Genomic DNA, 117,563 nt, shown 5'->3' with positions numbered 1-117,563 from the left:
TGAGGAAGCGAGAGGGAGTCACAAAGGAGAAATAGCGAGTGAGAGAGAGAGAGAGGGGGGGGTGGGAGAGGGGGGCAGGCGATGAGACGAAGGGGCCCTGGCAGAAGGAAGTGGAAGTGGGAACTGGATTGAGCCAGACCTCCATGAAAACACTCCTATCAACCCGTACATGCGGAGGAGGGAGAGGAGAGGTTCGGCGGGGGCATCTGGGGTGAATATGAGACACAGACACACACAGCAACACACACACACACACATACATACTCAGCCTGGTACTGTATAAGGTACATTATACCTGTCAATAGGTGAATAGAGAAACAAGTGGCTTTAGGTTAATCAGCTATAGCTAGTTGCTTGACAAAAAGCCTCAGACCTACACGGCCTTTTGTCATATACTCAGAGTTCAGCTGGCTCAGTTGGGTTGGAGGCATGGTGCTCGCAACAAAACAGTTTTTGGTTGGATACCATGTACTGTACAGGTGTAGGATCTTAATTTGACCAGTATGAAATGCAGATTCAACGTTTCTTGATCAGTGTTATGGCTTTAATCTGGCCAAAATGAAGCTAGATGAAAAGTGAAATACTATTAATATAACCCTGTGTCAAGATATAGACATGTGCAAACACTGCCAATAGTAGCACCCCCTAACCAGAAATACACACACACACACACACACACACACACACACACAAATAACAGGTGCTAATGGTGCCTGACATACAAACAAACAAAAGCATTGGCAGACAAACACAGACAAACACATTTTCACTTCGTGCAGAGGCACAATACTAACTATACACACACACACACGCACACACCTCACCACTCACTCACTTAATCACCCTCTCACCAAAACAAACTGAGATGCAGTACACTCTTAGCACTTTCTTTCTAAGCGTGTACTGCATCTCAGTTTGTTTTGGTGAGATGGTGATTAAGTGAGTGAGGGGTGAGGTGTGTGCGTGTGTGCCGTGTGCGTGTGTGTATAGTTAGTATTGTGCCTCTGCACGATGTGAAAATGTGTTTGTCTAGAACCTAAAAGGGTACTTCGGATATCCCCAAGGGAAGAGGAACCCTTTTTTGGTTCCAGGTAAAATCCTTTTGAGTTCCATGTAGAACCCTCCACAGAAGGTTCTACATGGAACCAAAAAGGGTTCTCCTATTGGGACAGCCGAAGAACCCTTTTGGAACCTTTTTTTCAACGAGTGTTGGAAAACAGAGCAGACAAACAGATAGTGGAAGATGACGATGTGATCCATACATTTGCTTGAGGAAGGATTTGAACATATTGTTCTTGGACCTTGGCCTTGCTCAGTAGCACGGTAAACACATGGCTCGAATTACGCTCCTCCACTCCTCCACTACACGCCTCTTACACTCCCTCTCCCCTTCATGGAGGAAGGAGAGAGAGAGAGTGTAAGAGGCCTGTAAAGGAGAGAAGGAGTGTAAGAGGTGTGGAGTGTAGGAGCGTAATTCGAGCCATGTGTTTACCAAGTCGCTGAGGAACACATGGTCCAGGAACAACCCTTCTCTCTCTCTCTCTCTCTCTCTCTCTCTGTCTCTCTGACGACACAACAGTGGTAATCCTGATCACCGACAACGATGAAACAGCCTATAGGGAGGAGGTCAGAGAACTGGCAGTGTGGTGCCAGGACAACAACCTCTCCCTCAATGTGAAGAACACAAAGGAGCTGATCGTGGAGAGTTTCAAGTCGGGTCGAGAGTTTCAAGTTCCTTGGTGTCCACATCACCAACAATCTATCATGGTACAAACACACCAAGAGAGTGGTGAAGAGGGCAGGAGACTGAAAAGATTTGGCATGGGTCCCCAAATCCTCAAGAAGTTCTGCAGCTGCACCATCGAGAGCATCCTGACCGGTTGCATCACCGCCTGGTATGGCAACTGCTCGGCATCTGGCGCTACAGAGAGTAGTGCGTACGGCCCAGTACTTCAAGGGGGCCAAGCATCCTGCAATCTACGACCTCTATAATAGGCGGTTTCAGAGAAAATCCCATAAAATTGTCAGAGACTCCAGTCACCCAAGTCATAGGCTGTTCTCTCTGCTACCGCACGGCAAGCGGTACCGGAGGGCCAAGTCTAGGACCAAAAGGCTCCTTAACAGCGTCTACCCCCAAGCCATAAGACTTCTGAATAATTAATAAAATGGCCACTGGACTATTTCATATTTACATTGACCCCTCCCCCCATTTGTTTTGTACACTGCTGCTACTCGCTGTTTATTATCTATGCATAGTCACTTCACCCCTACCTACATGTACAAATTACCTCCAACCTGTACCCCCCACACTGACTTGGTACCGGTGCCCCATGTATATAGCCTCGGTATTGTTATGTTATTGTGTTACTTTTTATAATTTTTTACTTTAGTTTATTTGGTCAATATTTTCTTAACTCTTCTTGAACAGCACTGTTGGTTAAGGGCTTGAGAGTGAGCATTTCACGGTAGGGTCTACACTTGTATTCGGCGCATGTGACAAATAAGGTTTGATTTGATTTGATTGGAACTCCGTGTGGCCGTGGCAGATCCCTCTTGTGTTTCGGCAATTAAAATATTTATACCACCAGGGGATGAATCATTATTTGTCACTAGTCATACTGTGGATAGCCCACGTGCTGTAACACCTCCCCCATGTCTAAATAGGTAGACAGGGTTCTGAGAACACATCCGCCCTTCCATGGAAGCAGCTGTATTTTATTTATACTGAGTCATCGCTTGACTTCTTCAGCGCCCATGTTCATACAGAGTCTCAAATGAGTGCTGAGTGTGAGTGCTGTTCCAGACACAGTGTTGCCTTCAGATCATAAAGAACAACATATCATGGGCAGAAAAGGACCTGATCTAAGATCAGCACCATTACTCTGAGACACTTTATGGACACGGGCCCTGATGATTTGATTTTCATTCAAATCACAGAAAATGCTGAGAACATACACTACATGACCAAAAGTATGTGGACACCGGCTCGACGAACATGTCTTTCCAGAATCATGGGCATTAATATGGAGTTGGTCCGCCCTTTGCTGCTATAACAGCCTCCACTCTTCTGGGAAGGCTTTCCACTAGATGTTGGAACATTACTGCGGGGACTTGCTTCCATTCAGCCACAAGAGCATTAGTGAGGTTGGGCACTGATGTTGGGCGATTAGGCCTGGCTCGCAGTTGGCGTTCTAATTCATCCCAAAGGTGTTCGATGGGGTTCAGGTCAGGGCTCTGTGCAGTCCAGTCAAGTTCTTCCACACCGATCTCGATAAAACATTTCTGTATGGCCCTCACTTTGTGCACGAGGGCGTTGTCATGCTGAAACAGGAAAGGGCCTTCCCCAAACTGTTGCCACAAAGTTGGAAGCACAGAATCATCTAGAATTTCATTGTATGCTGTAGTGTTAAGAGTTCCCTTCACTGGAACTAAGGTGCCTGAACCATGAAAAACAGCCCCAGACCATTATTCCTCCACCAAACTTTACAGTTTGCACTATGCATTGGGGCAGGTAGGATTCTCCTGGCATCCACCAAACCCAGATTCGTCCGTCGGACTGCCAGATGTTAAAGCGTGATTTATCACTCCAGAGAACGATTTTCCACTGCCCCAGAGTCCAATGCTCTGGGGCTTTACACCACTAGAGCCGACACTTGGCATTGTGCGTGGTGATCTTAGGCTTGTGTGGAGCTGCTCAGCAATGGAAACCCATTTCATGAAGCTCCAGACAACAGTTATTGTGCTGACTTTGCTTCCAGGGGCAGTTTGGAACTTGGTAGGGAGTGTTGCAACCAAGGACAGATCATTTTTGGACTCTGCGGTCCCATTCTGTGAGCTTGCATGGCCTACCACTTCGCGTCTGAGCTGTTGCTGGTCCTAAACGTTTCCACTTCACAATAACAGCACGTACAGTTGACTGTGACAGAAATTTGATAAACTGACTTGTTTAAAAGGTGGCATCCTATAACGGTGCAACATTCTACTGCCAATGTTTGTCTATGGAGATTGCATGGATGTGTGCTTGAATGTATACACCTGTCAGCAACAATTGTGGCTGAAATAGCCGAATCCACTCATTTGAAGGGGTATCCACATACTTTTGTATATATAGTGTAACTGCGTGAGATAACAAGGGCCAGGAGATTTTCCCTGCTAGGTCACATGAAGAGGAAACACTCCTGGCCCATGTGATGATTACTTCCACAGCCCTACTTATGCTATACACAGTGAGTGTGACTCTCCCACCCACCCATTCCTCCTCCTCACCCCAGCCCCAGCACTCTGCCTATTGCATCATAGCAGTTCCAGGTGGAAACCACAGTGGAACAACTATCATTCACTTTTACAATGGGCCCATCCATTTTATCACCTCAATCAGCCCACAGATTGACCAGATGATGCACATTCCAGTCATAATGGATGGTGGATGTTACTGCAAGTAGTAAAACACACTTGTCTTAACAATAAACAGGTTTCTTTTCTTCTTTCCTTGTTATTGTAGGTAGGAACAGGGAATGGCTTCAAATGCGATAAGATGATATGAACAAAATCGTCTTGCTCTTTTTCCACAAATATTACCCTGATATACAGCCATTGGAGCTTTACGGCTGGGTCTGGTAGGGACAGTTGTGATTGTTGTAGAACTAACTAATCTAATGGCTTGTTAGGTGAGGTTCGGTTGACTACTTGGCATTCTCTCGGGTCTCAGTGGCACCACAGCCATTACCTTTGTGTTTGCATGTTATTGTTCCAATTTTCCAGCCACTGAGCAGCAAACGAACTGAAAGGCCACGGTTACACATTAACCCTCCATATCTGGAGAATATCCCCGCCTTTCACCTGGTGTTTCATCACCCATAGGGGCGTGTGTGTGTGTGTGTGTGTGTGTGTGTGTGTGTGTGTGTGTGTGTGTGTGTGTGTGTGTGTGTGTGTGTGTGTGTGTGTGTGTGTGTGTGTGTGTGTGTGCGTGCGTGCGTGCGTGCGTGCGTGCGTGCGTGCGTGCGTGCGTGCGTGCGTGCGTGCGTGCGTGCGTGCGTGCGTGCGTGCACATTGTTATATGTTATCACTGTGATAAAAGCAGAGGAACCGCTGAGTCAGGACAGGCCGTTGGAGTTGACACTCAGGACAGAGCACAGCACTGCCACTCACAGTAAAAAGAGAAGCACAGCCACATAAATGTAGATGTTTCAACTAATTATTAAGTGGGTCCACAGCCTTATTTTTATTCAACTTTTCAGTCCAAGTGTTAACTGAACAACAACAAAATGTGGCCCCAAACATAGCTCCAACTTGAGAAGCATTTGGCAAAAATGCAGTCAGTTTAAAATGATGTGTTTTCTCAACTTGTTTCATATGTTCATTCAACTCTCAATTATTATTTGGGCATCTTAACTAAAGATGGCTGTGTAACTGGTTACACACACACAGTGCTTTTATCTTACATATTTGACACACATGCTTACTTTGTGCATGTTCATTTAGACTGTCATTATTACCCAAACATGTCCTCACCTGGGATTTGAACTCACAACCACTTGATTCACAGAATTCCAATCTTCCTGCTAAGCCACTATGTCTGTGTCAATTTATAAGTTAATTTGACTATTCTTTCATCATTTATTTGATTGACTTATTTAGCCAATTTTAGTTTTTTCTGTATCGTTGTCTAATGTTGGTGGGGCATATTTCTCTGTTTTAATGTTACTCCTTAATCACTATGATCAATTCAATCGTTTTTCTTGAGTGTACTTTTAACAGAGCTGAGATTTACTTTGAATTGCGAAGTGTAGCAAAACAGGTGAAATCAGTTATTGGTGGCAAAGCAGAAGGATTGGCATGCTGTGAACCAAGAGGAGTTCAAATCCCAGGTGAGGACATGTTGAATAAAAATTACTGTACACTCTTAGAAAAAAGGGTTCTGAGGCTGTCCCCATAGGAGAACCATTTTTGGTTTCAGGTAGAACCCTTTTGGTTCCAGGTAGAAGGGTTCTACCTGGAACCAAAAGGGATTTGTCAAATGGTTATTCTATGGGGTCGGCCTAAGAATCCGTTTTGGTTCTAGATAGCTCTTTTTTTTCTAAGAGTGTATAAATGAAAATGCACAATGTAACGTGTATGTCAAAGTTTGTCAAATATGTAAGTCGGGGAAAAAATATGTTAGAGCTGTCACGGCCGTCGTTGAAGGAAGTGGATCAAGGTGCAGCGTGGTAGGCGTACATATTCCTTTTTGTTTGAATGAGACGGACTTAAACAATAAACAATACAAAAAACGACCGTGAAGCTAAAGGGCTATAGTGCCACAAACAAAGAGAACTTCCCACAACGAAAGGAGGGAAAAAGGGCTACCTAAGTATGGTTCCCAATCAGAGACAACGATAGACAGCTGTCCCTGATTGAGAACCATACCCGGCCAAAACATAGAAACACAAAATCATAGAAAACAAAACATAGAATTCCCACCCCAAATCACACCCTGACCAAACCAAATAGAGATATGAAAAGGCTCTCTAAGGTCAGGGCGTGACAGTACCCCCCCAAAAGGTGCGGACTCCGGCCGCAAAACCTGAACCTATAGAGGAGGGTCTGGGTGGGCATCTATCCGCGGTGGCGGCTCAGGTGCGGGACGCAGACCCCGCTCCACCACTGGCTCACCCCACTTTGGTGGCACCTCTGGTGTGGGGACCCTCGCTGCGGGCCACGGACTGGGCAACCTCGCTGCGGGCCACGGACTGGGCACCCTCGCTGCGGGCCACGGACTGGGCAACCTCGCTGCGGGCCCCGGACTGGGCACCCTCGCTGCGGGCCACGGACTGGGCAACCTCGCTGCGGGCCCCGGACTGGGCACCCTCGCTGCGGGCCCCGGACTGGGCAACCTCGCTGCGGGCCCCAGACTGGGCAACCTCGCTATGGGCCCCAGACTGGGCACCCTCGCTGCGGGCCCCGGACTGGGCAACCTCGCTGCGGGCCCCAGACTGGGCACCCTCGCTGCGGGCCCCGGACTGGGGACCGTCGCTGGAGGGTCCGGACTGGGCACCCTCGCTGCGGGCCCCGGACTGGGCACCCTCGCTGCGGGTCCCGGACTGGGCACCCTCGCTGCGGGCCCCGGACTGGGGACCGTCGCTGGAGGGTCCGGACTGGGCACCCTCGCTGCGGGCCCCGGACTGGGCACCCTCGCTGCGGGTCCCGGACTGGGCACCCTCGCTGCGGGCCCCGGACTGGGGACCCTCGCTGCGGGCCCCGGACTGGGCAACCTCGCTGCGGGCCCCAGACTGGGCACCCTCGCTGCGGGCCCCAGACTGGGCACCCTCGCTGCGGGCCCCGGACTGGGCACCCTCGCTGCGGGCCCCGGACTGGGCAACCTCGCTGCGGGCCCCGGACTGGGTACACTCGCTGCGGGTCCCGGACTGGGCACCCTCGCTGCGGGCCCCGGACTGGGCACACTCGCTGCGGGCCCCGGACTGGGCACCCTCGCTGCGGGCCCCGGACTGGGCACACTCGCTGCGGGTCCCGGACTGGGCACCCTCGCTGCGGGCCCCGGACTGGGGACCGTCGCTGGAGGGTCCGGACTGGGGACCGTCGCTGGAGGCTCCGGACTGGAGGCCGTCATGGGAGGCTTCATGCCATGACTCCTCACTGGAGGCTTCGTGCCATGGATCATCACTGGAGGCTTCTGGCCATGGATCATCACTGGAGGCTTTGTGCCATGGATCATGACTGGAGGCTTCTTGCCATGGATCATCACTGGAAGCTTCGTGCCATGGATCATCACTGGAGGCTTCTTGCCATGGATCATCACTGGAGGCTTCGTGCCATGGATCATCACTGGAAGCTTCTTGCCATGGATCATCACTGGAGGCTTCGTGCCATGGATCATCCCTGGAGGCTTCTTGCCATGGATCATCACTGGAGGCTTCATGCCATGGATCATCACTGGAGGCTTCGTGCCATGGATCATCACTGGAGGCTTCTTGCCATGGATCATCACTGGAGGCTTTGTGCCATGGATCATCACTGGAGGCTTCATGCCATGGATTATCACTGGAGGCTTCTTGCCATGGATCATCACTGGAGGCTTCTTGCCATGGATCATCACTGGAGGCTTCGTTGTTGGCGGAGGCACAGGATACACTGGGCAGTGGAGGCGCACTGGAGGTCTCGAGCGTAGCGCCTTCACAACCCGTCCTGGCTGGATGGTTATCTTCACCCTGCACATGCGGGGCGCTGGCACAGGACGCACTGGGCTGTGCAGACGCACCGGAGACACTGTGCGTAGAGCCGGCGCAGGATATACTGGGCCGAGGAGGCGCACTGGAGGTCTGGAGAGCAGGGCTGGCACAACCCGTCCTGGCTGGATGCTCACCCTAGCCCGGCAACTGCGGGGTGCTAGCACAGGACGTACTGGGCTGTGGACGCGCACTGGAGACACCGTGCGCTTCACCGCATAACACGGTGCCTGAACAGTACCACGCTCCTCAAAGCGACTATCTTGCTCCAGACTCCAACCTCTCCAAACTCTTTCGTCCCTCTCCACTGCCAACCACTCCTCGCTCAAACAGTCCAAGAATTCCTCCTCGGTCTCGGACTCACCCCTCAGCACTGACGCCCATGTCATATGCCCCCCCCCCCAAGAACATTGGGGGCTGCCTCTCGGGGTTCCGTCCTGTCCTCTCCTGCTGACCACGCTGCTTGGTCCGTTTGTGGTGGGTAGTTCTGTCACGGCCGTCGTTGAAGGAAGTGGACCAAGGTGCAGCGTAGTAAGCGTACATATTCCTTTTTGTTTGAATGACACCGACAAAAACAATAAACAATACAAAAAACAACCGTGAAGCTAAAGGGCTATAGTGCCACAAACAAAGACAACTACCCACAACGAAAGGAGGGAAAAAGGGCTACCTAAGTATGGTTCCCAATCAGAGACAACGATAGACAGCTGTCCCTGATTGAGAAACATACCCGGCCAAAACATAGAAACACAAAATCATAGAAAACAAAACATAGAATGCCCACCCCAAATCACACCCTGACCAAACCAAATAGAGACATAAAAAGGCTCTATAAGGTCAGGGCGTGACAAAAGCAGTGTGTGTAACTAGTTCCACTGCCTTCTTTTTTTTTAGATAAGATGCCCAAATAATAATTTCTAGTTGAATTAACATATGACACAATTTGAGCTAACACATCATTTTAGGCTGACAGAATTCATATGTTTTCTCATGTTAGAGCTAAGTTTGGGACAACTAAAAACATTAAGTTCAGGTAACACTTTGACATAAAAGTTGAGTATTAAAAGCCCGTGGAGCCAGTTACTCAATAATATTTATATAATATTTAGATTTGTTTTACAGTGCTCCTTTATCCTTACTCTACACTCCTTTCTCCTTCTTCTTCTTCTGCCTTTTCTTCTTCTTCTACACTCCTTTTTGCTTCTAGCCTCATTTCTTCCCCTCTACACTTCTTTATGGTTCTCCTTCTACACTCTTTCTTCCCCTCTAGCTCCCTCCCTGTAATCTTTTTGTCTTAGATATTTTGTGGTTTTCATTTCTCATTTTTGCACGGATCCCCCTTCCCGCCTATCATTCTTCTCTCTATTCATTTCTCATCTGCCAATTATTTCTACCCTCTGTCTCTCCCTCTCTCTCTCACCTCCATCTCCTGTGTGTTAGCAGGCATTGTCTTTCCTTATCTCATTGCCCTAATGGTCCAGTGGAAAGATCATCAAGCCATAAACACACACACGTGCGCACACACTCACGCACAACACACACAAACACACACACACACATGTGCGCGCACACTCACACACAACACACACACACACACACACATATATACACACACACTGTAGGAGCCTGTCTCTACCTCAGGTCTGTTATGTGAGCCAACAAGCCACTGTGCAAACAGAAAGATCCTTCTTAACCTATTCACTGCTCTGATGCTATTATTCAAAAGAGAAACATTGTACAATGTTATCATTGGCAGACACTCTCATCCAGAGCCCGTTACTGTAAGTGCGATAAAATAAGGAAATATACTGTGTTGATCAATTACGGACTATCGTAACTGATTTCGGAGCAACAAAAATAGATTCTCATCATTTCTGATGAACGTTGAAAATTCTTGAAGAAAGACGATCTTAAGCGCTCCAGGGTGTAACCGGGTAGCATGTTAATATGTTGCATGTTTACTTTCTATGAATCTACATGAGCATATTATCATTATGAGTTCCGTCTTATATAAGCTACCCAGGAAAGGGTTGAAGTTAGCATAAATATATGTAGCCTCAAAAACAAAGTTCATGAGATGAGTAATTTTCTAATCTTAGAAAATATGAATATATTAGCCATTTCTGAGACTAACTTAGATAGCACCTTTGATGATACAGCAGTAAGAATACAAAGATATAACATCTATAGAAAAGACAGGAATGTCTACATGGGAACTGTTGCTGTATATATTCAGAGCCATATTCCCGTAAAGCTCAGAGAGGATCTTGTGACAAATGAAGTAGAAGTGCTGTGTTCACCTGCCTTATCTGATGCCATAGGCCACCAAGTGCAAACGGTCAGTATCTGGAGAATATGTGTGTGATGTTAGATAAGATCTCTGATGCTAACAGAGAAATATATTTTCTTGGTGACCTGAACATTAACTGGTTATCATCAGGTTGCCCTCTCAAGAAGAAGCTTCTTACTGTGACTAATGCCTGTAACATGACTAAGGTTATCACTCAACCAACTGGAGTGTATATGTAATGGAGACGCTGGGGGTCAAGAAGGAGATGCTGGGGGTCAAGAAGGAGACGCTGGGGGTCAAGAAGGAGACGCTGGGAGTCAAGAAGGAGACGCTGGGAGTCAAGAAGGAGACGCTGGGGGTCAAGAAGGAGACGCTGGGGGTCAAGAAGGAGACGCTGGGGGTCAAGAAGGAGACGCTGGGGGTCAAGAAGCAGGTGCAGGGGGTCAAGAAGGAGACGCTGGGGGTCAAGAAGGAGACTCTGGGAGTCAAGAAGGAGATGCTGGGAGTCAAGAAGGAGACGCTGGGAGTCAAGAAGGAGACGCTGGGGGTGAGTTTTAATATAAGAAACGTGGAACAATACAAAACAAGAGTAGTGTCTAGAAATGAAACATCGCTCCACACTTCTCATCCCCTGCAGGTGCTTCGGTCTGGCCCGGGCTCCACGTAGCTAGGGCCGGCTGATAACCCAGAACACACTGGAAGGTAGTCAGCTCAGTGGAGGAGTGACGTAGTGAATTCTTGCCAGAAAGTGAATTTGGGTGCCGCGGTTGGAGACGATGTTCTCTGGAAGGCCATAATGACGGAAGACCTACTGGAACAGTGCCTTGGAGTCCTGGAGAACGGTAGGGAGACTAGAGAGAGGGATAGAACAGGATTTGGAGAATCTATCCACAACCACCAAAATGGTGGTGAAACCAGGAGATCAGTGACAAAATCAATGGATAGATGAGACCAGGGACACTGAGGCACGGGAAGGGGAAGGATTTCCCCTGTTGGAGCGTGCCGTGTTGGGTTTAGTTTGGGTGCACACAGAACAGTAATTGCGAATAACATCCTGCGCCAAGGCGGGCCACAACTTTTCGGAGAGAGATTGAATAGTACGGGTGATCCCTGGATGTCCAGCGGCGACAGCTGTGTGCACCCAAGTGCCATGGGAACGTAGATGCGCTTAGAAGGAAAGGTAGTGGGTGCGGGTTCCCTCTCCAGAGCCTGGCGAATGTCCACATCTACGTCCCAGACCACAAGGGCTACGACTCGAGAGGGGACGGGAAATCAGGTCGTCCGGCATTCGGTTGACCAGTCCGTGATTCTCATCCTCGACCATAAGATGGTCGGGTTATGGCGTTGGAGCCATAGGAGGCCGAGGATGATCTTGTTAGCTGGTGCACTAATGATGAAGAATGGAATGTTTTCCTTATGAATGGACTCCACGGTGAGGGTGAGTGGTGTGGTGATGTGTGATGGTTCCGGATCCTAGTGGCCGATTACCAAGGGCTTGAACCGGAAACGGAGAGGAGAACGGTTATGAGGTGATGTTCAGAGAGGAGGCAAGGGTCTGGTCAATAAAGTTCCCCATGGCACCGGATTCCACTAGCGCTGTAGAAACAGTACATAAGGGACAGCCGGCTAGTGTGATCGACACTGAAATGGGTTTGGCAGAAAATGATGAAGATGGGATATTCACATCTGCACCAGGAGGTGGAACATAACGTGACTGTCCCTCTGCTCTCGTGGATCCCAAGTTGGGACGTACCAGACACTGCTGAAGATAGTACTCCCCTTGACCACAATAGGGACAGAGTCCCAGCAGCGGGGGTCGTTTGACCCTTAACTCCATGGGTTCAGGCTCTGAGCAGTCACTGAGGGAGGCAGAGAAGCGATGAGGGTACCGACGCTCCCGAAGTAGGTCATCCAGACAGATGGCCATCGTGATGAGTGTGTCCAAGGAGAGGTTATCGTCTCGACATGGCAGTTCTGTCTGGACCTCCTCGCGCAGTCCTCATCTGAATAGCGTACGGAGCGCCGGCTCATTCCATCTCCTGGATGCTGCTCCTGTCTGTAAGGTGAGCGCCTACTCGGCAGCGGTCTGGTCATCCTGCCGTAGTTGGAATAGGCACTCACCGCCCTCTCTGCCCTCCAGTGGATGATCGAAGATACCTCTGAGCCAACAGAGCCATGAACCCCTCATACGAACCCGGCTCCTCCTCTCCTCTCTCCCAGACAGCCGTAGCCCACTCCAATGCCCGCCCAGTCAGCAGAGAAATAATCATGGCAACCTTGGACCTCTCGGTGGTGGGAGCTCCCATCTCGTGTACAAAATAGATGGAGCACTGGAGTAGGAAGCCACGGCCTTTAGATGGAGTTCCATCATATTTGTCCGGGAGGGACAAACAGACATCACTAACATGGGTGGACTGCTGAATGGACTGGTGTGCTGGCTCGCTGGGTTGAATGGTGGTAGAGTATCCTCCACTAGTTGAAGGCAACGCCAAGTTTAATAATACAAGAAACATGGAACGATAAAAATCAAGAGTAGTGCGCGTAATGATGGTGCTAGGTGTGCGTAATGATGGTCGACGTTGAGCGCCGGAGAGGGGAGTAGACGTGACAGTATATCAGGACTCTTTTGTTGAAGATGTAAAAAATGTATGTTGTTCTGATTTGTATTAATTGAGAAATGTGACTAAACTGAAATTATATGACCAAAACAAGATAAATGACATACAAAAAAAAACTTCGGAGCACCTTAAATTATATAATGGAATGAAACCCCAATTCATCTCCATCGTTTAATGAAGTTGATGAGTCATTTATAACTAAACTTTTTGATATAGACAATAATTTCGTATGACTATTTCACCGGTAAAGTGGGCAAACTGAGAAGTGAAATGACATCGTATGTGTGTAATGAAGATCTAATAATGAAAGAGAAGGAATTATGTTTTTGAATTTGGTCAAGTTTGTGTGGAAGAGGTGGGAAAACAGTTCTTATCCATCAATAGTGGTAAGCCACCAGGCATGGACAACCTAGATGGGAAACGGTATTGCCACCGGTATTTGCCATTTCTTTAACCAAAGCCTAAAGCAGTGTGTGTCCACAGGCGTGGAAGGAAGCTGAAGTAATTCCACAGCCTAAAAATAGTAAAGCACCCTTTGCTGGCTCTAACAGCCAATTGCTTCTTAGTAAATTGATGGAGAGAATTATGTTTAACTTTGAACAAATACAATTATATTTTTTAAAGAACAAGTTAACTACTGACCTTCAGCATTCATATACAGAAGGGGACTTCAACTGCACTAACTCAGATGACTGATGATTGGCTAAAAGAAATGGATAATAAGATTATAATTGGAGCTGTATTGTTCGATTTCAGTGCAGCCTATGATGTTATTGATCATAATTTGTTATTGACAAAACAAGTTGAAGAAACTGAGGTCCTAGGAGTAACATTGGATGGTCAGTTATCATGGTCCAGTCATACTGACAAAGTTGTTGTGAAGATGGGGAGAGGTATGTCTGTTATAAAAAAATATATGTTCTTTGTTTTTGACACAAAGATCATCTGTACTATTTGTTCAGGCTCTGATCTTGTCCCGTCTTGATACCTGTCCGGTAATGTGTTCAGGTGCAGAAAAGACAGACCTGGCTAAGCTGCAGCTGGCTCAAAACAAAGCAGCACGCCTTGCCCTTAACTGCCCACAAAGAACTGACATCAACAACATGCATCATAGTCTTTCATGGTAGAGGAGAAATGGACTACTTCTCTTCTAGTCTTTTTAAGAAACATTTGTCTGTTGAAAATGCCTAACCCCTTGTCTAATCTATTTGCATACACTTCAAACAGACATACATACCCCACCAGCCATACCACTATGTGTTTCTTCACGGTAACCAATTTAAAAAAACAGATTTAATATGCCGCTCAGTAATGTGTAGAACCATGACATCATGGAATGCTCTGCCACCAGAGGTTACTCGGGCAACAAAAAAAAAGCTTTAAAAAACAGATTAAAAAACAATTGTATCCCCAATGCCTCTCCTCTTTCTAAAGATCTACTTTAACTGTACTGTACATAAGAATATGAAGATGTATACGAATCGTGCGTAAATAGTATTTTTGATGTCTCTTGGTGTCTTTCCTACATATCTCTTATTAACATTTTTATTTTGAATTGAATGTAATATCTTATGTAGTTTTTGTCTATTACTGTTCTGTACTTTGTCATGTATTTGTACATGTTATGTGGACCCCAGGAAGTGTATCTGCTGCATGTGCGGTAGCTAATGGGGATCCTAATAAACTAGACATGTCATACTAATTTAAACAAGCCAAGCAGGTTTAGCACCTCACCTTCTCATACATTGTTGGAACAAACTGAAACATCAGAATCACATTTAATCCTTTCATCACAAGAGCTCTAAGCACTCAGAACAAAGAACAAGTTGCATAACCTGGACTAATGATTTCTTACAATAGCCTTCAGCGAGGTTCTGTCCCAAATGGCAGCCTATTCCTTATGGGCCCTGGTTAAAAGTAGTGCACTATATAGGGAATAGGGTGCCATTCGGCATGCCTGCTCTCTATTGAGTGGAACAGAACAGAAGTATCACCTACGCTTAAAAAAAATGCTCAGTTAAAAACAATGTGGGTTATTTGTTAACCCAGCGCTGGGTAAATATTGTACAGATCACACGCTGGGTTATTTTGACCCAGCCAGTTGGGTTGTTTGGATTAACCAAACATAGGTTAATTTAACCATCAGTTGGGCCTTTATTCACTTTCATACTGGGTTGATCCAGCAGCTGGGTATTTTTAAATATAATCCACAGGTTATTTTCAAGATGCTTGGCTTATTAGGACTGTGGCTTTCAGATAGTTATTTTTGGCCACTCGTGAGAGTTAATGTCATTGCTGCTCATGTTAAGATTGTACATTGTAATGTTCTATTTTCCATGAATATTTTTGCACGTTACATGTTTTAATATACAGTTCATAACATTATTATTTACATATTGTAACAAAGTGGTAACTTTCCCTACATTTGGGATATGCATAGGCTCTTGAGGAATCCATACACTTGTGTACGCCTCATTAAAGCCTCATTCAACCTTAACATGTGATGACAATACAACAGAACAGATGAACCGGAATGACATTTACTCATCAATGACCCAGGATGAACAACTCAACCTTGCTATATTTTAAGAAAACAACCCAACTAAGGGACCCAATGTCTGCAACTCCGCAGTTGGGTCTTCCAAACAACCCAGCATGTTTTAGAGTGTAGTAGGTCTTATTTAAAGTGACCGCACACTGACACACACACACACTGACTCACTCACACACACATAAACACACACACACATACGCACCCCTTGACTTATTCCACATTTTGTTGTGTTCCAGCCTGAATTCAAAATGGATTAAATAGATATTTATTTCCTCACCCATCTACACACAATATCCCATAATGAAAAAGTGAAGACATGTTTTAAAAAAACATTTATTGAAAATTAAAAACAGAAATATCTTATTTACATAATTATTCACACCTCTGAGTCAATACTTGGTAGCAGCACCTTTAACAGCGATTACAGCAGTGAATCTGTCTGGGTATATCTCTACGAGCTTTCCACACCTGGATTGTGCCACATTTGCCCATTATTATTTTGTAAATTCTTCGAGCTCTATCAAATTGGTTGTTGAATATTGCTAGACAACCTCTGACATATATTTTGAAGCAGATGTAAGTCACAACTGTAACTCGGCCACTCAGGAACATTCACTGTCTTCTGGGTAAGCATCTTCAGTGGCCGTGCTTTTTTAGGTTATTGTCCTGCTGGAAGGTGAATTAATCTCCCAGTGTCTGGTGGAAAGCAGACTGAACCAGGTTTTCCTCTAGGATTCTGCCTGTGCTTAGCTTCATTCAGTTTCTTTTTGATCCTGTAAAACTCCCAAGTCCTTAACAATTACAAGCATATCCATAACATGATGCTTAAAAATATGGAGAGTGGTACTCAGTAATGTGTTGTATTGGATTTGCCCCAAACATAACATTTGTATTTGTAACAGTATAACTTTAGTACGTCCCCTCGCCCCGACCTCGGGCGCGAACCAGGGACCCACTGCACACATCAACAACTGACACCCACGAAGCGTCGTTACCCATCGCTCCACAAAAGCCACGGCCCTTGCAGAGCAAGGTGCAACCCTACTTCTAGGTTTCAGAGCAAGTGACGTAACTGATTGAAACGCTACTAGCGCGTACCCGCTAACTAGCTAGCCATTTCACATCCGTTACACTCACCCCCCTTTCAACCTCCTCCTTTTCCGCAGCAACCAGTGATCCGGGTCAACAGCATCAATGTAACAGTATAACTTTAAACCGTCCCCTCGCCCCGACACGGGCGCGAACCAGGGACCTTCTGCACACATCAACAACAGTCACCCACGAAGCGTCGTTACCCATCGCTCCACAAAAGCCGTGGCCCTTACAGAGCAAGGGGCAACACTACTTCTAGGTTTCAGAGCAAGTGACGTAACTGATTGAAACGCTATTAGCGCGTACCCGCTAACTAGCTAGCCATTTCATATCCGTTACACTCACTCCCCTTTCAACCTCCTCCTTTTCTGCAGCAACCAGTGATCCGGGTCAACAGCATCAATGTAACAGTATAACTTTAAACCGTCCCCTCGCCCCGACACGGGCGCGAACCAGGGACCCTCTGCACACATCGACAACAGTCACCCACGAAGCGTCGTTACCCATCGCTCCACAAAAGCCGCGGGCCTTGCAGAGCAAGGGGCAACACTACATCTAGGTTTCAGAGCAAGTGACGTAACTGATTGAAACGCTACTAGCGCGTACCCGCTAACTAGCTAGCCATTTCACACCCGTTACATATTCAGGACAAAAAGTGAATTGCTTTGACACATTTTTTTGCAGAGCTTCTTTAGTGCCTTGTTGCAAACAGGATGCATGTTTTTAAATAGTTGTATTCTGTACAGGCTTCCTTCTTTTCACTCTGTCAGTTAGGTTAGTATTGTGGAGTAACTACAATGTTGCTGATCTATCCTCAGTTTTCTCCTATTACAGCCATTTAACTCTGCAACTGTTTTAAAGACACCATTGGCCTCATGGTGAAATGCCTGAGCGGTTTCCTTCCTCTCCGGCAACTGAGTAAGAAAGGACGCTTTAATCGTTGTAGTGACTGGGTGTATTGATACACCATCCAAAGTGTAATTCATAACTTCACCGGGCTTAAAGGGATATTCAATGTCTGCTTTTTTTTACCCAACTACCAATAGGTGGCCTTCTTTGCGAGGCATTGGAAAACCTCCCTGGTCTTTATGATTGAATCTGTGTTTGAAATTCACTGCTCGTCTGAGGGATCTTACAGATAATTGTATGTGTGGGGTACAGAGATGAGGTAGCATTCAAAAATAATGTTAAACACTATTTTTGCACACAGAGTGAGTCCATGCAACTTATTATGTGACTTGGTAGCCCTTTCCTGCAGTCAATGATCAAAAGCGTCCTCTTTGGCCTCATGGGTGGAATGTCATTCATAAAAACTTGATGAAAATGTGGTGTTTCTATGTCGAACAGTTTTGTTATATTTCAGTCTTCTGTGATGTATATAAAGTGTAATATTGGGATGCAAACTCAAAATGGAATAAATGGCAACTCTATATCTGACATGGTACCGGTGTCTTTTTTAAAGCCCATAACCATGTATATACTTTTGTTTCAAAATAGATTTGCTTAAGACTACCAATAATCACTCTGTGTGACCCTGATTTAGCCCACTGAAGTAAAAAGTCAAGCAACTGTTTACTACTGAACTTATTTAGGCTTGCCATAACAAAGGGGTGGAATACCTATTGACTCTCAAGACATTTCAGCTTTTCATTTTTAATAAATTTGTAAACATTTCGAAGAACATAATTCCACTTTGGCATTATGGGTTATTGTGTGTCGGCCAGTGGCAAAAATCTCAATGTAATCAATTTTAAATTCAGGCTGTAATACAACAAAATGTAGAAAAAGTCAAGGGGTGTGAATACTTTCTGAAGGCACTGTACACACTGACAGGCACGTGTATGCACACACACACAGACACACACACACACACACACACAGACACACTGACACACACACAGACCTAAACACACTAACTGGCACACACACACGCACACACGCAAACACGCAGTGACACAAGCACGGACACACTGTCACGTTCCTGACCTATTTCTGTTAGTTTGTTATATGTGTTAGTTGGTCAGAACGTGAGTTTGGGTGGGCATTCTATGTTTTCTGTTTCTATGTTGGTTTTTGGGTTGCCTGGTATGGCTCTTAATTAGAGGCAGGTGTTTGGCGTTCCTCTAATTAAGAGTCATATTTAGGTAGGCGTTGTCACAGTGTTCCTTGTGGGTGATTGTCTTCCGTGAGGGACTGTTTACGGTTTGTTCGGTTTGTGTAGTCTATGTTTCCTATTCGTGCGTTCTTCTTGTTTTATGTAAGTTCGTTCGTCTAGGTCTGTCTACACCGTTTGTTGTTTTTGTTAGTTTAGTCAAGTTCGTGTTTTCGTTAATAAAATTATGTCATTTCACTACGCTGCGCCTTGGTTCCCTCAATACTCCTCCTTTTCAGATGAAGAGGAGGAGGACTGCCATTACAGAATCACCCACCAATCCAGAACCAAGCAGCGGAATTTCGAGCAACGGGAGAGTATACAGCACTTGTGGAGTTGGGAGCAAGTATTTAACGGAGAAGAAGGACCATGGGCTAAAGTGAATCACCGTCCATGGGAACAGCTGAAGGCAGTTCGGAGAGCGGAGGAAAAGAGAGAAAGGAACCGGAGCTGGTATGAGGGAACACGTCTTGCACGGAAGCCCAAAAAGCCTGTGAGTAACACCCAAAAATTTCTTGGGGGGGGGGGGGGGGGCTAAGAGGTAGTGGGCCAAGGGCAGGTAGGAGACCTGCGCCCACTTCCCAGGCTTACCGTGGAGAGCGGGAGTACGGGCAGGCGCCATGTTATGCAGTAGAGCGCACGGTGTCTCCTGTATGAGTGCATAGCCCAGTGCGGGTTATTCCACCTCCCCGCACTGGTAGGGCTAGATTGGGCATTGAGCCAGGTGTCATGAGGTCGGCTCAACGTGTCTGGTCTCCAGTGCGTCTCCTCGGGCGGCATACATGGCACCTGCCTTACGCATGGTTTCCCCGGTTCGCCTACATAGCCCGGTGCGGGTTATTCCACCTCCCCACTGGTCGGGCGACCGGGAGCATTCAACCAGGTAAGGTTGGGCAGGCTCAATGCTCAAGAGAGCCAGTAGGCCTGCACGGTCCGGTATTTCCGGCGCCACCTCCCCGCCCCAGCCTAGTACCTACAGTGCCTACACTACGCACTAGGCTACCAGTGCGTTTCCAGAGCCCTGTTCCTCCTCCACGCACTCTCCCTGTAGTGCGTGTATCCAGTTCGGTGCCTCCAGTTCCGGCACCACGCACTAAGCCACCTGTGCGTCTCCAGAGCCCTGTACACACTGTTTCTTCTCCTCCTACTAATCCTGATGTGCTTGCCCTCAGCCCGGTGCCACCAGTGCCGGTACCACGCACCAGGTATAGAGTGGGCTTTGAGAGTCCAGTGTGCCCTGTCCCTGCTCCCCGCACTAGTATGAAGGTGCGTGTCCTTAGCCCGGTGCCTCCAGTTCCGGCACCACGCACCAAGTCTACAGTGCGCCTTATCCGGCCAGAGCCATCCGTCTCCCCAGCGCCATCTGAGCCATCCGTCTCCCCAGCGCCATCTGAGCCATCCGTCTCCCCAGCGCCATCTGAGCCATCCGTCTCCCCAGCGCCATCTGAGCCATCCGTCTTCCCAGCGCCGTCTGAGCCATCCGTCTGCCATGAGCCTGCAAAGCCGCCCGTCTGCCATGAGCCTGCAAAGCCGCCCGTCTGCCATGAGCCTACAGAGCCGTCCGCCAGACAGGAGCCGCTAGAGCCGCCCGCCAGACAGGAGCCGCTAGAGCCGTCCGTCAGACAGGATCTGCCAGAGCCGCCAACCAGACAGGATCTGCCAGAGCCGCCAACCAGACAGGATCTGCCAGAGCCGCCAACCAGACAGGATCTGCCAGAGCCGCCAGCCAGACAGGATCTGCCAGAGCCGCCAGCCAGACAGGATCTGCCAGAGCCGCCAGCCAGACATGAGCGTCCAGAGCCGTCAGAGAGCCATGAGCGTCCAGAGCCGTCAGAGAGCCATGAGCGTCCAGAGCCGTCAGCCTGCCATGAGCGTCGAGAGCCGTCAGCCTGCCATGAGCGTCGAGAGCCGTCAGCCTGCCATGAGCGTCGAGAGCCGTCAGCCTGCCATGAGCGTCGAGAGCCGTCAGCCAGCCATGAGCGTCGAGAGCCGTCAGCCAGCCATGAGCGTCGAGAGCCGTCAGCCAGCCATGAGCGTCGAGAGCCGTCAGCCAGCCATGAGCGTCGAGAGCCGTCAGCCAGCCATGAGCGTCGAGAGCCGTCAGCCAGCCATGAGCGTCGAGAGCCGTCAGCCAGCCATGAGCGTCGAGAGCCGTCAGCCAGCCATGAGCGTCGAGAGCCGTCAGCCAGCCATGAGCGTCGAGAGCCGTCAGCCAGCCATGAGCGTCGAGAGCCGTCAGCCAGCCATGAGCGTCGAGAGCCGTCAGCCTGCCATGAGCTGCCCTTCAGCCAGAAACGGCTATATACCCAGAACTGCCCCTCAGTCCAGAGCTGTCTCTCTGTCCGGAGCTGCCCTTCAGTCCGGAGTTGCCCCTCTATCCTGATCTCCCTCTCTATCCTGAGCTACCTCTATATTCTGATCTATCCCTCTGTCTTGTGCTATCCTTCTGTCTTGATCTATCTCTCTGTCCCGGTGTTGTCCCTGTCAGTGATGTTACCAAGAGGATTTTGTGGGGGTAGAATGAGGGTGGACATTTTTAGGGGGAGATGGAGGCTAGGATTGATTATGGTGGGGTGGGGACCTCGCCCGGAGCCTGAGCCACCACCGTGGTCAGATGCCCACCCAGACCCTCCCCTAGACTTTGTGCTGGTGCGCCCGGAGTTCGCACCTTATGGGGGGGGGTTATGTCACGTTCCTGACCTATTTCTGTTAGTTTGTTATATGTGTTAGTTGGTCAGGACGTGAGTTTGGGTGGGCATTCTATGTTTTCTGTTTCTATGTTGGTTTTTGGGTTGCCTGGTATGGCTCTTAATTAGAGGCAGGTGTTTGGCGTTCCTCTAATTAAGAGTCATATTTAGGTAGGCGTTGTCACAGTGTTCGTTGTGGGTGATTGTCTTCCGTGTCTGTGTCTGTTCACCACGCGGGACTGTTTACGGTTTGTGTAGTCTATGTTTCCTATTCGTGCGTTCTTCTTGTTTTATGTAAGTTCGTTCGTCTAGGTCTGTCTACACCGTTTGTTGTTTTTGTTAGTTTAGTCAAGTTCGTGTTTTCGTTAATAAAATTATGTCATTTCACTACGCTGCGCCTTGGTTCCCTCAATACTCCTCCTCTTCAGATGAAGAGGAGGAGGACTGCCGTTACACACACATAGACATACACACATGGGTGGATTGGCCAATGGCAGATGTCAATCTTTTTGTTGGGTGGGACAGTCGAAATGGACAAATAAAAATTACAAACATTTACCAAAAAAATAAGGGACAAGATTATTTCTCTGTTGTCGTTATTTGAGCATTTGCCTGATCAGTGGGAAACTGCTTGCCCTGTTTGCATCCTTTTTGCAACAAGTCACTAATGTATACTGCAAAAAAAATTGTCAAAGCAATAAACTTTTTGTCCTGAATACAAAGTGTTATGTTTGGGGCAAATCCAATACAACACATTACTGAGTACCACTCTCCATATTTTCAAGCATAGTGATGGCTGCATCATGCTATGGGTATGCTTGTAATCGTTAAGAACTGTTTTTCAGGATAAAAAAGAAACTGAATGGAGCTAAGCACAGCAAAATCCTAGAGGAAAACCTGGTTCAGTTTTCTTTCCAACAGACTCTGGGAGATTAATTGACCTTTCAACAGGACAATAACCTAAAACACAAGGCCAAATCTACATTGGAGTTGTTTACCAAGAAGTGACTGTTCCTGAGTGACAGTTTTGACTTAAATCCGCTTGAAAATGTATGGCAAGAACTGAAAATGGTTGTCTAATAATGATCAACAACCAATTTGACAGTACTTGAATAATTTGTATTAAATAATAATGGGCAGTATGTTGCACAATTCAGGTGTGGAAAGCTCTTACACGGAACCCAAACCGGCTGCACGCGTGTGCCATCGTGCGCCATCGTGCATACATTTATTTTGTCCCCCCACATCTAACGCGATCACGACACGCAGGTTAAAATATCAAAACAAACTCTGAACCAATTATATTAATTTGGGAACAGGTCGAAAAGCATTAAACATTTATGGCAATTTAGCTAGTTAGCTTGCACTTGATAGCTAATTTGTCCTATTTAGCTAGCTAATTTGTCCTGGGATATAAACATTGAGTTGTTATTTTACCTGAAACGCACAAGGCCCTCTACTACGCCAATTAATCCACACATAAAACGGTCAACCGAATCGTTTCTAGTCATCTCTCCTCCTTCTAGTCTTTTTCTTCTCTTGACTTTATATTGCGATTGGCAATTTTCATAAATTAGGTGCATTACTGCCACTGACCTCGTTCGTCTTTCAGTCACCCACGTGGGTATAACCAATGAGGAGATGGCACGTGGGTACCTGCTTCTATAAACCAATGAGGAGATGGGAGAGGCAGGACTTGCAGCACGATCAGCGTCAGAAATAGAACTGATTTCTATTTTAGCCCTTGGCAACGCAGACGCTCGTTGGCGCGCGGGAGAAGTGTGGGTGCAATAATTGAATAACATAGATTTCAAAATGTATTTTGCAACACTCGTGCACGAGACATGAGCGGTGTGGTCAGCCTGTTAGAGACTTACAGTACCCGGAAAGACTCACAGCTGTAATCACTGCCAAAGGTCCTTCTACAAAGTATTGACTCAGGGGTGTGAGTACTTATGTAAATGTGATATTTCTGTATTTCATTTTCCAAACATTTGCAAAAAAAATCTAAAAACATGTTTTCAATTTGTCATTATGTGGTATTGTGTGGAGATGGGTGAGAGAAAAAATATAACACAATGTGGAATCGTTTAAAAAAAAATTAAATCAGAATCTCTCACTATCTCTTTGTCACGCCCTGGCCATAGAAAGGTTTTTATTTTCTATTTTGGTTAGGCCAGGGTGTGACTAGGGTGGGCATTCTAGTTTCTTTATTTCTTTGTTTTCTATTTCTTTGTTTTTGGCCGAGTGTGGTTCCGAATCAGAGGCTGCTGTCTATCGTTGTCTCTGATTGGGAATCATACTTAGGCAGTCCTTTTTCCCTCCTTCATTTGTGGGTTCTTATTTTTGCATTGATTGTTATTTTGCTCTGCAGAACGTCACGTTTGTATTTTGTTTTGTTGTTTGTCGGTGTTCATTAATTAAATAAATAGAATGAACACGTACCACGCTGCGCTTTGGTCCACTTCTTCCCATGACGTGTCACGTTCCTGACCTGTTTTCTGATAGTTTTTGTATGTGTTAGTTGGTCAGGACTGAGTTTGGGTGGGCAGTCTATGTTTTCTGTTTCTATGTTGGTTTAAAGGGTGACCTGATATGGCTCTCAATTAGAGGCAGGTGGTTTTCATTTCCTCTGATTGAGAGTCATATTAAGGTAAGTGTTTTCACACTGTTTGTTGTGGGTGGTTGTCTCCTGTGTCTGTGTCTGTGTACTTTGCGCCACACGGGACTGTTTTCGGTTTGTTTGTTTTTTTCGGTTTATGTAGTCTGTTCCTGTTTCATGCATTCTTCTTTATATGTAAGTTATTATGTTCAGGTGCGTCTACGTCGTTTGTTGTTTTGTAGTTTGTTAAAGTGTTTTCGTGTTTTTTCATCTTTACTTTAATAAACCATGTCTTATCAAGAAGCTGCATTTTGGTCGAATCACTAGGAGGAGGAACGCCGTTACAGAACCACCCACCAATATACGACCAAGCAGCTTGGGGGAGCGCAACAAAGTAACCAGGACTCGTGGACATGGGAGGAAATATTGGACGGAAAGGGACCCTGGGCTCAACCAGTAGAATATCGCCGCCCCAAAGCTGAGCTGGAGGCAGCGAAAGCAGAGATGAGGTGCTAGCTCGGAAGCAGGAAAAGGATCTGGGCTACACTACGTGGGAGGAGATCAACAGGTGGGCGATCAACCCAGGGCGAGTGCAGGAGCCCGCCTGGGATTCTCTGGCGCAGTGCGAGGAGGGATACCGGCGTATGGAGGCAGCACGACGACGCGGTAGGAAGCCTGTGAGAACCTCAAAAATCTATGGGGGGGGGGGGGGGCTAAGAGGTAGCGGGCCAAGGGCAGGTAGGAGACCTGCGCCCACTTCCCAGGCTAACCGTGGAGAGCGGGAGTAAGGGCAGACACCGTGTTACGCAGTAGAGCGCACGGTGTCTCCTGTACGTGTGCATAGCCCGGTGCGGGTTATTCCACCTCCCCGCACTGGTAGGGCTAGATTGAGCATTGAGCCGGATGTCATGAAGCCGGCCCTACATATCTGGCCACCAGTACGTCTCCTCGGGCCGGCATACATGGCACCAGCCTTACGCATGGTGTCCCCGGTTCGCCTACATAGCCCGGTGCGGGTTATTCCACCTCCCCGCACTGGTCGGGCGACGGGGAGCATTCAGCCAGGTAAGGTTGGGCAGGCTCAGTGCTCAAGAGGGCCAATACGCCTGCACGGTCCGGTATTTCCGGCGCCACCTCCCCGCCCCAGCCCAGTACCACCAGTGCCTACACCACGCACCAGGCTTCCAGTGTGTTTCCAGAGCCCTGTTCCTCCTCCACATACTCTCCCTATGGTGCGTGTCTCCAGCCCAGTGCCTCCAGTTCCGGCACCACGCACTAAGCCACCTGTGCGTCTCCAGAGCCCTGTACGCACTGTTCCTTCTCCCCGCACTCACCCTGATGTGCGTGCCCTCAACCCGGTACCTCCAGTTCCGGTACCACGCACCAGGCCTATAGTGCGCATTGAGAGTCCAGTGTGCCCTGTTGTTGTTCCCCGCACTAGCCTGAAGGTGTGTGTCCTTAGCCCGGTACCTCCAGTTCCGGTACCACGCACCAGGCCTACAGTGCGTCTCATCCGGCCAGAGCCATCCATCTCACCAGCGCCATCTGAGCCATCCGTCTCCCCAGTGCCGTCTGAGCCATCCGTCTCCCCAGTGCCGTCTGAGCCATCCGTCTGCCCAGTGCCGTCTGAGCCATCCGTCTGCCCAGTGCCGTCTGAGCCATCCGTCTGCCCAGTGCCGTCTGAGCCATCCGTCTGCCCAGTGCCGTCTGAGCCATCCGTCTGCCCAGTGCCGTCTGAGCCATCCGTCTGCCCAGTGCCGTCTGAGCCATCCGTCTGCCCAGTGCCGTCTGAGCCATCCGTCTGCCCAGTGCCGTCTGAGCCATCCGTCTGCCCAGTGCCGTCTGAGCCATCCGTCTGCCCAGTGCCGTCTGAGCCATCCGTCTGCCCAGTGCCGTCAGAGCCGCCTGTCTGTCCCGAGCCGTCAGAGCCATTAGTCAGTCAGGATCTGCCAGAGCCGCCAACCAGACAGGATCTGCCAGAGCCGCCAACCAGACAGGATCTGCCAGAGCCGCCAACCAGACAGGATCTGCCAGAGCCGCCAACCAGACAGGATCTGCCAATGGCGCCAGCCAGCCATGAGCGTCCAGAGCCGTCAGCCAGCCATGAGCGTCCAGAGCCGTCAGCCAGCCATGAGCGTCCAGAGCCGTCAGCCAGCCATGAGCGTCCAGAGCCGTCAGCCAGCCATGAGCGTCCAGAGCCGTCAGCCAGCCATGAGCGTCCAGAGCCGTCAGCCAGTCATGAGCTGTCCCTCAGCCCAGAGCGGCTATTTATCCAGAACTGCCCCTCAGTCCAGAGCTGTCTCTCTGTCCGGAGCTGCCCTTCAGTCCGGAGTTGCCCCTCTATCCTGACCTACCTCTTTGTTTCGAGCTACCTCTCTATCCCGGTGCTGTCCCTTGTCCCGGTGCTGCCCCTTGTCTCGATGTTACCCAAAAAATTAAGTGGGTGGAGTAGGAGGGTGGTCAGTCGTAGGGGGAAACGTAAGCTGGGATTGACTATAGTGGGTTGGGGACCTCGCCCAGAGCCTGAGCCACCACCGTGGTCAGATGCCCACCCAGACCCTCCCCTAAATTTTGTGCTGGTGCGCCCGGAGTTCGCACCTTAAGGGGGGGGTTATGTCACGTTCCTGACCTGTTTTCTGGTAGTTTTTGTATGTGTTAGTTGGTCAGGACGTGAGTTTGGGTGGGCAGTCTATGTTTTCTGTTTCTATGTTGGTTTAAATGGTGACCTGATATGGCTCTCAATTAGAGGCAGGTGGTTTTCATTTCCTCTAATTGAGAGTCATATTAAGGTAGGTGTTTTCACACTGTTTGTTGTGGGTGGTTGTTGTTACGGAGTCTAGTTGATAGGTAATCGACTAGTTGGACTGTTCCCCAGACTCCAGGCGTAGGGATTTGTACAATGCTTAACAAGGCTATTGAACTTAACATTGGTGTCTGTCTTTATTCCTTAATCCAATTATTGTAACAGTCCTGACCTATTTATGTTAGTTTTTATGTGTTTTTGGTCAGGGCATGTGTTTTGGGTGGGCAGTCTATGTTATCTGTTTCTATGTTGGTTTCGGTTTGCCTGGTATGGCTCTTGATTAGAGGCAGGTGGTTTGCATTTTCCTCTAATCAAGAGTCATATTTAGGTAGGGCATTTCTCACTGTTTGTTTGTGGGTGATTGTCTCCTGTGATGTCTTCGTGTCGTTATCGATGTTATTCACTTTCGGAGCTGTTTGGCTGTTCGTTATGTTTCGATGTCCGTTCCTGTTCGTGAGTTTACGTTTGTCTATGTAAGTTTATGTTCAGGTTGCGTCAACATCGTTTTGTTATTTTGTAAGTTTTGAAAGTGTTTTGTTTTGTTTAGTCTACGTCGTATTTGTAATAAAAATGGCTTATTTCCCTGACTCCGCATTTTGGTCCGAAGATCCTTCTCTCCTCACCTCATCTGAGGATGAGGAGAGCGACAGCTATAACAGAATCACCCACCAAAATACAGAGACCAAGCGGTATGGGAAAAATCGACGGAGCAACAAGGACTTTTGGACTTGGGAGGAGATTTTGGACGGTAGAGGACCTTGGGCTCAACCAGGGGAATATCGCCGTCCAAAGGAGGAATTGGAAGCAGCGAAGGCGGAGCGGCGCTGGTATGAGGAGGCAGCTAGGAGACGTGGATGGAAGCCGGAGATTCAAGCTCGTAACCGGAATTATGAGGGGACACGTCTTGCACGGAAGCCCGAAAAGCCCGTGAGTAACTCCCAAAAAGTTCTTGGGGGGGGGCTAAAGGGTAGTGGGCCAAGGGCAGGTAGGAGACCTGCGCCCACTTCCCAGGCTAACCGTGGAGAGCGGGAGTACGGGCAGACACCGTGTTACGCAGTAGAGCGCACGGTGTCTCCTGTACGTGTGCATAGCCCAGTGCGGGTTATTCCACCTCCCCGCACTGGTAGGGCTAGATTGGGCATTGAGCCAGGTGTCATGAGGCCGGCTCAACGCGTTTGGTCTCCAGTGCGTCTCCTCGGGCCGGCATACATGGCACCTGCCTTACGCAGGGTTTCCCCGGTTCGCCTACATAGCCCGGTGCGGGTTATTCCACCTCCCCGTACTGGGCGGGCGACCGGGAGCATTCAACCAGGTAAGGTTGGGCAGGCTCAATGCTCAAGAGAGCCAGTACGCCTGCACGGTCCGGTATTTCCGGCGCCACCTCCCCGCCCCAGCCTAGTACCTACAGTGCCTATATTACGCACTAGGCTACCAGTGCATTTCCAGAGCCCTGTTCCTCCTCCACGCACTCTCCCTATAGTGCGTGTATCCAGTTCGGTGCCTCCAGTTCCGGCCCCACGCACTAAGCCACCTGTGCGTCTCCCAAGTCCTGTACACACTGTCACTTCTCCCTGTACTAGTCCTGAGGTGCGTGCCCTCAGCCAGGTGCCACCAGTGCCGGTACCACGCACCAGGTATAGAGTACGCTTTGAGAGTTCAGTGTGCCCTGTCTCTGCTCCACGCACTAGTAGGAAGGTGCTTATCATTAGCACGGTGCCTCCAGTTCCGGCACCACGCACCAGGTCTACAGTGCGCCGTATCCGGCCAGAGCCATCCGTCTCCCCAGCGCCATCTGAGCCATCCGTCTCCCCAGCGCCATCTGAGCCATCCGTCTCCCCAGCGCCATCTGAGCCATCCGTCTCCCCAGCGCCATCTGAGCCATCCGTCTCCCCAGCGCCATCTGAGTCATCCGTCTGCCAGGAGCCTGCAAAGCCGCCCGTCTGCCATGAGCCTGCAAAGCCGCCCGTCTGCCATGAGCCTACAGAGCCATCCGCCAGACAGGAGCCGCTAGAGCCGTCAGCCAGACAGGAGCCGCTAGAGCCGCCCGCCAGACAGGATCTGCCAGAGCCGCCAACCAGACAGGATCTGCCAGAGCCGCCAACCAGACAGGATCTGCCAGAGCCGCTAACCAGACAGGATCTGCCAGAGCCGCCAACCAGACAGGATCTGCCAGAGCCGCCAATCAGACAGGATCTGCCAGAGCCGCCAGCGAGCCATGAGCAGCCAGAGCCGTCAGTGAGCCATGAGCAGCCAGAGCCGTCAGTGAGCCATGAGCAGCCAGAGCCGTCAGAGAGCCATGAGCAGCCAGAGCCGTCAGAGCGCCATGAGCGTCGAGAGCCGTCAGCCTGCCATGAGCGTCGAGAGCCGTCAGCCTGCCATGAGCGTCGAGAGCCGTCAGCCTGCCATGAGCGTAGAGAGCCGTCAGTCTGCCATGAGCGTCGAGAGCCGTCAGCCTGCCATGAGCGTAGAGAGCCGTCAGTCTGCCATGAGCGTCGAGAGCCGTCAGCCTGCCATGAGCGTCGAGAGCCGTCAGCCTGCCATGAGCGTCGAGAGCCGTCAGCCTGCCATGAGCGTAGAGAGCCGTCAGTCTGCCATGAGCGTCGAGAGCCGTCAGCCAGCATGGACCTGCCAGAGCCGTCCAAACAGGACCTGCCAGAGTCCTTCAGCCGGGATCTGCCCCTTGTCCCGGTGTTGCCCCTTGTCCCGGTGCTGCCCCTTGTCCCGGTGCTGCCCCTTGTCCCGGTGCTGCCCCTTGTCCCGGTGTTGCCCCTTGTCCCGGTGCTGCCCCTTGTCCCGGTGCTGCCCTTTGTCCCGGTGCTGCCCTTTGTCCCGGTGCTGCCCCTTGTCCCGGTGCTGCCCCTTATTCCAGTGATGGTCCTTATCCTGGTGCTGCCCCTTGTTCTGGTGCTGCCCCTTGTCCCGGTGCTACCCCTTGTCCCGGTGCTGCCCCTTGTCCTGGTGCTAGCTGTTTATTTAGGGGAAGGTAGTGTTAGGGTGGGCATTAGAAGGGGTAGAAAGAAGAGGGGAGTGACTATGGTGGTGCGGGGACAGCGTCCTGAACCGGAACCACCACCGTGGTCAACTGCCCACCCGGACCCTCCCCTGGACTTTGTGCTGGTGCGCCCGGCGTTCGCACCTTGGGGGGGGGGGTACTGTAACAGTCCTGACCTATTTATGTTAGTTTTTATGTGTTTTTGGTCAGGGCATGTGTTTTGGGTGGGCAGTCTATGTTATCTGTTTCTATGTTGGTTTCGGTTTGCCTGGTATGGCTCTTGATTAGAGGCAGGTGGTTTGCATTTTCCTCTAATCAAGAGTCATATTTAGGTAGGGCATTTCTCACTGTTTGTTTGTGGGTGATTGTCTCCTGTGATGTCTTCGTGTCGTTATCGATGTTATTCACTTTCGGAGCTGTTTGGCTGTTCGTTATGTTTCGATGTCCGTTCCTGTTCGTGAGTTTACGTTTGTCTATGTAAGTTTATGTTCAGGTTGCGTCAACATCGTTTTGTTATTTTGTAAGTTTTGAAAGTGTTTTGTTTTGTTTAGTCTACGTCGTATTTGTAATAAAAATGGCTTATTTCCCTGACTCCGCATTTTGGTCCGAAGATCCTTCTCTCCTCACCTCATCTGAGGATGAGGAGAGCGACAGCTATAACAATTATCATACAGAAACATGGTATCAGAAGTGGCTCAGAAAACACACGTGTGTTATTTTTGTAGCTAAGTACAGTATAGGCGCAGTTACGTTCCATATGCGAACACAAGCCGTTTCCTACTCACAACACTGATCAACTCGTTGTTAGCTGGCTAGCTAGCATCACTACCTACCTCCATGACTGAAGGCAAAGAAATCTCCTATTCCATTGCTATGGCAGCGAACATTCCGCCACCAAATCACATGGTTCTCACAGGGGTCTGGAATACTAATTGGGACAACTTCAGGGATGAATTCGAGGACTATGCGCTGGCGACCGGTCTACATGAGAAACCCAACGAGGTACAAGCGGCAACTCTGAGGAGTTTAATGGGCAGCGAATGCAGGCATATCTACCGGCACAATCTCACTCTCACGGCACGACAACAGTGTGATGCAAAGGCTATATTGGATGCATTGGAGAATTACTTCAAACCAGCCAGAAACGTAATTTACGAGCGGTTCGTTTTCGGAAGCTGCAAACAGGAAGAGGGTGAGTCAGTACACAACTTTGTAACCCGTTTGAGAGAGAAATCCGCCACTTGTGAATACTGGGGATTGAAAGATGAACTGATTTGTGACAAAATAGTACTGGGAATTGCAAATGAGAATACGCGCCGGCGTCTACTGAGAGAGAGAGAGACTTAACATTAGTAACTGCCATCGAAATGTGCCGCACTGCTGAAGTCACTGACATGAGAATGAGAGCAATGGAAACGGAAACCCCACGCTCCGACTTTGATACTGTTCACGCTGTTGCTAGGCAGACATTCAGACAAAACCAATCGAGGCAGAGTAATTCACCACGAACGGTGAACACAGAGAGCCCCGTAGCATGTAAATACTGTGGGAATACACACACACGTGGCAAAGAGCACTGCCCGGCCTATGGAAAACCATGCAGAGCATGTGGAACTAATAATCACTTTGCAAAAGTGTGTCTCAAAAGCAAAAGAAGGGTGAGTGTGGGCAAGATTCACTGTGTTGATGATGTTACTCAATGTTCAGAGCTGAACAGTGAAAGTGACATTTACATGCATGAATCCATTGGGGCTGTACACTCAAGAGGGAAGAAATGGTTTGTGACACTACGATTACACAACAAGCAACAACAATGTCAACTGGATTCGGGTGCTACATGCAATGTAATGAGCTACAAAGACAAAATCAATCTGGCACCTGACACACATCTATTTCCCAGCGATACTAGACTAAAGCTGTACTCAGGAGAACTAATGAGCTCTATGGGCACCTTTGAGACCGAATGTGTTATTCGGGGACGCAAACACAAGCTGGAGTTCGAGATTGTGAAAACCAGTCAAAATCCTCTCCTCTCAGGCTCTACATGCGAACGCCTGGGACTGATGCAGTTCACTGTACCAAATGACCTGCACATTGAGGATCATGTCCAGCATGGACCCCTGTCCAAAGAACAACTACTCAGCAGATATGACGATGTATTCAACATGCCCGTTGAATCAGTGCCTGGGGAGGTACACTTTGAAGTGGATGAGAGCATTACTCCAGTCCAGTGTGCTCCTCGCAATGTGCCCATTGCAATGAAAGTGGCTGTGAAGGCCCAGCTGGACAAGTATGAGGCCGATGGCCACATGACATCTGTGACTGAACCAACTGACTGGATCAGCAATATGGTCATAGTGAAAAAAACAGAGAAGCTGAGGGTCTGCATCGACCCAAAGCATCTGAACCAAGCACTGAAACGATCCCACTACATCATGCCGACACTAGAGGACGTCCTCTATAAGCTTCCCAAGGCCAGGATTTTCACCTTGGTGGATGCCCGAGATGCATTCCTTCAATGCAAACTGGACGAAGAAAGCAGATTCATGACTACCTTCTGGACCCCCTGGGGTCGGAAACGCTGGCTCAAGCTCCCGTTTGGTGTCTCAGTGGCGCCTGAGGTATACCAACGCAAGCAGCACGAGTTACTGGCTGGGCTCAAGGGCATTGAACCCATCGCCGATGATATCCTAATCGTAGGCTGTGGTGAAACAGACGAAGAAGCAGAACGCGACCACGATGTGAAGCTCCTGGCACTGATGGAGTGCTGCCGATCAGTTAAGCTTCGTCTTGGCTTGAAGAAGCTGCAGTTCAAGGTGAAAGACGTCCACTTCCATGGCCACATTCTCTCGGCAAAAGGCCTGAAGCCGGACCCAGACAAGGTCCAAGCGATCCTCGACATGCCAAACCCGTCTGATGCAAAAGGAGTACAGCGTCTCATCGGCTTTGCAAACTATCTTGCAAAGTTCATGCCACACCTATCAGCAGTCTGTGAGCCTCTGCGCCGGTTGCTGGACAAAGACACACCATGGCACTGGCTACCCAAGCACGAGGCCGCAGTGCAGGAGATGAAATCTCTGGCTTCATCCATGCCAGTGTTGCGCTACTACGACGTCACGAAGCCTGTCACAATCCAGAGCGACTCTAGCCAAAGGGGACTTGGATGCTGCCTTATGCAGGAAGGCCAGCCCGTTGCGTTTGCCTCGAGAGCGCTCACCCCCACCGAACAAAACTATGCACAAATTGAGAAAGAGTGCCTCAGCATCGTCTTCTCCTGCCAGCGATTCCATCACTACTTATATGGTCGAGAGCTGGTCACCGCTGAAACTGACCATAAACCACTCATTGCCATATTCAGTAAACCTCTCCTCAACGCGCCCAAGAGGCTTCAAAGTATGCTCCTGACTCTGCAAAACTACAGCCTGAAGGTCATTTACAAGCCAGGACCTGAGATGTACATCAGCGACACACTGAGCAGGGCAACAGCACAATGTACAGGTAGAGGCACTGCCTATCAGCGGCAGGCCATCTGTTCGCTACAACAGGAACAACAAGATGTTCAACAGATCAATCAGGCAGACTACTTAAACGTGACAGATCACCGCCTAGCCCAGATCAGGCAACATACTGACAAGGACGAACACCTACAGTCACTGAAGTCCATGGCTCTCGCAGGTTGGCCATATCTGAAAGAGGAGACACCTTTCACAGTGAGAGAATACTGGACCTTTCGAGATGAGATCAGTGTGCAAAATGGCGTCTTGTTCAGAGGTCAGAAGGTCATTATTCCCAAATCACTACGTCCAGAGATGCTTACCCGCATACACTCCAGTCACGTTGGAGGTGACGCATGCTACCGTCAGGCTCGTGAAACATTATACTGGCCAAACATGCAAGCAGAAATTAAAGACTTTGTCAGCAACTGTACCACATGCAACGAGTACGCTCATGAACAGCAAAAGGAAACCATGATGTCACACGAACTGCCCACAAGGGCCTGGCAAATCATCAGCATGGACTTATTCAGCCACAGACAAAAGGACTATCTTCTCCTCGTTGATCATTACTCTGACTTTTGGGAAATTGAACTGCTCCCTGACTTGTCTGCAGAGACGGTCATAAAGCGCTGCAAGGCGCAGTTTGCAAGGCAAGGTCAGCCTGACAAGGTAATCACGGACAATGGCCCACAATTCACTGCACAGTTCAAGCGTTTCGCCTCAGAATGGGAGTTTGACCACGTGACCTCCTCGCCAAGACACCCAAAAGCAAATGGCAAGGCAGAATCAGCTGTCAAGATTGCAAAAAACCTGTTAAGCAGGGCCTTGCGCGACAGCAACGACCCATGGAAAACGATCTTACAGTGGAGGAACACACCCACCGAAAACATGGACAGCAGCCCAGCACAACGCCTTCTGTCCAGACGTCTGAAGACTACTATCCCCGTAGCTAACAAGCTACTTGAGCCCTGCGTCATGGTTGGCGTCACGGACAAACTGCGTCACAGAAAGCAGCTCGCTAAGTGCTTCTACGACCGGACTGCTCGAGACCTACCAAAGCTGGAGGTGGGTGAAACTATAAGGATGAAACCGCTGCCGGGAGACCACACAGGACTTTGGAGGCTGGGCACATGCCTACAGAGAGTTGCACCACGTTCTTACCTGGTGGATGTTGGTGGCTCCCTCTATCGTCGCAATCGGGTGGATCTGCGCGTAGCAGAGCAGACAAACCAGAACATGCCATACACTCACCTAGATGAGCTGGATCACAGTCCAGGCCTAAGGGTAAGGGGTGCAGAATTGAGACATGAGCCAACTGAAGGTGAAGCTTCTACCCCACCAAACTCTCCAGCTCGTGGCCCTCATCCTACCCCTGTCAGAGCCAATACTTACTCACGGGTGGGTCGGCTGTGCAAGCCACCGGACAGGCTTACTCTGTAAGCAAGAGACTTAACTTGTTGTCTGTTAATAAAAATAAAAAAATAATAAAAATAATTTAAAAAAGGAAGATGACAGCTGAAGGAAAAAGAAAATGTCATGCTTTTCAATTGTTATGACTTGACTGTTAAGAACTCAATGTTATGCCGTTATGTTTGCACTTTCTATTGAAAAGGATGATGTTACGGAGTCTAGTTGATAGGTAATCGACTAGTTGGACTGTTCCCCAGACTCCAGGCGTAGGGATTTGTACAATGCTTAACAAGGCTATTGAACTTAACATTGGTGTCTGTCTTTATTCCTTAATCCAATTATCATACAGAAACAGTTGTCTCCTGTGTCTGTGTCTATGTACGTTGCGCCACACGGGACTGTTTTCGGTTTGTTTGTTTTTTTCGGTTTATGTAGTCTGTTCCTGTTTCATGCGTTCTTCGTTATATGTAAGTTCTTATGTTCAGGTGCGTCTACGTCGTTTGTTGCTTTGTAGTTTGTTAAAGTGTTTTCGTGTTTTTTCGTCTTTACTTTAATAAACCATGTCTTATCAAGAAGCTGCATTTTGGTCGAATCACTACTCCTCCTCTTCGTATGAAGAGGAGGAGGAACGCCGTTACATGACGATCGTGACACTCTTACTCAATTTTAGACATACAGTACACACATCAGACCTGGGTTAACTATAGGTTTAACTATGCTTTGTGGAAAAGTAACTATTTTACCCACGGAACAAATAGTTCGTTTGGAGGTGACTACAACTATACAGATGCCCAAGAATGATTACTTTTTGAAACTATTTGAATACAGATCTCAGAAAGTGACTACTTTCCAAAACGCTTTTAATTTCCAAAAATTAATAACCCAAAAATTATGACTTTTTAAAAACAATTTCAATACAGATCTCAGAAAGTAACTACTTTTCAAAACTATTTTAATACAGATCTCAGAAAGTAACTACTTTTCAAAAAAATGTAAATACAGATCTCAGAAAGTAACTACTTTTCAAAACTATTTTAATACAGATCTCAGAAGTAACTACTTTTCAAAACTATTTCAATACAGATCTCAGAAAGTAACTACTTTTCAAAACGATTTCAATGCAGAACTCAGAAAGTAACTACTTTTCAAAACTATTTTAATACAGATCTCAGAAAGTAACTACTTTTCAAAACTATTTCAATACAGATCTCAGAAAGTAACTACTTTTCAAAACGATTTCAATACAGATCTCAGAAAGTAACTACTTTTCAAAACTATTTTAATACAGATCTCAGAAAGTAACTAGATCTTCCTGGGGACATGCAAACTAACATCCTTTTTCACATTGGCTGTAGTTGATTCAAGAAGGCCGTTTTGGAATATTTAGTATCTATTTGACACTTAATAGCCATATTTTGGTACTGTTTGCATTCTCAGTGACAATAAAGATTATTATTTTTATCCCAGGCCCCCGTTCTTATCCCAGGAGGCCTTTTGCCTTTTGGTAGGCCCTCGTAGTTAAATAAAGGTTAAATAAAAAAATGATAAATAAAAAACATTAAACTGTTATTGTGCCTGTAATAAAACTGTAATTACATTTGGACCAATGTTTTATTAGCATGTTGTTACATGATACTTTGGAAATTGCATTTTAATTGCATAACAATGAGCGGAGCATTTTTGTAACTACTGTACACAATAGGAATAGTGACTGTTCCTTAATCCACTTATGTAATAACTCCATTATTATGCAATTTTAAAGTCCTCTATAACTACAATGTTGCTATTGTAATAATCGCAAAGTTACTACACATGTACAGTATAAGAACTTTATGTCAAGTGTTACCGTACTAGCTTATGTCGCACTCATTATGAAAATATATTTGTTAGTCGTTTTGAAGCTGCATAAGAGGTGATTCCATGTCCCTCGTGTATTTCATTCTAGGCTATAGGCTATATTAAGATTCACATCTTAAAGCCCTCAAAACCATGTGCTTATGCTCGTATATTTAGACTAATTCAACTAACTGTTGTAGTTTTTGGTTCTTCATCAAATATTTGGCAGCCATCAAATAAATATAAATATATTTTTTACTTCTTATACTTGTTCCTGTCATCAGCCGTAGCTGATGGTAGTCCTGTGTATAAACTATATTCGACTACCTGGAGAATTTGAAAAGTTGGTCTTTTCAAATAAACTGAAAAAGACAACTATTTTCTGCCCAGGTCTGACACACAAACACACACACACACACAGCATATAATCAAGGATACAACGAGCAGCACATCAGCCACACCCAAGAGACACATTAAATGCATTCATAGTGTGCACGGTGTGTTGGGTGTCTGCGTGTGCATGGTGTGTGTAGTCTGTGTGTGCAATGACAACAAGGTCATAGTGGAATTTCATCACCCTGAAGTCAGAAAAAGTCACTCTCCACAAGAGGTGCAAGTGAACATGCTACACTCTGGTTGCACCTTGAAGAATACGTATGAATGAGAGGGAGAGAAAGGTGGAGGGAGAGACAGTGTAGTACTACGTTTGCTGTGTGTTTTGGGGGGGGGGATATGGTAGTGTACTGTGTGGAGCAGAGGTGGGTGAAGGAACAGCTGAATGCTTGAATATGGGGGAGAAGGGTTTGGGTATATGGAACAGGCTGAACTGAAGGAAGAAAACAAGCTCAGGAAATAGTGGTGGAGAGAAGAGGAGCGGGCTAGAAGCGGTAAAGGGGCGGTCCTACTGTACTCATATGAAGGGATATGTATATTTACCCAATATCTTGCTCACTGCTGAGTCAAACCAAAGCGGCAAGGATACAGCTCGTGTCTGAAGACCAGAAAGGAAATTTTTATTGAGGGTCGATTTTGGGTTGGGAAGACACAGCCGTGTGTTTTTCAACAAGTTTTGTTTGTGAGTAAAAAAAAAAAAAAGGGGATGCTTTAGTCGGGTCTCTCGAGCTCTTGCCTGGAAACAAGGAAGCAGTGAAAGCTATTGTTTTGTGACAGGAGGTTTCTTTCGCAGTATGTCACTGGAATACGCAATTCTTGTTCACTAAATGTACTATTGAATACGTGTTGCTTGTTTGCTTAGCCATTTTCAATAAGACGTCAAAGAGTGAAAATATATTATATCACAATGAAATCACAAATGTGCTAGTCGCATTACTGGTCAAACGAGATAGGAAGCTATCTCATCTAATGTTTTGTTGTGGTTGCCCGTAGCGCAAACTAGGCATTTGTTTTTTTATTTGACAAAATTCCTTAGTGCGCAAGCAGCGCACGAGTGCAACATTATAACAACAAATACATTAGCATTCTGGACAACAGAAACATGACGATGATAAAGAGCTAAAAACAAAGTTTACATAAAGTGTAAGTGCACTGACTTTATGTATATATAAATTACCCATTTGTGTAGTGCGGTGCCCATAATATCTGAAATCTCCATTCGATTTGTTAAGGGTTGAATAGCTATACCAGCATACAGCAACAAGTCCAAATAACTTGTATCTGATCATCTTCGACAACTTTGGGTGAAGTGTCTTGTGCTGTCTTACCAAAGCGCAAATTGAGCCCGTGCGTCCAAGCGCTCTTTAGCTGTCAACTGAGAGCGACCACAGGCACAGCTGCAGCAGCAAGTGTCAACGAGGACTGAACAACTCTTATCAGAAAAATGACGGACGGACCAAGGCAACGAGGATGTTCATCGGCGTCTGGCGGGGATGCTGTCCCCGAGTCCGGGAAAGAGTCAGGAGAAGGAGGGGTGGCTCTGAAGAAAGAGATCGGTCTTGTGAGCGCTTGCGGAATTATTGTTGGTAAGTAAAAAATAAAATAAAATGGGTATATATTATGTCCTAATTTTGATGTATATTTGCAAAGGTTTGATTGTGTGTGAATTATGAATAGGCCTAGTAGAAAATATAACTGACCACTGCTGCTCAGGTTTGCTGAGAGTTGGTTTGCAGTCAGGTTTATATAGTGAGTTCACACAGACTAGAACAAGGTTTGGGTTTAGTAGTTAGGTCACCTACTCTATTACTTGTTATTGATCACTTTCAACTTATAATGTAGGTTTTTAAGCTTCTAATGAAGGCTAATTATCATTGATGCCTATTGCATCACTTCAACAGTTAACAGTCATTCTTTATCTCTCTGTGAGGTGGTTTGATAATCTCTTTGATCTTCAGCGCAAACCGAAGCTGTCATGACATTATCCCCATCATTACTGTAAATTAAGATGACTGAACTGACCATTTTTTGTAAATACAAGTTATTTACACCCACGTTACCAGTAGAAATGGAAACCCGATGTAACCAGCAAACTACGCTACGCATGATTTCTAAATCTGATCACTAAATCTGATCACCAGAGCTACTGTGCCTTCGGAAAGTATTCAGACCCCTTGACTTTTTCCACATTTTGTTAGGTTACAGCCTTATTCTAAAATGTATTTAACATATTTTCCTCATCAATCTACACACAATACCACATAATGACAACGTTTTTTTAGAAATGTTTGCTAATTTATTTTTAAAAACAAAAAAACAGAAATATTACATTTACATACAGTACAGTCAACAGTTTGGACACACCTACTCATTCAAGGGTTTTTCTTTATTTTTACTATTTACTACATTGTAGAATACTAGTGAAGACATCAACACTATGAAATAACACATGAAATCATTTAGTAACCAAAAAAGTGTTAAACAAATCAAAATGATTCTTCAAAGTAGCTACCCTTTCTCCTTGATGACAGCTTTGCACACTCTTGGCATTCTCTCAACCAGCTTCACCTGGAATGCTTTTCCAAAAGTCTTGAAGAAGTTCCCACATATGCGGAGCACTTGTTGGCTGCATTTCCTTCACTCTGGGGTCCAACTCATCCGAAACCATCTCAATTTGTTTGAGGTCAGGTGATTGTGGAGGCCAGGTCATCTGATGCAGCACTCCATCACTCTCCTTCTTGGTCAAATAGCCCTTACACAGCCAGGTGTTGGTTCATTGTCCTGTTGTTGTCCTGTTGTTGTCATTGTCCTGTTGAAAAACAAATGATAGTCCCACTAAGTGCAAACCAGATGGAATTGCGTATCGCTGCAGAATGCTGTGGTAGCCATGTTGGTTAAGTGTGCCTTGAATTCGAAATAAATCACAGACAGTGTCACCAGCAAAGCACCGCTACACCATCACACCTCCTCCTCCATGCTTCACCGTGGGAACTACACATGCCGAGATCATCCATTCACCTACTCTGCATCTCACAAAGACACGCCGGTTGGAACCAAAAATCTGAAACTTGGACTGATCAGACCAAAGGACAGATTTCCACCTGTCTAATGTTCATTGCTCGTGTTTCTTAGCCCAAGCAAGTCTCTTCTTATTATTGGTGTCCTTTAGTAGTGGTTTCTTTGAAGCAATTTGACCATGAAGGCCTGTTTCATGCAGTCTCCTCTAAACAGTTGATGTTGAGATGTGTCTGTTACTTGAACTCTGTGAAGTATTTACTTAAGCTGCAATTTCTGAGGCTGGTAACTCTAATGAATTTATCCTCTGCAGCAGAGGTAACTCTGGGTCTTCCTTTCCTGTGGCTGTCCTCAGGAAAGACCGTTTCATCATAGAGCATGATGGTTTTTGCGACTGCACTTGAAGAAACTTTCAAAGTTCTTGACATTTTGACTGACCTTCACATCTTAAAGTAATGATGGACTGTCATTTATCTTTGCTTAGTTGAGCTCTTCTTGCCATAATATGGACTTGGTCTTTTACCAAATAGGGCTATCTTCTGTATACCACCCCTACCTTGTCACAACACAACTGATTGGCTCAAACGCATTAAGAAGGAAAGAAATTCCACAAATTAACTTATAACAAGGCACACCTGTTAATTGAAATGCATTCCAGGTGACTACCTCATGAAGCTGGTTGAGAGAATGCCAAGAGTGTGCAAAGCTGTCATCAAGGAGAAAGGGTGGCTACTATGAAAAATCTAAAATATAAAAATACAATTTGATTTGTTTAACACTTTTTTGGTTGCTACATTATTCAATATGTGTAATTTCATAGTTTTGATGTCTTCACTATTATTCTGCAATGTAGAAAATAGTAAAAATAAAGAAAAACCCTTGAATGAGTAGGTGGGTTCAAACTTTTGACTGGTACTGTAAGCATTCAGAACCTTTACTCAGTACTTTGTTGAAGCACCTTTGGCAGCAATTACAGCCTCGAGTCTTTTTGGGTATAATGCTACAAGCTTAGCACACCTGTATTTGGGGAGTTTCTCCCATTCTTCTCTGCAAATAATCTCAAGCTCTGTCAGGTTGGATGGGGAGCATTGCTGCACAGCTATTTTCAGGTCTCTCCAGAAATGTTCGATCGGGTTCAAGTCCGGGCTCTGGCTGGACCACTCAAGGACATCCAGAGACTTGTCCCGAAGCCACTCCTGCGTTGTCTTGGCTGTATGCTATGGGTCGTTGTCCTGTTGGTAGGTGAACCTTCATCCCAGTCTGAGGTCCTGAGCGCTCTGAAGCAGGTTTTCATCAAGGATTTTGCTGTACTTTGCTCCGTTCATCTTTGCATCGATCCTGACTAGTCTCCCAGTGCATGCCGCTGAATAACACCCCCACTGCATGATGCTGCCACCACCATGCTTCACCGTAGGGATGGTGCCAGGTTTCCTCCAGACGTGACACTTGACATTCAGGCCAAAGAGTTCAATCTTGGTTTAGTTCAATCTTGGTTTCATCAGACCAGACCATCTTGTTTCTCATGGTCTGAAACTCTTTAGGTGCCATTTGGCAAACTCCAAGCTGGCTGTCATGTGCCTTTTACTGAGGAGTGGCTTCCGTCTGGCCACTCTACCATAAAGGCCTGATTGGTGGTGCTGCAGAGATGGTTGTCCTTCTGCAAGGTTCTCCCATCTCCACAGAGGAACTCTAGAGCTCTGTCAGTGTGACCATAAGGTTCTTGGTCACCTCCCTGACCAAGGCCCTTCTCCCCTATTTTCTCAGTTTGGCCTGGTAGTCAGCTCCAGGAAGAGTCTTTGTGGTTCCGATCTTCTTCCATTTAAGAATGATGGAGGCTTCTGTGTTCTTAGGGACCTTCAATGCTGCAGAAGTGTTTTCATACCCTTCCCCAGATCTGTATCTCGCCACAATCCTGTCTCGGACCTCTAAGGACAATTCCTTCGACCTCATGGCTTGGTTTTTGCACTGTCAATTGTGGGTCCTTACAGACAGGTGTGTGCCTTTCCAAATCATGTCCAATCAATTGAATTTACCACAGGTGGACTCCAATCAAGTTGTAGAAACATCTCAAGGATGATCAATGGAAACAGGATGCACCTGAGCTCAACTTCGAGTCTCATAGCAAAGGGGCTGAATACTTATGTAAATAAGGTATTTCAGTTTTTTTTAAATTATAAATTGGCAAAAATTTCTAACAACTTGTTTTTGCTTTGTCATCATGGGGTATTGTGTTTATGCTGAGGATTTTCTTTTTTTTAATCCATTTTAGAATAAGGCTGTAATGTAACAAAATGTGGAAAAAGGTCAAGTGGTCTGAATAATTTCCGAAGGCCTTGTAAGTAGTAGACTCTCCATCATTGGAACAGAAGCATTCAAAAACCCATATGGCACCCTATCCCTTCATAGTGCACTACTTTTGACCAGAACCCTTTGGGGCCTGGTCAAAAGTAGTGAACTGTATAGAGAATAGGGTAACTTGGGACACAGCCTTTGTTGTTTATATTCCAGAAGAGATGAAGAGACAAGAGTAGTTAATTGCTCCCTCTCGGTCTATAGATTCTTCATCATTTAAATATAATTATTTGTTAAATCCACATAGTTTAACCCCCAATCATTAATGTTTTAAAGGATAATGTTTATGACCATCCATATACATTCAGCCATAGTGGCGGTTGATCACCAGAACCAACCTTGCCCAAACTAGTGTCCTTGATACGGTCACTCATTTACAAACACATCTGGGCCGTATTCTTTCATTTCCAAATCATGAGCAAACAACTGTTATAGACCTATATACATCCTGCCCTGCCGTTCTACAATTTCTACAAACTGTGCAGCCGTCTTCATCGACCTGGCCAAGGCTTTCGACTCTGTCAATCACCACATTCTTATCGGCAGACTCAATAGCCTTGGCTTCTCAAATGATTACTGCCTCGCCTGGTTCACCAACTACTCAGATAGAGTTCAGTGTGTCAAATCGGAGGGCCCGTTGTCCGGACCTCTGGCAGTCTCTATGGGGGAGCCGCAGGGTTCAATTCTCGGGCCGACTCTTTTCTCTGTATATATCAATGATATAACAACAACCACCCAAGCCACTACCTGTTCACCCCGCTATCATCCAGAAGGCGAGGTCAGTACAGGTGCATCAAAGCAGGGACCAAGAGACTGAAAAACAGCTTCTATCTCAAGGCCATCAGACTGTTAAACAGCCACCACTAACATTGAGTGGCTGCTGCCAACATACTGACTCAACTCCAGCCACTTTAATAATGGGAATTGATGGAAATATATGTAAAAATGTATCACTAGCCACTTTAAACAATGCCACTTAATATAATGTTTACATACCCTACATTACTCATCTCATATTTATATGTATATACCATACTCTATATCATCTACTGCATCTTGCCATCTTTATGTAATACATGTATCACTAGCCACTTTAAACTATGCCACTTTATGTTTATATACCCTACATTACTCATCTCATATGTATATACTGTACTCTATACCATCTACTGCATCTTGCCTATGCCGTTCTGTACCATCACTCATTCATATATCTTTATGTACATATTCTTTATCCCTTTACACTTGTGTGTGTATAAGGTAGTAGTTGTGGAATTGTTAGGTTAGATTACTCGTTGGTTATTACTGCATTGTCGGAACTAGAAGCACAAGCATTTCGCTACACTCACATTAACATCTGCTAACCATGTGTATGTGACAAATAAAACGTAATTTGATTTGATTTGATGTCGCTCTTGCTGCTGGCGATTCTCTGATCCACCTCAACGCAGACGACATCATTCTGTATACATCTGGCCCTTCTTTGGACATTGTGCTAACAAACCTCCAAACGAGCTTCAACGCCATACAACACTCCTTCCATGGCCTGCAACTGCTTTTAAATGCAAGTAAAACTAAGTGCATGCTCTTCAACCGATTGCTGCCCGCACCCTCCCGCCCAACTAGCATCACTACTTTACGCTATTGCTACTCTCTGTTCATCATATATACATAGTCACTTTAACCATATCTACATGTACATACTACCTCAATCAGCCCGACTAACCGGTGTCTGTATGTAGCCTCGCTACTTTTATAGCCTCGCTACTGTACATAGCCTCGCTACTGTTATTTTTCACTGTCTTTTTACTGTTGTTTTTATTTCTTTACTTACCTTTTGTTCACCTAATACCTTTTTTGCACTATTGGTTAGAGCCTGTAAGTAAGCATTTCACTGTAAGGTCTACACCTGTTGTATTCAGCGCAAGTGACAAATAAACTTTGATTTGATTTGACTACCCTGGACAGCTCTGACCTAGAATATGTGGACAACTACAAATATCTAGGTGTCTGGTTAGACTGTAAACTCTCCTTCCAGACTCACGTTAAGCATCTCCAATCCAAAATTGAATCTAGAATCGGCTTCCTATTTCGCAACAAAGTCTCCTTCACTCATGCCGCCAAACATACCCTTGTAAAACTGACTATCCTACCGATCCTTGACTTCGGCAAAGTCATTTACAAAATAGCCCCCAACACTCTACTCAGCAAACTGGATGTAGTCTATCACAGTGCCATCCGTTTTATCACCAAGCCCCATATACTATCCAACACTGCGACCTGTCTGCTCTCGTTGGCTGGCCCTCACTACATATCCGTCGCCAAACCCACTGGCTCCAGGTCATCTATAAGTCTTTGCTAGGTAAAGCCCCGCCTTATCTCAGCTCACTGGTCACCATAGCAACACCCACCTGTAGCAGGCGCTCCAGCAGGTACAGTGGGGCAAAAAAGTATTTAGTCAGCCACCAATTGTGCAAGTTCTCCCACTTAAAAAGATGAGAGAGGCCTGTAATTTTCATCATAGGTACACTTCAACTATGGCAGACAAAATAAATAAAAAAAATCCAGAAAATCACATTGTAGGGTTTTTAATGAATTTATTTGCAGAATATGGTGGAAAATAATAAATAAACACTTCCTTTGGCCCCCTCTCCTTCCAGTTCTCCGCTGCCAATGACTGGAACGAATTGCAAAAATCACTGAAGCTGGAGTCTTATATCTCCCTCTCTAACTTTAAGCATCAGCTGTCAGAACGTCTTACCGATCACTGTACCTGTACACAGCCAATCTGTAAATAGCACACCCAACTACCTCATCCCCATATTATTACTTACCCTCTTGCTCTTTTGCACCCCAGTATCTCTACTTGCACATCATTATCTGCACATATATCACTCCAGTATTAATGCTAAATTGTAATTATTTTTGCCTCTAGGACCTATTTATTGCCTACCTCCTTACTCTTCTACATTTGCACACACTGCACATAGATCTTTCTTTTTTTCTTTTATTTTGTGTCATTGACTGTACGTTTGTTGATGTGTAACTCTGTGTTGTTGTTTTTGTTGCACTGCTTTGCTTTATCTTGGGCAGGTTGCAGTTGTAAATGAGAACTTGTTCTCAACTGGCCTACCTGGTTAAAAAAAGGTGAAAGAATTTTTTAATTTTTTATTTGTTTACACCATAGCACAAGGTTTTGCAACATAATACAAAAAGGGCCGTTTCTTATTGGATAAGTTCAGACAGTGCCCCTCCCTGTTTTCTTCTTTTCGTTTGGTGCCAAATGAAAATGACCCTGATCTCTCCTCCTATCTCACGTGAGAGGCCTTATCGTCAGATCACTGAACTCAAACTGCCATGTTCAAACTCTTCCCTTTGTTCTCTGTCTGCTTCGCTGAGTTTCCTCAAAGTGGGCTGAGGGAGTTCTTTATGAGCTTACGGTACACCTATTTTCCTTCAAGTCCCACCCCCTTCTTCAGCCCCCCCCCCCCTCTCCCCTCCTCCACGCAAAGCTGGGATCAGAAGTGAACTTTTGCAGATTTGGAGGATCTAAGATTCCTGAGGTGATACTGCTGTTTTATTAGCTGAGCTGGCTTAGCTTATGTAGCCTGTGAGGCCTCTATGGCTTCTATTCATAGCGTTTATGGTAGTGCACTATATGGTTATAAGTAGTGCACTAAATCAGTATAAGTAGTGCACTATATCAGTATAAGTAGTGCAGTATATCAGTATAGGTAGTGCATTATATCGGGTATAAGTAGTGCACTATGGGTGTCATTTCAGACATAGTTAGGGTGACAGTAGGGGACATCATCATCATCTCTATGGTGAGGTTGGTGTGTTTTGGACTGGGATGAAAGGGAAAGGAAACGGGCAGGTGGGTGAGGACTGAGAGCGGTGAGGAGGGTGAGGTGGGCGAAGAGGGTGGACACTGAGAAGGGTGAGGTGTTTTGGACTGGGATGAAATGGGAAGGAAACGGGCAGGTGGGTGAGGACTGAGGGGTGAGGAGGGTGAGGTGGGCGAGGAGGGCGAGGAGGGTGAGGTGGGCGAGGAGGCCTAATCAAAGCAATGCAATCAGGAGAGCTCAGAGTCAGGTGGCAGGAGTCACAGTCAGGCGGATGGATGATGGGGATTGCAGTAGCTCACTGCATTCTTCACTTACTCCTCCTCCTCCTCCTAATTTTTCACCTCCTTATTCCATTAAACTCAAAGCTGGACCCTGCTGTAATGAGAAGTGCTGATGGCAGCGCCCTCTGAGGTGTGTGTGTTTTTGTGTGTGTGTGTGTGTGTGTGTGTGTGTGTGTGTGTGTGTGTGTGTGTGTGTGTGTGTGTGTGTGTGTGTGTGTGTGTGTGTGTGTGTGTGTGTGTGTGTGTGTGTGTGTGTGTGTGTGTGTGTGTGTGTGTGTGTGTGTGTGTGCGTGCGTGCGTGCGTGTGTGTGTGTGTGTGTCCTCAGAGAGGTTGGACAATGTCCAAGCAGTAGTTGGCCCCAATCCTAAACTCAACCATTAATGGGGAAAATGCAAAACTACCAACAAGCTCTCACTACAGAAATAGACGTTCATCCACGTTCTCCAAACTTCAAATTTGAAAGCGTTTTTGTTGTTCCTGCTGCTCTGTATTGTTCTATTTCTCCGAACATCAAATGTAGAAGTTAAGGGTAAAGTTAAGGCAGTCATTCTGAATGTTTAAAGCAAGGGTTAAGGTTTTGGATAGGGTAAAAAAAAAATAGAAAACCGTGTCCACGGGATGACGCGACGCCCGTCCACAACACCCAAGCAAAACCCAAGCCCACTTGATGGTGATAGTGCTCACTGTTGCCCCTAGTGGCCGATTTCGAAGGCATTTCCTGAAGTCCTCAGGACATGGATAGAAGTCCAACCTTGACACCAATCATTAGCGATCCCCCCTAAACTACACCGTAGTACTACACTGCTGCTGACACTATATGTATCATTACATTTCATGTGCAAAAGCCTGAGTAGGCACACGGTTGGACCGAGTCTAAGTCGGAGGGCTGGATAGTCTTGTACACATTACAGCTGTGCTCAGTCTTTGTTTTTCTGGGCTGTTTGTTTGTTCCTCATAGCTTGGTGCTTGGAAGCTGTGGTTAGGACTCTGCTTCTGCTAAAGGAGTAGTAGACTAGTGCACACAACACAGCACATTGTTCATGAAAAGGGGATCAGAAAGCTGAAGTAAACAATGTGTGCTTCCCAAATGGGACCCTATTCCAAAGTGGGCAATTGCACACTCCCGTGATGGATTTAAAAGTGTAGGATTGGTGTAGACGTTGGCTGGAGGTAGTTGGCTGGAGGTAGTTTTTTTTTTTTTTTTTTAGTTCACACAAAGGGCGCCAGGGGGAAAGTGAGAACAGGAAGCAGGAAGTGGAAGCAGGTAGACAGAGAGAACAAGAAACGTGTGTGTGTGCGTATGTGTGTGAGTGAGTGTGCGTGTGTGTGTGTGTGTGCATGGTTGTGTGTGCATCAGGGGTGTTCCTATCCGGTACAATTCACACAAAGGGGAAGCAGGGCGAAAGTGAGTGTGCGTGCGTGTGTGTGAATCGGTGTGTGTATGCGTGCATGCGTGTGTATGCATGTGTGTTCCACTTCAGTCAGCACTCTGCACCCTTCACACACAGACACACACACATTCCGAATAAGGAAACTAGAAGCTCATCCCACAGATAAGGTGTCCCGTAGTTTAACCAGTCTAAACCAGTCTCTTTTACACTGCTCTCACCAGCTCACCAGTGACACTATAACCTAACCCAGTCTCCTCATTGTCTTATCATCAGTGTCACACACAAAGTTGCTGAACTGATGCATTATAAAGCCGACACAGTCACTGCTCATACAGCAGAGTACCAAAGACCACTGGAGTCAACTATCTTGGAGCAGTCACTTGCTTTTGTCAAGGTTGAGATTTATCATGCTTTTACCTTTCGCCCACTAAGTTAACCTTGCTAAGGAATAATACAGGAGAGGTGTTTGGGCTAGACACTGCACATGTGATATGTACATACAGTACCAGTCAAAAGTTTGGACACACCTACTCATTCAAGAGTTTTTCTTCATTTTTACTATTTTCTACATTGTCTGTATGAAATAACACATACGGAATCATCTAGTAACCAAAGAAGTGTTAAACATATCAAAATATATTTTACATTTGTGATTCTTCAAAGCAGCCACCATTTGCCTTGATGAAAGCTTTGATGAAAGCTTTGGCATTCTCTCAACCAGCTTCACCTGGAATGCTTTTCCAACAGTCTTGAATGAGTTCCCACATATGCTGAGCAATTTTTGGCTACTTTTCTGTCACTGCTGTCTAACTCATCCCAAACCTTCTCAGTTGGGTTGCGGTTGGGTGATTGTGGAGGCCAGATCATCTGATGCAGCACTCCAACACTCTCCTTCTTGGTCAAATAGCCCTTACACAACCTGGAGGTGTGTTGGGTCATTGTGCGCTGTTGAAAAATAAATGATTGTCCCACTAACACGCTAAACAGATGGGATGGCGTAGTGCTGCAGAATGCTGTGGTAGCCATGCTGGTTAAGTGTGCCTTGAATTCTAAATAAATCACAGACAGTGTCACCAGCAAAGCACCGCTACACCATCACACCTCCGCCTCCATGCTTCACGGTGGGAACCACAAATACAGAGATCATCCGTTCACCTGCTCTGCGTCTCACAAAGACACGGCGGTTGGAATCAAAAATATCACATTTGGACTGATCAGACCCAAGGACAGGTTTACAACGATCTAATGTCCATTGCTCGTGTTTCTTGGCCCAAGCAAGTCTCTTCTTCTTATTGGTGTCATGAAGACCTGATTCACGCTGTCTCCTCTGAACAGTTGATGTTGAGATGTGTCTGTTACTGGAACTCTGTTACTGTTACTGTCTGTTACTGTGAAGCATTTATTTGGGTTGCAATTTTTGAGGCTGGTAACTCTAATGAACTTGTACTCTGCAGCAGAGGTAACTCTGGGTCTTCCTTTCCTGTGGTAGTCCTCATGAGAGACAGTTTCCTCACAGCGCTTGATGGTTTTTGTGACTGCAATTTAACCTTTATTTTAATTTAACCTTTATTTAACTAGGCAAATCAGTTAAGAAGAAATTCTTATTTACAATGACGGGTTTCCCCGCCAAACCCTAACGCTGTTGGGAAAATTGTGCACCACCCTATGGAACTCCCAATCACGGCCAATTGTGATACAGCCTGGAATCAAACCAGGGTCTGTAGTGATGCCTCTAGCACTGAAATGCAGTGCCTTAGACCGCTGCAACAACATTTTTCATTTTCCGGATTGACTGAATTTCATGTCATAAACTGTTGTTTCTCTTTGCTTATTTGAGCTGTTCTTGCCAAAATATGGACTTGGTCTTTTACCAAATAGGGCTATCTTCTGTATACCACCCCTAACTTGTCACAACACAACTGATTGGCTCAAACGCTTTAAGAAGGTAAGAAATTCCACAAATTAACTTTTAACAAGGCACACCTATTAATTGAAATGCATTCCAGGTGACTACCTCATTAATCTGATTGAGAGAATGCCAAAAGTTTGCAAAGCTTTCATCAAGGCAAAGGGTGGCTACTTTGAAGAATCTAAAATCTAAAATACATTTTGATTTGTTTAACACTTTTCTGGTTACTACATGATTCCATATGTGTTATTTCAAAGTTTTGATTCATTCACTATTATTCTACAGTATAGAAAATAGTAAAAATAAATAAAAACCCTTGAATGAGTAGGTGTGTCCAAACTTCTGACTGGTACTGCACGTGTAGAGAAATGTTGAAGTGAAAGAGAACATATGACACACACACACACACACACACAGACACACGCAAGCCCTCATCAAACTACACCACTAGCACATTCAAATCTCAAACAGTATCAATATCTTTGACTTTGAACTTTAAATTCTCCACACTCAGCTCCGACTGCAAGCTCTAACATATAACCTTTGGCCCTGAAGCCCTATTGGCTGTCATTGTTTATGAGCCAATCAGTCAGCTTTCTGATTCTCAATCCCTGACCTCTGATCCCTACTGCTTTGTCAGATCTCTGATGGAGCGCGAGTAGTGAACCTGTCTGAACCAGAAACACACACACACACACGCATACAGGCACACACACACAGTCTCTTTCATGTTTCCTTGCTCTATAAACTGACTGACAGTCTGATGCGTATAGAGGCTGTCAGTGCATTGTTCTGATGTTCAGATGTAGTGGTGGCTCCTCCCTAGTACACACTCATACACACGGGCCTCTCGTTCCTCATTGTACTCTGTAACCCCTCTCTCCCTCAGTCTCTCTCTCCATGACTCCTCATCCTCATTGCGTTCCCACTCTGTCTGCTGGCGGGCTGCTCATTGCTTTTGAAACAACATTTTCTCTCTATCTCTCTGTCTCTCTCTTTATCTCTCTCTGTCTCGCTGTCTCTCTCGCTCTCTGTCTGTCTCTCTCTCTCTCTGTCTCCTTTGTCCAATTTTCTCTCTGCCACCATTCTTTTTCCCTCATCCATTTTGCACTACACCAATGTTAATCTCCCATTGTTCTGTTTTTCTCTCCTCCTCTTTCCACACACTCTCATTAGAACTGAGAGGCGGAGCAATGAGGGGCCTTAACGGCCTCTGGTGCAAAGCTTACTCTTCCCCATGGGCATGGTAACAGAGTACTCCCACTGGGCACAGATGTCAATTCAATGTCTATTCCACATTGGTTTAACGTCATTTTATTGAAATGACGTGTAAACAATGTTGATTCAACCAGTGTGTGCCCAGTGGGTGGTCTCTCAGTGATATACACTGAGTGTGGAAAACATTAGGAATACCTTCCTAATATTTAGTTGCATCCCCCATTGCACTTCCAGAGTTCTTGGCACAAACCAGTGCGCCTGACACCTACTACCACACCCCATTCAAAGGCACTTAAATCTTTTGTCTTGCCCATTCACCCTCTGAATGGCACACCTACATAATCCATTTCTCAACTGTCTCAAGGCTTAAAAATCCTTCTTTAACCGGTCTCCTCCCCTTCATCTACACTGATTGAAGTGGATTTATCAAATCAAATCAAATTTTATTTGTCACATGCGCCGAATAGTGTAGACCTTACCGTGAAATGCTTACTTACAAGCCCTAAACCAACAGTGCAGTTCAAGAAGAGTGAAGAAAATATTTACCAAATAAACTAAAGTAAAAAATTATAAAAAGTAACACAATAACATAACAATAACGAGGCTATATACAGGGGGTACTGGTACCGAGTCAGTGTGGGGGGTACAGGTTAGAGGTAATTTGTACATATAGGTAGGGGTGAAGTGACTATGCATAGATAATAAACAGGGAGTCGCAGCAGTGTACAAAACATGGGGGGGGGGGGGGGGGGGAATAGTCCGGTGGCCATTTGATTAATTGTTCAGCAGTCTTATGGTTTGGGGGTAGAAGCTGTTCAGAAGCCTCTTGGACCTAGACTTGGCGCTCTGGTACCGGTTACCGTGCGGTAGCAGAGAGAACAGTCTATGACTTGGGTGACTGGAGTCTCTGACAATTTTATGGGCTTTCCTTTGACACCGCCTATTATATAGGTCCTGGATGGCAGGAAGCTTGGCCCCAGTGATGTACTAGGCTGTACCTCTGTAGCGTCTTACGGTCAGATGCCAAGCAGTTGCCATACTAGGCGGTGATCTGACCGGTCAGGATGCTCTCGATGGTGCAGCTGTAGAACTTTTTGAGGATCTGGGTACCATTGCCAAATCTTTTCAGGAGAGGACTAAGTACACACCCCTGAGGGGCCCCAGTGTTGAGGTTCCGAGTGGCAGATGTGTTGTTGCCTACCCTTACCACCTGGGGGCGACCAGCCAGGAAGTCCAGGATCCAGTTGCAGAGGGAGGTGTTTAGTCCCAGGGTCCTTAGCTTAGTGATGAGCTTCATGGGCACTATGGTGTTGAACGCTGAGCTGTAGTCAATGATCAGCATTCTCACATAGGTGTTCCTTTTGTCCAGTTGGGAATGGGATGTGTGGAGTACGATTGAGATTGCGTCATCTGTGGATCTGTTGGGGCAGTAAGCGAACGGCAGTGGTACTAGGGTATCCGGGAGGATTCTGTTGATGTGAGCCATGACCAGCCTTTCAAAGCACTTCATGGCTACCGATGTGAGTGCTATGGGGTGGTAATAATTTAGGCAGGTTACCTTCGTGGTCTGCTTGAAACATGTAGGTATTACAGACTCGGTCAGGGAGAGGTTGAAAATGTCAGTGAAGACACTTGCCAGTTGGTCCGTGCATGCTTTGAGGACATGTCCTGGTAATCTGTCTGGCCCCGCGGCTTTGTGAATGTTGACCTGTTTAAAGGTCTTGCTCACATCAGCTACCGAAAGCGTTATCACACCGTTATCCAGAACAGCTGGTGCTCTCGTGCACGCTTCAGTGTTGCTTGCCTCGAAGCGAGCATAAAAGGCATTTATCTCGTCTGGTAGGCTCACGTCACTGGGCAGCTCGCGTGTGGGTTTCCCTTTGTAGTCCGTAATAGTTTTCAAGCTCTGCCACATCCGACGATTGTCAGAGCCGGTGTAGTAGGATTCAATCTTAATCATGTATTGACGCTTGTCTTGTTAGATTGTTCGTCTGAGGGTATAGCAGGATTTCTTATATATGTCCGGATTAGTGTCCCGCTCCTTGAAAGCGGCAGCTCAAGCCTTTAGCTGGATGTGGATGTTGCCTGTAATCCATGGCTTCTGGTTGTGTTATGTACGTACGGTCACTGTGGGGACGACGTCGTTGGTGAACTTATTGATGAAGCCGATGACTGAGGTGGTATACTCCTCAATGCAATTGGTCTGTGCTAGCAAAACAGTCCTGTAGAGAAACATCCTCGTCGTCTGACCACTTCCACTTTGAGCGAGTCACAGGTATTTCCTGCTTTAGTTTTTGTTTGTAAACAAGAATCAGGAGGATATTTGCCAAATGGAGGGCGGGGGAGAACTTTGTATGCGTCTCTGTGTGTGGAGTAAAGGTGGTATAGAGTTTTTCCCCTCTGGTTGCACATGTGACATGCAGGTAAAAATTTGGTAAAACTGATTTAAGTTTGCCTGCATTGAAGTCCACGGCCACTAGGTGCGCCGCTTCTGGATGAGCATTTTCTTGTTTGCTTATGGCCTTATAGAGTTGGTTGAGTGCGTTCTTAGTGCCAGCATCGGTGTATGGTGGCAAATAGACAGCTACGAATAATATAGATGAGAACTCTCTTGGTAGATATTGTGGTCTACAGCTTATCATAAGGTACTCTACCTCAAGCATACCTCGAGACTTCTTTAATATTAGACATCGCGCAACAGCTGTTATTGACAAAAAGACACACACCCCCACCCCTCGTCCTACCACACGCCCCCTTTTCCTTCGTCTTTTCTTCACGCAAATAACAGGGATTTGGGCCTGGTCCCGGGAGAGCAGTATATCCTTCTCATCGGACTGGTTAAAGGAAAAAGCTTCTTCCAGTTTGTGGTGAGTAATCGCTGTTCTGATGTCCAGAAGTTATTTTCGGTCATAAGAGACGGTGGCAACAACATTATGTACAAAATAAGTTAAAAAATAAGTTACAAACAACGCAAAAAAATATAACAAAATAGCACAGTTGATTAGGAGCATGTAAAACGTCAGCCATCAAGTGACATCTTTAAGGGATAATAGCTTTCACCTGGATTCCCCTGGTCAGTCTATGTCATGGAAGGAGCAGGTGTACCAAATGTTGTGTATACTCAGTGTAGATTACACTCACGGTTGGAATCGGGATTCTGTAGGAGGTGGAACTGTGCTTTTGTTACACATGTTGATTAGAATCCCTCTCATTGTTTTCAGTCTGTTCCACTCCCCCAAATTGAGCTCCTGATTGCACCCTGTGACAGATGCTGGTGTCCGATCGATAACAGTCCCCTCTCCCCTCATCATTAGGTGGTGGAACAGATGTTTTTTTCATTTTATTCATTTAACACTTATTTCGCTAGGCAAGTCAGATGTTCTCTCACTTAAAATGTTCCAACCCCCCTTCAGCTCTTCCAGCTTATGAATGACACTGGTGTCACACTAATAATCGTTCCCCTTTCTCCTCAGTGTCTCAAATAACTGTTTGTGTCACATGAATAACCCTCCCCCTCTTCTTCTCTCTATCCCAGGTAATATCATCGGCTCTGGGATCTTTGTCAGCCCTAAGGGCGTGATGGAGAATGCTAGCTCAGTGGGTCTGGCGCTGATCGTGTGGATTGTCACCGGCATCATCACGGCCATCGGAGCGCTGTGCTACGCCGAGCTGGGTGTCACCATCCCCAAGTCAGGGGGAGACTATTCATACGTCAAGGACATCTTCGGAGGACTGGCAGGGTGAGTGACTAGAGCTGTGGTGTTTGGTGACCTTTGACCCACAGCATACAGTACCAGTCAAAAGTTTGGACACACCTACTCATTCCAGGGTTTTTATTTATTTTTTACTATTTTCTACATTGTAGAATAATAGTGAAGACATCAAAAATATATTTTAGATACTTCAAAGTAGCCACTCTTTGCCTTGATGACAGCTTTGCACACTCTTGGCATTTTCTCAACCAGCTACATGAGGTAGTCACCTGGAAAGCATTTCAATTAACAGTGGTGCCTTGTTAAAAGTTAATTTGTGGAATTTCTTTCCTTCTTAATGTGTTTGAGCCAATCAGTTGTTTTGTGACAAGTTAGTGGTGGTTTACAGAAGGTAGCCCTATTTGGTAAAAGACCAAGTCCATATTATGGCAAGAACAGCTCAAATAAGCAAAGAGAAACGACAGTGCATCATTACTTTAAGACATGAAGGTCAGTCAATCCGGAAAATGTCAAGAACTTTTAAAGTTTCTTCAAGTGCAGTCGCAAAAACCATCAAGCGCTATGATGAAACTGGCTTTCATGAGGACCACCACAGGAAAGGAAGACCCAGAGTTACCTCTGCTGCAGAGGACAAGTTTATTAGAGTTACCAGCCTCAGAAATTGCAGCCCAAATAAATGCTTCACAGAGTTCAAGTAACAGACACATCTCAACATCAACTGTTCAAAGGAGACTGCGTGAATCAGACCTTCATGGCCGAATTGCTGCAAAGAAACCACTTACTAAAGGACACCAATAAGAAGAAGAGACTTGCTTGGGCCAAGAAACACGAACAATGGACATTAGACCAGTGGAAAAATGTCCTTTGGTCTGATGAGTCCAAATTTTAGATTTTTGGGTTCCAACCGCCGTGTCTTTGTGAGACGCAGAGTAGGTGAATGGATGATCTCTGCATGTGTGGTTCCTACCGTGAAGCATGGAGGAGGAGGTCTCTCTCTCTCTCTCTCTCTCTCTCTCTCTCTCGCTCTCTCGCTCTCTCGCTCTCTCTCTGTGTCACTCACTCGCTCACCCTCTTATCTTCTCTGACAACTTCTACCCAGAACATATCATCAAACCTTTGTCCACATTGATTGAAGACTGTCTGTGTGTACATAGTGTTCTCCCAGACGGTAAACACACTCAGATTGAGTTTTGACCTTGTCTTGTAACAGTCTCATGGATACATGGGTATTTTTAGATAGGAATCCACCCAGACAAAACAGCACCTCAGACTATTGTTAGTGTCCCATTATAGACATCAATACATCAATAAGAAATGTACAATGAAACATGAACTTCTACCCAGAACCAACTGATATTCTCTGTTTGAAGGCTTTGTTTGGTATGTTAGAAATGGTCTTGAACTGTTTCCTCCAGGTGCCTCAGATGTTTTGGTTTGAAGTTTTTCGGGTCGCATACTGTTCCCCTGTTTCCTTCTCTCTGTGATACCAAGCGACAATCAACGAGTGTTAGTTTGGATGGTGTACTGTATAGGAGTAGGAGGAGGGTGTCGATAAGGACACCCCTGTGTTCCCGGGGGGAGTGGACTCTTCCACGGAGACTCTCCACAGGTCTCCATAGGGTTTTGTGGAAGTGCCCACTCATCCCAGTGGTGCAGGGCCAAGCATTCCAGGGGCCAGACTTGGTGGTGGTGGTGACATACAGTCGTGATGACACGCTATCCGCAGTGTTAGCAAATAAAGTCCTTAACTGATGGCTCAGCTTTGGGGCTTTAGTTTAATCTTACAGACTTACTGCTTTGTGAACATTTGTTAACACACACACACACACACACACACACACACACACACACACACACACACACACACACACACACACACACACACACACACACACACACACACACACACACACACACACACACACACACACACACACACATATATAGAAACACTTAAACATACATTGGCTCAACACTCGCTCACACACACGCATAAACACACACACATGCTTTGTGAGGGACGACCAGGCTAACAAGGTGGACGCAGCGAAGCGTAATGCTCGCTCCATAAGCTTGTGGAGAATTTGTGGAAAAACCATGTCCTAATGTGGCCTCCTCTCTAGTCAGCTAAATCTCAACTCCCCATTCCCCCCCCCCCCCTAACACACACACACGCACGCACACACGCACGCACGCACACACACACACACACACACACACACACACGCACGCACGCACGCACGCACGCACGCACGCACGCACACATTCTAAGTGAATAACCTGTATTCTTCTAAGTGTAGACTCTGCCCCCTTAATTTCATATTTGATACAATGTTATCCAGTCGACCTACTGTATGTGTTACCACACTCTGACCGGAAGCTAGTGTGTGTGTGTGTGTGTGTGTGTGTGTGTGTGTGTGTGTGTGTGTGTGTGTGTGTGTGTGTGTGTGTGTGTGTGTGTGTGTGTGTGTGTGTGTGTGTGTGTGTGTACATCAGTGTCTAAATGCCGTTCATAACCCTAATTAACCCCTCTGCCTCCATCTCTCCCTCCCTCCTCCTCTAGGTTCCTGCGTCTGTGGATCGCAGTGCTGGTGATCTACCCCACCAACCAGGCGGTGATCGCCCTCACCTTCTCCAACTACGTCCTGCAGCCCCTCTTCCCAACCTGCTTCCCCCCAGAGAACGGTCTGCGCCTGCTGGCCGGCGTCTGCCTACGTGAGTACCCTGTACCCTGGAGGGAGAGGGGGATGGTGAGGGATGGAGGGATGTTGAAGAGTTGAATGGATTGAATGTGACCGACAGAGAGAGAGAGAGGGAGGGAGGGAGGGAGGGAGGGAGGGAGGGAGGGAGGGAGGGAGGGAGGGAGGGAGGGAGGGAGGGAGGGAGGGAGGGAGGGAGGGAGGGAGGGAGGGAGGGACTTTCAGCTGTGCAACAATTACTGAAAGTCTGAAAAACTCTTTAAACTTTGACAACTTTAAATGAGTTATCCTGTCAACTCTCTGCATGCCAAAGATTCTTTGTTTGTGTTGTAGTAGCGCCACTTGGTGTTTTGGCCATGATCCGAGTTCTCTGACCATGGGTAAAGTCACACATGGATGTGAAAGAGAGAGAGATAGAAGAGTGGAAAGGGCAGGAAAAGGACATAAGAAATAAAGAGGAGTTGAAACATCAACAGACTGTTCTTTCACAAATCTAAGAATATGGGATAGGTGCCAGCAGTAGCTACACCTGGTTTACGCCTTATAGCTTTCACCTATCCAATCATATCAGATCTGTGAATGAGAGTGAAGGGCAAAAAGAAGGGAACAACTTTGTGAGGTCACCCAGGGTCAAAGAGCATGTAAGGAAGAGAGTGGGTAAAAGAAGGTAGCAAAAACCACAGCAAGAGTGTAGCAGAGTGGGAGAGTGTTTTAAGACAAACGGAGACTTGTGTTTGCTCCATTCTGAGAGTCGTAGTGCCGGACCTCTCTAAGAACTTCACACACGCTGCCCAAATACCACAAGCAGTGCTCAGACAGTCAGAGAGAGACAGATACACCTTTCAAAACGAGACGTTTTGCCGCCAAATTTTTGCCGACTTTTCTTTACATCTGAAAAGGTGTTGCCGGCGACATATGATGTACTTTTATTTCCTCAACTGACCTAGTCATCATTGCAGTATTGTGTTTCAAATTCCCGCCAACCTCTCAGTATAAATGTCCCCTTTCAACTTACCGGCTTTGGCATGGATTAAATCATGAACGTTCTATTGTTGTTCTCCGATTTCAAACTTGTAGCTCATTTAAATAGCAGTCTGGTCCAAATAACAACACTACCTGCTCTATTTTGTGCACACAAAAAAACATCATTTTAAAAATGTATTTAGGAAATCTAAATCTAGCAAATCTTTATAGAAATGTCTTTGGTTTGTTGCTAACGTTAGCTTCTTCGGTGCCCAATTGTTTTAATAGGCAACATCCCGTGAATCCTATGTGGGTAAAGTAAGAGAGCGGGAAATAGAGAGGGAGAGAGCGAGATGGGGGAGAGAGAGAGACAGAAAGATGGGGAGAGAGAGAGAGAGAGAGAGAGACAGAGAGGCACAGAGAGAAAGGGAACAGAGAGAGGGAGTATGAACGGTGTGAAGCTAGTTTGTGAAAAGCAATAACCTCCCAAATATCGCCGTCTGTCTGTTAAATCTTTCCAAAAAAATCCCTAAGAACTGTTTAACAATCCTTTTCAAATCAGTATTTTCTAAGAAGATCTTATCAATAGATCTTTGCACTTGGCTCAATTGTTACTCGAGCGACTGATTAATAGTTTGGGAAACTGTTCTTTAGTCTCACCATTCACGTCTACAGTACCCACTTTATCTGTAATGTACCTGTATCTATCTTGTTGCCCATGTTGCCCATAGAGCAGTATACTCTGATAGTTGAGTACAATTCCTCTTTTTCATCCCCCTTTCCCCTATCTCCCTTTTTCTGCCCTTCCTCCGTCTCTCTTTTTTTTTGTGGTTTCTTACTGCCCCTTGAACGTACAGTGCACTCTGGATCTGTGACTGGCTGACTGTGTCTTGGGGAGGGTGGGTGTCAGAGGTATTCTGTAGCTTGTGTTATACAAGAGGTTTTATGTGTCTAAGAGAGTCGTGAGAGTCCAGGCGTCCTTGCTGTCTGTTTTCTATCACAGAGGCCCTAGAAAATCAATATACAATCTATAGCAGGTATGGGGAGGTTTTTTTGTGAGGGTGTATGTGTTTCCAGTATCTGAATGGTGCTGTGCAGTCACTTATTCTGACTATACACCAAAAAAACTAAAATATACAATACAGCATATGCATATATTAACTGCCCCCCCCCCCCCACACACACACACACAAACACACACACACACTCCCGTACCCCACTCCTGTTTTTGTAAACTCACAACCACTAACCGTTCATTGGTCACTGGCGATAGACTCGTGCTGCAGCTACTTTAGGAAAGTGTTCGTGGTTGTGTGCCGCAAGCCAGCTCCTCCCCTCTCTCTGTCTCCGTGGCCTGGAGTTGCGTGGTGCCTTGTTATGGACCTCCGAATGTCCCAGTGTGTACTCAGCTTACAAACAGCTGAGAATGACTCAGGTTCTCAGAACGCGCCCGGTTTCCCAGGTGTCAACCAGTATATGTTCCTCTTAGCCTGACCACATGTAGAACAGAGAGGAGTGGGATTCGTGCTCTTTTGAAAATGAGAGTATGAGACAGCCTACAGTAGGGCTGATTAAAAAGTTTCCCTGCCCTGCAGCACAGGTCAAAATAAAACGCATGTGCTGCCAAGTGGATATGACTGCACTGTCAGGGGCATTTTGCAGAAATGTCACCGATGTATTCCATTACGTATGTTATTGTTACTGTGGTGATTGCAAACGCACTTGCCGCGTGACATCACCCTGGGAGAGAGGACATCTGTACTGTTAGTTCTTTGTTACATATAGTTCTCATTTAAATTTAGATGTGTGGTTAGACACACACACACACACACACACACACACACACACACACACACACACACACACACACACACACACACACACACTGCTCAACTCATATGTGTGTGTCTGTATTTCCTGTTTATCAAATGAGAGTGCAGAAACAGCACAGTCTTATGCAGCACAGCTCTCCCACACACCACTACCACTGTTGTGTCTACAGTTTGTTGCAGCTGTTATTTTGTTAGCCTGATCCAAGATGTGTACTTTATGCGCTTTTTACGCTCTATTGTACAACAATATTCAGAGGAGTTGGATAAAGCACACACAGGTCTGGGACCAGACTAACTATGTGTTACCGGCTGACAACATGCCCACAGATCAGGCCAAACAGCCCCCTACCCCCTTTCCTCTCACTACCCCCTCGACTTCCCCCAGACCTCTAAACATCACACACTCTTTCACAACTATGAACTACTAACAAGCCCTTCCTCTCTTCCCCTGTTCCTCTCCTCCTCTCCATCTGTGTCTGGTGGAGCAGCCCGTCACTGTTCCTTGGCAGACTGACCAGATCAGCGGTATTTCTAGTGTGACGCGTGTGTCATGTCATGTGTGAAACAACAGGGTCTTGACAGGGTTCTGTAAACCGTATTCGGCCCAGACGGCTGCCAATAGCTGCAACTAATAACACATCAATTGGCGGGTGCTTGTAGTCATTCTATTTCACACATGTACAAGTGCGTGTTATACACACACGTGTGAATTGGAAATGTTTAATCTGCATATCACAACTACCCCTGAGACACCCACTACCGACGGCGACCCTGCAGCAATTGAGGTTAAGTGCCTTGCTCAAGGGCACATCGACAGATTTTTCACCTTGTCGGCTGGGGAATTTGAACTAGCGGCCTTTCAGTTACTGGCCCAGCGCTCTTAACCGCTGGGCTACCTGCTCCCCCTATCATTACTATCACGTCTAACATTACCTGAGTAAGTAAGTATCCTTACCCTTGCAACAGTAAGGAAGCAGGTCTTCCAGAACAGCCCATAGACCAGAAGCCTATCTCCTGTTTCTGTAGCGTAATGCAGCTTGATGTACAAGTACACCCCCTGGACAGGACGTTATTCCATTGCGGGACCATGGTGACATGTACTGTACTGCAGTACGAGAAAGGTGGAGGTGGGACAGAGTGCAGGATAGACACGCTGACCCCCAGTCAGTGTCTGTGGATGAACTCAGACCCATGAGCCTTTGGCGCGTGGTACGTGTCATTGTGTCCGAGAAGTTGAGAGGCAAGAAGAGAGGGGGTCCTAGTTCGTTGTGATAGTACAGCCCCACTGGGCACACACTGGTTGAATCCACGTGGTTTGCACGTCATTTCATTGACGGTAGCAAAGGTAACTGCGTGCGTCACCTTTTATGACACGTCCTGGCCAGTTGTAGCACAATGTGTGTTACTGTATCTCCTGTCACACACACACACACACACACACCTTCTTCTCACTCCTTCCGATTCTCTATCCATCCGCTCCTACTGTTTCTGTTTCCCAGTCTCTCTCTCTCTCCCTCTATTCCTCTCTCCTTACGTCACCATTTCTAGTACTGTGACCACTAGCTAGTGTCCGTGCACTCACACTGACCGCTGTTGGACGCCCTTCAAAAAAACAGAACAGAAGGGAAATATAGTGTAGTCGTGTACTTCTCCCTTTGTGCATTGTTAGCAACTGAGTTGATGAGAATTCTATGGTGAGAATTCCTCCAGTCTACTATGTTGTTTATTGTCTGGGATTCGCCATTGTGTTCCTATGTTATTCTGGCCTGGCTAGTGTAATGTAGCAGAGAGCAGTGGAGGACATGAATGAACGGAGCACAACGCCCAGCGTGAATTGTATTGTGTTGATCTCTGTTGTGTAATATTTCTTGTAGTTCAATTTAATTCAAGCTTTATTGACAATTGAATCTTTCAATTGAATATAATTCAAGCTTTATTGACAATTGAATTCAGTTTAATTCAACAAGCTTTCGTGGCATTATAAGTCCCTATCTTATATTGCCACAGCAAAAACGCATAATGATAAAAACACATTTAATCAATTGTAACACTCCTTCTTATCTCTCTCTCTCTCTCTCTCCCTCTCTCTCTCTCTCTCTCTCTCTCTCTCTCTCTCTCTCTCTCTCTCTCTCTCTCTCTCTCTCTCTCTCTCTCTCCCCCTCTCCCTCTCCCCCTCCCCCTCTCCCTCTCTCTCTCTCTCTCTCTCTCTCTCCCTCTCCCTCTCTCTCTCGCTCTCTCTCTCGCTCTCTCTCTCTCTCCTTCAGTGTTGTTGACGTGGGTGAACTGCTCCAGTGTGCGATGGGCCACCAGAGTCCAGGACATATTCACAGCCGGCAAGCTGCTCGCCCTGGCTCTCATCATTATCATGGGCATCGTGCAGATCTGCAAGGGTAGGACTACGCACCGTGTGTGTGTGTGTGTGTGTGTGTGTGTGTGTGTGTGTGTGTGTGTGTGTGTGTGTGTGTGTGTGTGTGTGTGTGTGTGTGTGTGTGTGTGTGTGTGTGTGTGTGTGTGTGTGTGTGTGTGTGTGTGTGTGTGTGTGTGTGTGTGTGTGTGTGTGTATCACACTCCATACCACAGAGTCTGCCCATCTCGCCATCTCTCTCTCGGTCCAGAGACACCACAAAGACACCAAACCCCACTGACATCCTATCACTGGGTCACTGTGGACTCAAAGTCTGGGTCGCTGTGGACTCAAAGTATGTGTCCCAAATGACACCCTAATCCGCATATAGTGCACTTCTTTTCACCACAGCCCTGTGGGCCCTGATCGAAAGTAGTGCACTACATAGAGAATAGGGTGCTGTTTGCGACACAGACATAGCTTCCCTATTCACAGAGATAAGATGTCACAGTTCTGGGGCCTCTGATAAAACTCACAGAGCTAATAGAGTTTTAAGGTGGTTTTCATCCCAGTCGTGTCTGTGGGTTAGTTAGCATAACACTAATGAGGGTCAGTTATGAGAGAGACAGACAGAGACAACAGTGACAATAGGGCTGTAGACACAGAGAGAGGAGAGAGGGATTCTGAGTGTTGGTGCAAGAATACAATGGGTGAGAGTATGGGAGAATCACCAATCAGAGAGAGATGGGGACAAAGAGAGAGTAAGAGCAAAAACTGAGGGAGAGAGGCGGGGAAGAGGCAGACAATGACAGAGAAAGAAGGAGAGGAAGAAAGAGGGAGGCAGGAAGAGAGATTAAGGATGCATGACCTGTTCGTATTGGCATGACAACGAAAAGATGAGACTAGGAGGAAAGGACAGAGATAGACGGGGTCGGAAGTAGACATGGTGTGCAAGCCAATAGTGTGTACTCTGTCACACACACAAACACACACACATGCACACACTGCGTCCTTATTGTTATGTCCTATGTGTGACCTGGCAGCTCCCTTATCAATCTGCATTGCAGTAGTAGTGAACCAATTTCACAAAGCTAAAATCTCTACACATCCCCCAAAAAATCCTCATTCAATTTTTTTTTTTTTTTATAAATACGTATTTCACAGAAATACTAAATCTAGGCCTACACCACCCTAAAATCTAGGCCTACACCACTCTAAAATCTAGGCCTACACCACTCTAAAATCTAGGCCTACACCACCCTAACATCTAGGCCTACACCACTCTAAAATCTAGGCCTACAAGCCCCTAAAATCTAGGCCTACACCCCCCTAAAATCTAGGCCTACACCAGCCCTAAAATCTAGGCCTACACCACCCTAAAATCTAGGCCTACACCACCCCAAAATCAATGCCTACACCACCCCAAAATCTAGGCCTACACCACCCTAAATTCTAGGCCTACACCACCATAAAATCCTCATTCTAAACCCCATTTGTTCGCTCTTCTTCCCCTCTATTCCTCTCTACTCCTCCAGGGGAGTACTATTGGCTGGAGCCAGCCCATGCCTTTGAGCCCTTCCAGGAGTATGACGTGGGGCTGATAGCCCTGGCCTTCCTACAAGGCTCCTTCGCATACGGAGGATGGAACTTCCTCAACTACGTCACTGAGGAGCTGGTTGACCCCTATGTGTAAAGCCCTACTACAATTAGTTCATGCATGTGTCCCAAATTCGATCTTTTGATATTATATTTGAGAACTGGACTGATCCCTATTGAATGAGACCTACATGTCTTTAATGAATGGTCTACCTTTTTGGTCTACCTTTTTGGTCTACCTTTTTCCCCATCCCTCTCTCTATTTTGAACTGGACTGATACCTATTACCTACATGTCTTTAATGAATGCTATACCTTCCCCCCCATCCCTCCATTCCTCTCTCTATTCTAGGAATCTTCCTCGTGCCATCTTCATCTCCATCCCCTTGGTGACGTTCGTGTACGTGTTTGCCAACATTGCTTACGTCACAGCCATGAGTCCTCAGGAGCTGCTGGCCTCCAACGCTGTTGCTGTAGTGAGTAGCTCCACCAACCATCCTGCCAGGATCAGGAAGCAGCTTTGGGTTTATTCACGTTCAACCTCAGTATTAACAAAGGCCTCTGGCGCCCCCTTGTCGGTCACAGAGAGATAATGGTCCTTAAATTCAGATTCAACTTTGAATTCTGGTTAGTGGAGTGGCATATCTGTACCATATTATCAATCAACTGATGCTACAATTTTAACTTTTAAGTGTATAAGTATCAAACCTTGTGTTGTAGCTATGTAGCAGTTCATTGAATGTGTAATTGTGTGTTTCACCATATTCTCTTGTCCCCTCTCTTCCTCCCTATATTCCTCCGTCTATTCCTTCCTTCCTTCCTTTTCTCCCTCCAGACGTTTGGTGAGAAGCTGCTAGGCGTGATGTCATGGATCATGCCCATCTCTGTTGCTCTGTCCACCTTCGGAGGCGTCAACGGGTCCCTCTTCACCTCCTCACGGTATTCTCCTCCACATTATTTATCTGCCTCTTGTATCTCTGTTTTTCTTTATCTCTCTCTTAATATACAGTACCAGTCAAAAGTTTGGACACACCTACTCATTCCAACATTTGTCTTAATATTTTACTATTTTCTACATTGTAGAATAATAGTGAAGAAATCAAAACTATGAAATAACACATATGGAATCATGTTGTAACTAAAAAAGTGTTAAACAAATCAAAATATATTTAACATTTGAGATTATTCAAAGTAGCCAACCTTTGCCTTGATGACAGCTTTGCACACTTTTGGCATTCTCTTAACCAGCTTCATGATGTAGTCACCTGGAATGCATTTAAATTAACAGGTGTGCCTTGTTAAAAGTTAAATTGTAGAATGTCTTTCCTTAATGCGTTTGAGCCAATCAATTTCAAGATCTTTGAAAGTGTCTTGAAGTGCAGTCACAAAAACCATCAAGCGCTATGATGAAACTGGCTCTCATCCTCTGCTGCAGAGGATAAGTTCATTAGAGTTAGCAGCCTCAGAAATTGTATCCAAATAAATGCTTCACAGAGTTCAAGTAACAGACACATCTCAACATCAACTATGCAGAGAAGACTGCGTGAATCAGGCCTTCATGGTCAAATTACTGCAAAGAAACCACTACTAAAGAACACCGATAAGAAGAAGAGACTTGCTTGGGCCAAGAAACTAGCGCAATGGACATTAGACTGTCCTTTGGTCTGATCAGTCCAAATTTGAGATTTTTTGGTTCTAACCGCCATGTCTTTGTGAGACGCAGAGTAGGTGAACGGATGATCTCTGCATGTGTAGTTCCCACCATGAAGCATGGAGGAGGAGGTGTGATGGTGTGGGGGTGCATTGCTGGTGACACTCAGCGATTTATTTAGAATTCAAGGCACACTTAACCAACATGGCTACCACAGCATTCTGCAGCAATACACGATCCCATCTGATTTGTGCTTAGTGGGACTATCATTTGTTTTTCAACAGGACAACGATCCAACACACCTACAGGCTGTGTAAGGGCTATTTGACCAAGAAGGAGAGTGATGGAGTGCTACATCAGATGACCTGGCCTCCACAATCACCCAACCTCAAACCAATTGAGATGGTTTGGGATAAGTTGGACCGCAGAGTGAAGGAAAAGCAGCCAACAAGTGCTCAGCATATGTGGGAATTTCTTCAAGATTATTGGAAAAGCATTCCTCATGAAGCTGGTTGAGAGAATGCCAAGAGTGTGCAAAGCTGTCATCAAGGCAAAGGGTGGCAACTTTGAAGAATCTCAAATATAAAATATATTTTGATTTGTTTAACATGATTCAACATCATGATGAATATATTTTTGATTTGTTGGTTACCCACATGATTCCTTATGTGTTATTTCATAGTTTTGATGGCTTCACTATTATTCTACAATGTAGAAAATAGTAAAAATGAAGAAAAACCCTTGAATGAGTAGGTGTGTCCAAACTTTTGACTGGTACTGTATATCTTTCTCTGTGAACTCTGTCTTCTAACTAATTTCTCATTTTTTTTTATCGATGTACTTATCCCTTCACGTCACCCTTTCATTACTCCGTATTGTTGTACTGCGTTAGATTGTATTAGTAGTTAACCTGTCTCTCACTCACTCTCGATCTCTCTCTCTTTCTCTCAAACAGGTTGTTCTTTGCTGGAGCCAGAGAGGGCCACCTCCCCAGTCTCCTGGCCATGATCCACGTGAAGCGTTGTACCCCCATCCCTGCTCTGCTCTTCACTGTGAGTGCTAAATCCTTTCTATCTTTCTCTCTCCATCGCTCTTCCCCTCTCTCTTTCTCTCTCTCTATGTATTTACCTTGGACACATGTGTCTGTATATACACAGTACACTATACAGTGGCAATAAAAAATATGTATGGAATTACCTGGATTTCTCCATAAATTTTACATCAAATTTTATCTGATCTTCATCTAAGTCATAACAATAGACACAGTGGGCTCAAACTAATAACACACAACTTATTGTATTTTTCTTGTCTATATTGAATACATAATTTAAACAAAATAGATCTCAGAAGACGTAATATTAAGAATTGTTGACTTGCATAAAGCTGGAAAGGGTTACAAAACTATCTCTAAAAGTCAGTCCATGGTAAGACAAATTGTCTATAAATGGAAAAATGTCAGCACTGTTGCTACTCTCCCTAGGAGTGGCCATCCTGCAAAGATGACTGCAAGAGCACAGCGCAGAATGCTCAATGAGGTTAAGAAGAATCCTAGAGTGTCAGCTAAAGGCTTACAGAAATCTCTGGAAGATGCTAACATCTCTGTTGATGAGTCTACAATATGTGAAACACTAAACAAGAAAGGTGTTCATGGAAGGACACCATGGAAGAAGAACATTGCTGCACGTCTGAAGTTCGCAAAAGAGCACCTGGATGTTCCACAGCGCTACTGGCAAAATATTCTGTGGACCGATGGAACTACAGATGAGTTGTTTTGGAAGGAACACACAACACTATGTGTGGAGAGAAAAAAGGCTCAGCACACCAACATCAAAACCTCATCCCAACTGTAAACTTTGGTGGAGGGAGCATCATGGTTTGGCGCTGCTTTGCTACCGCAGGGCCTGGACAGCTTGCTATCATCGACTGAAAAATTAATTCCCAAGTTTATCAAGACATTTTGCAGGAGATTGTAAGGCTACCTGTCCGCCAATTGAAGCTCAACAGAAGTTTGGTGATTCAACAGGACAACAACCCAAAATATAGAAGTAAGTCAACAACAGAATGGCTTGAACAGAAGAAAATACGCCTTCTGGAGTGGCCTAGTCAGTCCTGACCTCAACCCGATTGAGATGCTGTGGCATGACCTCAAGAGAGCGGTTCGCACCAGACATCCCAAGAATATTGTGGAACTGAAACAGTCTTGTAGAGAGCAATGGTCCAAAATTCCTCCTGACCGTTGTGCAGGCCTGATCCGCAACTACAGAAAATGTTTGGTTGAGGTTATTGCTGCCAAAGGAGGGTCAACCTGTTATTAAATCCAAGGGTTCAGAAACTTTTTCCAACCTGCACTGAGTGTTTACACAGTCTATTCAATAAAGACATTAACATTTATAATTGTTTGTGTGTTAATAGTTTAAGCAGACTGTGTTTGTCTATTGTTATAACTTAGATGAAGATCAGATAAAATTTTATGACCAATTTATGTAGAAATCCAGGTAATTCTAAAGGGTTCACATACTTTTTCTTCCCACTGTATGTACAAAAGTATGTGGACGCGTGGAGGCTGTTATAGCAGCAAAGGGAGGACTAACTCCACATTAATGCCCATGATATTGGAATGAGATGTTCGGGCGCAGGTGTCCACATACTTTTGGCCATGTAGTGTACCTTATATGTTCATATACTGTACACATATTGACCCATTCTCTCCCTCTCTCCCTCTCTCCCCCAGTGTCTGTCCACCCTGTTGATGCTGTGCACCAGTGACATGTACACCCTCATTAACTACGTGGGCTTCATCAACTACCTCTTCTACGGGGTCACTGTTGCCGGGCAGATCGTGCTGCGCATCAAGGCACCCGACATGCACCGACCGATCAGGGTGAATTTCAAAGAAGACATTTTTCGAGGCTATATTTGCTAAACGTTTCCAACAAATCTTCATTTAGGATACACTTTATATATACTGTATCTTATTTTTTCTCCAAGCTTTTTATTTTACTTTTTAATTGGACGTCCCACTTTAAATCTTTGTCATACATCTATCTTATTATGATTCTTTAGCAAACTACTCCTCTTACACCGTTTAAGCTAGAAATTACATTCACACTTTAAAATGTGTAGACTGGTCTGGATACAACTTTTTGATAATATTTGTACTTTTTAACCTATTACGCTTTTTGTCCTTAAAAAAATGTAATCCTCCACTTGAATTGGATTTCTTCAACCTTCTAAAAGTCCCATTGTTATAAACTTCCATGACTTCAAACATTATATTCATTGTCAACAATGTCATTTTTGACACAAATCAGCTACTTTGACCACTTTCCCCATTGTCTCATGTTAGATCTGTCTGATAACGCACACTCACGGGATAGCTAAAAATACATTTGGCTGTTCTAACGTTCGAAAATTTTACCAAGGTGACAGCGTCCACTGAACCACCTTTCCTAGCTACGTAGTGTAGTGAAGTTGTTGATAATGCACAAATACGTTTTCAATATATCTGTTCTGCCGTAATAGTGCGCCCAGTTTTACAGCACCACTGACTGTCCTCTGCGACATTATCATCGTGTTGGACAAATGTTACAAGGTAGCGAGGCACAGTGCCAGCTGTCACTCAGATACTGTACATGCTGATTTCTGAGAACAGTCCAATAACTTTGGTGCCGTTCAACTTCATCAGTGCGTCATAGCGTCATAGCTACTGTGCGTCATAGCTACTGCGATTTTTTAAATGTAGGAACTAGTGTTAGATCGATGAGCAAAAATCTTGATTTTTAGAGACGAGTTCCACGTCCTACAAGACAGATCAGTTGAGGGACGAGGGCCATAGGGGTGTCACATTATGACATCTCGGTCTACTTCTCTGCTATTGTAAATCTGAAATCGGAACACTTCCTCCACTACCACAAGAATACTTTTAAAGAGCTAAATCAAGTCCCACAAGTTTACTTAATGTAAAAGTGTCATCTAGTTTGTTTCTCAGTGTTTAATTCCCTTTTGAAAATAGGTGCAAATTTTATAGCTGGTGCAAAGATTTTGGTAAATCTGACTGTAGGTATTTGAGGGCTTATTCTCATTGTGTTTTTGCATTATGACCACCAATATTTCTCTCTCTCTCTCTCTCTCTCTCTCTCTCTCTCTCTCTCTCTCTCTCTCTCTCTCTCTCTCTCTCTCTCTCTCTCTCTCTCTCTCTCTCTCTCTCTCTCTCTCTCTCTCTCTCTCTCTCTCTCTCTCTCTGTCTCTCTCTCTCTGTCTCTCTCTCTGCTGTCTCTCTCTCTCTGTCTCTCTCTCTGTCTCTCTCTCTCTGTCTCTCTTTCTCTCTCTCCCTTACCTTCACCCACTCCCTCTCTCTCTCCCCCTCCAGATCAGTCTGGTATGGCCGGTCATCTACCTATTGTTCTGGGCCTTCCTGCTCATCTTCTCCCTGTACTCTGAGCCCATTGTGTGTGGCCTCGGCATGGCTATCATGCTGACTGGAGTACCGGTCTACTTCCTGGGTGTCTACTGGGACAAAAAGCCTGAATGCTTCAACAACTTCGTTGGTATGGCAACTTTATTTCTTTATTTAACCTCTATTTAACCAGGCAAGTCAATTAAGAATAACTTCGTATTTACAATAAACTGGAACTTCCTTCAGATGAGTTCAACTTTATTCAACCTTTAAAATCGTTGTTGTTTTTATTAACTCAACTGTCTTCTCTGGTCACTTGACGTTATGTTACGTATGTAGATTCACAGCGTGTCACTACTAATCTCAGTGGCCACAACCAAATCAGCAATGTTAAGGCTGTTATGATAGACTATGGCCATGTCCGAAATATGTGTTGCCTACTGCTTACTAAAACAACACACTGTGTACTAATCATACTGCATATCATTTAGTATGTACTGTGTAGTAATCACACGGAGGTCTCGAAAGACGATTCTCTTCCTCATTAGTGTGCAGCGAATTCTACGAGATGAAAAGCCAAAATGAGTATGACATCCTGGGATTTAAAGCATACTAGATTTTCAAAATTCCACTTACTATAAAACATTATATTTTCCCAAACCCAAAATGCCTACTATTTAGAACGCAAGTCCGGGTATTCAGATACGGCCACAGTTACTAATCTAACTATCTAACCCTGTGTATTTTCATGTTACATGTGCCAAGGCTCTATTGTACTCTGTTTATGATGTGATACTTATAAACTTCTTTGTCTTTCTCTCTATATCAACTTTGCATTCACTATACTTTTGCAGTCTTCTGTCATCCTCTTGTTTCCCTCTATTTCTACTATGGATCCACTGACTAGTTTTGGAGTCTACTCTAGTGTCTTAACCGCTCCTCTTCTCTCTCTTCAGCCAAGATGACCTACCTGGGCCAGAAGTTCTGTGTGGTGGTGTATCCAGGGGAAACGAAGGGAGCAGGGAACGGGGAGGAGGGCGAGGAGCTGAAGGAGTCCCAGGCTCCTCTCTCGCAAGACGATGGGGAGACACAAAAGTCTGCAGACTGCTAAACACACACCTTTACTAGCCCCCCCCCCCCCCCACACACCACTACCACCCACCAGCTCCTCAACACTCACACACAGACACACACACACACAAACTCAGAGAAACACACTCTCATTGAGGTAGAGTCAGAGTTTCAGGTATATCACTATGGCAGAGAGGAGTTAACACTCATAGACTCGGAAATACTCTTACACACTGTTTTTATGTGTTCATCCATCTGATTGTATCTTTGTTTCAGTCACCAATGTTGTGCCAAATAGAGGAGAGGAGGAGGAGATGAGGAGACCTATATAGACCTATATCCGGTCATTACATTTCAGTGTGCCACCTTTTAACGCTACTTATTGCAGAAGACATATCCAACCTGACATCCTCACAGATACACACTCATCTTTTTATCCTCTAATCCTTTCATGTACCCCCTTAACTACTCTTTTTCTTCATCCTCCTCATCTTCCTCCACACACTCCCTGCACACTCCATGAGTGAGAGAGCGCTGGCCATTTTAAAGTACTCGTACTGTACTGTGGCAGATTCATCATCAACATTGCTTTTGTGTTCGTTTTTTTTTCTTTTTGCCTCCTTTTGAATAGAATTTGCCTTGTCTTACTGAAAACACACCAAAGCTGTATTCCTTTATTGTCAAAACCATCAAATTCAGATAAATTCTTTGAATGTTCTGTTTCAAATACACTAAATACTGTCTGTGATTCCAAAATGTTTTTTATAATTGTTTATATCACGTGTCATTGTTATTATATTTGTTTTTTTATGTTAGTTTTAATGTTTTTTTCTGTTCAATATCAATAACTTTTGGGTCTTATTTTTCTTTTTTGCAACAGCGAAGGTATACTTTTAAGAGCCTATGAGGGATCTGGTTTGGTGCCTTAGGTATTGGTATGTAATTGTTATCATTGATGTTGACAGATTATTTCATCCAGATATTTTTAAAGAGATTTTTGAAAAATAATAATAATAATGATGAAAAAAACAAAGAAATGGCCATTTTGAATATTCCAGGTTGACTCACTGTGTTTACTGGATATCTGAGGAAGATTTCATTAAAGGCAGACAATCAACTCTACAAATGAACAGTCTGATGATTTAAAAGAGTAGAAGCACAGACTAACACGCCGACTACAGTTCTTACACCTATAGAGACACGGACACACACACTTACATGCACACAAACACACACTCGCATGTCCACGCCCTGGGAGAAAATAGTTAGAAGTTGAATTGTATGTGTAGCTAAGCTTACTGCAGTGTAAATCAACAGCAGTGGTGTGCTGGTGTTGATGTAAATGTCTATTATTAATGTCTATCATTAATGAGGCAATTCAGTATTTTTGTAGATTAATACACATCTATACATCTACTCTTCAAAATAGTTTGATAGTGCTTTATTTAGTGATGTTTGAATTAATATAACTGATCATGTTTTATTCACAAAATAATAACTGGATAATATTACATGAATGTAAAGTTACATTTGTTGTTAAAGTGACGTCAGGGATTTAAATACACCCCCTATATGAACGAGAAATGTTCTGTTTATTTGTTGTCAGGTGACTCTGTAATGTACAGTATACATACACTACCGGTCAAAAGTCTTAGAACACCTAATCAATCAAGGGTTTTTCTTTATTTTCACTATTTTCTACATTGTATAATAATAGTGAAGACATCAAAACGATGAAATAACACATATGGAATCATGTAGTAACCAAAAAGGTGTTAAACAAATGAGATTCTTCAAATAGCCACCGTTTGCCTTGATAACATCTTTGCACACACTTGGCATATTCTCAACCAGCTTCACCTGGAATGCTTTCCCAACAGTCTTGATGGAGTTCCCACATATGCTGAGCACTTGTTGGCTGCTTTTCCTTCACTCTGCGGTCCGACTCATCCCAAACCATCTCAATTTGGTTGAGGTCGGGGGATTGTGGAGGCCAGGTCATCTGATGCAGCACTACATCACTTTCCTTCTTGGTAAAATAGCCCTTACACAGCCTGGAGGTGTGTTGGGTCACTGTCCTGTTGAAAACAAATGATAGTCCCACTAAGCCCAAACGAGATGGGATGGAGTATCACTGCAGAATGCTGTGGTAGCCATTCTGGTTAAATGTGAATTCTAAATAAATCACAGACAGTGTCACCAGCAAAGCACCCCCACACCATCACACCTCCTCCTCCATGCTTTACGGTGGGAATTACACATGTAGAGATCATCCGTTCACCCACACCGTGTCTCACAAAGACACGGCGGTTGGAACCAAAAATCTCAAATTTGGACTCCAGACTAAAAGACACATTTCTACGGGTCTAATGTCCATTGCTCGTGTTTCTTGGCCCAAACAAGTCTCTTCTTATTGGTGTCCTTTAGTAGTGGTTTCTTTGCAGCAATTTGACCATGAAGACCTGATTCACACAATCTCCTCTGAACAGTTGATGTTGAGATGTGTCTGTTACTTGAACTCTGTGAAGCATTTATTTGGGCTGCAATTTCTGAGGCTGGTAACTCTAATAAACTTGTCCTCTGCAGCAGAGGTAACTCTGAATCTTCCATTCCTATGGCGGTCCTCATGAGATCCAGTTTCACCATAGCGCTTGATGGTTTTTGCGACTGCACTTGAAGAAACTTTCAAAGTTCTTGAAATATTCCGTATTGACTGACCTTCATGTCTTAAAGTAATGATGGACTGTCATTTCTCTTTGCCTATTTGAACTGTTTTTGCCATAATATGGACTATCCAAATAGTAAAAGTGCCATAATATGGACTTTTACCAAATAGGGCTATCTTCTGTATACCTTCCTACCTTGTCACAACCCAACTGGTTGGCTCAAACACACTATGAAGGAAAAAATTCCACAAATAAACTTTTAAGAAGGCACACCTGTTAATCAATCAATCAAATGTATTTATAAAGCCCTTTTTACATCAGCGGATGTCACAAAGTGCTATACAGATACCCAGCCTAAAACCCCAAACAGCAAGCAATGCAAATGTAGAAGCACGGGGGCTAGGAAAAACTCCCTAGAAAGGCCAGAACCTAGGAAGAAACCTAGAGAGGAACCAGGCTCTGAGGGGTGGCCAGTCCTCTTCTGGCTGTGCCGGGTGAAGATTATAACAGTACATGGCCAAGATGATCAAATGTTCATAGATGACCAGCAGTGTCAAATAATAATAATCACAGTAGTTGTAGAAGGTGCAACAGGTCATCACCTCAGGAGTAAAAGTCCGTTGGATTTTCATAGCCGATCATTCAGAGTTAGAGACAGAAGGTGCGGTAGAGAGAGTCGAAAACAGCACGTCTGGGACAAGGTAGCATGTATGGTGAACAGGTCAGGGTTCCATAGCCGCAGGCAGAACAGTTGAAACAGGAGCACCAGCACAACCAGGTGGACTGGGGACAGCAAGGAGTCATCAGGCTCAGGTCCTCCGAGAGAATAGAGAAAAGAGAGAAAGAGAGAGACAGAAAAATGCATTCCAGGTGACTACCTCATGAAGAGAGAATGCCAAGAGTGTGCAAAGCTGTCATCAAGGCAAAGGGTGGCTATTGGCTACTTTTTTGGTTACTACATGATTCAATATGTGTTATTTCATAGTTTTGATGTCTCACTATTATTCTACAATGTAGAAAATAGTCAAAATAAAGAAAAACCCTTGAATGAGTAGGTGTTCTAAAACTTTTGACCGGTAGTGGATACTATGGATGGTAATGTGACCCAGTTTACCAACAATGGCCTTGCTGTTTGACCTTTGAAACACACGTGTACACACACTGCTCTTCTTCCGATTTTATAACCAGTTTGAGGCCTTCTCAGTACATTCACACTGCCTTCTCCACACTGCCAAAAGCCAATGAACACTCAATAGCTCACTGGTTTCCATAGAGGGCTGGCTTTATGTTAATGATCCACCACCTTTGTCTTAAGACCTCTTACCAGTCTATGCTAGCCTGGTTAAACCACACTGAATGTTGCGCTCACCAAGTGAAACAATGGTGAGCGCAATAACAACAAACTTAACCAGGTTATGGCTATCTATGTGTTGATGTAGATGGACGTGCTAAAAGCCATGCAATACATGATGTGAAGTCTCACTACGTTTTTGTTCTAAGCAATATGATTGTGACCCCCATACTTAATCCTCCTGGCACCATTGGGTGACTAATAGACCGATAGTTAAAATAAATGAAGCTATTTTTTTATACTTTTCTGCTGAAAATTATTTTTGACTGGATCGTAAGTCCAACCACCTCCCTTACACATAGAGCCAGGAGATTTTCTTGATCACATGACAACTGTTTCTGTTTCAGCATGAATGTACATATAGTAACAAGAGATAAATAAATATATACTGAAGTATATTAATTGTTGATGACTGGCGTGGCGTTTGTATTTTTCCTACAGAACGTACCTTTCAGTTCTATAACATTAAACACATCATTAATGATAAAACAACACCAGTCACTGATAACTGATGTTTTTTTTATTGACAAACTAAACCATTACATTCATCTACTTAAAATAATAATTTCTCACTTTCATGCATTGTAAACGTAACATCTGCATCATCAGTTTGATGCACACAAAAGAGGGAGGGACAGGAGCGAGTGACATGGTGATAAGCCCAAAGGACAAAACCTTCTCTTTACAGATATGAAGCAGGGCCCTCATATTTTAATATTAATGACACATGAGTGATTGTAACAGGGTAATATGTCTCCAAAAAGGTCTAGGGTGGCCTGTCCCAAGGGGAGAGGGCTGAAGTTGCCGATAAGCACTGATCTATGGTCAGTTCAGCATTTATAGCCCATAATTGTTACGGTTTGGATTTGAGGAGGTTTATGCTAGATCTGTGCCTAAGAGCAACATCTACTGGGACCAAGGCGGGTGTGGTGGTTACAAGGCAAGCAGGAGGCTCGTGGGACAGTGGAGGACCTCCCCTCCTCTTAGCGCAAGGACCAGGTGTAGTACGGAGCCTCCCTGGATCTTGTAGTCTGCTGCTGTCTTCTCATCGTTCCTGAGGGAAAGAAGCTGATATTAGGAAGAGAACGACAATTTCATTCTCATGCACAAACTGTTATTTTTGTGTGTGTTGTTATCTGACCACTGACTAGAGAGAATGTCTGTGGACGTGTAGGAAGACGGGTTGCCTCCTACATTAACAATGGTCCAGTGCTGTTGCCCTAGGTCTGGAACTTCCAAGACTAATGCAGGACAACCACTTGAACACAGAGAATATATAAGCTAAGGTTTCTTTTACACGTGATTAATTCCACGGTGTTGCCTCTGTGCCTTACATTTGTTTCCCACTGTAGATCAACCTCTGTTGCTGAGGCGGAATCCCCTCTTTCTCCTCCACTCGCTCTTTAATCCTCTCCACCTGACAAGAGACGAGCCAGAGAATACACACACTGAATACATAATATCACTGTATGGTTTCACTGAGGGCTGTGGCATGCGCACACACACACACACACACACACACTGATAAGGAACAAAGGGAATACTGGAAAAAATTCTAGCGACATACCTTGTCTGTGGGCTCTATGTCAATCTCAATTTCTTTCCCAGTGAGTGTCTGACAGACATTGATAAAATAGTTAGTCATGTTAAAGAGGATGCCTTCATAACCAGCACGCGTCAGTTAGTTACTTATGATCTATCTAAATTATTCGATTCTTATTTTATGGACCCATGTAGCTAGCTAGCTACTGACTGTGTGCACTGAGCAGCTGAATTAAAACCTAAACTAGCCAAATTGCTTGTGTGGCTGCATGTCTGACGTTCTCTTACCTTGACTTTAATCAACATTTTGACTTATTTTGTTTTCTAAACACAATTATACTATAACTGATTTGGTATCTGTGTAATATCAGATAAATGTGGTATCCTGCTTAGCTACAATATGAGACATTTCTACACCAATCTTTCTTTGACGCAAAGAATTCAATTGAAGTTCCTGTGTTTCTCAGAAATAGGTCCCACTATTCTCCGTGCTCACAACGAAAGAGTTCCGCGATGTGCTTAGTAAACTACAGTACGGTGTTACGTTTTCTCCGTCAAAAAGTTGTATTAGATTAAATATGTTTATTTAAATAGTTTAGTTATTGTGCGAAAAATCCCTAGAGGTAGCCCCATTACTACTGTCAAAAAAAATAATAATCGTAGACTTTAAAAAAAACTTACGTAAATGAGTCTTTATTTGTAGTCTTTTCTCAACATCCACTGCACCAAAAATATCACAGATAGTCGAATAATAGAACTACAATAATGGCTTTACAGTAAAGACCCGTCCTCTTAAGCATTCATGCCTCGCATTTGTAGCGGAAACAGTGCTGGTGAAATGAGACATCTTTCTCATACATTTCATAACGGTAAGAAGTTTATGCCTCATTTCGTAGAGAAGAACATGGTTACTTATATAATTACATCTAACTGTACATATATAGGGAATTTAACCTCATTTGGCGGTTTTGATTCAATATTAGCTAACCTTGAATTTTGACAGGACCATCGAAATGACAGCAGGATAGCCTGTACTGACTAGATTTTTTAGTAGCTACGTTACATGACCAAAAGTATGTCGACACTGCTCGTCGAGAATCTCATTCCAAAATCATGGGCATTAATATGGATTTTGTCCCCCTTTGCTGCTATAACAGCCTCCACTCTTCTGGGAAGTCTTTCCACTAGATGTTGGAACACTGCTGCAGGGACCTGTTTCCATTCAGCCACAAGAGCATTAGTGAGGTTGGGCGATTAGGCCTGGTTTGCAGTTGGCATTCCAATTCATCCCAAAAGTGTTTGATGGGGTTGAGGTCAGGGCTCTGTGCAGGCCAGTCAAGTTCTTCCACACCGATCTCAACAAACCATTTCTGTATGACCTCGCTTTGTGCACGGGGGCATTGTCATGCGGAAACAGGAAAGGGCCTTCCCCAAACTGTTGCCACAAAGTTGGAAGCACAGAATCATCTAGAATGTCATTGTAAGCTGTAGCGTTAGATGGCGCCGAAAAACATGGCTGACGTTTTACATTCTCCCAACCAATTGTGCAATTTAATATTTTTTTTGCGTTTTGTGCAATTTATTTCGTAACTTATTGTGTACATAATGTTGCTGCTACCGTCTCTTATGACCGAAAATAACTTCTGGAGATCAGAAAAGCAATTGCTAACCACGGACTGGAAGAAACGTTTTCCTTTAACGAGTCCGACGAGAAGGATATCCTACTTTCACTGGAACAAGCCCAGATCCACGCATTTTGCGTGAAGAAAAGACGCCGGAAAAGAGGACGCAGATCGAGGATCCTTCTGAGAATCCGGAAGTGAGCGAGCAAACTCCCAATGCCTTCCATTCTCCTTGCTAACGTGCAATAGTTGGAAAATAAAATTCATGACCTACTATTAAGATTATCCTGCCAAAGAGACATTAAAAACTGTAACATCTTATGTTTCACCAAGACGTGGCTGAATGAAGAAACGGACAATTTAGAGCTGGTCGGATTTTCCATGCACCGGCAGAACAGAGACGCTACCTCTGGTAAGACGAGTGGTGGGGGATGTGTATTTTTGTCAATAACAGCTGGGGCGCGATGTCTAATATTAAAGAAGTCTCAAAGTATTGCTCGCCTGAGGTAGAGTACCTTATGATAAGCTGTCGACCACACTATCTACCAAGAGAGTTCTTATCTGTATTATGCGTAGCCGTCTATTTCCCACCACAAAGCGAAGCTGGCACTAAGACCGCTCTCAACCAACTCTACAAGGCCATAAGCAAAGAAGAAAATGTTCACCCAGAAGCGGCGCTCCTAGTGACCGGGGACTTTACTGCAGGCAAACATAAATCAGTTTTACCAAATATTTACCAGGATGTCACATGTGCAATCAGGAAGAAAAAAAAGCACCAGCTGTTCTGGATGACTGTGTGATAACGCTCTCGGTAGCCGATGTGAACAAAACCTTTAAACAGGTCAACATTCACAAAGCCGCTGGGCCAGACTGATTACCAGGACGTGTACTCAAAACATGCGCGGACAAACTGGCAAGGGTCTTCACTGACATTTTCAACCTCTCCCTGACCGAGTCTGAAATATCTACATGTTTCAAGCAGACCACCATAGTCCCTGTGCCCAAGGAAGCGAAGGTAACCTGCCTAAATGATTACTGCCCCGTGGCACTCACGTCAGTAGCCATGAAGTGCTTTGAAAGGCTGGTCATGGCTCACATCAACAGCATCCTCCCAGACACCCTAGACCCACTCCAATTCGCATACCGCCGCAACAGATCCACAGATGACGCAATCTCAATCGCACTCCACACTGCCCTTTCCCACCTGGACAAAAGGAACACCTATGTGAGAATGCTGTTCATTGACTACAACTCAGCGTTCAACACCAAAGTGCCCACGAAGCTCATCACTAAGCTAAGGACTCTGGGACTAAACACCTCCCTTTGCAACTGGATCCTGGACTTCCTGACAGGACTCCCCCTGGTGGTAAGAGTAGGCAATAACACGTCTGCCACGCTGATCCTTAACACTGGGACCCCACAGGGTTGTGTACTTAGTCCCCCCCTGTATTCCCTGTTCACCCACGACTGCGTGGCCAAACACGACTCCAACTCCATCATTAAGTTTGCTGACGACACAACAGTGGTAGGCCTGATCTCCGACAACGATGTGACAGCCTATAGGGAGGAGGTCAGAGAACTGGCAGTGTGGTTTGATTTGATTTGAAGATTTCCCTTCACTGGAACTAAGGGGCCTAGCTTGAACAATGAAAAACAAGCCCAGACCATTATTCCTCCTCCACCAAACTTTACAGTTAGCACTAGGTGTAGGTGGCGTTCTCCTGGCATCCGTCAAACCCAGATTCGTCCATCGGACTGCCAGATAGTGAAGCGTGATTCATCACTCCAGAGAACGCGTTTCCACTGCTTCAGAGACAAATGGTGGTGCGCTTGACACCACCCCAGCCGACGCTTGGCATTGCGCATGGTGATCTTAGGCTTGTGTCTAGCTGCTCGGCCATGGAAACCCATTTCATGAAGCTTCCGACTAACAGTTATTGTGCTGACCTTGCTTCCAGAGGCAGTTTGGAACTCAGTAGTGAGTGTTGCAACCAAGGACAGATGATTTTTACGCTCTACGCGCTTCAGCACTCGGCAGTCCCGTTCTGTGAGCTTATGTGGCCTACCACTTTGAGGCTGAGCCGTTGTTGCTCCTAGACATTTCCACTTCACAATAACAGCACTTACAGTTGACCGGGGCAGCTTTAGCAGGGCAGAAATTTGACAAACTGACTTGTTTGAAAGGTGGCATCCTATGACGGTGCCACTTTGAAAGTCACTGAGCTCTTCAGTTAGGCCATTCTACTGCCAGTGTTTGTCTATGGAGATTGCATGGCTGTGTCCTCGATTATATACACCTGTCAGCAACGAGTGTGGCTGAAATAGCCAAATCCACTCATTTGAAGGTGTGTCCACATGCTTTTGTATATATCCTATTGCTAGATAGTCCCCCGTTTTTTTCTGGTAATAGAAAAATAGATAGTCCTTATGGACTATCTATGGATCACCGGGTTTCCATCTGTTAGACACACGCAATATCTCAGACACCACTGGTCCGATTTTGGCGAAACTTAATGTGTCTTAGATCGCCATAGAGAGCCGGCATTTACAAAATTACAATGATTGACCCAAGCGACAGCGGGTGCTCTATAGTAATTAACTAAAATTCGTTAGTCACAAGCGATATCTCATTTGGCCCATTGTGGATATTCTGTTAATTTGATAGTGATGATCTTAAAATTACTTACATTTTTTTAAAGGGTGTATTTTTTTTCTTGCCCCACTGTCACTAAAATGAACAGACCATCAATGGGATTTTATGCAAAAATCTGCTTACTCTGCTGTTTTCTGTGACCTATTAGTTATGCACACATTGTTTATCACGTTCTCCCTCGTTTTTCCTTATGTTTGATTGGAATTTGTATAATCATACAATTACAAAAATGTGCATTTGTGTATGATTTAATAAAAATATTGTGCGTTAGTTTGAGTGAGTGCGTGTGTATGGGGAGGGTTGTGGAGTAGTAACTGATTACATGTAAGTTGTGGGAACGTATGTTTTTGGTTTGACATTGGTTCTGGGAGCAAGTCCATATGTTTCCTGAATAGTAAAACTGATTTACTAATTTATTTAAACGCACTGAGAACAGAAGTGAAAATGTAGCCTGTTCTGGGAAGGTTTACTGTTAGGTTGTAGCGAGGTTCTGAGAACGTTTTACTATGGTTCCTTGAAAGTTTTCCTGGGAGGTTTTATTAACGCTCTGAAAACAAAAAGTATAGGTTTTTTGGAGGTTTTTGTTTTTCTTAACATTTATTGAATTCCATGTTTTTTAAACACATGCAAAGCTGTTAATTTTAGTCTATTCAAACCACATGTGTCAAACTCATTCCATGGAGGGCCGAGTGTCTGCGGGTTTTTGCTTCAGCCTTGTACTTGATTGATGAATTAAGGTCACTAATTAGAAGGGAACTCCCCTCACCTGGTTGTCTAGGTCTTAATTGAAAGGAAAAAACAAAAACCCGCAGACACATGGCTCTCAATGGAATGAGTTTGACGCCGCTGATTAATTCAACTTGAACCATGAGGAAACCTGTCGGAAATATTATGCTGAAGTATTGAAATTCCCACATAATATATATGTTCTCTTAACATTCTCTAAACTAGCCTATTTGAGAACATACCCAATGTCAAACCAGTTGGAGAACGTTCCTAGAACATTACCAAAATTGAAATGAAATGTAACCATGTTTTAACTTTTAGGAAACGTTCTGTTAACGTAGCCTAATGAAATACCAAGAAAATAATGTTTTTTGTCAAGTTCGTTAAATGTGCTGAGAATGTTCCAAAGCCAAGCAACTATCCTGCACCGCTCATTTAAAATGTAATTTTAAATCCGTTACATTACCTGCAAAAATATTATAATCAGATTACAGATACTTTTGAAAAACTAGATGATTACTTCTTGGATTATTGTTTTATTCACTTAGGATGTTTGTTCCACCTGAGCGAGTCTGACCACAAGTCAGAGACCACTATGATAACACACCAGATGTATTTGATGGATTATTTTTGTCTTCTACTAATACCTTTTTAAGGGGAAAGTAATCCAAAAGTAACTGAAAGTAATTACGGATTTGGGTAATCCAGAAAAATACGTTACTGATTAAAATTTAGATCAGGTAACTAGTAACTAACGGATTACATTTAGAAAGTAACCAACACAACCTTGTGTGAGGGTTGGTATGACAGCCTGTTCTATTTTGTTGTTCGTTTTGTCGACCTCATTGCAGACAGAGCAGACAAAGATACGTGTCCATACTACAGATAACCAGCAGTAGAAATGCCTCGCATTGAGAATGACATCAAGTTGGACTTCAAGGACGTACTTCTCCGTCCGAAACGAAGCACACTCAAGTCCCGTAGTGAGGTGCATAACTCCTTTGTCCTATTTTGTACTGTTTATGTATTGTTCTGTTGTGTTCAAATACCCGTTTGTACCAGACAAACACAGCATATCGCTCTTCAATAATAATTAAGTATTTTTCTCTAATTATAACACGTCTGTCTGTCCCTCCGTACGTACGTCTGTCTGTCTTTTTGCCTGCCTGCTTTTCTGCCTGTCTGCCTGCTTCTCTGCCTGTCTGTCTGTCTGCCTGTCTGTCCTTCTCCTCCAGGTTGACCTGATGAGAAGTTACACCTTCAGGAACTCCAAGGGAAGCTACAGAGGAATCCCCATCGTTGCAGCCAACATGGACACTGTCGGCACCTTCGAGATGGCTCTGGCTTTGTCCAAGGTATAGACATAGAGAAATACAAAGTGTGTGTATATACATCATTGGGTATAGATACCAAAAAGCAATCATCAACCTCCTCCCTCAGTCCAACCTTCTAATACTAAACAACCTCTACTCCCACAAATATCCCCTCCTGGCTCCCATAGAAAGCACACTACAAATACAGTATAGTGCCTTCGGAAAGTATTCAGACACCTTTTTCCACATTTTGTTACGTTACAGTCTTGTTCTAAAATGTATTAAATAGTTTCCCCCCTCATCAATCCACACACAATACCCCAGAATAACAAAGCAAAAACAGGTTTTTAGAAATGTTTACTAATTTATTAAAAATAAAAAAATGAAATATTACATTTACATAAGTGTTCAGACCCTTTACTCAGTACTTTGTTGAAGCACCTTTAACAGCGATTACACCATTGAGTCTTCTTGGGTATGATGCTACAAGCTTGGCACACCTGTATTTGGGGAGTTTCTCACATTCTTCTCCGCAGATCCTCTCAAGCTCTGTCAGGTTGGATGGGGAGTGTCGTTGCACAGCTATTTTCAGGTCTCTCCAGAGATGTTCAATCGGGTTCAAGTCCGGGCTCTGGCTGGGCCACTCAAGGACTTTCAGAGACTTCCCCCGAAGCCACACCTGCATTGTCTTGGCTGTGTGCTTAGGGTCGTTGTCCTGTTGGAAGGTGAACCTTCAACCCAGTCTGAGGTCCTGAGCGCTCTGGAGCAGGTTTTCATCAAGGATCTCTCTGTACTTTGCTCAGTTCATATTTGCCTCGATTCTGACTAGTCTCCCAGTCCCTGCCACTGAAAAACATCACCGCAGCATGATGCTGCCACCACCATGCTTCACCATAGGGATGTTGCCAGGTTTCCTCCAGACGTGACGCTTGGCATTCAGACCAAAGAGATAATCTTGTTTCTCATAGTCTGAGAGTCTTTAGGTGCCTTTTGGCAAACTCCAAGCGGGCTGTCATGTATGTCCCTTTTACTGAGGAGTGGCTTCTGCCTGGCCACTCTACCATAAAGGCCTGATTGGTGGAGTGCTGCAGAGATGGTTGTCCTTCTGGAAGGTTCTCCCATTTCCACAGAGGAACTCTAGAGCTCTGTCAGAGTGACCATCGGGTTCTTGGTCACCTCCCTGACCAAGGTCCTTTTCCCCCGATTGCTCAGTTTGGCCCGGGCGGCCAGCTCTAGGAAGAGTCTTGGTGGTTCCAAACTTCTTCCATTTAAGAATGATGGAGGCCACTGTGTTCTTGGGGAACTTCAATGCTGCGTAAATGTTTTGGTACCCTTCCCCAGATCTGTGCCTCGACACAATCCTGTCTCAGAGTTCTAAGGACAATGCCCTTCGACCACATGGCTTGGTTTTTTCACTGTCAATTGTGGGACCTTCTAGACAGGTGTGTGCCTTTCCAAATCATGTCCAATCAATTGAATTTACCACAGATGGACTCCAGTCAAGTTGAACAATGGAAACAGGATGCACCTGAGCTCAATTTCGAGTTTTATAGCTCTGAATACTTATGTAAATAAGGTATTTCTGTTCTTTATTTTTTATAAATTTGCAAACATTTCTAAAAACCTGTTTTCACCTTGTCATTATGGGATATTGTGTGTAGATCTGAGGATTTTTTTAAAATTTCATCCATTTTAGAATAAGGCTGTAACGTAACAAAATGTGGGAAAAGTCAAGGGGTCTGAATACTTTCGGAAGTCTCTGTACACATAGGTTTTATAACTTTAAAGGTGTTTTTGAAGTAAGTGTTCTTGTCTCTCTTTCTCCCCCACAGTTCACACTCTTCACTGCCATTCACAAGCACTATTCAGTAGATGACTGGAAGGAGTTTGCAACAAAGAATCCAGAATGTGTACCGGTACGTTGAAACAATATCAGTTGTAATCTAAAGTATGACTCCTTGTAATAACTGTATGACAAGACTCCTCTTGTTTTTTAATGACGTGTTAATTTGGTCTCTCTATCTCTTTCTCTCGCTCTCTGACTCTCTCCCTCCCTCCCGCTCTCTTAGAGTATGGCAGTCAGCACAGGGACAGGTGAAGGGGACTTTGACAGGCTGGGTGAGATCACAGCCGCTGTGCCTCAGCTCCAGTACATTTGTGTGGATGTGGCCAATGGCTACTCTGAGCACTTTGTCCACTTTGTTAAAGACGTGCGTCAGAAGTACCCGACACACACCATCATGGTCAGTGACTCCTCTACGCTGTCTTTTCTATTGGGCGAACTCCGGTTAGGCCTTTTGGAGTGTTTTTACAGTGATGATATTGATGATAGTTGATACGTCTCAAATCACACTATTCCCGAGGGCTCTTGTCAAAGTAGTGCACTCAGGGTGTCAATTGAGGCCATATAGGACTAGTCAAAAGTGGTGCACTATATAATAGTGCACCATTTAAGACACTGAAAGTGATTGTGTTGTCTTTGCCACAGGCGGGGAATGTGGTTACCGGGGAGATGGTGGAGGAGCTGATCCTCGCTGGCGCTGACATCATCAAAGTGGGCATCGGACCAGGTGATGTCATAAACGGGGGACTATCACGTTGCTGTTTTTCTGGATCGTCGTATTGAATTGAGGTCTGATCGTACTGACAAACACCTAACTTTCTGTCTGTATGTATGTCTGTCTGTCTGTAGGCTCTGTGTGCACCACCCGTAAGAAAACAGGGGTGGGTTATCCCCAGCTGAGCGCTGTGATAGAGTGTGCCGATGCTGCTCACGGCCTGGGCGGACACATCATCTCTGTAAGCCTCCATTATTATTATACACATATAGTTATACACTCACATCCTTTTGGCTCAACAGTCTTTATAAAACGTTTAAACACCCTGAACTTCATTATACACACATACAGTGCATTTGGAAAGTATTCAGACCCCTTCACTTTTTCCACGTTTTGTTACATTACAGCCTTATTCTAAAATAGATTTTTTTTAAATATAATCTCATCAATCTACACACAATACCCCATAATGACGAAGCGAAAACAGGTTTTTAGACATTTTTGCTAATTTATAAAAGATCAATAACAAATTCAGAACCCTTTGCTATGAGACTCGAAATTGAGTTTAGGTCCATCCTGTTTCCTTTGATCATATTTGAGATGTTTCTACAACTTCATTGGAGTCCACCTGGGGTAAATTAAGTTGATTGGACATGATTTGGAAAGGCACATACCTGTCTATACAAGGTCACACAGTTGACAGTGCATGTCAGAGCAAAAACCAAGCCATGAGGTCGAAGGAGTTGTCCATAGAGGTCCGAGACAGGATTGTGTCGAGGCACAGATCTGGGGAAGGATACCAAAAATTGTCTGCAGCATTGAAGATCCCCAAGAACACAGTGGCCTCCATCATTCTTAAATGGAAGAAGTTTGGAACCACCAAGACTCTTCCTAGAGCTGGTCGCCCGGCCAAACTGAGCAATCTGAGGAGAAGGACCTTGGTCAGGGAGGTGACCAAGAACCCGATGGTCACTCTGACAGAGCTCCCGAGTTCCTCTGTGGAGATGGGAGAACCTTCCAGAAGGACAACCATCTCTGCAGCACTCCACCAATTAGGCCTTTATGGTAGAGTGGTCAGACAGAAACCACTTCTCAGGAAAAGGCACATGACAGCCCACTTGGAGTTTGCCAAAAGGCACCTAAAGGACTCAACAAGATTCTCTGGTCTGATGAAACCAAGGTTGAACTCGTTGGCCTGAATGCCAAGTGTCACGTTTTGAGGAAACCTGGCACCATCCCTATGGTGAAGCATGGTGATGGCAGAATCATGTTGTGGGGATGTTTTTCAGCGGCAGGGACTGGGAGACTAGTCAGGATCGAGGGAAAGATGAACAGAGCAAAGAACCTTGATGAAAACCTGCTCCAGAGCGCTCAGGACCTCAGACTGGGGCAAAGGTTCACCTTCTAACAGGTCTTGGCTGTGTGCGTAGGGTTGTTGTCAATGCAGGAGTGGCTTCGGGACAAGTCTCTGAATGTCCTTGAGTGGTCCAGCCAGAGCCCGGACTTGAACCCGATCGAACATCTCTGGAGAGACCTGAAAATAGCTGTGCAGCGACGCTCCCCATCCAACCTGACAGAGCTTGAGAGGATCTGCAGAGAAGAATGGGATAAACTCCCCAAATACAGATGTGCCAAGTTTGTAGCGTCATACCCAAGAAGACTCGAGGCTGTAATCGCTGCCAAAGGTACTTTAACAAAGTACTGAGTAAAGGGTCTGAATACTTATATAAATTTGATATTTCAGTTTGTTTTTTTACATATACATTTCAACAACAAAAAAATCATAAAACCTGTTTTTGCTTATGGGGTATTTTCTCTAAATCCATTTTAGAATAAGGCTGTAAGGTAACAAAATGTGGAAAAGGTCAAGGGGTCTGAATACTTTCTGAATGAACTGTACATACACAGTGAGCTCAAAGTATTGGGACAGTGACACGTTTTTTTGTGTTGATTTGGCTCTGTACTCCAGCACTTTGGATTCTAAATTATACAATGACTATGAGGTTAAAGTGCAGACTGTCCGCTTTAATTTTGGGGGTATTTCCATCCATATCTGGTGAACCGTGTAGAAATTACAGCATTTTTTGTATACATAGTCCCCCCATTTTAGGGGACCTAAAGTATTGGGACAATTACACTTATAGTGTAGTCAAAAGTTTAGTATTTTGTCTCATATTCCAAGCAAACAATGATTACATCGAGCTTGTGACTCTACAAACTTGTTGGATGCATTTGCTGTTTGTTTTGTTTGTGTTTTCGATCATTTTTGTGCCCAATACAAATGAATGGTAAATAATGTATTGTGTCATTTTGGAGTCACTTTTATTCTAAATAAGAATAGAATATGTTTCTAAACACATCTACAATTAATGTGGATGCTATGACTCATCATTATTCACAATTCATTCAGGACTATCCGTAATCACTGTAGCATCCACATTAATGTACAAGTGTTTAAAACATTAGATTCTTATTTACAATCAAGGTGTGTCACTGTCCCTGTACATACAAAGATTGTTCCGAGGACAGAGACTTTCCCTGAAAATGTGCATTATTTTATTATTCCCTATTTTCTTTTTCTCTCATAAAGGATGGTGGATGCACTTGCCCCGGTGACGTTTCCAAGGCTTTTGGTGAGTTTTGTAACGGTCAAATTCGATTTTTCAGCTCACGGAGCATACAGTACTTACTTTAATCAGCCTTCAACCATGTACAGAGACTCTACAACAGAGTACTATGTGTCTGACCCCGGCTGGATTTGCTCTGCATTTTGATTGGCTGTGTGCTGTGGTTGTGTGTGACTCACAGGTGCCGGGGCGGACTTTGTGATGCTGGGCGGGATGCTGGCCGGCCACTCAGAGAGCGGGGGCGAGGTCATCGAGAAGAACGGGAAGAAGTACAAGCTGTTCTACGGCATGAGCTCCGACACGGCCATGAAGAGACACGCCGGGGGTGTGGCCGAGTACAGGTCAGAGATGTTACTGGCAGCAAAGCAGGAAATTAGCAGTTTTTATCTTTGTAGCACACTTTAGGGAAAGAATAAGACTAACACACTTTAGGGAAAGAATAAGACTAACACACTTTAGGGACAGAATTAGTAGTAAGTCAGTATTGGACAAGTAAGCCTTGTCTGAGTCAGAACAGCCCATAGGGGCATGCCAGGAACCTATCTCCTGTTTCTGTAGCATGAGGCAGCTTGATGTACAAGTACACCCTCTTGACAGGACTCTAATCTGGGGAAGCATAAGAGATCACGAAACCATTCCCTCTTTCTTCCCCCAGGGCATCTGAAGGAAAGACGGTAGAGGTAGTCTACAAGGGTCCCGTGGACGAGACCATACGGGATGTCCTGGGCGGGGTACGCTCCACCTGCACCTACGTGGGCGCAGGGAAGCTCAAGGAGCTCAGCCGCAGGACCACCTTCATCAGGGTCACCCAGCAGCTCAACACTGTCTTTGGGAACGATAACTAGGCGAGGTCCAGGCTGGTTCACACACACACACACACACACACACACACACACACACACACACACACACACACACACACACACACACACACACACACACACACACACACACACACACACACACACACACACACACACACACACACACACCATACCGTTGATAGTAAGAATCAGTCATTTGAGAAACTTAAACCTAGGATAAATGTTTGGTTGCCAAAACCAAAACCCTTTTAGATAATACTATCAAACAATCCCTTATTTAAGCAAAATGCATTTGGGGGTGTGGTATATGGCCAATATACCATGACCAAGGGCTGTTGTTATGCACGACGCAACGTGGAGTGCCTGTTTACAGCCCTTAGCCGTGGTATATTGGCAATATACCATAAACATTTTGTCATACCAATCAGCATTCAGGGCTCGAATCCACCCAGTTCATAATTCAACTTTAAACATATTTGATTTATTCTAAACTGCCATAAATGTACATTTCTTGGTAATAAGTGAACTGAGGGCACTTCAGGATGTATTTCCAGGTTTTTCTTTTGTCATCTTGCTCAATCATTCCCATTCAGCTCTGGGGGCCGTGAGTACAGGCTTCTCTCTATGTCCAATATTATCTACCGCGTCCTATCATTTCACATGATCTTGCTCTCTCTCTCTCTCTTTGCCTCCCAATCCCCTATTTTCCTAACACTTCTATGCACATCCCTGTTTTTCAAGACATCTCATCGCCATGCTGTTTGAAAACCATATGCCATAAATGAATATACAGTATTTCACTGTATGAAGTATGTACTATATTGAGATTGCAAGCGTTAAAAACATCAGCTTTTATTATTGTAGATAGTCAACAGATTCTGAGTCAAGTAGACGGGCTACATACAGTGAAGAGATTCAGATGTTCATTACAATGACCAATACCGCTGATTTTAAAATATTTCAGATTATTTTATCCTTTCTTTTCAAAATAACTTAAATATATATATTGCACTTAATGATTTGCAATGATTTAGTATTCCAGTCGTTTTCCCCATAGCAAGTTAGCTTTTCTGCTATTCTCATGCGGACCAAATATTAAAGCGAGGAGGAAATAGATACTGAATGAAAATACTGACAAACAGGTGTTTCGTGTACTGTACAGCTACAGCAGCAACTCGGTCAGTCAAATTACACACAGCAAGTTGACGGGAAACGGTTGTAGAATACAAAATGTAGGGTTGCAAAATTCCTTTAACTTTACCCAAATTCCCAGGTTTTCCAGAAGTCCTGAGTGGAACTTGGAAGATTCCCAGAATATGGCAGAAAAAGCAGGAAATCCAGCAAACCTCCAACCAGGATATCTGGAGCACTTGGGAATTTTGGGAAAGTAACCGTAACTTTGCAACCCTAATTCAAAGTATTGTAGCGACCTTAACACTACACCTAGCGTCCTAGTCAAGAGGTTCGGACTTCTTAGCTTAATGGTTAAGGTGTTGGCTTGACAGTCGCTGGACACGGTTCGAGTCCTTGTCGGGGCTCTCTCCTGAATTCACGACAGTATGTTTTGACCGTAAGGAAGGCAGGACAGCTTGGATTTTTACCTCGATTTACTGTTAATTTCTCACTTTTGTCAATTAGACTAGATTGCATGGAGATTCTATCAGTATTCACATTATTACTTTACTGGATATTCAGTTACTTTGCTAGAATGTTGCCTATGCATTATTGTTTTAACAGTATGACTTATCAAACTACAGTTTATTTATGTACTGTATTTTGTATACTATACTATATTACGTGGATATTTCTGTCATGTTAAGATTTACCCTTAAAATGAACAATGAACTAACAATAAACAATGCTCTCTGAGTCAAGATCACTTTCTGAATCAAAATACAACATGACTTAAAAAAAACATAAGCCTACGCAACATTAACCAATTAAACAGTTGCGTAGCAATGAGGTTTGTGCCGTAGGCTATAGGCCCAATACATTGTCACTGCATATTGGCAATGCTTGAATTGCCCTGCTAATGTTGTTCTTCTCAGACCATTTTGAAATCATATTTAAACATGTTAGGTGTATGATCCCACTGGTAATTGATCATTTGTTGTATTACTTGTGTGGCACAGCTGAGTGAGCATAATAAACATTTTTTTTTTTTTACTGGACTGATGGCCTGCATCTGATGGTCAGTCTGAGGGGAGAGAAGGAGCAGCGGTGAGGCTGCCTCTCACCGTCCCTCCACTGAGGAAAGGGGACAGTTTTCCAGCCGATGTCGAAAAGTATTTCTGCCTCATGCACAAATTCATGTTGTTGCCCCTATGACCAGAGAAAGTTAAATAGTCCTTCATGTTAGAAAAGACAAGTCGCTAATCATAACAAACGCAAGCTTATCGGGAACACTTTGCCATCTATACTTCTTCATTGCAGCTGCAGTGCTGGTTGTAGCGTGAGTGGAAGTAGGGAGAACGTGCATTTTATGGCTTACCATGTTGACAGTGCTGAATAACAACTTAAACATGAACTTACACATAAAAACATTGGCTATTTGATGTATTCGTTGAGTCTCTCTGTAGTCAGGGTTTTAAAATCTCACAGTATACATTTTGCTGTGCATTCCATGCTTATTTTTAGTCTTTGGCTCGAGGAAACTGTGCAGATAGGTGAGCTGAGCTAAAGTGTTGTCCTATAGGTGCACTTGATTTGCTCTCTGGGCCTGCAGGGTAGGCGGAGTTCAGACACATGAAATGGTTCAAAATGGGAACATTTTGCCTTCCTTTTGCTGGGACTGCTGAATAAAGTGCACCTACCGCCAACTGTACGAAATAAATACAATTAAATAAGGAACGCTAGGCTTCATCACAAAGTTTCTAAACCCAGAGACGCGACATCGTGACACTTCCGGGAAAGCTTGCGAAGCAGACCAGGCCTGGGTTTGAGAAGTCAATGAGCGAAGTGAAAAATTCTACTTTAGCTGTTAATTTTCTAGATTCGAGACAATGTCTTAAGTAGTTGAACATGTTATTACTCCAACCTCGTCCCAGTTTGTTACTTTGACGTTTTAATTTTCGTTAAAAAATACTTTATATCAAATGATATAAATGATTTGACAGCTTGCACATCTTGCGCTGTTCGACGCGAGACGACCGACCCGATGGCGTGTTTCTGCGCTTTATCGTTGTTTTCTTTTACCTAAATGCTTGGTGATCGACTAGGAATGCCTTGGAGATGGACCGGTCGATGGTGACCATTGCTCTAAAACAAACGGTGAAACAAGTCATATGGAATGCTCTTTATTGGTCAGAACCAGGGGCGCAACTTTCACTGGGGCGGACATGTCATTCTGAAATTGTATTTTCAGTTTTACTATTGGAATGTGATACAAAACCAGGCGACGGTGTGCTTTAGGACCATGCTGACGACCCCGAGCGGTCGGGTAGGCTGTTTGGAGTGTTTATCCGACTGGTCAGATCTGACAAGACTGAAACAACAACAAATGTGGCTTAAAAACGGCATGACATGTTTGACTAATACCAAAATATATGAAAATGAATCATCCTGGAAAACACTATGAAGTAAAGTAAATATACAGACATAATGAAAACTAGTCAGTTACACACCTTAAGAAAATGGCAATGTATTCCTCAGACCTGTTTGTAAATGAACCATTTCAAAATATCTGGACAGAAACCACAGCATATTGTACAATGATGAGGTCAATGAAACGTGATTAAGGGACATGAAAAGATGGAAGTTCAATGGAACAACATTGTGATAGGTGGGTAATTTAACTAGCAGGGGGAGACAAAGTCCTGCCTTGTATGTTAACTGAAATCTAGCCAGTGTAAGACACAATATTTTTTATTTTGTTTCACCTTTATTTAACTAGGCAAGTCAGTTAAGAACAAATTCTTATTTACAATGATGGCCTACCACAAGGCAAAAAGTCTCCTGCGATTAAAAATTAAATAAAAATATAGGACAAAACACATATGACAAGAGAGACGCCGGAACACCACATAAAGAGAGACCTAAGACGACAACATAGCATGGCAGCACAATAGTCGGGATCCAAACTGAATTCAATACATTTAAGATATTGCCTAGACAAGCTCACAGAATTCCTCTGTATACGGCATACCAGTAACCCTCTCACACGTGCACATGGGACCCTGGTGAGACTCATTAGGTTTCGTTGGTGGTAAGACTGCTGTTGAAACTGATAGACCTCTCCACATGGGCATCCCTACTGCTGTTCTCCATACTGTCTGGCAACGGCTGGGTCACCTCCTGAGAACATGTTACTCTGGCGAATGGTGCTTGTTTAATAAAGTTAGGTCAAAGCCGAATCAATGGCTGCAAGATCACATAATGATAGTATTCTACATAACATACCCAAATATAGTAATAGCATAGTATAACATTACTGGAAGACAAAAAAACACCACCAAATTCCTTAGGAGGTTTTAGGATGATTGCGCACGTGGTTACATGCTTCTCTCATGTTGCCAAAACTCAACAGCGTCTCAAGAAGAGCTAAACCAGGGATGCCAACTTGGATAGGGGTGGGGGCCACAAAACATCTGAAGTCTTCATGAGGGCCCTCAGTGGCTTGCAGGTCTGAGTACCCACATCCATACCAGCACATGCAGTCAAAGCCGGCCCAAGCCCTTTGAGGGCCCTAAGTGAAAACTTGAAGAATTATCATTCACGATGGACAGTGGGAAATGTGAACGGACTCGAGGTTGGGTGACCACCAAAATGTGCGTAAAGTAGTGGTAAAGAACGTGATTCGAATCTTCAGCTCCAATGTATCAGTAACACAGCAACAGTCATAGGCCGTGTTCGAGAGGCTCAAACCCGCAACGCATCATGGGTAAATTGTGACTGACTGATCTACAAATAATAATGAGTCGTTTTGATGAAAGGTGCTTTGTAGATCAGTCAGTCAGCAGTCGCCTGCAGTCGTTTTGATCCTCTTAAATACGGCCAATATTGTGTCTAAACCCCACCCATTTCTAAAATGTATCTTCTTAAAATTGTATTTTTTACCTAATCCTAACCACACTGCTAACCTTATGTATAACACACATTTTTTATAACTTTTTGTAGCAAATGTGGACTTTGTGGCTGTGGAATCGGTCAGTGCCATCCTGAATCCTTGAGAGTACCTACACCATTGAAGTTGACATTTTAAATGGTTAAAGTAAGAGTTAGGTAAGGGTTATAGTTTAAGTCGTTTGTAAGTCTCTGTACTTTACTATTTATACTTTTGACAACTTTTACTTTTATTCCACAACATTCCTAAAGAAAAGTATGTACTTTTTACTCCATAAATGTTCACTGACACCCAAAAGTACTCGTTACATTTCATATGCTTAGCAGGACAGGAAAATGCTCCAATTCAAGCACTTGTCAAGAGAACATCCCTGGTCATCCATACTGCCTATGATCTGGCGGACTCACTAAACACAAGTGCTTCGTTTGTAAATTATGTCTGGGTGTTGGAGTGTGCCCCTGCCTAGCCATAAGTTAAAATAACAAGGAAATTGTGCCATCTGTTTTGCCTATTATAAGAAATGTTGGATGATTTATACTTTTACTTTTCAAACGTAAGTATATTTTAGCTATTACATTTACTTTTGATACTTAATTACATTTAAAACCAAATACTTTGAAACTTTTACTCAAGTAGTATTTTACTGTGTGACTCACTTTTACGTGATTCGTTTTCTATTAAGGTACAGTATCTTTACTTTTACTCATGTATGAAAATCGGGTACCTTTTCCACCACTGTATCTAGTGGAAACCGGGAGAAAGGGATCCAGGGCATAAATTAATGGAACTCATGTTAGATGTACAACACAGCCAACAGGGGGAGACAAAGTGCAAGTTTACATGTAAACCTGAATCCATCCATCCTGTAATCAAAAATAATAATCGGTGGCATGTAGCTAGGGTTGACGCTTAAAGTTAGCTAGCTACGTGGTCATGGATACGGTGCCCATGGTATGAGAAACAACACTGAAGCACAGCAAACAGCCATACGGTGAGTTCGATTAATGGTATCTAATGGCAACGTTAAGTACTGTTAGATAAATATTTGTTGTTGGGATAATAACAGTGATAAGTAGCGCTAGTTAGCTAACTATAAATCCCAGTTAGCTATAGTAGCTAGCAAATAGTTAGCTAGCAAGCTAGCATTGTTGGTTAACAGTAGCAAATACTGTAGCTTACTTACATTGCATTGCACACACCCAGTGGTTAGCGCGCAGACGCATGACACGCACACATGCACGGAATGCATATACGCACAACAATGACAACAACACATGGATGGAAGTGTAGCTAGCTAATTTGTCCAAAGCAGTTCTAACTATAGTAGCAAACTAGCTAGCCAACTTTGTTTTTTACATTATGAAAAGAATATACAAAAAACGTTGGCGTTTTTAAATTATATATATCCATTACCATAAGAGTGCTGTGATGACCAGAACAAAGTGGACAGCAGAGCTGGACAAGCATCCAGATCCAGCTGCTAAGCTCACAGAGAAGAGTGAGTTAGCTCCAGCCCTAACATCAGCTACCCCTATACCACAACCACGGTACCCAGCCTCCATCCCTGACCCCACTCCCTTCCCTCCTGTAGGCCCCGCTGACAGCAGCAAGGGGGGCACAGGGATAATGTACCCCAAAAGTCAGGGGAGGGGAGGCACAGCGTCCCCCTACAATCTGGCTCCGGCTCCCTTCGACCTCAACCAGAACCACGTGGTGTGTCTGCCTCTGGTCTCCGAGCACCTGAAGCTCCTGTGGGCAAGCTCAGACCAGACCCAGGAACTGGACGGCGTGGCTTATCTCATAGAGGCCTTCAACGTGTTCCCATACCCGACCCTGGGGGAGATGGCGTCGCTCGCCCAGAGCTGCTCTCTGCATCTGGACCAGGTATAGTCCCCTGTACAGTCCCCAGTCCTCTTGCCCTGATACATAGTTGTCCACTTCTAGTTGACTTCGACATAGCATGGGCAAACTACCAACGCATGGTCCTTGCTCAGCTTCTTTCCATTTGCAGCCCCTTCCTGTAGTCATTAGGAGTCAGCAGCACATTTCTTGTGAAAACAACCAATCTTATCCTGTCCTTATCTTAGGTCAGAGTGTGGTTCATGGTCCAGCGGCTCCGCTATGGGATCAGCTGGGATGCAGAAGAGATCTGTATGGCACGGTGCAAGATTTGCGGACCAAACCAGGCGAAGGACAAAAAAGAGAAAGAAGAGAAGGTATTGCCTCCCCTCAGTAAGGAGGGTGATGGGAGAAACAGGAGTGAACATTCACCTGTCTCCACCTCCAATCAGCTTAGCAGCCTGTCCTTCGAGTCCTCCTCACCCGTTCCTCGAAAACGCCGTAAACGCCACCCTGTTGTTGCACCCAATAACTCCAATCTGCAACACCCTTCACCTCCAGTCCCTCTGTGCTTAGTGGCGCCCCCCACAACCACAGGGCAAACCCTAGAAGCCCCCGACAACGCCCACGAAACCGTCAAACCCCAGAGGCACTGTCAGGATTTTCACTCAGAGCTGTGGCGGAGCTTCGGCTGTAACACAAATCCTCCGAAGGAAGAGCTCCAGCGTCTGCAGGCCCTCACCAGGCTCCACATGAAGTACATCCGCAAGTGGTTCTGCAACCGGCGTTTCTTGCTCCACCACCGCGTCAAGGCCGACCCAGAGTCTGAAGAGAACGGCCAGTCACAGCCCAACGACCTCCTGTCGTCACAGACACAGCTTATTCAGCGTCTGACACAACCACCGCCGCCAACTGACAGCAGGGTCAGACCGTCACCGACGAGGAAAAGGGTCTGTCAAGTAGATGATGTCGACTTCCTAAGCAGGAGTCGCAATGGTAACCATGTCCATGGCAACCCCGCTAACACCACCCACCAGATTAGGTCAAACGTGAAGGGAAAAGAGAAAGAACCAGCGGAAGTACAGAAGAAGAAGACGGGAACAGCAGACAAAGAGGAAACGGCCAGAGCTGGAGTTAAGAGATGGGAAAAGAACATCAAGGCGGAACTGAAGGAGGAGCGGAACGCGGTGGGGATCACCAAATTCATCGATGACGACGGAAAAGAGCAAGTTATCAAAATGGGCCCGTGGCCGAAGAACAAGACAATAGCCCAGCTGGAGCTCCTGAGACACTTCTTCCTCACCTGCCAGTGGCCCAACAAAGGGGACTACACGCAACTGCAGCAGCAGACATGCCTCTCGCGGAAGGCTCTCACCCAGTGGTTCGGAGACACCCGCTACTACGTCAAGAAGGGCATGGAACGCTGGATGAGTGGGGAGGAGCACCGGAAGGTCCTGGCGCAGATTAGGGAGAAGCAGAGGCAACGGCAGAGGGACTGGTTGATGACTGAGGAAACAGGTCCATCGGGGTCCTCCTCCGTGCCGTCTTTGCGTACCGTGACTCACAGTGCTAATGGGGAGGCTGGTAGCGAGGAGGATGGAGCTGGGACTTTGAGACCTATGAATGGCGTGAAGCTGGAGTAACCGTTGGGACAGACTTGGGGTACTCAAAAGTATAAAAAGGCTTCTTCTCCTTGTGCTCTCTCGTCTAGGAGCACTGATCCAGCATGGCCTAACAGGTGAAATGTTATTTGTTGAAACTCGAAATCGATCTGAAACGTTCACTTGTCTGCAGTGATGGAGAAGGAAGCTGAGTATTGAGTCACACCCCTGCTGTAATGCCGGAGAGGCCTGGAGGGTGCTGAAAAGGGACTGTTAGGCTACATATTAGGAATTGTTACGAATGAGGCAGCATTCTGTTTGTATGTTGATTATGTTTATGATCTAGTCTACTTTAGTTGTAGCACTATTGAAACTGGCACTTCCTGTTCAGTTATTCATTCAAATGTCAATTCATGTTTCAGCTCCATCACGGGTTTATGCTGGGAAGTTTCTGTGACATTGCATTGATGTTCCTTGTTTGATATGTTCAGGGTGTAAAGAATTGGGGAAACTACCAGACCTGCGACAACCTATGTCCTTGGGTGCGTCCCAATAATCTCTCCTTCCTCCTGATGTGTGCACTTGCGCGTTCATTTCTCCCCATAAAGTTAAAATCATTGGATTGATGTAGACATGGGCTAGGGGTGAGTCCATTAAGGGAAGTGAACAAGTGCACACTTTGGGAGAACAGAGATTATTGGGACATAGCATAAGGTGTGTCCTTATCGGTAGTAAGAAAGTCGATCATTTATTTTGACTTCACTAACTCAGCTATAGCCTGCAGTATCAAAATCTCAGAGCTAGCATGTTGAGTCGTATCTGGTTCTTTGTGTGGTGAATAGGTTTCTTCCCTTTTGTGAATAAAAATAACTGTTCTCCTTGTTCTGCAATTGGGTATCTTTCTTTTATATTTTGGATCCCGAACCTCTACCTTGTTGACAGGTGACCGTCTGAATGTAACAACTGAAAGCATTTATTGAACACAAAATGAGACAGTGATGAGAAACTACAAAGACAGTAAAACATTTATGCCTGCTCTTTTTTTTTCTTATTCAATTCCTTACTTTCATGGGAAATTCCCAAGATTTATAGAAATAGATACATCCTATTTTACAACACACCCATGTGAGTAATTGTCTTTCTGCACATAGCTTCATCACAACCTTGCATCACGCTATCATACACATGGTACAGTATTTAAAATGCAACAGACCAATAGGAATGTTGCGCTGCAGCAATTGGTATTACTACGAGTGTGGTTGTTGTGTTCAGCTTTAATAAACATTGGATCTCTTCTCTTCTTCATTGATCCTAGAGTAATACTTTATAGGGCCATGTCCTAACTTGAGCTCGTGTTAAGATTGGACCTGTACATAAACTCAATTCTAGCCTCAAAAGCCTTAATTACAGCCTCAACTGTCTCAGTTCCAGCACTCTGTAACCTCCGCCCTCTGGGGCTGCCAGAACTCTGCTCCCTCGATGAGCCGCTTGATCAGATTAGCTGAGGAGATCAACATTTGACCTGCCGCCTGGAGGAGGGTGGAGGCCACGCGGAGGGCCTCTCTGAGAGAGAGAAGGGGGAAAGAGAGAGTATTATAAATTACCATTGTTACAGACACCTTCCACCAGGGACAAGACTTCCTCCTATCCCGTTCCACTCTACTCACCTGAGGACTTTCTTGGGCCCCAGACATTTGAAGTCGGCGCTGACAGGGTACCGCCCTGAGAAGGTGCCCTTCACGTTCAGGGAGCCAAACACATCCTTGGGGTTCTGCCGGTACAGGTCAAAGGTCACGCAGGCTATATCCTTTCCTGTCCGCGGCTGGTTGGGGTCTTGGGCTTTAGAGAGCGTTGTACCCTGTAGGTTTAGCATAGGATATGGTGTGAGAGGGAGAGACACTCCAGGGTGAAGTGTCCCCTAAGTACAGATCTAGGATCAGGTTAGTGGGGGAAATGCAAAGCTGACCTGAGATCAGCACCCTACTCCAGGAGAGACGGTAGCATTGTTGGTTTAGAGCTCACAGCGCCTCTCTGTCTGTATATGTGTAGGCCATCGATCTGATGCTGTCAGGTCAAAAAGAGTATAAGATTGCATTCAATGCTACGGGCGGCAACAAAGGATGCCAGCGAGCTTTTGGCCTCCCTTGATAAAAAAAAGTATCAAATAATAGCCAATCAGCGTTGAGCTAAACCAAGTGAACTCAACTGTGAATGGTCCTCGCACACAAAAAAAATGTAAAGGGAAGCCAGTTTGGATTTGGCTTCACTCCAATCACATCGAGAGCAATAGGTCACTGACAAAAACAACTTTTATTGTTATATCTCGTTGTGTTGTTGTCCTCCAGTGGCTAGCTAGCTAGCTAAAATTGTCCCTTTCCTAAATTAGCCATGGATGTAGACAGGGATTTGGACTTGTGGTTTTACTTAATTCTCCGTACTGGCCAATGATTATAATGGCGATTCTGATCCAACCATAAATGTATACAATGGGCCCCTGGCCTGAGATGATGTAAGTTCAATATGTAGCTAGATGTAGAAGGCTAACATTAAATAGCTAACATTGCCCATGAAAGGAAGGTAGGTTAGCCAGCAAGCATTTTAGCCAGGTAGCTTAAGAAAACAAAAAATACAAGCGTGTACTGTATGACATAGACCATTTCGTCAACATGAAAGAGAGGATGGCATTGGCGTTTCTCAACAAGTAGGGTGAGTCAACATGTTTTTTCTACTTGCACGAACGCACACACAGATACATACACACACAGAGAAATCAGAACCATGGATAGCCACATCATATTTAGCTTATGCTGATTGGACTAAATACAATTGTCACTGTATTAGACTAAGCATGATTTGATGATGTTGAAATAGTGCTAGAATGGTGGTAACTCCGTGGTTCTAAATCAATAGTCATTTAGTAGTCTGAAAATTTTGGAAACATTAACTTGCTTGACCATGCTGTAGGTCACCTAACTGTTTGTTACATGTAATATGCTTTGTGGACTTCACCGGACAGACGTTGCTCTCCGGTTTTGTGATGAAACAAAGGTATGGTTTAATTTATTCTGCCACTGTCTTTTCTTATTGTCTCGGCATTAGGCCTATATATCACAGTCGCAAGGCATATGGACTAGCAGGTTATAAAACAAACAACTCAATTATCACAACACGTAGGTTGTACTATGGCTTTTTTCTGGCTTGGCTTCCCCAGTGATTTTACCCATGCACTGCTACTGTTTGTTTCGTGCTGGGGCCACCCATACGTAAAATGTATGCATGCATGACTAAGTCGCTTTGGATAAAAGTGTCTGCTAAATGGCATATATTATACATTATTAACCAGGAAAAACTCTGGGCCTTTAAGATTTTCCTGATCGGGTCATGTGGGAGAGAAACTCAGAACCATACCTATCTTTAATCATTTGACAAGGGTGTGCACACATGTACATATTGTGCTAACAAAACACATTCAAATTGAGATACCTACACTACTGGTCAAAAGTTTTAGAACACCTACTAATTCAAGGGTTTTTCTTAATTTTTTACGATTTTCTACTTTGTAGAATAATAGTGAAGACATCAAAACTATGAAATAACACATATGGAATCATGTAGTAACCAAAAAAAGTGTTTAACAAATCCAAATATATTTTATATTTGAGATTCTTCAAATAGCCACACTTTGCCTTGATGCCAACTTTGCACACTTTTGGCATTCTCTCAACCAGCTTCATGAGGTAGTCACCTGGAATGCATTTAAATTAACAGAGGGCCTTGTTAAAAGTAAATTTCTGGAATTTCTTTCCTTCTTAATGCGTTTTAGCCAATCAGTTGTGTTGTGACAAGGTAGGGGGGTATACAGAAGATAGCCCTATTTGGTAAAAGACCAAGTTCATATTATGGCAAGAACAGCTCAAATAAGCAAAGAGACACAACAATCCATCATTACTTTAAGACATGAAGGTCAGTCAATATGGAATATGTCAAGAACTTTGAAAGTTTCTTCAAGTGCAGTCACAAAAACAATCAAGCGCTATAATGAAACTAGATCTCATGAGGACCGCCACAGGAATGGAAGACCCAGAGTTACCTTTGCTGCAGAGGATAAATTAATTTGAGTTACCAGCCTCAGATATTGCAACCCAAATAAATGCTTCTGAGTTCAAGTAACAGATACATCTCAACATCAACTGTTCAGAGGAGACTGTGTGAATCAGGCCTTAATGGTCGAATTGCTGCATAGAAACCACTACTAAAGGACACCAATAATAAGAAGAGACTTGCTTGGGTCAAGAAACACAAGCAATGGACATTAGACCGGTGGAAATGTGTCCTTTAGTCTGGAGTCCAAATTTGAGATTTTTGGTTCCAACCGTCGTGTCTTTGTGAACGGATGATCTCCGCATGTGTATTTCCCACCGTAAAGCATGGAGGAGGAGGTGTGATGGTGTGTGGGTGCTTTGCTGGTGACACTGTCTGTGATTTATTTAGAATTCAAGGCACACTTAACCAGCATGGCTACCACAGCATTCTGCAGCGATACGCCATCCCATCTGGTTTGGGCTTAGTGAGACTATCATTTGTTCTTCGTCAGGACCATGACCCAACACACCTCCAAGGCTGTGTAAGGGATATTTTACCAAGAAGGCGAGTGCTGCATCAGATGACCTGGCCTCCACAATCCCTCGACCTCAACCAAATTGAGATGGTTTGGGATGAGTTGGACCGCATAGTGTAGGAAGAGCAGCCAACAAGTGCTCAGCATATGTGGGAACTCCTTCAAGACTGTTGGAAAATCATTCCAGGTGAAGTTGGTTGAGAGAATGCCAAGAGTGTGCAAAGCTGTCATCAAGGAAAAGGGTGGCTATTTGAAGAATCTCAAATATTTTTTGATTTGTTTAACACTTTTTTTGGTTACAACATGATTCCATGTGTTATTTCATAATTTTGATGTCTTCACTGTTATTCTACAATGTAGTACAAATAATGAAAAACCCTTGAATGAGTAGGTGTTCTAAAACTTTTGACCGGTAGTGTAGATCAGGACATACCTACCGGAGGGGTTTTCCATGTCTGTCCAGGTTCCAGGGCCATGAGGACTGTGTTGTCTGGCAGAGACATCAGGAAGTCTTCAGAGTCCACCACTGTCCCATCCTCCTCACACACCAGCACCACAGCCAGACTGGACAAACACAGCATCAAAGCCTGGCACACCTGGGGTAGCAACAAAGGTAGATATATTCAGAGGACATACAGACACAGTGTATGTATTTTGAAGGCACAAATACATCCTTCTCTGGCAAGTGCTCCAGATCCCAGACCTGTCCTTATACAACTACAGCCCAGAGCTTTTCCTGGTCAGGTCACATGGTCACTCATGGCCTTATAATAAAAATAAACCCCTTTTTTCCTTAATTTTTTCTCTTTGTGTATTTTCATCATGTCCGTCTCTCTCTCACCCTCTCTCTCAACTCCTCCAGAGTTCCTGCTGTGATGCCCTTCCTGGTGCCCCTGTCATGGGAACACACCCTGAACGGTCTCTGATGGGCAGGGGCCGACAACCACACCCGCCTGGTCACAGACCTGTGGAGGAAGAGGAGTAAGAAGATGTTCACAAGGCCAGACACAGCCAGCTTGATGTAGAATTTGCCTATCCTGGTCCCAGATCTGTTTATGCGGTTTTATCAACGCCTACGGTCATTGTCACGCAAACAGGTCTCGGGGAAGGCTTGAAGTTGCCCTATTCTTGTATCAGATTACCACACACACCAATCCTAACCAGAACCATGAAGGGGATGTACAACCTGACTATCAGCGGTTAGGGACAACTTCTACCTAGTCCATAGATACAAATGCACTATGGAAGATTGATTTGGTATACAAATATTTCACTGAGAGCTAGTAAGAGTGATAAAATGGCCGAGCAGCCACACACAAGCCTAAGATCACCATGCACAATGCCAAGCATTGGCTGGAGTGGTGTAAAGCTCGACACCATTGTACTTTGGAGCAGTGGAAACACATTCTCTTCCACCGATGAATCACACGTCGCCATCTGGCAGTCCCACGGACGAATCTGGGTTCGGCGGATGCATGGATGACGCTACCTGCCTCAAAATGCATAGTGCCAACTGTAAAGTTTGGTGGAGGAGGAATAATGGTCTTGGGCTGTTTTTCATGGTTCGGGCTAGGCTCCTTAGTTCTAGTGAGGGGAAATCTTAACACTACAGCATACAATGGAATTCTAGACGATTCTGTGCTTCCAATTTTGTGGCAACAGTTTGGGGAAGGCCATTTCCTGTTTCAGGATGACAATGCCCCGGAACAAAGCTAGGGTCCATACAAAAACGGTTTGTCGAGATTGGTGTGGAAGTGCACAAAGCCCTGATCAACCCCACCGAACACCTTTGGGATGAATTGGAACGCCGACTACGAGCCAGGACTAATCGCCCAACATCAGGGCCCAACCTCACTAACGCTCGTGGCTGAATGGAAGGAAGTCCCCGTAGCAATTTTCCAACATCTAGTGGTAAGCCTTCCCAGAAGAGTGGAGGCTGTTATAGCAGCAAAGGGGGGACCAACTCCATATTAATGCCCATGATTTCGGGAATGAGATGTTCGACAAGCAGGTGTCCACATACTTTTGGTCATGTAGTGTAGCTCTCGAAAACTCTGAGGCATTCTGCCTTCTCCTTACAGGTTTAAGCGATTAGCTTCGCCCACGACTGGCTCGTGTGAACTACAATCCAGACGCTGTGTTTTAAAGTTTAGAAAAAGTCAATAATCATCGCTTGCGATACGGGTTTCGAAACATATGGCCCTTTCATCAGCGAGAAAAAACCCTTCAAATAAAGACATATGCAGTAACTGTAGCAGTTTTGCACAGATCCATACAGCTATGGGTGCCTCCATCCAAATAAACTACACTTCCACTACACAAGTGCTGTAACATGGAGATATGGCTGTGAGCACTAACCCTTTAAAGAGGTGTGTAGTAATTTAAACTTTTGTTTTTTGAAAAACATTTCTCGCTGATATGATAGATACTTCTTTATGTCTCCAAAACAGTACCACAAGTGATGTGTGATAATGTTTACAGCAAGCGTTGGGGCATTTAGTCTCTTCTGACCGGGGGAGTTTTGCTATCGTCAATAGGCGCTACAGCAGTTAACATCTGTGAATGTGGTAGTAGAGACAATACAGTGTCTGTGAGACAAAGTGTGGAAATAAGTCCAACTCCAATTAGAGGCCCCAATTATATAAATGTTCCAGTGGTTTGTTGTCACTGTGCCTTTTTGCCAACTCCCTAGGCCAGGGTTCCCCAACTGGTGGCCCGAAAAAGAAAAAAAAAAATATATATATTGATTTATTTATTTTTTAGTTGTTGGCCATAAAAGACTGTAAAAACACCAGGAAATCAGCTCCAAGTGATTTTAAATTGGGAAATCTGTTCCCAAGTATTGCATAAAAGAGAGACATACTGTATGTGATCGTATACAAATAATAATAATTAATTGGATTTATATAGCTCTTTTCTATCAACTGAGGTACTCAAAGTATTTACATAGTAGGGGAACCTCACCTCATCCACCATCAATGTGTAGCACCAACCTCAGTGATGCACGGCGACTATTTTTGTGCCAGAACTCTCATCACACATCAGCTATCAGGTGGAGAGGAGAGGAGTGATATATGCCAATTAGGAATGAGGGGGATGATTAGGTGGCCATGATGGAATTTGGACAGGTTGGGAAATGAGCCATTAAAACTGGGTGAACACCCCTACTCCTACAAGAGCTATGGGAATTTGAATGACCACAGACAGTCAGGGCACCCATTTTAACGTCCCATCCGAAAGCCGGCACCCTACGCAGGACAATGTTCCCAAATGTAATCAAGGTTTGAAATGATTATGTTTTAGTCAAATATATAACTTTAGACTTCTTGGGGTCAATTTGCAGTCTACATTTTTTATTATGTCCTGGCCCCCCAACCACCTGCACCAGAACAAATTGGCCCATAGCTGAATCTGCAATGAACACAAATATAAGAGCAACATGTAAACCATTGGTCCCATGTTGCATGAGCTTAAATAAAATATTCCAGAGATGTTCCATACGCACAAAAAGCTTATTTCTCTAATTTTGTGCACAAATTTGTTTACATCCCTGTTAGTAAGCATTTCTCCTTTGCCAAGATAATCCATCCACCTGACAGGTGTGGCATGTCAAGAAGATGATTAAACAGCATGATCATTATACAGGTGCAAGGCCACTCTAAAATGTGTGCAGTTTTGTCACACAACACAATGCTACAGATGTCTCAATTTGAGGGAGCGTGCAATATGCATGCTGACTGCAGGAATGTCCACCAGAGCTGTTGCCAGAAAATTGAATGTTCAGTTCTCTACCATAAGCTGCCTCCAATGTTGTTTTAGAGAATTTGACATTACTTCCAACTGGTCTCACAACAGCAGACTACATGTATGGAGTCATGTGGGTGAGCGGTTTGCTGATGTCAACGTTGAGAACAGTGCCCCATGATGGAGGTGGGGTTATGGCACGGGCAGGCATAAGCTACAGACAACAAACACAATTTGAATATACAGAAATAACGTGACGCGATCCTGAGGCCCATTTTTTGTAAGGTATCTTTGACCAACAGATGAATATCTGTATTCCCAGTCATGTGAAATCCATAGATGAGGTTCTAATACATTTTTCAATTGACTGATTTCCTCATATGAACTTTAACTCCGTCAAATCTTTGACATTTTTGCATGTCGTTTATATTTTTGTTCATGAACGTAAATCGGAACGATATCTCGAAACACTGCGCACGCCATTTGCACACACTGTATATAGACTATTTTTTCTATTGCGTTATTGACTACGCTTGTTTATTCCATGTGTAACTCTGTTGTTTGTGTCGCACTGGTTTGCTTTATCTTGGCCAGGTCGCAGTTGTAAATTAGAACTTGTTCTCAACTAGTTTACCTGGTTAAATAAAACATATTTTTGTTCATTATAGTCGATGATTCCTACCCTGGTCATTCAACAACCCACACCTAAACAAGTACCCAACGGTGAGTGATATAGTATACAATAGCGGGCTTACCAAATCAGAATCTCAAAATATAACAATTGATTGAACAATTGAAAATCCAATGAGATATTTTATATCGTAAATACTCCGAATGAGCTGTTGCAACTGTTGATAATTCGTTTTACTTGAGACAGGAGACCAAGTGGAGACATAGGACGAGGTGGATCATTTTATAATAAGGCAGGTTTATTCAAGTGTAAAAATATTATGCAAAGCGTGCAGCACGGCTCTTTTCTATCTGATCCGTATGGGGTCGTCAGGAAAAGAGGGAGTTTTCAGAATTGTTCCGTACTATACAGACAACAAGCAAAGTAGGTAGATCTGCGAGTCCGGCCTTCCGATTGGTCGATCTGGGTCTTGGGTAGTCCTGCTTCCGGCCTGGTGTCCACGTTCCATTGGTTCCTGAGAGTTCTTTGTCCTGAGGTCCAACCATGGGTTGGGTGTGTCTGTGGTTATTATGGGGGAGGGGAATCATGTGTGTCTATAGTTGGTGTCTTAAGTCCAGCATATGTCCAAGAGGAATGAGGAGTATGTGTGTTTTTGTATAATATATGGCTTATGTTGAAGTGTAGTTATTGCTAGTTTCCAGTCTCTATTTCAATTTCTTACAAATCCCTCTCTTCACGTCTCACAAGAGACGCGACATAAAGTATATAAAAAGACAAAACTAAAGGATAAAATTTGTCAGAAGACAAATTTTTTGATTCCCTCTCTTCACGTCTCACAAGAGACGTGACATAAAGTATATAAAAAGACAAAACTAAAGGATAAAATTTGTCAGAAGACAAATTTTTGATTCCCTCTCTTCACGTCTCACAAGAGACGTGACATAAAAGTATATAAAAAGACAAAGCTAAGGGATAAAATTTGTCAGAAGACAAATTTTTGATTCCCTCTCTTCACGTCTCACAAGAGACGTGACATAAAAGTATCTTAGTCCTCAAATAGATATACAGGTCCAGCTTCCCCATCCTCAAGCAGTGGGAACATTTGGGCCCTTTCCTGATTAGGGTCTATGGCTGCAGTTATAACACGGCTAGCAAGCGTGCGCGCACATGGAATGCAACAGCATCCACAAAGTACAAGAATGGCCGCAAAAACAGAAATTGATACTAGGACGGAGGAAGCCAGCGTCTTATATTTCCCAAAAGCATCCATCCATGAGTCCCACATAGTAGTGTCCACTCCAGAATGCTGTTTCATCTTACCATTAAGGGTACGAAGTCCCTCCAATGCTACAGTCAGACTCCCATCCGTAGCTGTGTTATTGGGAATAAAAGTACAACACTGTTCACCAAACATTTGCACAGACCCCCCCCCGTTCAGCCAATAACATATCAACCGCGATTCTATTTTGAAATGCCATCAGGGACGTAGCTGCCAATTGTCCATGGACCGCCTCAAAGCCTTGTTGAGTCCAATTGCCCAGTTTCTGGACATTAAAATGAATGTAGTTAATTCTGTCCACATTTTTATTAACTGTACACCACCAACAAAATGATGATTCAAACCCAGCTGTCACTTGGTCCTCCAGTTTATATTCATCTGGCACCCCCTAGGGACACCAATAGCATCAATGTAAGTTGAGTCGTAAATGAGCAAGGACCAAAAAGGAGACCACTCCAATAACTACCCCTGGAGTGGCCAACCACACATTAGTAAACCAAAAAACGAGAATATGTTAAACCCTCCGGTCCATCCCTCTATACAACCTGTACCAGGTGGGCTCGTCGCCACCCGGGAACTTCAAACCTTCACAACAGGGAGGACAAACATCACTTTTTATTCATTCAACAACATCATCTACAGCAAACCAAGGGTCCTCCTCTGTCAGCCCATTCTCCTGCGGAAGCTCGTTTTCGTATCAGCCTCTCCAACTGGAGCATCAACCAGAGGCCCCTTACACATCTGTAACAAACTTCTTCAAACAAGGTATGATACAGGCAACACAGAAATGAAAAACCACAACTAGTGTCAGAAATCCAGTAATCGTCCTTGCAGTGTACTTACCAAAACAACCACCCAGCCAGGGGAACAGTCCACTCTCCTCCACACCTGCAAGACCCTTCATCTCCACTGATAACCTTGCCAACCCACTCAGAGCTTTTGAAATGCTCCCATCCGGACTAGTATTGTTAGGAACAAACGTGCAACACTGTTACACCTCCCTTGTTGGCCAGACTTATGTCCAGTGATAGTCTATTGTGTCTACTGGTTTGTGAGGCAGCATCCAATTGTTCAGCCATCCCTGTAAGTCCTGTGTGGGTGTGTTTACAATTGATCCAGACCTTTTGTTTTAACATCAACAATAGCTGGGCCAAGGATGGGCATCAGATGCCACAGGCCATCATTCCTGGTTAATGTCTGGAATTCGTGGGGGACCCCTATTGGGACCCCCAACAGGTTGGTGTGCATGTTATCTGTACCCTCGGACCAAGGAGCGTCACGTTTCTGCCGTCTCCTGGGTTGGTCCCAAGCCTCTGTGTCCTGTGTAGCTTCCCAGAAGTTGATTAGCTATCATAATAGGCAACGGTGGTATCAGACTGGCCAAAACACATGAGCAACGACAATTTCCTTTCAAAAATGGGGTCAACCACCTGGCAGGTCCACACATCCACCATACATCAGCAACACCTCCAGTTCCTAGTGGTATTAGTGATGCAGGTAGTAGCAGGGAGCCCTCCATAGTCCATACCGCTACCTGTGCCAGGGATACAGCTGTTATATCCCCCATATGCCTTAACTCCCCACGGTACCTTCTGGGGAGGGACCACTGGGAACACAAGACTCAGAGTTTTACACAGGGTTGAATTTGGCTCGAACTTTTCCAATATGCACATCCAACCTTCCCCATTACTTAGGACAAATGGGTGAGCAGCCAGAATAGGTCTGGCATGTCCACATACAACACAGTCCTTTCTATTAAGTGTTTTGTAGGTCAACCACATATTCTCCCTTTCCTCATACTCAGTTTCAGTCCCCAAATGTTCACTATCTGAGATGTCTTTTATATTTATTATCTGTACCAGATTGGAGAGCTTAGGTGATGGCGTGGGACTTGGTCTTGAAGTGGTGGAGGAGGCCGGCTGAACCCTGGTCCGTTGGAACTGGTGGTGGTTCTGGCAGCACTGCGATGGTATCATCCCCATCGTATCCTGATCAGACAGCTCAGGACTACAAGCAGTCCTGTAAAACCCCACCCTCTCCCAGAGAACACATCATCAGCCAGAGATCAAGCAACACTTTCACTTCTATGAACGAACACAGTGAGGAAAGGTCGGGGTCAGGGAATTCTTCATTAAGGAGTTGACCCCTGAGCTTTATTAGCAACAGTTCTTCTCCTTAACTCTGTGATCATTCGGCAGTGTCAGTGTGTCTCACCCTCCAAGTGCGATATGCCCCCAGGTCGAGTGATTCACCTTCTCCCTTAATTCACCTGCAATGTATAAACTCTTGGACATACAGGTCTGGTTAGCAAACAGTTCCTCATTTGTCCTTTCTGATTATATATTTAACTTCTATGCCTAATTTTTTAGCTATAAATGTTTAATTTTAAATAAGTTTATTATCCAATAGGCCCCATCCTTTCCTAGTCCACAATGTACCCTCCTTCGTTTGATACCTGGCTCTGGCCAGGTATCAACCTTACCTACTCTAAATAATAACTTAGTACATCATATTCTAGGAACGTCCCTTTTATTCCCCGCATATCCAATTCTCCCTTGGGCGTACATTCATATCTATTCTTTTCCAATTCTCTGTCAAGTGACTTATCTACTTTGAAATGTATCTGTGCTGCTTATATATGTTAACCCCTTTCTCTCCTATCTTATTTCACAGCCTACCTTGCTCATTTCCTGGTCCACCCTCCCCACTCTGCTCTCAAACCTTCAAGGTCTCAACAGTGCGGGGTAGACCCATCTGTCTGCCTTTTTGTAATAATAGTCAATAACAACTGTGTGTTCCTTTACAATATTAACTAAGTGTCTCACTGTTTTGACTTTATCTGCATGGATTTAAAAATAACCACAGGTCTTATAGTGTCAACCTTTAAAGTCCTAACATAACCTTAATTAACCTATCTCTATCTTCTAATGGCCAATACAAATGCTTACCTTATGGTCAAGAGTTATAAACTCTATTATAATCAATTTACCTCAAAACTAGTATCCCAAATGACACAATCTCATTATTCTCACCACATTTCCCCGCGAGTGATCAAGTCGCCGGAAAATGCAATGGAAACAGAAAACAGGTCAAAATGTTACACCTACATTCGTGTTCCATATCTAAACATGCCAAAAGAACCCTTTATCTTCTCAAAGTCCCTTGCCTAAATAAAACTCAGAAAGTAAAACTCCTATTCCCATGTGAGTGTATTCTTTTAAGATATCTTATCTCTGGGTACACGGAAACCCTTAACCTTAATGTTTACTCCAAAAAACAAAATTATGTCACCAGCATTCAACCAGTCGGCTGGGAGACCATTTGGGTGCTGCAATACTGCCATCTTCTGTCCATTCTCTGCATAGCTCTCCACCCACTCTCATTCAACCTTCTCAATTTGAGCCATTTTGGTTTCTTATTTTAACTATTGTTTTCCAAATTTTTGATTTTTTTTTGAATTTTTTAATCTATTATTACCTAGTTAGACTAGAGTGTCCGTGACATACATCCATGGGACTCCGGTTATAGTTATTCTATTAACCATGTGAAAGTGCCCAGGGACAGCCCAAATATCAGTAGGAATATCACAAATAAGGGGCCAGATATCCCTAGCCTTGCCCAGGGAGGGAGAAATATCCCTCTAACTGGGCGAGGTTCCTTTATCAGGGGAGGCGGAGTTTGATTCCGCATCACCTGAGTCAGAAATGTCTTCATTTGGAATCGAATTTAAGCTGTTTAAATCAGCTCTGACTTCTGTCAGTGTTCTAGAAGGGATTGGGGCTGGAGTGCAATGTGTGAAGTGGTGCCAAGGTGCGCCTGATTTACCTTTGACCTGGACTGAGTGTGAAGTAACCTCCCCCACTTCGTACAGTCCAGTCCACCTGGGTTCTAGCCACTTTCTCTTGTGGACATTAACCCCACCCAGTCACCAATTTTTTACCTTCCGTGTGCCAGATCTCCCTTCTGCTTCCCCGTTGGACCTTGTGAATCTGTGTGGAGAGAGCTGCAGAAAGTTCCGTCAATTATCAAACATTACAATTTGTTGTACATCAAGGGCGGGCATATGACCTCCCTTCCTTGGTGAACCCAGCATGACTCCTCCAGCCATTGTCTCATGAGGAGAGAGATGGGTGCCTGCACCTGGAGAGGCTATCATGGCCAGCAACGCCAGGGGCAGGACTTCAACCCAAATCAACTTCAAACCTGCACATACATTTGATTGGCGCGTTCCACGAGACTTATGAGATTGTGGCCTGTACACTAACCCCATCATTAAACAACAATCAGTTGACATTTACACATCCGACCCTATTGGTACATGGAGCGTTTGTCATCAAACAACACACATGAGTTCGGTTTGCAGCCACTTAATGACCTATTTTGCATCCTCCCCTGTTGTTGGTATTGCCTCAACCCATTTAAAGAACCTGTCTACCATAACTAACAGGTACCTTTTTCCATTAGTCACATTGTCTTTCCCCATATCTGTGTGTGTTGGTGAGTGGTTCATTCCCCAGGTCAGGTCTCCGTTTCAGTTCCTGTGCAGCTCTTTCTGCACAGGAGTGGGGTAGACCTTCAGCATTGAGTGCGTCTGCCATGTTTTTGTCAGTGTTGACAAATGTGATGTGTGATTGTGTGCATTTATTCTGGATTTTCGTTTTCCTTTCAGCGCTGAACGTGAATTCTTTGCTCATCAGATATGCTGCAACCCCATGGTGGGTGTGGATTTCCAATGGATGGCACATTATCATGTGGGCTGTTTTCCCAATAGCTTTTGCCACTGCATCCACATACCTGGAGCATGTGGTTTGTCCTTCTTCAATGTAGTCCAGTTTGGAGGAGTGATACCTCAACACTCTTCTCTCCCCCTCTAGGTTCTGGAAAAGGATGGATGATGTAAATCCTTCTTTTTCAGAAACATCCAGATGGAACTTGTTTTTTTTAGTCAGGTGCTGTTAGGGCTACTGCCACTTAGAGATCTGTTTTCAAGAGTGCAAAAGCCTTTGATGCTTCAGTAGTCCAGGTCAATGATGAGTGTAGGTTAGTGGTGAGCAGCTTCAGGGCCATGGGGCATATTCGTCAGCCATGCCCTGAAAAGGGGGAGGTGATTGCTAATTCGGGTCTGGATTGGGGTGATTGTATGCGGGTTGAAGGGCCGCACGTGGTTGATACATCCTTGGCCTGACTCCCCCTTGGTCTAGGGGCGTATCCTCGTCCCCTTTTGGCCAGAAACTGGCTTTGGGCCGGGGTTATTGGGTGCGGACACTGTCGCACCATATGCCCAGCTTGTTTACAATTATAACAGCTTCCATAAGATCCAGAGTACCTCTGGGGCTGTCCCCATGTGGGTGAATAGTTTGATTGTGGTAGTGGGTAGTAGGGTTGTAGTGGTGGTTCCGACGAAGGGTATGGCTGAAACGGGTAGGCATACGGCAGTTGGAATGGCTGCTCCTGGGGTGGGTGTATAGGTGGTCCCTGCTGGGTGAAGATGGGTAGTTGTTGTTGCTGTATCATTCGGGAAACAGTTTTTTCAATGATTTGTGAGATTTCTTGTTGGTCTTCAGCCACCATCTGTTTCTTGGGTTTCTCTCCTTTCTGGGCCTCTTTCAATTGTAGTTTCAAAAGTTGTACCTGTAGGGACTGGATTTGTGTTTCAGCCCCTCCCTTATCCTTATTGTATTGGGTAATGTGGTGATGCACATGGGAGTTGAACTGAGCCTGGGGAATTGCCATTAACCCCACAGTGCCCCTGAGATGGGTTGGGGCCGATGGGGCTGCTGTGGTGGTAGGTGGGGCGTCATTATTGTTGGGCCTGCCCTCTTTGGTGTCAGTTGGTGCTCCAGTGACCACTCCCATCGTATCAGGTTTCCGGTAAGGGAGAGCTTTCCTAATTTCCTCAATTGCCCATAAACCTATTCTCATCTCAGCCTGTGCCTTTTCCCTTTGCTTTGTCCCTTCTTTTTTAAATAAGTGACTCTTATTCTTATCAACTTCACATTCTATCCCTTGCTTCACTGCTTCCTCCAATTCTTTCTCCATAATGAGGAGTTGCCCTTTTGATGGGGCGACTCCACTAAGGAAACCTGTTTGAGTCCATCTCAGCCTCACTTCCTCCCAGATCTTTTTAACGGGTTTGTAGTGTAATTTCCCGCCTGCTCTGTCTTTCATTCTCTGATCTAAATATTCGTTGAATTTGTGTTTGGGGACGATAGTCGTGGTCATTTTGTCGTTAAGCTATGTCTGGGTCTATTATTATCTTTGTATACTTTAGCCCGTTACTGATCGAAACCAGCGATGTATTTTTCTTCCCCTCTCTTCCTCCAGTCTCGTGTCCGACTCGCGTGGACAAAGGATTTTATTGCCGTGTATTTGATGAATTATTTTCGTTTTCCAACAATATTTCAGCTATCTCTTTTTGAAACAATATACGAATGTATTCATGCGCTCCTGTTATAATTGGAATGACAGTTTTGGGTATTTATAATAAAAAATATTATTGCTTTTCGCTAAATTAATTAATTAAATACTTTGGCAAAATATTTCAGAAGTTTCCTTTGGGGACAATATACTAATGAATTCAGGCGCTCCTGATATAATTGGAATGGCAATTATAAGACCTTTAACTCGAGAGATATTATTTCTTTTAACTTTCCCGGTTAATTTAAACTTTTTCCGATTAATTAAATACTTTGCCAAAACATTTCAGAAATTTTCCTTTGGGGACAATATACTAGTAATTCACGCGCTTCTATAATAATTTTCAAATGAATTCTATCCCTTAAGGATTTACCAACAGTATATGAGGGGAAAACCAGGTCAACTCATCAACCGTAAATGGCTGCTTCACCGTGGCACACAGATTCTGACTCGGCGGTCACCACTAACGGAGCCTGAACTTAGCTTATAGCTAATTAGTAGCAATAGATCTCGTGGAACGCTCAATCACACACATTAATTTGGAGAGTTTCAGGTTTAATACCCTTGCTCCTATTTCAAGCTTAGATTTATCACTGGTGCTCCTAGTTGAAAAATGTTTCAACTAGTCCCAGATTACTAATGCGACTTGAACAGCATTAATTTGGAGAGTTTCAGGTTTAATACCCTTGCTCCTATTTCAAGCTTAGATTTATCACTGGTGCTCCTAGTTGAAAAATGTTTCAACTAGTCCCAGATTACTAATGCGACTTGAATCCCAATACGCCAAGCTTAGATTTCTCACTGATGCTCCTAGAGGGATGCCATTTCCACTAGTCCCAGATTACTAATACGACTTGAACAGATACATTTGAGTTTCAAGTTTAATACCATTACTCCTATTTCAAGCTTAGGTTTATCACTGATGCTCCTAGTTGAAAAATGTTTCAACTAGTCCCAGATTACTAATACGACTTGAACAGATCACATTACATTTCAAATACATTTGAGTTTCAAGTTTAATACCATTACTCCTATTTCAAGCTTAGGTTTATCACTGATGCTCCTAGTTGAAAAATGTTTCAACTAGTCCCAGATTACTAATGCGACTTGATTTTATACTTCGCAAATATCTTTACACATTGCCTTAGATTCTAAACAATTCCACATAAATTTAGCAACAATTCACTCACCTCAGTACTTCTGATCATTGAATTTAGATATTGGCTATAATACAATATGCAGATTTTGATTAAACCGGCTCTGCTTACCTTAATATTTTCGAGCTCTTTGATCAGTTTCCTGGGTGAGTTGAATCGCCGACGTCTCCCTCGAGCGGGTCACCTCTCCTTCTTGAATCTTTCTCCCTCTCGTCTCCTGTCCGATGAATTTTCTATTGGGCCTAATTCAAATATGTTTTGACCATCCTCTGCTTACCATGTTTGTTGATAATTCGTTTTACTTGAGACAGGAGACCAAGTGGAGACATAGGACGAGGTGGATCATTTTATAATAAGGCAGGTTTATTCAAGTGTAAAAATATTATGCAAAGCGTGCAGCACGGCTCTTTTCTATCTGATCCGTATGGGGTCGTCAGGAAAAGAGGGAGTTTTCAGAATTGTTCCGTACTATACAGACAACAAGCAAAGTAGGTAGATCTGCGAGTCCGGCCTTCCGATTGGTCGATCTGGGTCTTGGGTAGTCCTGCTTCCGGCCTGGTGTCCACGTTCCATTGGTTCCTGAGAGTTCTTTGTCCTGAGGTCCAACCATGGGTTGGGTGTGTCTGTGGTTATTATGGGGGAGGGGAATCATGTGTGTCTATAGTTGGTGTCTTAAGTCCAGCATATGTCCAAGAGGAATGAGGAGTATGTGTGTTTTTGTATAATATATGGCTTATGTTGAAGTGTAGTTATTGCTAGTTTCCAGTCTCTATTTCAATTTCTTACACAACCCAAAATGTGGGAAATTAGGAGGAAGTAACTACTTACTTTATTAGTGATGACGTTGTCTCCATATCCCACTTTTTCTAACTCTTTTTTTTTGTTTTTCCTCCTGTTGTTGTGTCAGTGCTGTGGCCTCTCGATTTCTGCCTGTCTGACTCACCAATTTCTTTTGGATGGACTTTGCCGTGAGTGACCTATGACGATGAATCAGATAAACGCGCATAGAGCAAAGTTGTCTCTCTGTGTGCGTGCGAGAGAGAGAGATGATAACATTGACCATATCATTTACTGTGGCATGGCATTCAATCCACATTTGTAAAACGTTTTACCTTTCAGCAGTTTTATACCCTCTTTCAGTGAAGTTACGATAATACTAATGAAGAGCATACGTCACTAGTAATGTGAAACGGTGGCTTTCAGAAGCCTTTGGTGCTTCAGCAAACTGTGCCGAAAAGCGGAGATTAACACAATGCAGGTCAGTGACACCTGCTGGTCAACAATGAAAATCGGCGTTCATATAAACGTTTTTTTTCTCTCCATAATGTCAATCAAATCTTAGTGCCGCAGTGTTTCGAGATACCGTTCAGATGACGTATCATGAACAAAAATCCTAACTACATCGTAAGTATGGTATCAACTAGAGGTCGGTGTTTGAAACCAATTTGGAATCGAAGAAAACACCGGAATCATAGCGAAATCAGTGGGATCTCTTTTTCAGTAGCACACGGTTTGAAAAACGACTTGATTGAACGAATCTTCAGTCATTGATTGCGTGCTAATGTTACTTTTACCGCGTTCAAAACAACTGTGATCTCGCAAAACTCTGGTTTTCGACCCGTGTGTCCAAAACAACTGTGAACTCGGAAAATAAACGAGCTCACACAGGGGAAATGGTTTTGACCTGTTAGTTATCCAACTCGTAAACTCGGGCCTCTTTCTAGAGCTCTGACTTTGCGTCATGATTTGACCTCGTATTTTTCTGAGTTCCCAGTTGTTCTGAACATGGGAAAAGACCCAAACAGCGTTCCTTATGTCTGGTTCAAAACAACTGGGAACTCGGAAAAAACTAGGTCAAATATTGACGTCAAAAGATCATCAGGCTGGAAAGTCTGAGCTCAGAAAC

The 117,563-nt window shown here is 44.7% G+C and overlaps 5 protein-coding genes across 6 annotated transcripts; 3 read left to right on the top strand and 2 right to left on the bottom strand.

The window, feature by feature from the left end:
• The first annotated feature begins 37,500 nt into the window (after nt 1-37,500).
• Nucleotides 37,501-73,715, top strand: slc7a8a (solute carrier family 7 member 8a). The gene is made up of 11 exons (XM_055938342.1): nt 37,501-38,734; nt 54,699-54,903; nt 57,440-57,591; nt 62,635-62,760; nt 64,250-64,403; nt 64,662-64,785; nt 65,145-65,248; nt 66,916-67,012; nt 68,692-68,841; nt 70,330-70,507; nt 71,313-73,715. The coding sequence occupies exons 1-11, from the start codon at nt 38,593-38,595 to the stop codon at nt 71,465-71,467; spliced, it is 1,587 nt and encodes a 528-aa protein (XP_055794317.1). The 5' UTR covers nt 37,501-38,592; the 3' UTR covers nt 71,468-73,715.
• A 2,206-nt stretch (nt 73,716-75,921) lies between these two features.
• On the bottom strand, nt 75,922-77,478 carry LOC129865495 (NEDD8-like). Its single transcript, XM_055938341.1, has 4 exons — nt 77,275-77,478; nt 77,012-77,059; nt 76,779-76,861; nt 75,922-76,498 (listed from the first exon to the last, which is right to left on the bottom strand). Exons 1-4 carry the CDS (start codon nt 77,290-77,292, stop codon nt 76,378-76,380), a joined length of 270 nt encoding a protein of 89 aa, XP_055794316.1. The 5' UTR covers nt 77,293-77,478; the 3' UTR covers nt 75,922-76,377.
• Nucleotides 77,479-77,746: 268 nt separating this feature from the next.
• Nucleotides 77,747-91,178, top strand: LOC129865493 (GMP reductase 2-like). The gene is made up of 10 exons (XM_055938338.1): nt 77,747-77,855; nt 82,839-82,975; nt 83,223-83,342; nt 85,133-85,216; nt 85,370-85,543; nt 85,789-85,870; nt 85,993-86,099; nt 88,449-88,491; nt 88,667-88,826; nt 89,141-91,178. The coding sequence occupies exons 2-10, from the start codon at nt 82,889-82,891 to the stop codon at nt 89,328-89,330; spliced, it is 1,047 nt and encodes a 348-aa protein (XP_055794313.1). The 5' UTR covers nt 77,747-77,855; nt 82,839-82,888; the 3' UTR covers nt 89,331-91,178.
• A 91-nt stretch (nt 91,179-91,269) lies between these two features.
• On the top strand, nt 91,270-98,692 carry LOC129865492 (homeobox and leucine zipper protein Homez-like). 2 transcript variants are annotated; one of them, XM_055938337.1, is made up of 3 exons: nt 91,270-95,362; nt 95,791-96,255; nt 96,459-98,692. In XM_055938337.1, exons 2-3 carry the CDS (start codon nt 95,800-95,802, stop codon nt 97,851-97,853), a joined length of 1,851 nt encoding a protein of 616 aa, XP_055794312.1. In that variant the 5' UTR covers nt 91,270-95,362; nt 95,791-95,799; the 3' UTR covers nt 97,854-98,692. The 2 variants fall into 2 exon arrangements, with proteins under 2 accessions (XP_055794312.1, XP_055794311.1); XM_055938336.1 differs by having other exon boundaries at nt 91,270-96,255.
• A 70-nt stretch (nt 98,693-98,762) lies between these two features.
• Nucleotides 98,763-116,753, bottom strand: LOC129865494 (cell death activator CIDE-B-like). The gene is made up of 5 exons (XM_055938340.1): nt 116,486-116,753; nt 103,271-103,394; nt 102,867-103,025; nt 99,479-99,669; nt 98,763-99,374 (listed from the first exon to the last, which is right to left on the bottom strand). Exons 1-5 carry the CDS (start codon nt 116,509-116,511, stop codon nt 99,233-99,235), a joined length of 642 nt encoding a protein of 213 aa, XP_055794315.1. The 5' UTR covers nt 116,512-116,753; the 3' UTR covers nt 98,763-99,232.
• Between the last annotated feature and the right edge of the window lie 810 nt (nt 116,754-117,563).

Source organism: Salvelinus fontinalis, chromosome 11 (assembly GCF_029448725.1).
Source record: "Salvelinus fontinalis isolate EN_2023a chromosome 11, ASM2944872v1, whole genome shotgun sequence".
In the NCBI taxonomy this organism is placed as follows: Eukaryota; Metazoa; Chordata; class Actinopteri; order Salmoniformes; family Salmonidae; genus Salvelinus; species Salvelinus fontinalis.
Note: the sequence above shows the minus strand (reverse complement) of the source record. Positions and strands in the feature narration are given on the sequence as shown.

What these genes read in the sequence shown, in the direction of transcription:
- LOC129865492 (XM_055938337.1), top strand. Translation starts at nt 95,800, where the DNA reads ATGACCAGAACAAAGTGGACAGCAGAGCTGGACAAGCATCCAGATCCA. An exon ending in GCTCTCTGCATCTGGACCAG is followed by an intron (nt 96,256 to 96,458) that starts GTATAGTCCCCT and finishes TCCTTATCTTAG; the next exon opens with GTCAGAGTGTGGTTCATGGT.
- LOC129865493 (XM_055938338.1), top strand. Translation starts at nt 82,889, where the DNA reads ATGCCTCGCATTGAGAATGACATCAAGTTGGACTTCAAGGACGTACTT. An exon ending in TGGGCGGACACATCATCTCT is followed by an intron (nt 86,100 to 88,448) that starts GTAAGCCTCCAT and finishes TCTCTCATAAAG; the next exon opens with GATGGTGGATGCACTTGCCC. An exon ending in GGGGGTGTGGCCGAGTACAG is followed by an intron (nt 88,827 to 89,140) that starts GTCAGAGATGTT and finishes TTCTTCCCCCAG; the next exon opens with GGCATCTGAAGGAAAGACGG.
- LOC129865494 (XM_055938340.1), bottom strand. Translation starts at nt 116,511, where the DNA reads ATGGAGACAACGTCATCACTAATAAA. An exon ending in TGGAGGAGTTGAGAGAGAGG is followed by an intron (nt 103,026 to 103,270) that starts GTGAGAGAGAGA and finishes TTGCTACCCCAG; the next exon opens with GTGTGCCAGGCTTTGATGCT. An exon ending in AGACATGGAAAACCCCTCCG is followed by an intron (nt 99,670 to 102,866) that starts GTAGGTATGTCC and finishes CTAAACCTACAG; the next exon opens with GGTACAACGCTCTCTAAAGC.
- LOC129865495 (XM_055938341.1), bottom strand. An exon ending in ACATAGAGCCCACAGACAAG is followed by an intron (nt 76,862 to 77,011) that starts GTATGTCGCTAG and finishes GTCTCTTGTCAG; the next exon opens with GTGGAGAGGATTAAAGAGCG. An exon ending in ATCTACAGTGGGAAACAAAT is followed by an intron (nt 76,499 to 76,778) that starts GTAAGGCACAGA and finishes TCTTTCCCTCAG; the next exon opens with GAACGATGAGAAGACAGCAG.
- slc7a8a (XM_055938342.1), top strand. Translation starts at nt 38,593, where the DNA reads ATGACGGACGGACCAAGGCAACGAGGATGTTCATCGGCGTCTGGCGGG. An exon ending in CATCGTGCAGATCTGCAAGG is followed by an intron (nt 62,761 to 64,249) that starts GTAGGACTACGC and finishes CTACTCCTCCAG; the next exon opens with GGGAGTACTATTGGCTGGAG. An exon ending in GAGCTGGTTGACCCCTATGT is followed by an intron (nt 64,404 to 64,661) that starts GTAAAGCCCTAC and finishes TCTCTATTCTAG; the next exon opens with GAATCTTCCTCGTGCCATCT.